General features: G+C 39.2%; 2 protein-coding genes across 2 annotated transcripts; both read right to left on the minus strand.

Moving 5' to 3' along the window:
* Window positions 1-5171: 5171 nt before the first annotated feature.
* On the minus strand, window positions 5172-73260 carry HSD17B4 (hydroxysteroid 17-beta dehydrogenase 4; the record flags this gene model as incomplete). The annotated part of the gene is made up of 25 exons (XM_082013660.1): window positions 5172-5261; window positions 7055-7182; window positions 15190-15328; window positions 16833-16853; window positions 17267-17356; window positions 19754-19840; window positions 20139-20245; window positions 23593-23662; window positions 35821-35886; window positions 39712-39815; window positions 41356-41427; window positions 42687-42738; window positions 43185-43418; window positions 44109-44215; window positions 56511-56639; window positions 58252-58276; window positions 58871-58962; window positions 61389-61576; window positions 63295-63379; window positions 64150-64196; window positions 64312-64333; window positions 65353-65412; window positions 65936-66043; window positions 70113-70166; window positions 73203-73260. The coding sequence occupies 25 exons, from the start codon at window positions 73258-73260 to the stop codon at window positions 5172-5174; spliced, it is 2235 nt and encodes a 744-aa protein (XP_081869786.1).
* Window positions 73261-86391: 13131 nt separating this feature from the next.
* TNFAIP8 (TNF alpha induced protein 8) lies at window positions 86392-86907 on the minus strand (the record flags this gene model as incomplete). Its single annotated transcript, XM_082013661.1, has 1 exon — window positions 86392-86907. The coding sequence occupies exon 1, from the start codon at window positions 86890-86892 to the stop codon at window positions 86392-86394; it is 501 nt and encodes a 166-aa protein (XP_081869787.1). The 5' UTR covers window positions 86893-86907.
* Window positions 86908-144179: the final 57272 nt, after the last annotated feature.

The raw sequence follows: 144179 nt of genomic DNA on the forward strand, positions 1-144179 counted from the left end.
TGGTTCACGAAGTCCTGGAATCCCAACTGCAAGACTTTTCTGGCAGTTTCATTTCTGTCCTGACTCAAGGCTGAGTGAGATCCAGATGAAACCTAGGTGCCACAATAAACTGTTCATTCCATTCCAATGCCAAGTCTTCATAAACTACTGACACCACTACACTAACCTATACTTGTGCTCCTTCTGACATGCCTTCACAAGAGAACTAGCAATATGGGAGAGGGCATAGGTAGGGAAAGTATTGGTTAAAAAAGATGATGAATTCCATACACTGACTTGATGAAACTTTTTAAAAATGTTTTCAGATCATATGAGATTATATGCTTCTATAATTAGAAATTTAAAAAAGTTTAACCTTCACCTAAATGAAATATTTCTTTAAATTTGGGTATTCTCAATTGTTATCACAGTTTATGTGATGCCCATTTTTTTATTAAAATTAATTCTAGTGAAAAAAGGCACTTGACATCATCAAGGCTTATGTAGTATAGGGAAACATAAGAGGAATAAATGTTCTAAAGTGGCTCTTAGCAAGATACATACACCTTACATGATATAATTTGGACAATTTTACGTATTATTCTACCTTGCTTGATTCTATCTTTGAGACACAGTGGCCTCAGAACTTGTGACTTAATTTAACAGACTATGGGAACTTTTGACAGTCCGCAGTGAGAGACACAAAGAAATCCACCTCTTACAGAGCTCAGCCTACCCCACTGATCTAAGATCTTCATGCCAGTTCAATGCACTGATTTTTCGACAGATGAAACATTTGAATTGTATCATGAGGGTAATGTAGAAGTCATATACATGCAACCACATTCATGGTCTACTATATTTTTCCTAATTGACTTCAGTTCTGCTGATGTCCAATGCTGTCTAGGTCAGTCTGCTGGAGATAGAGCCGATGGCCTAAAGGATAGAATTTCTTACTGCAGATGAATCATTGTGGAAAACTCATTTTCACATGAGTAGAAAGATATCTGAACCAACTGAAGTAGAAGAAAAAAACATTGCAGGAATTGGGAGATATTAGTATTGCCTTTCTCCCTTTACCCTTTCAAAGATTATGATCAGAAAGAAAACAGTGCAATGAGACTTATCCTTTCTTTACACAGGCCTTCGTTCACGCTAGAAGGCGGCAATGTTACGTAAAGACAGCGTCATCACCTTCCGAATGCTGATCTGCCCCTAAGGCTTGTGGAGGGTAATAGAAAATATAATTTCAGTGACATTGACCTCTGTCAGGGTATATTGCATTATATAAAAGAGCCTGATTAAAAAAAAAAAGTACATTAAACTATTTTAAAATGCTTATTTATCCAGCTTAGAATAGTTTGTTACACCACTGAATTCTTCCATTTTACAAAGCATTTTAATTTATCAAGGTGACTCTTGAGCAATGAAGGGCAGATTTTTTTACAACTAGCGCAGCCAAACAGACTAAAATACAAATAACCCTTAGGAGTGTGGTGCTTGTAAGAAGGTGGGAATAAGCCTTAGAGACAGCATGTAAGTTCCTCTGTCTGAAGTTGCTCAAGTTCACCTCTCTGTCATGCCTCTGCTCCTCCATCATTTTACTCGTTTTAATATTCTCTGATTATAAATGCACTTGTCAACATTTAAAGAGCTGTTATCTATAATTATTGATGACAGCTGGAAGGTGTATTGAACTTCTCTGAAATAAACTAATTAAGAACAATTCCAGTGACTAGAAAGCATAAAGTTCAGCACAGGCTTCTCTGAAGCCAATACTAATAGACAGAAAGCTTATCTAACTTTCCCTATCCATTATTACTGCTCTCCTGCTTTAATTAGAGGACCCATAAATGACTGAAGAGGACATACATCAGTGGAACTGCAATTTACTTTTTTGAGGATGGACATAATTGCAAGCCAGCAGAAAGAGTGTAATGAATGTAAGAAGGAAAAAGAGAAATAAAATAATACTGTGCCATGATTAAAAACCACAGCAATTTACACAACCAGGTTTAGCACTAAGTCAATTATTCCAGAAAGAAAAACAATTGAATTCTTACCTCCAACCACTACGAAGTCTGATGTCCAGATAATACACTGACAGCACCTGACTTAGATGTATACCAAATTAATGAAAACACTATAAAGTACACATTGCAATAAACAGCAGACCATCTTGCTCTCCTCTACATTAAATAAAGTATATGCACTGTTAAGAATTTTACTGCTAAGATGCTTGTAAAAGCCTCCTTACTTGCTAGAGAATTTAGCAGTATCACTAAAGAGCTATCTGACATGTTTGGCAAACAAGTGGGGCTTTCCAATCCAAGGTAATGGCATTTATCCCTAGCAAAGAAAAAACATTCAAAGCAGCAGCTACCCTGAAAAAAAGAATGTGGTATGTTGCTGTTGCATGTCTCTAGGTCCTGTGTGGAAATGGATGCAACACTATGCTGGTAATGTTGCTGCTAGATGACAAGAAAGGTGCTCAAAAATGCTCCAGATGAAAGAGATATGGACAGGTTTGAAACATGAGCCCCCAAAACAGAGTGACACCATTCTAGATGAAAGCAGTCGAGAATCATTCAGACTGAAACAACGACCTACCAAACTGGCTAACATTCCCTTGCATGGAATATACTTTTAAATATACTTGGTTTTACTATTTGTTTCTGAGAATACTACTTTTAAAAACTAGCAACCATGAGCAAAAAGTTTTGAATACTAGGAAGAAAACAAAAACCAAAACCTCCCAATCACTTCAGGTATATATTCAATACAGCAAAGTGACCTTACCTTCAACAGAAACAAGTTAAGTTACTAGTTAGCATGAGAGAACTAGAACATTCTAAAGGTAAATACATTGGGGTAGAGATGAAACCAACATCCGAAAATCATTAATAACAGCTATTCAGGCCACAAAGCAGATGAAAGAATTAAAGACCTCAACTGTGCTCCTGGAAAAGAGTCTACCGCAATACTGAGAGGTATGCGCAATAAGCCTCGCTAAGGAGAGCAAAAGGAAGAGCCTTTTGCAGGGAAGCAGGGAGGACTTTCTGTTCCACCCGAGATTAACACCTATGACCCAAGTCATGGTGCAGGAAAAAGCTGAAGTCAGGCTGAAGTGTAGAATTTGTATGTCAAACACCAGTGTAGCTTTGGGGTGTTAATCTTCCATGTGTTTAATTAAGGCCAGTATTGGGGATACAACTGAAGCATGTGGATTTTATGTCCAACTGAAACCATGCAGAATAGAAACCATCACAAGAGTACCTATAATTGATATGGTTCTTGGGTTATTCTTTCATCCTCACCTAACAACTGATGTTCTTTAGTAGACTGAACTCCAACCTGTTAAATCAGAACAGGTTTCAACAGTCCCAGCTTCCCCTGACTGAATGTTTACGCTTCCCACTTCCAAAGGGGATGAAAGAGAAAGCTTATTAGTAGTCTGTTCCCTCCTTGCAGGATTCAGACAATCTATGGGACTGAGAAAAAAAAATGACCTGTTGTGAATTTTCAAGACCATGTGACCTACAGTAAATACCATATTCTTAAATGCATGTGTTGATAATTGCTTTCCTAGACTCAAGTTAGTTTCTCACAGTTCCTTTTTCTCAATATGCATATTTTTATGGCATTATATATAGATTATAGACAGGAAAGACAGATGTAGAAAACTAATTTTTTTGGGTGTAGCATGTGTATGTATGAACACACAAAGCTGCAATCAATCTGTCCTTCTCATACAATTTCTTAAGACAAAGTAATAGAAGACACCTTTATGTATTTGTCATAAAGTTGCTTGTAAATAGAAGCTGGGCAGCACAGGTAATAATGACTGTTGTCTGTGACTGCTGTGATAAAACGTAAATGTTTAGGGATTAAAGGACATTTCTTCAATCATTTCTACTGGATGGCCTCTTTGAGGTGATGAAGATGTTCTGTTCATCACTTGTTCTGTTTCCCATCTATTCATGATGTAATTTATATGACATATTTGTTGATTCATATTTCTCTGCCTGAATCAAAGCATGGCTTATAGTACAGCTGTGAAGACAAAAATTTGTGGAGAATTTGAATCAGTATTACAATATGTAGAATTTATCCTCAAACCGTCAAACTCGCACAGTCAGAGCAGTGACGTACCTCCCAGTTTTGGGACGAAAATAACCCAAACAAACTCCATCCTCTAAGAAAAAGCAAAATGACTTTGTCATTCTAACCAAGAGAAGAAGCCTTAGATGGCCTTAATTCTTCAAAAGGTATCAACATAGAACAAGTCTGAATGAGAAAAAAAGATGCTGAGCACATAAAATTTTGGGCACATTGGTGAAATCCAATTTCCAGTGACAATAAGTGATTAAGAACATACTTTCTTCAGGAAAACATAGAGCCACAGCTGCTTTCTCAGTTCTGGCCATAGGTACAAAATGAGGAATTAACTCTTATATCTTTCCCTACTGCCATGATGCTGGCCCTCATGAGAATGAATCTACATGAAGAACATTTTGGCTATAGTGACAGCTTTTGGTGCACTGTAATGCCTCTCAGATGAAAAAGTTTCCCCTAAAGAATTAATACTTACCACTTTCCATGTAATTTATAAGAGTAACTTATATAAAAATAACTGTCTAAATAAGGTGGACAGAGCTAAAGTCCAAGAGTTTTTTCCTGTACAGAAAAAAGCCATAATGACAAAACATAAATAAATGCAAATGACTTCCATCTTCCAGTTGTTTTAATGGGTTCATGAGAAGTTAAGACCAAAAAAATGTTAATTTTAATAATAAACCAGCTAGAAATTAGACAGTCTATTTAAGGCAATATAAATGAAGACTGACAGACACATAGAAGGACATATCAAAGGTGTATTGGTTTAATATTCTTTAGAATTAATATAGAAATATATGCATCTTTGTAAGAACTACATACATTTTATTTAGATAAAGCTGCACAATGAGAAAAGTATGATTCTCTACCATTGCTGAGAAACAACAAAGGGAAAGTATTAACAGTTACATTAATTTCATAATTTTCTGTCTAAAGCAATTACTACAGCTTGTATATTAGCAGTATAATGAATCAGTACATTGACATTAAGTAGCCTGCAAATGTTTCAATCATTGGTTCTGAACTAATTGAAGTTTCTATCTTCTGAATTTCTTCACTGCTGTGGTAGAAGCAGCTCAGAGTTTGGCATAATCTTTCAGGATCATTTCCAATTTCTGGCTCAGCATGATGTTCCCCTTCACTTTTAGTTTACCAGAAAAGAAGGCCTACAAAAAGCAGAGGGGAGGAGGAAGAAAAGAGAGTATTCAACTGTTCACCCACAACCCAAAGAGTTGCTAGAACCAAACAAGAAGCCAAAGATAAGTGTGGTTGTTTAAACAGAAAACCATCCAAGTTCAATTTTAATACCATCCAGAATAACAGCTTTCTATCTACAGTGCAGGCAAGGCCAAGTCTACCACTCGGGGGAAAAAAAAAAATACAGAGCAACTTCAGTGGCCTCCATTTCTTTTCTACGTAAGGCACAGAGGACTCCTCCTGGTATAAGACAAACTTTTTCACAGAAGCTGATGGCAAAACGTCACCAGGGCACAAAAATAAAGCTTGCAGTCCTCCCCTTCCTATACTATAGATATCCATATATCCTTATATGAAATGAGAAAATGGAATGGAAAGTCCATTTAATGAAAATTAAAGGCCTAATGAAAAGGTCAGCTACTCACTCAAATTCATAACAAATCCAAACAGGAACTTGCACAATATACATACACACATATCCCAAAGAAATGCACTGGCTTTATATGCAGCATATTACAACAAACAGGAACTAAACAAGTTTTCGTTGCATTTGTAGAATCATAGATCAACAAATATTTTCACTGAAATGCTGGTATATTACATTTTTATTGTTCCTACTTCAAAGAGCCTGTTTCAATCTAGTTCCGTATTTTCTTAAAACTAGTTTCGTTTTGCTGTGGCTTTGCAATTTGAAAGCTCTTTGAAAGTTCTGAAACAATGTGCTTTTGCATAGTTCCATTAACTTGAAACACATTCAAATAAGGAATAGAGAGAACCAGCAGAAAAAAAATTGAATAGATGCTTTGAGCTTCTTTAGATGAAAAACTTCACAGCAACTCAAAGGAAATACTAATGCCTAAGAATAGATAATGTTCCTGAATTGCAATCACTGTTCTTTAGCAGTCTGAAGATTACATGTCAACATCTTATTTGTTTATGCTTTATGCCTGCTATATACAGAGGGTCACAAAGGATTTTACTCATGTGGTATGCAGGACTTATAACAAACATTTGCCATCGTCATTAGTCTCCAATTTTACAATCAAAGTCTCCAACAACTTCTGCTTGGGATCAAAGAAAAGGAACTGTTTGATACATGATGAGCTTAATTAAAGTTTTCATTTGCTCCAGCTTTAATCTGTAAGCTGACACATTAAATTTGTGACAGTTTAATTTACTTTTACAGAAGGCATTTTTATTGGTAAAATCAGTAGTTTTAAGCAGTTGATTACTCCAAGAAGCTAAAAGTGCAGACCCAGATTACACACCTTTCTTACATCTTTCTTTCCCTTAAAAATCTACCTAGCTTGGGTGAATTTTGACCAGTTCCAATGGATCTACATGCGTGCATTACTCGAGATTTCTCCTTGCTGGAGTAGTAGGAGTAAATCAGAATACTGCAACAAATACCAACTTCCTGCAACATGATGAATCAAAACAGCCTGAACGATCAAACTGACAAACCCTAACCTTGCGAATCATGTCTTGTGAAGTGCCAGGAAACAAACCAACAACTAACTTTGTACTGCCAGGCTTTATGTCATTTGAGGTATCTTTGTCTCAAGATGATAAAGATGGCATAAATCCCTCATCATGGCTTCTGACTAATTCAGTATGAAGTAATGATGCACTTATACCTCCTCTCACTCTGATTTGCACTGTTAAAACATCCAGTATTGTGAATCTCACAAACCAGAACTGGATTTAAGGTAAATAATATGTCCCCATGCAAGTGAGTATATCTGTGATGTACAGGTTTTACCTTTTGGGGATTAGTCTTTTGTTGTACCACATCCATGAAATCCTCGTCGGAGAGAGTGAAGGTGGTATCAGCAGAACTTATTGCAGGTCCTTGATACACTGCTCCAGAGCCATTCTTTAAGTCAATTGCTGAGAAGAAACAGCAAAAATAGTTTTGTTTCAAAATAAAGATAAAATTTTCAGTCTAAAGAACACTACTCTCCTTATTTATTATTACGAAGCATCCAGTCTAAACATAAATCATAAGCTAACCACCACTTAGAAAATGAAAGGGTTTTAATTCTCCTTCTTTAATGAAATAATTGAGATTATTATTACAGCAAGGACTGCAATTTGAAAATTTATGCATAGGTGTCAAAAGATCTACAAGATTTACAGGACATTTATATATATAATATTATATATTTATATGTAATAAATTAGTATATTTATATTATATTATAAAGATATTTATATTATATATATTTATATATACAAGATACCTTTACAAAGATTTACAAGATATTAATTACTGCAATTACTGCAGAAATGTTAAAGTTAGTAATAAAGCTGTAATGGTTTAAAACAGCATCCTACACTCAGAGAAGGCAAATGTGGTGGTGTTCAAACATGCTGCTGCATTTTCCCTGTTCTGTCCCACAGGCCCTATATCCTGTTCTGCTTCGTGTGAAGAGCATTTAAAGCCTTGCCAAATATCTGTCCTTCTCTTCTGGAAAGCAAAAAATTCCTCAAAGTATCTGTAGCTTCAGAGTGTTCTTTTCCCAGACCAAATGACCTGCCAAAATAATCTATTACAAGGCTATGACTATCAGGTATTGTGTCACTTGTTTAGAAGTATATTAGAAGAATATTTTGACAGGATGTAATCTGCCAAATCATTCTCAGATTTTGAAAATTCCTAGTCTTTCTCTTTACACCTTTTCCTCTTGCCAGTCCTCCCTGCTCCCAGCTTTTTAAGCACAGAACAAAATCATTACTCAAATGGATGCTCCAGTAAGGACATGACATCTCTAATCACAGAATCATGATTGCCTAGCCAACACTAATACTGTCAGTTGGTTTCTCTTAGTTGACAGATTTTAAGACACTGGCCTAACTATGGAGACTTGTTTCTGCATAAAATATCTCATGTGTATTTTTTTTTTCAAGTAATTTTTTCTGAAAAAGTAAGGTGAACTACAGAGACTAGGAATAGCTTTTGTCTGAATTAAGTCTTTCATTTTCTGAAATGTGTTCTAAGTAATATTTATCCAGTTATAACAAAACTAGAAGGGGAATCAAGTGTACAATGATGCTCAGTGAGAAGTAACATACTGGATTCTTATTCTACTTGTTTTTAAGGGAAATTATAATTTCAGGAACCGGTTTAATGGACATCACTAATTTGATGCAATAAGAGGAAAAGAAAGAAAAAAAATTACTGAGCACCAGATGAACAATTTATACTATGTTTGTGGGTAGGAGCTGTGTAACATTCTTTTGATACAAAACAGCTACTATATAATCTAATATCATAAGCGAGACTTTAAACATTGCTCCTGTAGATTATGCAGGCACAGACTATTACTAAAAAAAAAAAATCATCTGTTGAATCATAAACCCCAAGTTTTACAGTGGATACCAGCTCCTCACATTGAGTTAACCAAGCTTAATTGTCAATGTGCTTATATACTTCTACTGAAATGCTAGCAGTGTTACGAACCATAGCAATGTGGCCAAACTGAGCTCCCTTTGAGTCAAACAGCACTGGTCAGCAAGCCCCACATATAAATTCACAAAACACACACATGGTTTTCTAGAATATTTTCAGTTCTTAATTATTTATTTCTAATTACTTCCAGACCTTAGAAGTCAAAAGAATCCGAATCCCTTCTTCTGTTTCGTTTTGCATACATTAATTTTTTTGGCTGTCCCTACCCTTGCCAGACTGCTCCAAAAGGGAACACAGATGCTGAAAGCCTGACATAACATCTCCCAAGACACAACACACCCTCTTCTCCCTCTCTACTAAGCAAATACTGGCCAGAAAAACAGCTTGATATATCTCATTGATAATACTCATCCATCAGTCTCAGCAGTATAAAGTTTAGATGACAAAAAGTTACAATTAAAAAGGTATAGTGACTTAGGCAAATACTAACAACTCCTAGATTTTAATCTGAACATAGTACATATTTAACATTGTTACAATCCCTGTTCTCCTTCTCCATTTCCTATCAAAGACTCAAGAGCATTGCTCATCAATCCATGCCTATAATTAATTGTAAGCTCTCAAAGCACAAATATGCCTATAGACATTGCGTAATCATGGTACCATAGGCACAACTGTTAAATCCTTAACCCATTTCAAATTAAAACTTCTTAGAATTTCTGAAGAAAAAAAAGAAAAAAAAGAAAAAGACCAACCTAATAGTATGCTCTTTTCCCAAAAATATGAAAATATTCCATTTCCTTTTTATTTTTCTAAAGAGCATTCAGAATTTTGCTAAGGAAGAAAAAAAGAAAAATAAGAACAGAGCAGCCACGAAAGAGAGGAGCTCTGTGAGAACAAATACTGTCTTTCTCACAAAAATATGAAGGACCTTCTACTGTCACTTGACCCACTCCCTTTTTTAAGCTTTATCATAAATGAGTTATGACACCTCTAATGCAAGTAATCAAAAAAAAAAAAAAAAGCCACTAAAAACCCCAAAGGAACTAGCAGGATGAAATGGAATCCTAAAACTTGATACATAAGCCCTAGTGGGTGAATTCTGGTAAATCACACTGGAGAAAAAGTGATCCAAACTACACCATATGTTGGTATTTTAAAGAGGGAAAAAAACTCCTCTCCTTATAGAGAATGAAAAACTACCCAAAAAACTAATTTATTTTTTTTCAGGGGAAAAAAAAAATAAAGAAGGATTAGAAACATGTATGATCATTTTTCTCGCCCCCTGACATACACATAACCTGGAGTATTCAGATGACAACTGAGACTGAACTACAGCACTGGCACATGGACAAATGGATATAAACTAGCAATGAAAGAAATGAGCCAAATACCAGAACAGATTCTAACCATCAGAGCAGAAAAATTTTAGCTTTCCAAAATGACCAGAGAGGGTACCTTCCTTTAAATACAACTTTAGGAGACAAAGCTATACAACACAGCTGCCTGCTGCAGCAGGAAATGGGCTTCATGCAAGTCTCCTATACACGTCTTCTACACATATCTCCCGGATACACTTTTCTACGGTTATAGCTACTGCCTCACTACGACTGCAGGAGCCAGCTTGATAATGACTTGGTACTGGTGTAGCTATGTCAGTGCTCAGCTGGTTGGTGACCTGGGCACTGCTAGTGCATCTCCACTGCTCTTAGTAACAGATGAGTAGCCTAAAGGTGTTTCCAGTGTTCTTTGCTTCTGAGAACATGTGGCCTTCTGTGGCTGCTGCTGATACCATTCACGTGGCTGATCTACTCCATACAAAACCACAAGTTTGAAACATGGGTGTGGTACTCCTCAATACTGTGTGAAGAAACACAAATTAAACTGAAAGCTGAAGTCCCTTTTAAAAATCAAGCAGCTTCTTAAATATGTAAAATTTTAGTATTATACACCTGGCAGAAAAGCACAATCAAGCAGTTTCAGTAGCTGAAACAGTATTTAACCTTCAAATTTTTGTTTTTACTTGTACACATAAGTGTTATATCACAATAATTAAATATCTATGAATTATTATCATCCACAAGATGCTGTTTTCAGAGATATAATTAAAAGGTCAAAATAATTATATATGCAGGCTAAATCACTAGACATTGACGTACTACAGCAGGTACACAAATAGCCTAAAAATCTAAGATTTGGGGCACAGGTTTTGCTTTGCTTTCAAAGCGTACCTTGCCATTTATAGGAGAGAAAAATTAAGGGGTCAGACTACTTTTTTATTTGTTTTGGTTTGGTTTTTATTCTGCTTTACAGAGGGTACGTGCAATACACAACTCATCCTCAAAGCAAATGGAACAAAGTGTCATCCACTCTTCATTGCCTGAAGTCATACTGGATCATAAATTATTAAGCAGTTCTGCCATAATTTGTCAGATGTTCACAACCAACTGCACGTAACAATTTCCCCCAGTTCTCCTAACAAAGTTTTATTCTGCTGAGAACTGGAAAGAAACAGAAGTATCTTCTGCCTTCAGAAGCATGATGAAAAGCAACAGATGGGTAAGCTCTTCTGAGTACTGTTCCAGAGAACCATTAACTATCAGCTAACAAATCTCAATGGCAATGTCTTTCTCTATGGAAAGAGAAGTTGAAATGAAGTAGCTTAATTCTAAAAAAAACCAAATATTTTATAACCATTGAAAATAAATGCAACTGTTGTACAGTAATAAATATGCAGGAGAGAGCAAAGCATGCTTTAGGCAGTGAAGCCAACAGGAAAAGTCAAATTTGGTGCATGTCAATTAAGAATTTTGTTTAAAAATAAGAAAAGATAGCTCCAGTACCGCTAAGCTTATTCGTTAGGTTTTGATACTGCCAAAATCTGTATTGCTTTATCTTCTTAGGAGGATTTTCAGCATTCTCTTAAATTACAACAGCTTGCTTCTATAAAGAAATACCATTAATTAAGACCAGTTGTTACTGGCTACAGTTCAATGTTGAATGAGCTGCCCAAAATTTCACATCCTGAGTGCAAGACCAATGGTTTTACACCTCCCCATTGCTTCACACCATCCACACAGAACTACATAAAAGGTCATCGCTAAATTAAACAGACTAGTGTTACTAATATTAGCGCTACCATCAAGAAGTGCCTCTGTAACAACAAAAGCTAAATCCAATTCACAAATCCCACTTCTTTTAAAGTCATCAACAAAAATCTTAGCTTACTGCAGAGATTAGAGATCAAAAGGTTACAGTTACAATTAACACAAAACACTAAAAATAAATATTTTATTTTATTTAAATTGTTTGGTGGAAGTTTGGAAAACACCAGAACAACCTCATACATGAGAACAAATTTCCCAGCGGCCCTTAATACTGCTGCTTTCTCTCATTTGCTTCCCTCCCAGCCTCCTCCCAGATCTTAAGAGGCTCAAGGACATTAGCAGAAGATGCTGGAGCTAAAATCATTGAGTAAGACAGCAATGAGCTGTGGGGCCCAGACTGTTTCTAGTGCTGTCAATTGCTGCAGTTTTCACAAAAGCACAAAGCTGTGCAAAAGTGACAAGTCAAAAAATTAAAAGACAATCGAGCACAACTATGTAACAAATTTAATACGGGAACAAACATGGCATGTAAAGGTCTGGGAGGCCCCTAAAAAGACAGGCCTAAAAAGAAGACAGATAATGAAACAATTAGCCTCAACTCAAAGCTTAAAACAAAACAAAAAACTCCCCCAAAATAATCTGCCTCCTCATATTTCAGTTGTTTCAGTGTTGTCAAGAATTTTGAACATACATTGAAGGAGTATGCAATTATGTATCCACAGGAACTGAATTCTAAATTAATTTTAACGTCATATTTTCCATTTGCTTTATTCTAGCTATGTATGTTATGGAATCTAGCTCTCATACCAGAAATTTTACTTAAGGAGAGAAAGATAATTAAAAATTGTTAACTTATCATAACACTTAGGAAACTAATTTAAAATTATTGTACACAGAAAATCAACTAATAATCAGTGGGCCAAATTTAAATATAGTGTAAAGAAGTGCAAATCTACTGACAGAGCTGACTAACATTAAAATCTGAAGCAGGTTTGAAACTGGTCAAAACAGTGACGCATAATTAAATTCAAGCTATAGCAAGGGTAACATCCCACTAGCATCTTCAGTTTTTAAAGTAAAAAATTAATTTCTCAGAAGCTAAAATTTCTAATTATGTACAGAGGGTTCCATTTCATTAACAACAGAAAAAGTCAAGCATTCAAGTCAGTAAATGGCATTGTCTATATTACATATTCTAAATCAGCTGTCATCACTCATGTGCATTATGGAAGTCTTCACGGTGATGACCATATAAAGATCTGTCAGAAATCTTTTTGGTTATTGACAATATCTTAACTGCAAGAAAGCTGTCTTCCTGAATGCAAAGCCACAAACTCCTCTCTTTTTCCACATTCACCACGCAAAATGAGTTATGCTAGCATCTGGTAGCAGAGACAGTACATGATGATACTCTTGAATAATAATGTATGGAAACAAGTGAAAAGAATTAAACTGGTAATTGCTTACAATGCTTGCTTTGTGTTTGTTTGGGGTTTTTTTAATGACCAGAATAGTGTTTAAAAAAATTCCCCAAATAAATATTTATCTATCTTATATATATTCCATTAGAAATCTACCATTAGAGTTAAATATACAACAATAGTAGTATGCTGCTAATCCATGTAAGGACAAACTGTGAGAGCTGATACTACAGTTGTCACAACTCCTAACACTCTGCTAGCGAGTTTACATAACAATTTTAGTATTTAATAATCCAATCTAATATTTAAATTAATCAAAATTTAGTTTCAATTATTTTAATATTAAACCAACTCCTGCTTTCTTCATCCTTTAACTGCTTGAAATTTCGAAGACACAAAAAATATTCAGAAAACCATCAGATGACACAAAGTTCTTTGAAAAAGCGATATACAAAGGGAGTACTTGCATACCAATATTCCTAATGAGAAAAGTAAGCAACATTTTCTACCGACACCCTTCTTGTCACCTAGATACTTACATTCAGCCTTACATATTTACTACACCATAAGACTACAGTAATTCATAAACACTAGCCACTGTTTTGACAGCTAAGCTTGAAGAAACTGACCATGCTATACAAGAATCTGCAGTAACTTTTCAAAGGTTTTGGAAATGTTTCATTTAAGCTCCTAACAGTAGTCAGCAAAAGGAAACATTTAAAATATTAGATTACCTCCTCCACCCTCCTTCCCACAGGGAGTTTTAAGTAGTTTCAAATTTGTATAAAACCGAACTGAGGGAACAGGACAAAGAAAAGTTATGTCTATTTGATCTCTTTTAGCTACGGAAATAAGCTTTGGAAGAAGGCACTACTTTCCTCCCACTGCTTCAGTAGGAAACAGAAGAGAGGACAAGCTTTGTTTGAAAAATGGAAAAGGCTGACTCTTGATTTACTCAAAGGAGTACTCCTCTCAATGGCAAAATGGCAAATGGCAAAAACATCCACCTGTTTCACCTCTAATAAAACTCGGTCTCATGAGGCAAGTAAGGCTACTACTCAGGCCTAAATCTTTAAGTGTTCTGTGTTCAGCAGAGGTTTTTCTTTTTTTTCCTTTTTTTTTTTCCTATGGTAAAACTTTACGTTCTACTAATAGATGATTTAGGACACCTCAGCAAAAAAACTTGAATAATACCAAAGACAATGAAATATATCCAATTACTAAAATTAGACTGCTTTTTGTAAAAACACATGTCCTTAGAAACAGAGCACAAGACAATTTAGAAGAGAAGTTTTTTGAGGAAGTAGTTTTGCCCCCATCAGACCATTTCACGTACTTGTATAATCCACTTTACCAGGAAATATTTCCCCTCTGACCCATTTTTATTGCAAGCTTTAGTCTTTCTTCACCAACCCAGTCGCATGCTTAAAGGATGGGTAAGCATCATTATACCTTTTATTATGCCTTGATCTCAGAAAATTGAATGGAAACAAACTGGGCTATATTTTCACTGAAGTGACAAGAACAATACAGTAGAAATAAATAGTTATTTGTTTTAGATTAGGTAGTGTGTACATCAGCAGCAGACTAACTGCTGTAACACAGAGCTCCTAGTAGGTTAATTTAGCCTCCTTTTCTACGTGCAGTGGCGATCCATTCTGGAAAAAATAAATAGAAATGCACTGAAGTTCTAGAGGATGGTTTGCCTATCCCTACATCTAAACAGGCAAGTTACAGAAATATGTTCCTAGAACGGTTAGTAACTGCCATTATGGAACGTTAGCTGATCTCCTTGTCACTTGTGCATTCAGTATACATTCAGATTTTTAGGTCCCAGTGAATATTCGTCTACTACCTTATGCTTATTTTCAATATATTAGTTTAATTAGAGTGAGTATAATTAATCTCACTTCATTAAAAAAATCCATCAGGGCATTACATAAAAGCTACAACTTACTCCACTGCATTGCTGTTTTTCCATCTTTAGTGATGTCCCATTGGAATATGGCATTTACTTTCTTTACCAATTCATTTCCGATCTCTTTTACACGACGACCAATTTCTTCAAACACAAGGTCACTCTGCAGTCCTGCAGTCTTAAAAAAAGAGAGCGAGTATGAAGAATTTAAAATTGAAACTCCATTTAAAAATTACTAAATATGTCTATTAGTTCAAGCATTGTGTCCAGGAAAGTCTCTATTGCAGAATTATTAAATGCAATTGAGGTTTCTTCCACCACAAATAATCACCTCTAGCAACTGTCAGCACTAAAGAGTACATTCAAGCAGAAAATGCTTCATGGACTCTTCCTTGAGAATTATTTCAAATCTTGCTTTTGCAGTTTTTGTCATTTATCACTACAATTTAAGATATGTTTCATAATTAGAGCTCTAAGGGCTTCTAAATTGCCCTTTATTTGCCTTGGAGGATAACCATTGCCATTTTTTCCATGGTGAATAGCATGTTAGTTTATAGAACACAAAAATGATTTTACCAGTACATTACTTTAATTTGTGGAAGATGGAAGAAACATAATGCACTATGAACACAGTCGGAACTCCAGTGTAGACACAATGTGTTTATCATTTAAGAGTGGGATTAGCTACATTTACATTTTCAGCTTGTCCAAACACATATTATTTTGAAAGCCTTTCATTGTCTGCCTTTAACAAATATTTGTATTGGATGAAATGCTACACTTTAAGAACCTGCTCCAGTGACATTTTTCATCCTATAATTAGAGCAAAGATGCTCTTACAGATTTAGTTGTTCTGCTGTACCTACCTGTATACAGCAGAATGCAATAATCCTCATGCTGTTATCTTGTCACCTCTTTGGTTAGGCCTAACATTTTCCATTATATAACATCTAAATTTGCCAATCATCACTCAGGCTAGTTTCCCCTGGTGGATGTCTGGCTCTGTCAGCAAATGTCTGCCAAAGCACCTTAATTTCTCAGAGTAAGCTTAAAGAAAAAAAGCCTGTTCTGCCCATGTTAAAAAAAAAAATCTTTGTAATTATTTCACTGAAGAGTTGTAGTGCTTACATGTTAGAACTTCAAAAGCAGATTTGTCAACAGTTCAGAACATCAGAGGACTAAACATAACCAGCAAAAAGAAACAGGTTCCAGGAATATATCACAAGCTTTATATGAATGGCACTCAGTACTTCATACACTTCAATGCATTAAAGTTTCATCCTTTGTAGGCAGGCATCAATGGGAAAAAAAGATATGGTTTATTAAGGCAATGCACTGTGCACCTGTGTCTTTTCAGCCATATTAAGAACGCAGGACATTCTCAGAATTGCATGTACAATACTGTCTTTTGTGGCACGTCCAGTACCCAAGGCTTAATGCATGTGTGCAGAGATTTTGTTTAAAATATATATAGTATAAAGTGCATATCATGTGCTAGGCCCAATCACATGTACAAACAGCCATCAGAGCCTGCTTTCAAAATGATCCAATGACAAAACTGTTCCTTTCTATGAGTACGCTATTTCATTTTCATTTGTGCTGTTCTTGTAATGCCTTCCCGCCACTGTCCCCATGTCTCTCTGAAAATACCGAGAAAGAAAGGTCACACTCTTACAACTTACGACGAGTCTGATCTTCAACATCTACAAAATAAAACCAAAGTGCTCATTTTACAGGTACAGCCCCAAATTACAGGGACTAATGTCAATCTTACATTATGCAAGTGCTCTAAGCTTGTGACCCTCACTGGTGCATGCCTCACTTGTTTTGTAACATACAGCGCAATGCTTATTCTAACAGTTCAACCGGCATCAAGCAGTTCAAACCTCATCAGCAACCCTATATATCTTAAAATGTCTGTATTTTCCCCCTCAAATAGATCCATGAACCTCTGTATCTTAGACAACGTGGGTGTTCATGTCTCTGAACTCATATACTCATCTAAGTACTGCAAATAAGACTGGTAAGTGATCTAAGCACTTTTCCTGTGTTTTTCACAAAAATAAAATCTAACTATGCTGCTTTGTAAGTTAAGACTTCTATTGCTTCCCCCTACCTTCAGAGGCTCTCGAGCAGAAGGCTTATCCAAGGCTGGTACTATATCCACATAGCCTCCTGCAATAGCAACTTCTCCAGTCTCTTTGACCTGTGGTGGGAGAAAAAATTACATTAAGGATGTAACGTATGTGCAAAAATTCACAACAGAAGAGCAACCAAGGAGGCTTCCTTAATTTTTAAAATCAGACATGAAAAAAAGAGAAAACATAAAATTTCCAGAGTAAGAAAAAAACACCCCATAAATGCATTGTAGTCTTGAGGCAAGTTAGTATATTATGCTTTGCAAACAGCTCTTCAAACGAAGTAATTATTTGCTTCTTGAGAAATTATGCTGAAATATATTGTTGGTTTTCTGTTCAAAAAATGGTAGAAAAAGCTTATTTATCTGAAAATGTACCTTGTGTTATAAGATACTGTTAGTATTACTTCATAAATAGTTCTGAAAAAGACATTGTTCTAAAATGCTTTTCCTTGAGATAGATATGCAGCTGTCAAGAGTTCATCTAGACAGTTCTGCTATCTCCAGGTGCCTTACATGGCAACTTGTACTAGAAACAGTTTTTTAAACATTGTAGAACCAGAAAGATTACAAGAAGAAAGATGAAAAATACCAGAATTCCATTCTGTTTTAATTTCTTGAAATAGTTAAGTCAGAGAAGAAAATGGGTTTCATTTTGGCATTGTCTCTTTAAGGGGTCTGACAAACCATTCTGACTTATGTCAGCAAACAGAAGATGGCAAAATGATTCACTGACAATGCATATAGAGTTATATGATAAATACCCAAAGCAGAGGACTATCCAGCATCACAGACTACCTTATTGCACAGGTGAAATTAATACAGAAAGACTACATAATAATGATTAGTCAAATCATGCCTAGCAGCTTGTCACCCACTGCCACTGCTCTTCAGACAATGCTGAAAATGGATTTAAACCAGCGTATCACATTTACATGTCTACTTTTAGTTGGGTTTAACCAGAGTTTATTACAAGTACAAATATGGCTTTACTTCATACTAATCCAAGATGCAGTAAGAAACAGAATTCTGCACAATTTGTAACTGTTGAAACAAGGTGGTTTTCTATAATCTGTTTCTGTAGCAAAATCCCCCAAAACTCTAAATATTAGCAATGACTAAACCAAGCATAATAACACATCCAGCCTTTAAACATGACAAGACATCCCACTACATTTACAAATTCCAGAGGGCTTGGATGCATATCATGAATTCTGTTAGTTTACACTGTACATGCAAACCCTCAGAAGTAAATAACTGAAGTCTAGAAATTCTGTCAGGACTGGGTGGTAGTGCCTTTTAAATGTATCTATGCCATCTTCAACACAGTAATCAACAAAGCTCATTTGAGGCACCAGCTGTCTTGTTTATGACTAGTAACCAGTAATGGAGAGTTTGTACACAGTAGCCTCGATGTTGTTATCATTCCGAAATTCTATAGCTGCTAACACTCATCAGGTCTGCAAGCAAAATTTACCTCCTTCAGTCACCATTTATTCCACAAAGCTGTATTCCTGTGGAAACAGCAATCCTATGTCCTTTTGATGACCCTCCTCATTTGATTTAGCCTGCACAATCCTCCCTGCAGCTGCAACTACCCTGCTGCTGTACTCTCTAATCAACAGCTGGCTACAGCTTTACAGAGACGGGGTTGCAAAACTGCCAGCCAAAGCAATGTAGATTGCATCTGCATCAACCAACAAAAATACCAGTATCAAATGACAGTTTAAGAAGGTCACAGTGTCACAGGAAGCTACAACAGAAGCAATGAGAATTTACTTTTTGTCTCTACATGGAGTATTTTACTCTTAGCTTCCAGTAAGTATCCTATCAAGTGTAGGAGAGGATTACAGGATACCCCCACAAAATGCTAACAGCAATGCGAAAGAAAATGCAACAATGCAAAACCTGAATTTATAAAACTGTAAACTCTTTTATTGTAGGTACTATGTCCAACTGCTATGAAACTTCTATTTTTAAGTAAGTAGTTCTGTGTAGATGCAGCTCAAGTTTTTCTTAAAAGCTAAATTTGTAGAAGTTCACCTGCATCAGCTAACAGTCAGGAGTTGATTTAAGATAAACAAAAGCTAAAAAAAGATGCATACACAAGGTTATGATTAACTGCAGAAAGTAAGTACTAACTATGCTGACCACAGAATGACTGCTTTTTGCTCTTCCACAGTGGACAAACACAGAAAATACAATACAATGAGAAATTGCAATGAAATGAGTTCTCATATTATTTAATATGAAGAGTGCATTAAGTCCTATGAGTATGATGGTATTTTTATTGTAATCTTAGTGACACCATAAAATAAGTAAGAATATTTCATTCTATTAACTTAATTTCTTTACAAAACTTTCTTCAATGGTGTGCTTGATGAGCCACTTTTTTTGCTTCCCCTGATACCCCCAGTCTTTTAACCAACACATCATTTTCTAAAGCCCACAACAGTGTGTTCTGACCTTGGTCTGAAAATGGATTCTATTTCCTTCCTTCCACATTTCTGTTTGTAAAGTTTGACCTGGAAAGACTGGTTTTGCAAAGCGAACCTGAAAAAAAAAAGAAAAAGTGGGGTTATGAACAGATCTGTCATATGTACAGCTTAAAAGCATAGGTTCTACTGAAATGAGAAAAAACAAAGAGAAAAATCAGTCAACTAGCAATGTAGAAACCCTAAATATTAGAGTAAATGTACTAGATAGAGGCATTAAAATGCATGCAGCAATGAGTAAAAGTAATTGTGGCAGTTAAGACAGAGCAAAAACCTTTTCCTACCCTAAAGAATCTTTTTTGGCACTAAAACCAGAAAAATCAAGAAAATTAACTGCAAAGAATGAATACACAGACCTTGATCGCCTTGAATCTGTTCACATCATTATTTGCAAACTGCTTCAAAACGTTTCTAGCAGCAAATCCAAAGGAGCACAATCCATGAAGTATAGGCTTCTTAAATCCTATTTCAAAAAGTAACATTTTAGCATTTGTAACATTAGGAGTTTGCATGTTGCTTCTACATATATCTATATTTTATTCATAGTATTTTCCACCAATAATGTTCTCAATCCTTTTCTTTTTAACGTAATTTAACTCACTGAAAAAGTGTCTGTTACCATTTGTTTTATCTACTTTGAGGCAAAAGAAAGTGCTCACTGAGAACTGGCACTCCAATACTGCCTGTCCTATGTAAGACTCACAAGTAGAATTAGTCCCTGTCTATAGAGGTGACAAAATGAAAAATAAGGAGATTTGCTGTTTTAGTAGAAGTGCATAGGCATGCAGATACACAGTTACATGTAAGTATGCGTATCAAGGGTACGAGATAACGTAATGATTAAAAAGTGGTGATACTAAGATTATTTGATGCTTCCTATTTTTAATTCCTACTGTTAGTTGCCAAAAGTCTTCAAATATAGTGCACACTTCAGAATTAACTTGTCTTTACTTAGAAGTGGAAAAAACTCTGAAAAGATTTCAGGTATTTTGAATACATCTAACAAAAAAGAGAAGAAAAAAATTACAGCGTTTTGTTTATACTGACATTTCTGGTTACATTTCCTTTCACTTCTATGCTTTCGAGCAGGAGTTGAACTGTGGCAGAGGATAATCTTTATATTAGCGTGGAATCTTTTTCCAGTCCTGTCAAAGTCTGCCAAAGCAAACCTTTGAAAACTGGCCTGAGATTTGCTAAAGTGCAATGGTTCAGTTTTAAAGAAGCTGCTTGTACCGAGTATGTTCTGATTAACAGGTTGCTCTGACCTGACAGGACGTATGAACAGTAACTGATCACACTTGCAGCAGCCCATAGATTCAAGACAGGTCTGTCCAGCTTTGGCTCTGAAACCAGTTGCTTTGCCTGGAACTGATGTGCCACTCTCAGCTGCCAGAGTCTGTTTTTCCTGTGCTCTAACCAACTCTTCCTAGCATCTACACGGCATGAAAAGTTGTCCCAAGGGACAACAGCTGGGACAAAAAAGCAAAATCAAAAGCAAACAAACAAAAAGCAGGAGACATGAGAAAGTCTAGACTGCAGAGATTCAGAAGATGCCGAAGAAGAAACCACCTTCAAGACACAAAGCCACTAGGCCTCAATGCCGGCACACGGCCCAAAGGGAAGACAAGACTAGCAGGAGTAAGGAAGAGAAAGAGACATTTGGACTCATTAGATTAGGAGAGGAGACATGACAGAAGGACAGGCTAAAAGGAACATGAGTTTGTTTTCTCACTAAGTATTCCACTCTGATCATTCTGCCATTTGTTTCCCATAAAATATTTGAATATGCACACTTTTAATAGCACACTCTTTTTTTGTACATTGTGCACAGGCTATTTCTGAAAGCACAAAGATACTGTGCAGTCAATTTTAAAACAGATAACTGCTGTTATTATAACATCATCAGTATTCGGTATCTCTCATACAGAATGTTATAGTGACATTTCGCTCTTTAAGAGCTTAGCTCAATTCACCATGCAAGAACCAAAAAACACCACTATTTTCAGAACTCAGAAACAAATACATACAGTCCTAGTCTCTCCAGTATTTTCTTTATAAAACTAATGCATACTCAAAGAAAAATACATAAGGCAATCAAGTTACTTTTTATCTAGACTAAAATGAAAACAAAGTAAATGTTGCTTTCACTTTCTGCTATCTCAGAAATACTCACAAGCTACAAGAATAAAGGCACAACAATATAAACAGGTGTTTTCATATAGTGTATCTCCTCTAAAACACTATCCACAGGAAGACTTAACAATAATCCTGGAACGAGCTGAGAGCATTAGGCTCGAATGCTTGCTTCCAGTGCATGCTGGTGAGAGAAGTCAAAAAGGATATTTACAGAGATTATAGACAAGAAGCTGTGTGAATATGCCCAAAAAATAAAGCTTTTGTGTTACTAGAAAAAATAGTCATGGATTATCTCTACAGTCATTTTCTTCTTTGCTTGAAGCCACATTTAGTATAGGTATTTGAGTGGGAGATTGACACACTTCCAAAATCCAGTGCGGCAGTTTTCTGTTCAGACAAAGAGACTACCTCATCTACAGAGTTAATTTCATTTTTCACTGGTCTTTCTGTGAACAGGTAGAAGATTTCTACTTCTCTTCTTCTGTAAGTTTTTTTATAGGATTATCATCATTATTTTAAACACTGGGGTTTCAATTATAAACATGGATTTTTCTCCTCCAGCATCTTCAAGAGTAAATAGGTGATTCCATCTAAATATTTATCCAAAATCATCAGCTGAGTAAACAAATAGAATAGTTTAATAAACCAGGGAAATCTCTTCATAGACTGGTATTTGATTATCATTGTTTATTAACACAAATTTACATGGAAATATACAAACCAGAGTTAAACAAACAATTAGTATGCATTTATGAAAGGAGATGATTTGTGGAAGTATGTTAAATGCAATCTGAACAAGGAAGCATAGCTCTGCTCTATTTATCTTGGTAAAAACACCATACAATGATACTTCTATATCAACAAGAAGTCACCGGAAAACTGCAGACCAATTATTACAGAGCAGTATTTTCATGCAAAAATTATGATGATAGCATGCATATTCAGGAACATTTCTTAAGTAAATCAAAATGCTCTCTGCCTGGAGTAATCACACTATACTACTAGCAAAGGTTGAAAAGAACTCTGATAAATACCTTTACAACAGAAATTTAAGAAAACAGACCTTTTTTTAGTAATTAGATTTCTGCAAGAATCAGTTAATGTAGCCTATGGACTGTTGCTTTGTCACGTAGCATTACATAAATGAAGAAGCTACTGCACTAGTAAGAGATGCAGTTAAGCAGTTTTATAGGAAAGGGCTATCAAATCCCCTCTCTTCCACCCTACTGAGATTTATTGGGATTAGGAAGATTATGCAGAAGCACAAAAAATTCCACTGAGACCAATACAATCTCAAATTTATTGAGATGGAAAGAATTATCTATCAAAGCATTTCTAGAAGTTCTTCTGAAGCTTTTGATAGTCAATTATTTCTGCTTATGATATAGAGACTGTAAAGATGTGATAGTGGCAACAAATAAGCTCTAAAAGTAAAACAGGGTAGGAGGCAGGTTTCTACTGTAGGCAGAGTCCAAGCATCATTCCGCATTCCTAGCTACAGAAGCAATGCTTTAAAGTGAAGTGTCAACAGAACTGACGTGACTAAGAACAGCTATAAAAAAGCACTGTTTTTCCAGCTTGTTAAAGATGAACAGACTAAGTGAAAAAAAGATTAAAAATACATTTACATCACTCTTCATCCAAATACTAATACAATGGTATCCCTCAGCTCACCTCCAAGAGCAGCAAAACTTGGATCAACATGTAAAGGATTCCAATCCCCACTCAGACGATATAAGGCAGCCTGCAGAAACAGGAAAAAAAAAAAAAGGTGGTTCACTGTGCTTGGCAGAAACAAGCAGGAGTCGCTCAAAAACTTAGGATAGATTTACAAACTTATCACAGTCGATCCTACTAGTCCTTACATAACATACTCTACAACAAAGCAGGTAAAATTGAAATTAAATGTTATTGTGCACACAAACTGCCAAAGCTCCAGGGAAATGTGCCAAAAACTGTGTGGTCTTGGTACATAAGAAAATAATACAACTGCTTAATGGGAGAAAAAGCAACCTACTCTGCTGGCATACAGATCGAGCTTCACTAAAATTTGGCAATAGTGAAGTAATGAATTTTCTAGAATTAGAAATAGGTTCTTTAGCTTGAAGTGTAATTTTAAAGAGTCTTGTCCCATGATGGATTAATCCACAATTTTTTTTAAAATTACATATGAAAAAAAAATTTTTTAAACACATAGATTACCTTTTAATCTAAAAGCATTACCAATGCTTTTTCAACATTTGATTCATCTTATAGAGATCAGAAATATCCTTATCCTTCCCTTTGAAAAGTAACATGATTGACCAATTGCAATACACTTCTCTCTCAGCAGCTTCATGGGTAGCTGGTCCCAATATTAAAAACAGACAAAATCCCAAAGTAAAACACCAACCTTTCTAGAAGACTTTTGCTTCATGTTAAATATTCTCTTTCACTAGTAAGAAGTGGAGAAATGCAGATTGAGTGTATTGTGTATACTATAAATGTGAATAAACCCGAGACATGATGAAGAATATGGCTACAGTACTTCAGTTTTCTGTCTCTCTGTGTCCTTAGAATATTCATTATCAAATCTTCTATTTGCTGTATGTGTACAGTGGCCAGCAGTCCATGAGAGGCATGACAAGCCAACCTGTGCATCTCTCTGGACTAAAAACTTATTCGTGATCATCAGATTCCAGTGAACTCCAGTAACTAAATGATTCTGGAGTACTCTCCCAAAAGGACAGAGAGAATTGGTACATCACACTAACCAACACTAGTGAAGATTTCAAGAATTTAGTAGTTTTATATGATGGCACATACAAATTGAATATGAATTTAATTGGGAAGAGCTTTCAAATTGAAAACAAATTTTATTTTATTTGAGTACATTACTGGCCTTTGGAACCTCTTTATCACTACACATTTTCTCCAACCATTTTGGACTGGGTTTGTAAAAAAATGGTATGTATTTATCCAAACAACAAAAAAAACCCTTCCACTAAATGATGTTCGGAGGAAAGAAACTAACAGATTTCTCAAAGGGAAGGAAAAAAAAGAAAGATTCCCCACAGGAAATATTTTCTGATATATGTTTAACACTGTTTCTTCTATCAAATCTGAAGCAAAGGACAGTGTAACTAAAGAGGTTCTGAACTCATAATTTTAATCCATAACACATTTGTTTTATTTTTAATCTGTTAATATTCAGGTCCATTTCTTCAAGTATATAGAGCTTTCACACTAAGCTCTAATTCTCTCTTATTTGTCCTGGTAGCTGTCATTAATACAGCAAGTGTTTTGAATCTCATTTATGGTGGAATGTAGAACAGCTTGTCACCATTCCTCTATGTGAGAGTTGGATACATGAACTAAAAACAACAAGAAGAAAATCCTAAACTGCACCATAGCTTAAGCACGCAAATCTTAGAAAGGTAAGCACTAAGCTAATACTCCTCCATGGTTGCTTACATTTACTCTTTTTGAAACAATTTCCTTTTGAAAACAAAGATATATCAGTAAGGTTGGGTCACTGGATCTGAAATTTCTAACTGTAATTCTACTTTCACCCAAAACATATATTTATTACAACTTCTTTTTTTAATTATCTTCTAATTGATCCTATAAATTCTTAGGAAAATTAGTAAAGACTGGAAATTTCATACTAATGTAAGACTACAGTTCAGTTGTGTCTGAGTTTGACCTTCCAAATGGGACATACGAGAGCACAAATACTTTTCTGAAGGAATAGATAACATAAAATTAATCTTATAGCATGACCAAGAAGTAGAAATAGCTAAGGTATCTCAGCTGGTGAGAAGAATAAAGCCAAGATCTCCAAAAGGCAGTATCCTCCAGTGCCAGCACTCTAGCCAGCAATGTACAAGCCAAATCAAGTCCAAAAGAGCAAGCCAAGTGGACTGCCACAGAGGCCATTCTATAGGGGGCCCTCAAGGAGTGTGTAGTGAAACTCATGGCACTGGCTGAGGGTGGAACAGGAAGACAAACTGAGATAATGTAAATATTTACACTCTACTACACCACTAAGGCTGCTAGAGTGAAGTGATGAGTGGAAACAGACAGCTGGAAATGGGCTAACAACTACCATCCATGGAGAGCACCTGCTCCTTCACTTACTTCTCTCATCTCAATTCTCACACAAATAGAAGAAAAATGGGCAACTAAGAGTGCCACCCACACTCCCACACATAAAAAAAACCACAGCAGCAGGGTTTCAGAGAAGAACACACACATGCTGCTTTTCTGACTTGCTGTGTCTTCACTTGTTCTCACTCCTCCCTGAAGTAGTTGTTAAAACTGTTTTCACTGTCGTAAGGTAGAGATGAGCAGCTTTGATTTACCACTCGCTTCTTTGCTAAGAGCTGTCTAAGGCCTTGATGCCATCAATATCAAGGTTATCATACTATGAAAGAGGCTTTTAGTGAGGAACAGACCCTTAGTTCCTTTTTTAAAAAAATTAAAAACTGAAAATTTGACATGAGTTGCTTTTGGCAGAATTCTACAAATTAGAGTATCACCCATTACTGAAGTTTTCTTTCAAGAGAGTCTAAAATCTAGCAGCAAATGGCCACCCTTGAGAACTAGAAAATAAAAATTGCCAGATGTTAAATAATTAAATTAAATAATTAAACTACTTTTTAACTAAGTTAAAATTCTAAGGTCTCACTTTCGTTCTTCCATTAATTTGAATTTTTACAAAAGCTGTCAGGAGGCTATTTTCTGTTGTTTTATTTCATTATTGTTAAATTTTAATTCAAACTAAATAACATTCAGTTATAATACTGGACAATTCTATTTATGTACAATAAAAAAGACATCGTAGTGTTTTAAGCTCAAATCTCAACTTAAATTTAGCTATGCAGCTGTTTCTTACTAAAGCTGTAGTAAGAACTAGTCATTTATTTGGGGTGATAACAAGCACTGCTTGGGACACAATACTTCTACTAAATGCTTTTCAAAATCAATGTAGTAAAAAATACTTGTGCTTTGCTAACAAAATAAATGTTCCGAGAATTAAATGTGATCAATGTATTCAACTAAAAGTCTGACACATGAATACGGGAGATGATACTTCTCTTTTTGTACTTTCAACAACTAGAGAGGCACTGGTCACACCTAGAAAACAGACAGGCTGAACTGAATAAAACATTTACATGAGCAGGTTACTCCAGATTCAGTGCAGCCAAGTCAGGTCTGCCAACAAACTTCTTTTCGTTTACCACAGTCTTTGGTATCACTTCATGATATAAATTGCATTACATTCCACATGAGAACAGAATTGTTTTAAAGCCTTGTTGGCTCTACTTTCTATATTCCTTGAAGAGTGACATTTCCTGAAGTCCTGAGTGAGAGCATTTAAAAAAAAAAAAAAAAGTGATGCATCCTTGGAGGATGACAAGAGTCAATTGATGTGGGGCATTAGATTGAAGTCAGTCATAATATAGTTAGATTGTTCTCCAATTAATAACACAAACTGTCAAGTCTCATTTCCTAACAATTTAGGAGTTCTGCCAGACTGCAAAAGAAAAGGCGACATCCAACCTGTCTATGCCAATTTTTCAGTCTTGCCTGCAGACTGCAATAAAGGTCAGGGGTAAAGCTAACGAGAAAGGAAGTTAACTATCCATATTCCCTTCTAACTAAGGAGAAAGAGAGCTCTGCCCGATTATCTTACCATGTATATGTGTCTATACATATACAAGTACATATGTGTGTGTACATGTATTGTATACTTCATCGTAAACAGCTTATTTCAGTAAGAGTAAGCAGACAAGAAATCTCATGAAGAAAAAACAGCGACAAATCTAATGTACATATTTCAGTGAGTCTGATTTACACTAAGAACAATGAATGTTTCCAGTTAAACTGGCAATGTTGATGCTTCAAGACCTCAAATTTAGCACAGTATGTAAGTAATTCACTGCACTTAAAAATAAGCAGCTGCTCTCTGATTATCTGAGATCCTCATTTGCCATATCTTCTTTTTTAATTAATTATCTGTTAGGGTAAGGATTGATACTAGGAAAGAGCAATTAGTAGAACCAAGACATAGAAAGATAAAAGGGTTTATTTGTTCCTCCAGATAACCAACTATTTTTCTGAAAGTAGGCGTATGTGGAAAATAAATGAAACAGACAGTGTAAGAGGCTCGTAATAGTTTCCAACACCTAAATATATTTTTGTGGAAATCAGGATCACACATGATTCTGCTTTTTAACAAGACTGTAGTTAAGAAATACAAGTGTACAGTTTCCTGGACCACCTTAGGCTTGCAATTATATGTTCTTAGTGGTCTGGACTATCCAAACACTACCTTATTCCCTACATACCTTTGACTCCCTCAAGAATAAGAATTACTAAAATGTTCAACTAAAATACCTTCACATACACAGCTATAAACAGGAACAGGTGTAATAGGCATAAAATGTAACTATATCTTTTCTTCTTCTTCACCCCACATTATTCATGTCTGTACTGTTTATCCCTACCACATATTTTTCAAATTTAAAATCACCTTATATATTCTGGCACTTCATAGAACATAGAACATTAGTTTGTTTTCAGTAGCATGGTAAATATACAAGAAGCCTTTCCTTTAACAGTGCCTCTCTTAATCAAAAAGAACAAACCACTTTGGTCTGAGGAACTTCAAATGGAGTAACACTTTTTATATCCTTTACTAAGACATGCATCGATAAGGGAAGGAAACAAACTCTTGGTAATGAAGAGCACCTTGTTTAAATGAAATGACTGCCAGTACCTTTTCTTTTTTATCATCTTACCACATGAAATTCTAGTATAATCCAAGCCCTCAACTAATTCTCAAAATTGCCATGATAGAAAATTATATTCTGAGCTTCCCAAGAGGAATACAAACAGGAGGGTGTATGTGTGTGCACGCTCGTGTGTCTGTATAGATCTTGAAATCAGCAACATAACATATAATGAACTTTTAAAGTAATAACTATTACAAACACTCATTCACTATACAATTTATAGGGTTCTCTGCATACTGAAGTCTCTAGACAAATTAGGAAAACGTTATCAAATCCTTGCAATGGCTTCATATCCCTTTGTTTTGCTTATATCATCCTTTGTTGTTAAGCACTTTTTTCTGGCATGCTCTCCATACCTGTGAACATATTGCAGCACTTCATTTTCTCTATCATGAAACAAATTATTTATGCTACAAACACACAAAAAAAAAAATCACCTGAGGCTCTCCGGAGACTCTCTGGTGCTATTCTCTGAAGTTAATTTAAATTTACATGTTTTCAGGCAACGCTGTACTACAATCTTTACAAAGCAGGACATAAAAACCACAATTTGTCCTGTAACCATCCATGCACATGTTTTCATCATCTTCTCACTCACATGACTTTATTGCACTCACTCAAAAAATTACCTTAACTCAAAACATCCACCTTCCTATAACTTTTTTCTTCTAATCTGTTTAAAATAAGCATAAAATCTTTCCATGGAAACAAACATAAAACGGAAATAACAAATTTTTTTTTCCATATAATGTTATCAATTACTTATTCTATCTATGCATATCCTCTCTAAAAACACACACAAATATTTACATGTGCTGAAAATGAAAATACAGATGAAATCTGTGTAGAATAAAAGATGACTTTCCAGAGGTAAGTATCTGCATCCTAATTACACAGAAACTTGTAAGGGTCTTATCACACCATCCTCAAAGTAAAGCACTGACTCATAGTACTGAGCCTGTTGACAACAGGCAGAAAACATTTTAGAGTACATTTTAGTTTAATAATTCATTAGGCTGTTAAACGTTTCCCATGCACCTCTTTACTTCCAAGATGTCTTTTTAATAAGAGTTTATTGCAAAGTCCACTTTTTTACAGCAAACTAGATTTGTGCATAATTGTCTTCACAATTGTTTCCAGTTACATTAAGAACTGCAGTCTTAGCTGAACTTGACACAGTAAAATATTAAACTCAGGTAGCTAGAGGACAGCAGTATCTGGAAGAGGACTGCAGGACTGAGAATGACTCAGTAAGGGAAGGACAATCCTGCAGTCTTAGTCACAGGATGCTGATGACACTACTTGATACATGGCAGGTGCCAACTATTTCCTCCTCTTCCAGAGAAAACAGAAAAGAACTGTATTTCAGGGAAAAAAAAACAAACCACCAAAAAGCAGCAATTTCTTCACACCCTGCCAGTCAATGCTTGATCTATATCTAGAACAGAAGGCTTTACATACTTTCTATATTCTATTCTGATCAGATTAGTCTAGGTGTGAATTTACTGAATCTCTCTAAGAATCTCTGAATGGGTAAAAGAATCACTATATTCCCTAAATTGGCTTTTTTTTGGTGCTGTTTCCTGTATCACATTCTCAAAACTCACCATCAGATGCTATATGCCACTCCTTTAAACACTCTCTACAATTAAAATGCCTCGAAAGTTTATAAACATCCTTGCTTTATAGACTGGAAACCATAAGGCAGCAGAAGAGGTCGTAATTGTCAGCAGCACAAACCAATTCCAGCTGGCCAATTAAACATTTGAAGGCCTAATTCTTCAAAGCACATCATGTTTTTGAAGTACACTGTACAAGTTCAGAACAGAGCTTCTATGAATTTCAATTTCAGCCCGTGATGCTCAGACACTCTCCTTCTAGTCCAACTCTCAAATTCCATTGTCTCATCCTCTCCTATGAGCCACTGATTAAGGAGCAGCCATGTCTGAGTGCTTTGGGAAATCTGGGTAACAGTTGCCCACAGACCATAAGAAATTTACAGAAAAAGCAAAGAAAATCCATTCTCGAAGAACTGCAGCTCCAACCAGTCACTAACCACGAGATCATTTTGCTCTCATTACTCAGAACACAACTTCTTGCAACAAACAACATAGGAAAAATGACTTTGCCATCTCAGCTCATGCCTTGAGCCCTGTCTTTGCCTGGAAGGCGTTCTTGAACAAGAGGGAACAAACACTCCATTTATGCCTGCATGACTGAAAACTGTATCATAAAGCATTGCATACAAAGGGGATTAAGACTACAAAGAAAGCAAGCTTTATCTGGAATTTTTATCTTTTTAGAGACTCTGCAATATTTAAAACATTACTGTAGTTTTCCAAATGAAAGCAATTTAAAAATGAAAGGATATCAAAAAGCTGTTCCTCAAACAGACCACTATCAGTCTCAGCTTCATCAGCTTTAACAAGGAATTTAAAAATTGTTGAAAGCAAGGATAGCCATTTTTCCTGACCCTGGAAACCAAAGAGCATAATTATCATGTGTTTGAGATACCCAAGTTGCATGGAAAAGTAGCTCTGGCAGAAATTCACATGTGCTAGCTCACATGACACTGCTTTGCACAGACTTATAAAAGGCATCGTTGCATGTACACAGCTGGTCCCAAAGCATGGTAGGCGGAGACACTCTGTTTTTCAAAATCTACCTAAATGGTCTTTTCTACCTCTTTGTCTATTTCTCCCTATCAAGGTAAGTAACAAACAGACAGTGTCAGAATTTAAAGTAGGAGAATGCTTTAGTTAAATACATGATACTGTTGCAAGCAAAGAGAATTTTTCAACTGGCAACTATTTCTTAAAATTATTAAATGAGCTGACATTAGCAAAAAGGGAGAGCAGAATGGAGATTCTGCAAATGGAGAGCAGAATAAACTCTCCATAATCCAGGAGCAAGCAGTTAACTACCTGCTACACCATCTCGACACCCACAAGTCTATGGGGCCGGATGGGATCACCCAAGAGTACTGAGGGAGCTGGTGGAGGAGCTTGCCAAGCCACTCTCCATCATTTATCAGCAGTCCTGGTTAACAGGGGAAGTCCCAGATTGACTGGAGGCTCAACAATGTGATGCCCATGTACAAGAAGGGCTGGAAGGAGGAACCCAGGAATCACAGGCCTGTTAGCCTGACCTTGGTATCTGGGAAGACTATGGAGCGGTTCCTCTTGAAAGGCGCTCACAGGGCATGTGCAGGACAACCAAGGGATCAGGCCTAGCCAGCATGGGTTCATGAGAGGCAGGTCCCGCTTGACCAACCTGATCTCCTTCTATGACCAGATGACCCGCCTGGTGGATGAGGGAAAGGCTGTGGACGTTGTCTACCTGGACTTCAGTAAAGCCTTTGACACTGTGTCGCACAGCATTCTCCTGGAGAAACTGGCGTCTCTTGTGGCTTAGACAGGTTTACTCTTCGCTGAGTAAATAACTGCCTGGATGGCCAAGCCCAGAGAGTTGTGGTGAATGGCGTTACATCCAGTTGGCGGCTGGTCACAAGTGGTGTTCCGCAGGGCTCAGTTTTGGGGCTGGTCTTGTTCAATATCTTTGTGGATGATCTGAGTGAGGATATGGAGCGCTCTCTCAGTAAGTTTGCAGATGACACCAAGTTGGATGGGAGTGTGGATCTGCTGGAGGGCATGAAGGCTCTGCAGAGGGATTCTGGACAGGCAGGATCAATGGGCTGAGGCCAACTGTACGAGGTTTAACAAGGCCAAGTGCCGGGTCCTGCACTTGGGTCACAACAACCCCATGCAACACTACAGGCTTGGGAAGGAAACACAGAATAGTAAAACTGAAACGATTTCTTGAAAAATTCCATTTCGGAGGCTACTGTTGTACTGTTTATTTATTGTCACAACATTGTGTATTCTGAATAGTAATTACAGTATTTGAAGATAAAAACCAGTTTATTTCTTGGTAGGCAACCTGCACAATATCAGAATGCTGTGAGTTCCACAAGCAAACAAAAAAAACCCCATAGAAAACCCCCACAAACTCAAGACTCCCTATCTGTTTCCCTCCTCAAAAGTGACGTGCATCACTTGGACATCATCCACTTTAAATACACACTGCAGCTTCTTTTGTGTGTTATCAGAAAATGAATGCCCAAGAAATCAACACATTTGGGAAGGGAGGGAAAAGAAAATTCTACAGAGACAAAACTCTCCACAGATACAGGTCATTCACTGCCTGTGATTCTTAATTGCATTAAGAACCATTCAGCAAAATCTTTTTGACTGATTAATTTGAAGCCCTGTTTTGAAAACGGGCAGGACAAGAGTAGCTTATTGATACTGAAGATCTGTAACTACATTAAACATTCCCCACAGGGTTGAAATTGAATGATTCATTTCTTGCTAAACAGCTAATAGTCAAACACCCTCTAGACTTCTTGATCTTCTGTCAAAAGGTCTATTGTATTCAAAAGATTTATGGCAGTGTATCTAGTAAAGCATAGCTCAGGTTACAGAAAGAGAACAAGCTAGAAAATACCACAGCACATGCACATCTCTACAGGGCAAGATGGAAAAAAACATCACTTAGTTCTGCTGAAAAATTCATGACCACACAGAAGTAGTATTTTATGTCCTTCTTCAGCAGGATGCAAATTTTAAGCCTTAAAGCCTTTTAGAAGGTCAGATACTTCTTCTAAATTTTTCTTAACCATTTTTCATCCTTAAGCAGCTTACACCATGGTACGGCAACTCATTCATAAGCACTGGTTGGTGTTTAAAGAACTTCTCACGAATAGGTACAGATTTGAAAGGGATAAACATTTATTGTACTACCTGCTATTAATCTTTGATACCACTAACCAAAAGGATTAGTTTGTTCTGTCAATAGTCTCTGACATAACACAATCATTTTTCAAGGAACTGTAGGTGGCTGTACACTCTGTTCTGCTGAACACATGGTGAAGGGCAAAAATGGTCATTAGCCCTCTGTTCCCAGTATCCCTTTCACTAAGCAGTGCTTCTTTCTGTCTAAAAATATCTAAAAACATTCTTCCTCTTGGAAAAAACTTAACCCCATGTAGTTCAGTTAGAATTGAATATAACTTTCAAGATAACCACAGTCATTGACTTCAGTGAAAGATAGGAGTCATCCCTGCAAAAATTTTTAAAATATGCATGATGGTCTACTTATCAGGAATTTTACTACGTGATCATGCTATGAAAAGTTAAGGGGGGAAAATGCTAATTATGAAAAGCAGTTTAGCCATGTCATTGTGCTAACACAAATACTGAGTAGTGAATGTCAGAACTATCATTGGAAATTAATACAGGTCAAGTTAACACAAATGCCATCTGCAAACTGACTCTTCCAGTCTGTCTCATGCTCTGTACTAACTCAATAGCTGAATGGTAACAGCCATTTCTGCCAACACCTTTTTCATTTAAACACCAAGAAAAAAAATTTTAGAAACTTCAATGCAATTTGTGTGCCAGCTTCCATTTTCAAAAAGGATTTTAGGCAGTTATGTGTCATTCCACAGACACATAAATGTAAAATCTTGATAACATTTCCCCAAGCTGTCCTTCACATGAAAGTCTGCATTCCTGCCTATAAAGTTCCCAAGTTCTACACATCCCCCTCCTGTACAGAGGCATCCATCACTTAAGCACAAATACTACTGAATAATTTGGCAGCTAAGCCTACTTGTGACTCTCAAAGTCCGACGGCTGTGGCTCCTGCTAGATCTAATTGGAGAGGAATTCTCTTTATATATCTACCTATTAGAGTAGATCTTAAAACAAAACAAGTGTGGTGGGTACTCTGTGCCACTTCCTTTACTTCAAAAAATCAGTTTTGCAGTAGCAAAGTTTCCCAACTTCTGCATTACAGGGTCACTATCATCTTCTTTTATCTCATGAACTTAGCAGTTTTTAGAGAGTAACAATTCCAGACGTAAGAGTTTAAGGCTTAAACACTATGATTACCATATGAAAAAGGGGATCGTAAACATAATCTGAAAATTGATGGACCTGGAACCAGAAAAGAGTCTGAACTAGGGTTCCAACATTCAAAGTAAATACTTCTAACTACTGGGCCATTAGAGTTGCTGTATCTTATGTAATAAAAGTGCCAGCTACTGGAGAGTACCTTCCACTACATTTAACCACGTCCCAGGAACAAAGTACTCTCTCACTATTCCCTGCTCCTTGCTCACCTTGCCAACCTTCTATGAAGCCTATTCAGAAGAATTAGACATCTGTACCTCCTAGACTGTGAATTGTAAGATGCAGCAGGTACATCAGTGATAGAAACAGAAATGCTGATCTAAGCTCTCTTTCTTGGCTTAAGTGGGTAGGGCTAACTTGGACTTTAAGCACACGAATAAGCTGGATGAGACTTAATGCTGTATCAGAAGCTAAGCAGGTATCACAGTTACCACAGTTCAGCTGATGCTCAAAATTTTAGTTCCATGTCCAAAAGCTACAGCTTCCTGCTATGACTAAGTTGCTTTTGAAAATACTGCTCAGTGCCTTAATACTGTCTCATTTGTCTGACACCTGCGTATGTTTACGTTCAGATGATGATATATTCATTTACTCAGGTTTTTGCCTATGGAAAATAAATGCCTGTGAACCAGTGGGATCTGTGGACAGATGGAAGCATACCTGTACAGACATCTGTCAGTATTTCAGGTTTACCTGACTACTACTACCACTACTACAACATAAATTAAACTCTTTCAAAACTTAACTTTAAACACTTTTTTGGGGGTCATGATCTCTTTGCTTGCACCATTTGTTGCAAATTTCATAGATTTTAAACCTCTTTTTTTTTTAAACTACAAAAGAATACAAATGTTCATTTCCTCCTTCTATGTAGAATTTTGTAATGAACAATTAGAAAATTGCATCAGCCTTATGAAAATAATGTTTTAGATAGTACATTGAACACTGTCATAACTTAACCTAGCAAAAATTCATGTTATACATAGATATATACACATATATATACATATACTCACATAAATATATCTATATAAAAAAATACCAGGGTATATCAGAAGATTTGAACTATTACTTACTAGTGAACATCGTAAGACTCTTTTCTCCAAACAAAACAAACATTTCCGCACCTGGAGTATACAAAACTTTACCTGATCAGCTGTTGTGACATCAGAAATTACAGCATCAGGGGGTCTCTTGGGTGGATTCACTGTTACCTAAAGCAAGAGCAGTAGTATTAACATTTCACTGCAAAAAACTTTTATCCACACCCATGCCAGAGTATGTCAGGTATGTGTAAAAATAAACAGCATTTACAAACCTGTTAAGATACCTCCTACCCTTTCTATATTTACAGACAAAAAGAAAAAGATATTTAGGCCAGAAAAAGTCTCTTACCAAGGTTAGCTTTACAAACACAGCGATCCCGTGGCATCAAATCTGGCTAACAGTTACATGTTATAGCTGATCAGTGTGACTGTATTTCTTCCAAACTATCCAAAAAATCTCAAGCAAGAACTATTCACTCAGAAAAAAATAGTTGCCTCACAGAATACCAGTGTTTTGGAACACAGAAACAAAAAAGAGGCTTTTAAAATATTTTTAAAAGCACAATAGAGTACAAAATTATTTACTGCCTCACTCATGGACTACATCACTATTGGCCTTTGAGAGCTTTTTTTATTTTGCACTGTTTTCTTTTGGTTTTGCAATTACATGCTGCATATTAAGCCCTACATTATTCTAAAAATGCTGTTCCTTGTGTAATCTATAGCTTTGTTGTTCAGTTTTGAAGACATAAACTTTACCAACAGACTGACAGAGAACATCCTAGGTCATGATAAACACAAAGAACACCATAACTAATTCAAAACTATTAAAGTAGCTGAAGTCTTTTTTTCCCCTCTCCTTCCTGGGTTTTCAGAACCACCAAAAAAAAGCCCAAACAAAAAGAGAGTGGTGTAAGCTCTAAAGTCAAAGGAAGCCACTTGATTCTCATCTGTAGTAATTCTACTTAACCTTAGTTTGTGTAAGCTCTTTACCAAAGAAAAGAGAACTCAAGGGAAACTGCGGGCTGTTTAGTTTCACATCTAACAGCAGCAAAGGGTCTTTCCTGTTTAACAGTAGAGCAAAGCCACCTCTTGGGTGGAAGACTTGATAAAATCATTCCTGCTTTTGTCACTTCACAGAACCACAACGGACCTACATTAATCGGGCTGATAACAAGGACACTACCTAACATGCTTTCAAAACAACAATGGCTTGCCAATCTGTTTCCAGTTGGTTTAAGAAACGAAACCTGACCTACCATGCCATTAAGATGTTAAAACTAGCCAACGTATGAAAAATTAAGGAAACTCCTCTGCCAAAGAAAACCCCAACTCAAGAGGAGAGACATGACTTAGACAACGTGCTGCTCATCACAGACCTCAACTTGGAAATTTGTTCTCCTTAGTTTGCAGATATAATAAATGTGTGAAATGACAAAAAGACACATTATAAAATATGTCTGATCAGCGTGTGATTTTTTTGGGGAAGAGAGGGACATGAAAGTCTTTTTAACTGGGGAGGTTTGCAAAGACAAAGTAGGAAAACTTACCGTTCGAAACTGGCCTCTTGCATGCAGAGGCCTATGTTAAATTTGCTATCATTGCGCTGTCTTAACTAGACTACATTTTGTTTTCTTCTGTCACAAGAAGGACTAGGACTGCTGCCTGAAACAGGTATTCTTCATATTTTAAAATGTAAAATCATTTATATAGTACTCTCATACTTCACTAAATAGAGTGAAGAAGTTGCCGTTGCCTGAAGAGCAATGTTTAACTAAAAATTGCCAAGGTACAAAACTAGACTCACTGATGTCACCACTATAGATGAGCAATATTTCCTTTGAACCACTATTTTTTTACATGCACTATTATAAAATCTGATTAGAGAAGAATTAAAGGTTCCATCAAGGACCTTTATATACTGCCTGCAATAACATTCGGTGAATATTGTATACTACAGAGAGGCTTTTTCCATTTCTCTTTGAAGCAGCAGGCATTTCAAGATTTGAGCTGTAAAGTTACATATGAGAAAGCTTCTATGCAATTGATATAGATTTAACTGAATAAATTGGTAAGTTTACATCCAAAAATCGCAAAGAACATTACCTACAGTATTACAGATTTACAAAATCTAGGCATTTCATTATAAATTTTCAAAAATACTGAGCTTAAAATAGCCTCTATTCAACTGACTGTTTATTACTGTAGTGCCTCAAGGCTCTCGTTCACAATAACAACATTCTGTCATACCAGACACTACCCTTAAACATATTATTGAAGGAGACAATAGTTACATGTCAGGTATCTGAATAGCTACTCATGCATTTGGACATACCATGTGTTCATGTGACATTGTCATCTGCTAACTCTCACAAAACGCAGCAGTTCCACTCCACTGGAAGTGAGAAACTATAATGCTACTTCTCTCTTTTCCTCTCTATGCTTTCCAAACCTCCTTCATGCAAACACATACATTTATAAAGAGCTACACCTAGAGACCTCTTCAAGAAATTGCAAGTTCAAACCTAATACCACACATTCGAGTACTTCTTAGCTTTTTACTATGCTAGTCTTTTTACTAGAGCAACATCCTGCAATATTAACATATGATCATACCTATTAGCACAAATTTAACACATGAAAAACAAATTACTAAACTAAACATGAACACTCTCTGTATATACACACATGAAATTATCACTAGGTGTCAATTTATTTTTAAATATAAATAGCCACCCTGCCCCCTTAAACAGAAGCAAAGAAAACCTCTGAGATGGAGCAGCAGAAAACACTGTAATGGTAAACTGATGACACACAGATCACGTATTCCCAATTGGAGATGTAAGCACTGAGGCCAAAATTTAAATGTGATGATGACAGCAGAGCTGAGACGGGTTTAAATCAGGACTCTATTATAAATCTAGTTGGCACAGTCCAACAGCTCAGTAGTAAGCCCCTAAACAAAGTATCTAAAATCTCAACTTCTCTGTCACTCTCCTTGCTGCCCATGCTCAAACAGGAGGAGCCCAAAAAAATCCGCTCTAAAGCTGCATATAAGAGAGGTAAAGCTCCCCAAATTTACTTGAGAAAACCAAGTCTTACAAATAAAAGCCACTTCTCTGTTCTCGTTCTGATCTAAGAGGTCTCTAAAAATTTTGGGGGTCAAAAGTCGACTGAGAAAATAAAACCTTTCCCAAGCTAGCTTTTAACAAGAAATTAGTAACTTTCCTCATGTGTTCCTTTATGGGAAGTGTGACTGGGAGTAAATAAATACATAAAATCAAAACATGTAAGGTTTATTTTGTTTGCAAAGCCTACATTTGGGTTTCATAAAACCCAGAGTCAATAACTCTTGCCAAATTGGACAGCTAAACTGACAGCATCTTCCATCTGACCTACAGAAGTAGGATTTTTAAGGAATTTAGCACAGCCCTAAGTACAGCATGTGTCAGATTCTACCACTTCTGTGGAATTAATTGGGTCAAATTGGGTCAGATTACAGCCTGTTACACTGTCAACTTCAAAAGACCCTCTTCTAAAAGATCTAACACAAATCCTCTTGAGGAGCATTCTGTCCACATCATCATGCATTTTATATTAATTGCAATTTTATTTTAATTTCAGTCATCATTTTCTAATTATAAGTCCACAGAATTTATATTCTAAACATTTTCCAGAGAATCTCCTATTCTGTTTTCCACTAGGATATTCCATATCTGTAACTTCAAATATTTGAATGTAGGTATTTCTCATCAGTTGCATGTTTAGCAATTCACTTTTCTCCCTAATTTTCAAAACAAAACTGTTGGTTTCCCAGGCCCTGAACAGTCCCTTTTTACTCAGGCTCTTAAATGAACAGAAGTATTTAAATTCCATTTGAGTTTGCACCGCCACACTGCTCAAAATGCTAGTTTATCCTCCCTAGTTTTTCTTGCAGTGCTGACAGAAGTATTTATGTGTGTTTTTTTTAAATATGAATATGCATGAATTTACCTTGGCCTTTTCTGATGTTCGTTTTCCACCAAATCCTCCAGCTCCAACAAAAAACAAAGAGAACTGATTGTAACACACTAGGTCCTTTCCACAATAGGTATGCACTGAAAGACAACAAAAGAGGAAGATTATACGTTGTCTTCAATCTCCTTTTTCATATACCTAGGATGTGTTTTTACAAGAGGGAAGCTTCAAACATAAAAAGTTCATTTAACAACTGAAGGGACAATGGTCACACTGTTATGTTGCACTGTTGCAAATCACTTCCTGACTAGTGAAGACTAATGATCTGTTTCAAATAACATTATCGTTAGTTTTATCTATAAGAAAGCATTGAAATTAGAAAATGAGCTAACAAAATGAGCTAACAAAATGCTGATGACATTCAAGGTGCTAAAAACATTTGACAACAGGGTGCTGAAATTACTATTTATTTCAGCATCTCGCACTGCATAGCAATTTATTTAAATATAATTGTGCCATAAAATATGATGTATTAGAAGCTATTGAGAATCCCTAGTGTGTAATGTTTTTTTCCACTATCTTTTTTTTCCTAGTGTATTTTTTTTTCATACAAAAAGCAGTACTAGTACCTTGTAAGAAAAGAGCTTCAGAACAAGCTTTAGTTTAAGGTCATCTGTTCCTTCTTGAAGAGTTAAAATTCTTACACTGAATTGAGATTCAGCTTCCTATTTCCAGTTCATGCCTATTCCACCTCCTTACACATTAGACTGAAATTTCAAGTATTGTTAATAATGTTCATTTCCAGTTCCGGAAGAAATTTAAAAGCCTCTAAGACTCTACTCAAAAAAACAAAAGAACTTCTGCATGTTGGAGAAACGGACAGGCTTAATGTTAGCCCAGTATGGAAGGAAGAAAAAACACTAGCTAGGAGGAACAAAGGGGCAGTAAAGACCTTTTTACAATTTTACCTGTACACTGAAGGAATAAATGCTCAAGAATGTTTAGAGATTCACTGTATATTAACCTACTCTTGCACTCTAATTTCCCAAGGGACCTTGGCATAACCACACCTAGTGATTTCAAAATTTTGAAAAGACAACTTATCAACTTCTAGAGACATTTTGATCCTTTAACTTGGATAAAAGAGGAATAAAATGGGTTTTTATTTTGTTTTGTAAATAATAATGTAGGTATAAAAAAAGAACACAGGACACGCTCTTAAAGATGGCTTCTTTGCAGATAAGTCTACACAACATACACATACAACTAACCTTTGCAAAACCACCCCACAAAACACACACACACATATGCACACGCATGTTGCTGAAGGGTGGCAGAATCTAAAATGTCTGCCTTCAGACAGGACTAAGTAATATTATTAAAGAACTTTATTCAATTTGCATAGTGCACTATTCCACCTACACGGGAAAAAAAACCCAAATCTCTCTGAAATCTTTTTCCAAAAAGACTGTTCTTATATCAGTATGTTAATTGCCCAAGAACAACTACATTATACATTTACACAGCTATTGGTAATAAGCTCATTTCTCAGCTCTCATTGTGACTTAATAAGCTAACATGCTTTACTGTGGAAAGGGTGGCAGTTATTGGTACTGCTAGTTAAAAACTGAGCATGTCAAATTTTACTGCATCCCCTCCAAAAATTGTAAACTTTCTTACCATCTATAAGCAAGACTGCTCCTGAGCCTTTGTCAAGAATATCAGCAACGGTTGAAACTGAAGTTAATTGCCCTGTAAGAAAAGACCACCACGTACATGTTGTAGGGTTTTGCTTGAGGAATGAAGTCCACGGACCAATCTTTACACTTCCTTATTAACAATAACAGTAATAATAATCATAGTAATCACAATCATGATGGTTATAATAAAAGTGTCTGGGAATCTTTGCCAATCTTGGTTTACAGATGTGAAGATTTTTTTTTTTTTTAAAGTTTTATTGTTTGGGGTTTTTTAATAGAATTGTGCTACAGTTTATATATTCACAGCTAAGCACAAATCACATTTCAAACTCAAACACATCACTGACTTCAAAGATAGCTCAAATCACTTAAGGACTGTCCACAAATTTCAAAAGGGCTTAGACAACTACAGTGCTACAGAAGAGAAGCTCAGCTGAGGGCCTGGGCCTGTGGGTTTATGAAGTTTATCTCTAAAGAGGTTATTGCTCTAGAGAGATATGTAACCATATATGTTTACATAATCAGCCTATGAAATGGTAAAATAGAAAGCTTTATGCAGTCCTGGAAATCCATTATTAATTATCAGACTTCTTTGAAGTTAATAAAACTTTCATGCTTTTTGTTTCAACAAGAAATTACGCCATTTATCTGTGTCTTGCAGGATTTTTTTTTTTATTCCTTCTACACTGTGGAAAAGTTAATTTTTAAAAACTATTAATTAAAAAACCCAAACACATGCATGCATATCCTGAATGAGCCTAACAAGAATCTCTCAAGTGTTGTAATCTGGGAAAACACAGCCATCTCTGAAAAGAGTTTACTATTGCAGCAATTAGTATCTTGAGAATTTTGACAGGAAGAAAAGTAGTTGTTTTTTAGCCTCCTCATCGAGATGTCCATTCCTCCTTTACGTATATAATTTAAGTCCTGTTGTCTTATAGGCACACAGATGCAAAGAATGTTGAAGAATTTTTAGGTAAACATCCCAAAAGTTCTGTGATACAACCTTACAGAAAGAATTAAAAGTTCTGCTAATTAGTATCAAACTACGTGAGTAATACACCAGCATGTAGATTTGCTTATTATATGAAAGATTAGGCAGAAGTTTACTAAGTATACTATAAAAAAGCAACACCTGATCAGAATTACTTCAGTAATGCAGAAAGTTGCCTCTCTTCTCCCCTAATCCTTGTAAAAACAATATGCAAAACAAATCCAGTTGGAAACAGAGCTTCTCTATTTCTATTTATAACATGACTACAGGAACTGTTGTCACAGTGAAAACCAAATCAGCAATACAAAAGGACTGACCTGAAGTTGGTAATGGTTTATACAGTTCCAGGTATTGCTCACCATGCAGCATCTATGTAAAGAAAAGGAGTGCTGTGACAACAATCAATGTATTCTACTGCTTCCCCCATCCCACAATTGCAAGGAAATACACAGTTATTTTAGAAAGTGTTCAGAACAAACAAAAGAAAAATACCTGCAAGTTTTTTGTTTTGTTTATCCAATTTCATCCACAACAGAACATATTTTCAAAGAAAGTTTTAAACTTTTGTGGTTTAATAAAAGCATAGTGAACACAAATTAAAATTTAACCAAAACTTGATCATTCGTACTATCTGAGGAAGACACAGGTTATGCAAGTGAAGTAAGTAAATAATTTCTTAGGATGTAAGAATACAAAACATTGAATTTTCCTTGTCTAGAATAAAGGGAACTTATTAATACTACAAACATACTAATTAAAGTCACCTTATAGTTATATAAAGCACAAACAAAATTAGATACTTAACTCGTCCATACCTTTGCGAGATCAATATTTAGTCCTGGAAGAGAAGGAACACCATCAAACATTGAAGTCTGAGCAGGAATTACTCCAAAGCTAGGTAAACAGCAGAACTCTTCACTTCCTTCAAAGAGAAATTTTAGGTGATCTGGATCCTTAGTTGACATCCCCACACCAAGCGCATATAGAATAGGCTCTAAGTGAGTATATTTATACACGTTGGTAGCCAATTCCCGACCAACAATGCTTGCCTGGAAATTAAAAGTCAGTATAAAATAAAACTTCATTAATAGTTAATATTGCACTTGTTTTCTTTCTGTAATTCTCACACCAAACAAAATTCATGGTTGAGCATTTTCCTTGTCGTCACATGTAAACATAAAGCATGAGTAATAAACATACCATAAAACATTAATGTATTTGTTGCAGTACAGGCAACCCTAATACAATGCGTTATAGCTTGCTGCAAGCAATTTACTTCAAAAGTAGTATAACTTCATACAGCTCTGCTCCCAGCAATGTACAAGAATTTTTCTAAAACAAACCACAAATTAAATAATTAACACTGTAATAAGATTGAAACAAGGAAAAGTTATCTATCTATAGAGAAGGAGACAGAGCAAAACCACATTGCCCAATGAGACCCATCCCCGGCCCCTTTTCTTAACAATATCCTTACTAAAGAGGTTTACAGAACTTACAAGTACTTGCATTCTGCATTATTCAGTCTACTTAGACTTAAGTTCTTCCATCATCAAGAAGAAAAATAAACAGTGGAACCAGGAGATGTTTCTTACTCTGCTTCCTCACTTCACAGTTTAAAACTCACCTTTCTTTTTGCAGGCAGTAAGCCATAGTAGAAGCTGATCAGCAACACAAGTCTCTCTGCTCAAGGTCTTCACCTAACTTTGAGTGCATGTGGTAGACAGAAAGGTACTTACCGTGTCAACAGATGAGGAGGCCACTGATCCAGAGCTTGTTGAATTCATAGAAACATTCCCTTGAGACTCTATCTGACTCAGAGCATCATTCAATACACTTATGGACTCTAGAGAAAGGAATTGAAAAAATCACTTATAAATAGCCATAAATCAGACACTACAGTTAGACAAAAACCAAACATGCAAGCAAATGAGATTTAGCCTGGTACTTCTCAATTAATTTTTAAACACAGTAAATATACATCTGCAAATTGAGCATATTGCTGCATTTTACAAGTATCTACACAACAGTTGGTAAGTGATCTCTACACCAGTTCCATCAGTTCTGCACACAGCAGTCAACCATGACACCTACCTAACTCAAGTGCCTAAAACACAACTAGTGTTATATTCCACCATTCAAGCCAAGAGGAGTATGTCAGTAAATACGTTGTTTTATTCCCTGAACCACAGCATTAAGAGAAGATACTGAGCATTACGTTTCAACTGTCTCAGAAGTAAACATCTGAAAATTAGTACTGCTTTTCTTATCTTGAAACTTATTTGCAATACAAGCACAGGTCTTGTCTCCTGCCAGCTAACCTCATTCCCAAGTATCACAGAATCACAGAATCACAGAATCCCTAGGTTGGAAAGGACCTTTAAGATCATCAAGTCCAACCATTAATCCAGCACCACCATGTCCCCTAAACCATGTCCTGAAGCGCCACATCCACACGTTTTTTGAACACTTCCAGAGATGGCGACTCCACCACCTCCCTGGGCAGCCTGTTCCAATGCCTGACCACCCTCTCAGTGAAGAAATTTTTCCTAATATCCAATCTAAACCTCCCCTGGCACAACTTGAGGCCATTTCCTCTTGTCCTATCACTAGTTACTTGGGAGAAGAGACCAACACCCTCGTCGCCACAACCCCCTTTCAGGTAGTTGTAGAGAGCGATAAGGTCTCCTCTCAGCCTCCTCTTCTCCACACTAAACAACCCCAGTTCCCTCAGCCGCTCCTCATAAGACTTGTGCTCCAGACCCCTCACCAGCTTCGTTGCCCTTCTCTGGACACGCTCCAGCACCTCAACATCCTTCTTGTAGCGAGGGGCCCAAAACTGAACACAGTATTCAAGGTGCGGCCTCACCAGTGCCGAGTACAGGGGCACAATCACTTCCCTACTCCTGCTGGCCACACTATTCCTGATACAGGCCAGGATGCTGTTGGCCTTCTTGGCCACCTGGGCACACTGCCGGCTCATGTTCAGCCGGCTGTCAACCAGCACCCCCAGGTCCCTTTCTGCCGAGCAGCTCTCTAGCCACTCCTCCCCAAGCCTGTAGCATTGCATGGGGTTGTTGTGGCCAAAGTGCAGGACCCTGATCTTGGCCTTATTAAACCTCATACAGTTGGCCTCTGCCCATCGATCCAGCCTGTCCAGATCCCTCTGCAGAGCCCTCCTACCCTCCAGCAGATCAACACTCCCACCCAACTTGGTGTCATCTGCAAACTTACTGAGGGAGCACTCAATTCCCTCATCCAGATCATCTATAAAGATATTGAATAAGACTGGCCCCAGAACCGAGCCCTGGGGAACACCACTTGTGACCGGCCGCCAGCCGGATTTAATGCCGTTCACCACAACTCTCTGGGCTCGGCCATCCAGCCAGTTCCTCACCCAGCAAAGAGTAAACCCGTCTAAGCCACGAGCCGCCAGTTTCTCCAGGAGAATGCTGTGGGAGACACTGTCAAAGGCTTTACTAAAGTCCAGGTAGACAATGTCCACAGCCTTTCCCTCATCCACTAGGCGGGTCACCTGGTCATAGAAGGAGATCAGGTTGGTCAAGCAGGACCTGCCTTTCATGAACCCATGCTGGCTGGGCCTGATCCTTTGGTTGTCCTGCAGATGTCCTGTGAGCACTCTCAAGACCAACCGCTCCATAATCTTCCCTGGTACAGAGGTCAGGCTGACAGGTCTGTAGTTCCCAGGATCCTCCTTCCGGCCTTTCTTGTAGACGGGCGTCACATTGGCAAGCCTCCAGTCTTCTGGGACCTCCCCTGTTAACCAGGACTGCTGATAAATGATGGAGAGTGGCTTGGCAAGCTCCTCCACCAGCTCTCTCAGTACTCTCGGGTGGATCTCATCAGGCCCCATAGACTTGTGGGTGTCCAGGTGGCTTAGCATGTCCTTGACTGCTTCCTCCTAGATTATGAGGAGTACATTGTGCTCTCCATCCCCGTCTTCCAGCTCAGGGGGCTGAATACCCTGTGGATACCTGGACTGGCTATTAAAGACTGAGGCGAAGAAGGCATTAAGTACCTCAGCCTTGTCCTCGTCCTTGGAGACAATGTTCCCCGCCATATCCAGTAGGGGATGGAGATTCTCCTTGCCTCTCTTTTTGTTGTTAATATATTTGTAAAAACATTTTTTATTATCCTTTACGACTGTGGCCAGACTGAGCTCTAGCTGGGCTTTTGCCTTTCTAATTTTGTCCCTGTTTGACCTAATGAGATCCTTGTACTCTTCGTGAGTTGCCTGCCCCTTCTTCCAGAGGTGATAAACTCTCCTCTTTTCCCTGAGTCCCAGCAAAATCTCCCTGTTCAGCCAGGCCGGTCGCCTTCCCCGCCAGCTCTTCTTACGGCACATGGGGACCGCCTGCTCCTGCGCCTTTAAGATTTCCTTCTTGAAGACTGTCCAGCCTTCCTGGACCCCTTTGTCCTTCAGGACTGTCTCCCAAGGGACTCTCTCAACCAGTGACCTGAACAGGCCAAAGTCTGCCCTCCACAAGTCCATGATAGCAGTTTTGCTGACCCCTCTCCTTACTTCCCTCACAACCGAGAATTCTATCATGTCGTGGTCGCTAAGCCCAAGACAGCCTCCGACCACCACATCTCTCACCAGTCCTTCTCTGTTTGTAAGCAGCAGGTCCAGCAAGGCACCTCCCCTGGTGGGCTCACTCACCAGCTGTGTCAGGAAGTTATCCTCCACACACTCCAGGAACCTCCTAGACTGTTTCCTCTCTGCCGTGTTAAACTTCCAGCAGATGTCCGGTAGGTTGAAGTCCCCCACAAGAACAAGGGCCAGCGAATGCGAGACCTCCGCCAGTCGCTTATAGAATTGTCTCATCCGTCTCTTCATCCTGGTTGGGTGGCCTGTAACAAGACTCCCAGCAGGATGTCTGCCTCATTGGCCTTCCCCCTCATCCTTACCCACAAGCACTCTACTTGGTCTTCACAATCTTCGATTTCTATGCAATCAAAACACTCCCTAACATACAGAGCCACCCCAGTATGTACATATATACATACATACATACATATATCTTGTTGTGGTGAACGGCGTTAAATCTGGCTGGCGGCCGGTCACAAGCGGTGTTCCCCAGGGCTCGGTTCTGGGGCCAGTCTTATTCAATATCTTTATAGATGATCTGGATGAGGGAATTGAGTGCTCCCTCAGTAAGTTTGCAGATGACACCAAGTTGGGTGGGAGTGTTGATCTGCTGGAGGGTAGGAGGGCTCTGCAGAGGGATCTGGACAGGCTGGATCAATGGGCAGAGGTCAACTGTATGAGGGTTAATAAGGCCAAGTGTCAGGTCCTGCACTTGGGTCACAACAACCCCATGCAACACTACAGGCTTGGGGAGGAGTGGCTAGAGAGCTGCTCGGCAGAAAGGGACCTGGGGGTGCTGGTTGACAGCCGGCTGAACATGAGCCGGCAGTGTGCCCAGGTGGCCAAGAAGGCCAACAGCGTCCTGGCCTGTATCAGAAATGGTGTGGCCAGCAGGAGTGGGGAAGTGATCGTGCCCCTGTACTCGGCACTGGTGAGGCCGCACCTCGAATACTGTGTTCAGTTTTGGGCCCCTCACTATAAGAAGGATGCTGAGGTGCTGGAGCGTGTCCAGAGAAGGGCAACGGGGGGGGGGAGGGGCTGGAGCACAAGTCTTATGAGGAGCGGCTGAGGGAACTGGGGTTGTTTAGTGTGGAGAAGAGGAGGCTGAGGGGAGACCTTATCGCTCTCTACAACTACCTGAAAGGGGGTTGTGGCAACGAGGGTGTTGGTCTCTTCTCCCAAGTAACTAGTGATAGGACAAGAAGAAATGGCCTCAAGTTGTGCCAGGGGAGGTTTAGATTGGATATTAGGAAAAATTTCTTCACTGAGAGGGTGGTCAAGCATTGGAACAGGCTGCCCAGGGAGGTGGTGGAGTTGCCATCTCTGGAAGTGTTCAAAAAATGTGTGGATGTGGCGCTTCAGGACATGGTTTAGGGGACATGGTGGCACTGGATTAATGGTTGAACTTGATGATCTTGAAGGTCCTTTCCAACCTAGTGATTCTGTGATCTGAAGCTTGAACAATGCCAAGATTGCAAGCAAGATGACACATGGCTGAGATACAGAACTCAGCTATGGTTAAGGCAGGCCATCAAGAACAGCTCCCTGAAGCTCCATATGGCTAAAATCAATATTAAGCATTCGTGTGTTGGAACAAATCAAACCACAAGTGGTGAGAATTGTGCACAGAAAAACAAAAGTTTAAATCACAGAAGTGCAAATCCATTATTTTCCACTTCAAAACCCCCATACCCATACTGGCTTATGCTGTTGCTTGGACTAACACCGTATTGTTCCATTGCACAGCACTCCCCTAAATATCCTGCAAATTAGCTACACACCATCTTGCAGAACCTTAATTTCCTAAACTATATCTCACTTCCCAGTCTCACTGCCAGAATTATCGTCATGTTTTATTTGTGGCCTGAAACTCAAGAATAAAAAGGAACATCTGTGAAACAAACATGTTTTCACTTCTTCTGCCAAAGACAAGCTTTATCTTTGTGTACAAGCGCTGCCATAAGATGACATGAGGTTAACATCTACGTAATGTGAAAATGTGCAAAACAAGAGATTTGTAATTTATAAGAACCCTTTAAAAGCTAATCCCTTTTACCCCTTTTTTCATTCATGAAATGAATGAAGGAAAAACAACACTGACCTGCTGGGAGAAATAACAGTTTCTATCTTTCTTGCGTGAACCAAATAAAGGCTTTCACATTGCTTTGAAATCCTCAAGGGAGAATACAGCTTTGACCTCCAAGCAAACTTGACCATTTCCTCAACTTTTCACGCCCACAACTCATTTCCATGCAAGAACATAACTATCATTCTTAACGGTGAAATCCAAAAAGATTACTAACATGTATTTTACATGCAATGGCATCATTAAGACAAACAGTATAAAGGCAAACTGTAATTTAATAATGGTGCAGAATACTACAATTTCCTTTTCAAGGAGTCTTTCTTCCAGATTATGTGATATGACTGTACTCTCAAATTGGTGACCTGGCTAGTGTCTGGCTGAACACTAAAGAGATCATAGAATCATAGAATGGTTTGGGTTGGAAGGGACTTTTAAAGGTCATGTAGTCCAACCCCCCTGCAGTGAGCAGGGACATCTTCAACTAGATCAGGTTGCTCAGAGCAACCTGACCTGGAATGTTGCCAGGGATGGGGCATCTACCACCTCTCTGGGCAACCTGTGCCAGTGCTTCACCACCCTCATTAGGAGAAATTTCTTCCTTAGATCCAGTCTAAATCTACTCACTCTTAGTTTAAAACCATTATGCCCTGTTTCCTGTCGCTACAGGCCCTGCTAAAAAGCCTGTCCCCATCCTTCTTAGAAGCTCCCCTTAAGTACTGGAAGGCTACAATAAGGTCTCCCCAGAGCCTTCTCTTCTCCAGGCTGAACAAGACCAACTCTCTCAGCCGGTCCTCACAGGAGAGCTGTTCCATCCCTCGGATCATTTTTCTGGCCCTCCTCTGGACCTGCTCCAACAGGTCCACGTTTTTCCTATGCTGAGGGCTCCCAGAGCTGGACGCAGGACTCCAGGTGGGGTCTCACCAGAGCAGAGTAGAGGGGCAGAATTCCCTCCCTCGACCTGCTGGCCACACCGCTTTGGATGCAGCCCAGGATACGGTTGGCCTTCTGGGCTGCCAGCGCACATTGCCGGCTCATGTCCAGCTCTTCATCCACCAGTACCCCCAAGTCCTTCTTGGCAGGGCTGCTCTCAATCTCTTCACCCCGCAGCCTGTACTGATACCAGGGGTTGCCCCAACCCAGATGCAGGACTTGGCCTTGTTGAACCTCATGAGGCCCATTCTTCCAGCTTGTCCATGCTCTGGATGGCATTCTGTCCCTCAGGCATGTCAACTCAGCTAGGTGTCAACTGCAAACTTCTTAAGGGTGTACTTGATCCCACCATGAATGTCACTGATGAGAATATTAAACAGTACTGGTCCCAACATGGACATGTGAGGGACACCAATTGTCACCGATGTCGATCTGGACATTGAGCTATTGACCACTACCCTCTGGATGCCACCATCCAACCAATTCCTCATCCACCCAACAGTCCACCCATCAATTCCTTCTCTCCAAATCAGAGAGATATGGATGTTGTAAGGGCTTATTGGATGTCAAAGGCCTTATGGAAGTCCAGACAGACAACATCCGTAGCTCTTCCCCTGTCCACTGATGTAGCTACTCCATCTTAGAAGGCCACTAGGTGCGTCAGACAGGACCAGCCCTTGGCAAAGCCATGCAGGCTGTCTCAAATCACCTCCCTGTCCTCCAAGTGCCTTAGCACAGCTTCTGGAAGGATCTGTTCCATGGTCCTCCCAGGCACAGAGGTGAGGCTGACAGGTTAGTAGTTCCCAGGGTCCTCCCTTCCACCCTTTTTAAAAGTGAACTATGTCTTTGTGCGCTCTTAATGCCAAAGGCCTCCCCAAAACTGATTTTTTTTAAACTTTGGCCTACTGTTATATTTGTAATCAGCAACAACACTTGACCTGGATCATACCAGAATAATTTAGTAATACTTTTATTAATTTTCAAAGCGTACGTATGCTGAAAAAGCTGTCTTTAAGGACAGAAAGTTCTTTCAAGGACTTATTGCTTTCAAGGTTTTATTGCTTTATGACAGACATCAACTGTATGAGATATGTCTATGGTTCTAGGCCCAAAATTCTTGAAAGGCATCAGCAGAAAGTGTATGTTATGCTTTATGTTTCAAGGTGGTTTTCGTCCTTTAGTATCGAAGCTGCTTTTAAGATTCTGTCCCTTTGGGGTGCCTGAAAAGCTTAAGCAAGCTATTAAAATATCATCAAATAGAGGCAGCAAATTCTTTTTTCCTTTTTTTTTTTTTTAATAAACGGGGAAAAAAAAATCTTAATTTATTTTCTTCCCCATAAATTACTATGTTTACAAAACTTTTACAGTTAAACCCCCCATGCTGACATATTCCTTTCATCTTCCAGGGACTGCTAGAGCAGTATGCAACTGAAATGTCTCGACATAATATTTCAGTCTTCACTACCCTTCTGAGAGCTCTTCTGCTGCCTGGCCTAAGAAACTGGACTAGTACAGTATTACATTTACAGTAATAGTCTAGCAGTTGACCAGGTATGAATCTTTCACAAGGCATGGTTACACTTCAAAGAAAGAGTAAATTAGACTATTGCATTCAGAAGTATAAAGGTTATGATCAAATACATTGTTATGAGCTAAGAATGTGATATGAGAGTGCCAAAAAAAGAAAGATGAAATATTACAAAATCACTGATAAGTGATGTTTGGGCACTGATAAGGATGGTTTCCACAGTCTTTGGTTTGCATTCATTTTCAGTACTGAAAGTAAAAGAGATAGGAAGGGAAGCACAGAGTGGTACATGAATTTTCAGTCATGTAAACACACAAGGATGTCTGAAATTAATGTTTCAGCTGTACACAACTATGACAATTTCTACTTTTTAATGACTCTACAAGCTAAGTAAGGTTCTTCTACGATCCAAGAAGTAGCTCAAAGGGTATAATTTTGGCAGAAACAAACCCAGTAGGAGACCTTTTCATTAATATAGTTGGTTTTAGTATTAGTATGGGGGTATTTTTTAACTGGTTATACTGTCAGTGAACTCTAAAACCTTAAGAGTCCACTATCCCAACATGGTCTGCTATTATAGAGCAAATTATTAGCAGACAGCAGGGAAAGATTAACCTGAAGAGCAAAGGTTGAAAATAGTCATGGCAAAGCCTGTCTCTTTCCAAAAGTATTCATCTCACTTTCTAGTTAGGGAACATTGCATGTGAACCATACCCCTTAACTATGGAGGAAACAGCACCAGTGTTTAAACCTTTTTTAAATACATACGAAGAAAGCTGAAATTGAAGCTGAAACAGTTTTCTTTTTATGTAAAATATTTCTTTATATGCACACAAAGTACACATATATACATACGCACCTTCTACATGTTTTATATTAATTTGCTCTATACCAGAGATAAGCTTTTGAAATGTGCCAGAAGTCAGCCAGTGAGAATACTGAAGTTGTTTCCTCTACCCAGAGAGGTTCTGAGAGAATTAAAAATGCATGTGAACGTAAGAACAGATTACAGACCTCTAAAATACTAGATTTAGCTGAAACTCGCTAACATCTCCACAACTGTGGAGGAAATCAAGACACAGAGAGAGAGGTTGCCTCATATGGGTGACAGACATGACTAATTCTGTTTTCCTACATAACAAAACAACTAAACATACTAACACGTGCAATATATACTACAGAATGCTGTATACAGTATACAATCTGCAAGACAGGGATGATTGTTTTCTACCCATCTCAGAACACAATTTGATGCCTCCCTTTATGTAACAGGAAGAATCAGACTAGGACACATGAGCAAGTAGCGCACTGTGGAGGCAAGGGCTACTGGCTCTAGCTTTGTCTGAGAGGGAATACAATACACGCAGTGCAATGTGCAACTGTGACACATGCACCACACATTCAGAAGCTTTTCTATCACATTTCATTTGGTCTTTCTGCTTATGCACAGGCACGGGAGCCCAGGAACTCTCAGCATCTCAGAACACGGAATCATGTTACCTTGACAGATGTGTCAGCTCACTAGAATCAGCTGCAAATGACAGGCTGAGCAATTCTTTTCTAGTACTAGGTAAGCCAGGTCACATTATTCTGCAATTGCTACTACCTAAGGGCACACAGCGAGCTGGTTACAGTGACTCACGGATGTAGACTGTAAGTTGATTCTGTATCCTAATCTTAAGGCTCTGATTATGCCCTGCTTACCTTCTTTAAAGATTTCTAGCTTGTTCTGAAGTGGTATAAAGTAAGCTAAAACTATTATTTCAGTTTACTCATGACTAAGAAAATAACATCATCATACAAATTAGGAAAAAGCTGTAATACAAGTCACTGGAGATTTACTGCTGCCTCAGAGGCAGCAACATTTTCATGGTGCATTAAGTAGATGGGTACCTTTCACTCCTGGTAAAGGGAATGTAGGAAAACACACACCAGCAAAACTACATCTTCCACTTCAACTTCCTAAGGCCTAAATTCTCACATAGTTTCTTAAAAAAACCCAACAAGAAAAAGAAGTCCGTTATCAGATTTTTCTGTTGCTAAAAAGACATGGTGTAGTGAATGCCCAAGTAATCATATATTTTGCTAATTGGTAGGATTGTACCTGAAACTGTGTGGAAGTACAGAGGAACTGCCAGACTTCTCCAAATACATTAAGGACAAGCCTGTAAAGCTTAGGGAATAACTGCAGATAATATTCAAAGGCATGTGAGGCATTAAAAGGAAAGACAAAAGCAGGCATAGTCAGTTACACCAACTGTGTCAGATAGCTTTTGGGGTAAGGAGAGGAGTTTGGGCAAAAGGCTGTATACTGTGCAATCAGCAGCTGCTTGTCTAAAAACATATAGGGTAGCCACCAAGAAAGATTGCTTTACTGAGCACATTATCATGGTATCTGAGAAACTTCAGTGAGTTACTGAATTAACATAAGCTGCCAAATCAAGTGACAATTGGCTATTTCCTATTAATTAAAATTGCACACACCCTATAAAATCATATTTTGGTACACAAGAAAGAATGTTGTAGCTTGATTCCGTTTATGTGCCAACAAGTTAAGCCTACAAACTAAGTGTTGAAAAAAAAAGTAAAAGAAGATGGAAAGAAGAATTTGCATCTTTTTACTTAAACTGGTTTTAAGAAAAAGAATTCAGTATTTTAATTTCTTAAAAGACCACCACTAAAACATAAAGATGAGACAGTACTTCCATTTAGTTTTCAAGAGTTCAGCATCTCCAGCAGAATGACCTTGGCTAAAATACACAACTATTACCATGCTCTAGTTAAACATCAAATGAGTCCTTGGCCAGGCAGGGCTCTAAATACGTGATCATTCAGACATTAGATGTGGAACATTTGATTTATTTACCTTTAAGAGAATGCCTTCGCCCTACACTTGCAAAAAAGAGATTTCTAAGTAAAAAAAAAAGTACAACATGAATCCAAGTGTTGTTATGTATGACTGTTACACCTGTAAAAAATATTACCTTTAAAAATAAACACAAACGAACCAACAGATGACGCTCCTACTTTTTTTGTAATCTAGAATGAATAAAATCAAACTGTTCTTATCAGTATGCCTAAATTATGAAACAAGATTGACATCTCTGATTATGAGATTTTCTACTGTATTACAAGCAAATACTTTATCTAATTGGGGCTTTTTTTATAATTATACATAATGGTTAGTACATGATTGCTCTTCACAGCATCAAATTACTTAAATTAATGAAATCTTCTGGGAGAGTTTTGACCTGCAGATATTAGGAATTGTAGCTTTTCATTTTTAATGCAAGTACTCTAATTATTTTCCCTTATTTAACTGTTGAATACCTTCAAGCAATGAAGTGGGGACTTTGGCAGTAGAAAAAACTTTCAATATAGAACTGAAAATTTTATTCAGCTACCTTCTTCAGAATTTTCATCAACCCTTCTTCTGATTCTCACACGCAACAAATTAATCATAGAGTTTTCATTCAGCCTGGCAATGTCTATGGCTTGATGTGACTGAAAAGACAATGCTGTATTTTGCTTAAGTTCATAACAAAACAGAAGCTAAAGTATGGTATTGTAAGCACATTTACTTCAGAAGTCCAAAATCTTGTCCAATTTTTTCTCCCAATAGCATCAAGAGGCAGATATGGAATATCATATGTAACGCTGAAGCAACTGTCAAAAGAAATTCCCATCTGCAACTTTTTTTCTACAACCTTTTTCTGCTACCGACCATAAAAATAACATAGTACATGTGATAGGTTGGAGAACTGATCAGAAGCTGTAAAGCTGGAATTATGTTGTTATAAATACCATTCCACAGCAGGACAGAGAGCATCTATAAACTGACATACATTTGGAAGTGAGACATCTATAAGCCAAAGATCAGTGAAAACAGTAAGGTGATACAGAACTACTGTATGGCTTGTTACATTCCTCTACCCAGATCTGAGGGAAAGAACAAAGTGTCTCCTATTCTGGTTTTCGTTTAGACATCTAAAAACATATCCCTAAGGTTTTAACTAAGTGCCCTAATGGATTAACAGCTTAAACATCTACTGTGTATCTTCGCATACTAAGCATCTTTGAAATTTAACTAGCATTGTACATAAGGATGACTCTTTCCCTCCTCCCCCAAACACTTAAATGCTGGCATTTCCTAATCTGACAAATACTCAGTCTTTGCTCTAAATAATGACAAGCATAATAACAAAACAACCATCAGTGATACCAAGCACATGTAACTCACACTAACAAACTAAAGATAACATCTTGAGAAATCTTGGAAAGCAGTCAGGAAAATTCATCTGTATGGTTCATTTATAAACTATGACAACTATGGATCTAAACAAAGACAGACATAAGACAAAAAAGAGAAAGATTGGAAGATGAAAGAGAAGCAAGTATGGCAGCAGGAAAGGTCAGAGTAATTTTGGCTAAACAAAACAAAACAAAAAAAAAAAACCAACAAACCAACAAAACAAATAATGGGAAGCAACAAAGAAAGAGACAGTCATCATGGTCACCAGCCAAGGGGGTGATGTTACACTGGAACACAAGGCAGTACGGAAGTAGTTCTTTGCTGTGTTATACCATATGACTTAACCATAGTTTAGTTAGAGCTTTTTGGTATGGAAATGTCTACCAAAAAAACAAGATATGAGGACTGAAAAGAAAATACAATCTTTCCATTACACTGCTACTACGTGTATGTAGGTACAATCATTTGTCTGGCTCTGATACATCAAATGACAGCAATGTCACTTCCCTAGAAACTCGTGAGAAAACTGTCTTAATTCTACTGGTAAGAACACAAAAGTTTCCTTAAAAAGATCTGACCATACTGAAACAGTCAATTATTAATGTTATACATTTATGAAAGAATTCACTGGTTCTGTAGACTTTTGAGGTAAAGTTTCAGCAAATGTCTGACAAGAAAGCATTCTATTCCAAGTTTTGCTTGCCCGAACTATCCACATCATTAAAGTCCCCTTTACCTTGGATACTTCTGGGTTTGCTGGCATTATCAAAGTCACAGACTTTCTCCCATTTATCTCTCACTGCTTCAGGCGTCATTGGCTGATTCTTTCCTCTGACAATAGCACCCAAGGATCGCTCCCAGCGCACTAATGGGAAACACGAGCCAGAGAGTTCACGTAACAAACAAAGACTTTTAGTTTCTTTAGATCACTTACATCTAAGCCACCACTTTCTAGACAGTGCAAGAAAGGAATAGTTGTCAGAACTCTGATTTAACTCACCAGTATCGCTTCAAGCTGGACTAAAAGGGCTCACTGTTTTTAAGTAACATTTAGAAAAGGAATAGCACTGGTTTTAAATTTTGCTAAAGCCACAATAGACTGATTGCTATCTGAAAATATTACATCAGTTTTAGGATTCTGTCTAGGGAAAAGTTGTAGCTAGTATGTGTCTACAGACATTCTCTTCTGACATGACTTTAGCTACTAATGCTTAGGAATCTTCTGAAAGCCTTGGAAAACTATAGGGAAAACGTGAAAACCACTTGTTATCTATGAAATAATGTTAATACCAGCAGCCAGCACCTCCAAATGGTCCCTGAAGTTGTATTTCAATACTGTAACTCAAGAGAAAGCGGTAAGGCTAATGTGAAATCAATTCTGGAGGATATAGACTTTCTGGATGGCAACTAACCCTTAATCTGTCATGTTGGTTTTGCTCTTAATTAGGAATAGACAATTAATAAAACCATACTGGTACCTCATTAAGAACCTGGTTTCATTTTAAAGACTTCAGCAGTAGCCATTATAATGATGAAAAATGGTATTTTCTTCTGACCACAGAGAACACACAGATTTTCAGCTGCATTAAAACTCAACTCCTTGTGGAGGGCAGCAAGAGGTTTTACACTGTTGCCCTGACTTGTTTAACCTGTTTAATACATTACCCGGGAAAAGCTATTCCAGTGGCACCAGAACATTTACAGTAAGAAAAGTACAAAATCTTTACCAAGTGGGCAAAAAAATGTTTTGGAAGAAGGGGTAACCACTTCCTGAATTAATGGCCCTACTTCCAACCCACTGGTGATGTTCACATAGGCTTAAAAGTCCTTGAACAATTCAGGAAAATAATGCTGTTATAAGGTTCAGCTTATTTAGGAAAAAAGGTATTTCAGACACTGAATGATGTTTTGCATCTTGTAAGCCCTCAGTATCGTCTGCAAATTTTCTTTACGTTCATATTTAAGCTAGTTACCGGAGTCACTCAAGGAAAATACTTAGCTAACATAGCTACTGGTTATTAAGAAAGCTAATTGCCTCAACATGTTAATTCGTATCACTAGTATTTTTATAGGAGTATAAATAAAGGTGGAAAGCAACTAAAAAGCAGCCTGTTTACCAGCATGTGCTACTTTTATACCATGAAAAATTGAAGTTATCAAGAAAAGGCAGCAACATATACTTAGCACCAAAAATGGGAGATTCTTCCTGACTTCAGTTATGCCTCAGGATCCAAGATTAAGTTTACTGTTACTCAGCTCAAAAGCATAACAAAGCACATACCAAAGTTACCAGTTTCCCCGACACGTAGCGAAATTTGTGACAAAATTTTACTTAAAATAAGCAGTCTTTTCAGAACCCTACACATTTGCTAATCTTCTCTCCCTAAATAAAAATTCCTTGACCAGAGGTTAATGGCAAAGACAATTTGCATACTTTTGCTATCAACAAAACCAATCCTGCAACACAAAGTACCTACATTTTCCAATCCAGCCAGCTCCCACCTGCCAATAAAAAAGAAAATCATCAGCTTACCATACGTTGTAAAGCAAAATTTTGGTAATGTAGGGTAACAAAACTATACTTCAGAACAAACTCAACATAATAAAAATTTCTGAACTACTGCTGATGTATTTAACAGTTTAGTTAAGCACTGGAACGCGAGCAGCATAAAACTCCAAGAACAACATAATAGCTTCCATCCAAGTTATGAGCAGTTTGAGCTCCCTAACTGAGTAATTCATCCTTCCTGCAAGTTGCTTTCTGTGTTTAAATGATTTGGAAAACAAAAATTTCTTTTGAAGTAGTTGCTTTGGTACATTTTCAAACTTATTAGGGTACAGTAAGAATTGTAGCAATCAAATCAGTAGTATTTTGAGCACACATCAGAATTTGACACGGTTGTTACTGCCTGATGTACTTATCACAGCACAACAGGGTCAACAGTTCTTCTGTCTATGCTGAGTACGTAGTATCTCACATATAATTCTGTTTCAGCAAAAAGGTGAAGACTGGGCAGGCTAAAGCAAATGATTGATTTTGGGTGAATGGGCAAACGGAGGGAAAGAGGCGGAAGAAAGGGAAAATAAAAAAATTACCTCAAACAGACTGCCATTCTCCGCACAGCTCTCGTGGCAAAGCCAAACAACTAAGGGAGCAACATACTCTGGTTTGAAAGCATCGACCAGATCTAGAGCAAATTGGAGGGGGGAATCATAAAATAGAAATACTGTATGATATCACCAAATTATTCTTACTCTAACACCTTCTGATGAACAGCAGAGCCAAGGAGAATTTAACCAACAGTGTTCTGACATTAAAAGAAAGGACAAATTAAATGAAACATTTGAAGATTCATTATATATATACAACCCTTGAGATGCATGTATGCCTCCAAACCCAAGGACACTGGCTGTCAGACAGACAGATGAAAGACTGCCTAAATGTTGGGAACACCATAACATGCAGACTGCAAAGCCAGGTACCTTCTTAAATTTCCACCTGACAGGCAGCCTGAAACATGGACAAGCCAGCTAGACATAATCCTGACAGATGTACCTGAGCAATTTCCCTTTTAATTTGCTAGTCAGTCATAAAGAAAAGAATGAAAAGAATTGCAGCTGCTGAATATTTGAGAAACATCCCATTTGGAAATGCTAGTATTTCCAAATGAAATATCAGGAATTATCAGCCTTGCTAAATTCATATATCAATTGTATTTTGGGATTTTCTTTATCATCTGGCACAAGAGAAAACTATCTCAAAATGGAGATATTGTCACGAAGCAGAGTGTGGTTGTCCAGGCAGCTCTTACCACATACTCTATCCACTGTCTGAAAAGAAAATATAACTTTGTTCAATTTCCTTTTTCAGCATTTAGATTATTATTCTTTCAACAGCTCTAGATACATAGGTGTTCCTCAGCTAAAGGTCAGCAAGCATTTTCAAATATATCCTGACAGATGAAGAGCTGGGAAAGTTCAGCATTACAGGATACTTCTTTAATAGCCAAGCTGACGTAACAGAAGTTCATTTTAGAAGTTTCACAAAGGTAAAAGGAAATTGAATTCCATTTAATGTGGCATGTTGTAAGTGCGTAACAAAAGTCTTAGTCTTTTCTAAAGTATTCCACTTTATGCCACACACCATTTAGCCTCAAAAATTAGCACCAGACTCTTACCACTAATGCTATTAATCCACTATTAATTAAGAAACAGGTGGTAGAAGTTTAAAAAAACACACGAAAGATGCAAAATACATTTAAAGTTCTAGCAAGAGCAACAGTAAGTGGGCCAAGTTGAACATACATAACTGTAGCAATACTAAAGCATTAGATGCTTGTAGACATCTAATGATGAATGGGAAAGTACTGACTAAGATAACAATGATAATTTGGTAAGACATGTAAAAATGTGTTTAAAAGTTCTGGTATCCAAACCTTTTAGGAGTATTTGAAAAACTGGACAGGGAGGGAGATAAGAAATAAATTATGAGAGCTTTAACTATGTTATAGGGAGACCAAAGAATCTCACTCATCTTGAAGTCATGTAAGAATATCAGGAGGTGGTTTTATGACTCTATGTAAGTATGTTCAGGAAATTCCAGCTACTGAACTCCAATTTATGCTTCAGGAACTCATGGCTACAAGCTTAATGTATTTGACTCTTCTGTAAGTAAGTGACATAAATCCCTGGGACCTACAACTTATAGAGGTGGTAAATTTCCTGATCACTTAGATTATTTAGACCTAAACCAGGATACTTTACACAGAACTTGATTAGTTAAACAAAATCATGCATTCAATCCATGCATAACTGTATAAAATATATTACTCTTCCATATCTTGTATATCAGTCTGAAAAACATAATGATTCCCCTGGCCTTGAAATCTGCCTATTACTAGGGAAAAGAAGGGCAGGAGGAAAGTAGAATAGACTGATTCTAGAAGACTGAGAGCAATTGCTTTTGCAGACTTTTTTTCCAAATTCTTTCTGTTTCTTCTGGTCATTTACCAGAAGTAATTAGTCACTCTATTTATCCTAAATTTACACTTTACACACAGCTGCCTCCTACAACGTTCTTTATACTGACTTCCCAATGCAGTGCTCTGTTAAAACTTGTTCAAGCATTCAAAGATTAGAAACCGTGCAATAAAGAAAAACATAATACATTATGCAACTCAGTTCATTATCATCTCCTGCTGGTCATGGAACAAAGAACTACACACATGACATGTTGTGCAAAAAACAGTATTTTGCAATTAGACAATATTATAACAAGTACAGACACCTTATGCACATACCTGATTCCACGTCTGATGAAACAAACAAACCTTTCCACTACTGTAGAAGGATCTTGGAAGAGATTATAATTAAAGAGCCTTGCCACATGAAATTGCTTTTGTGAATTACAAAAATTGCTTATCTTGTGGCAGAAAATAAGAATTCCTTACAAGGGACAAAGTAAGTTGACAGTTCAGAGACAAAAAGACAGGAGGAATAATGCATTATCAGTGTATGTAGTGTAACGGATTTGCATTTTCTAAGAGACAAGAAAAGTTAGCTGTCCTTCAATTCACTGAAAAATACGAGTACATGTAGACCTTAAATGACTCACCTTGTGGCATGACAGTCTGGGTGAGTCTGGATCCAGCAGTAGGAGCAATTGTGTTGCAGTGGATATTATACTTCCGGCCTTCAATTGCAATTGTGTTTGAAAGACCCAAAAGGCCAAGTTTTGCAGCACTGTAGTTTGCCTGACCAAAGTTTCCATATATTCCAGCAGCAGAGGAAGTCATAATTATTCTTAGACGAGAAGAGGAAAAAAAGAAAAAGAAAAAAAGTTCAGTGATTTCTTCATGTTGTTCAGTTCTATACAACAGCATTTTCCAGCTTTGTCATTATATTCTCCATATTCGACAAAACAAAAGTGTGCAAATAAGGAAACACTGTTTGTTGGTTTTGCTAACAAACAGATGCCTTTTTTATGTTTGATTGTTAGCAAACACCTGACAAATCCTGAAGAATTGTCATAGTAGCAGAAAACTAACAAAGTCATGAGCCTTTTTGAGTTACACTGCAAAACTACAACAGACATTCTGTGACAATGGGATATGGTATAAATGTATTTTCTTTTCATGTTCTAATTGCACTTCGAGTGGTATCATAACTAACAAATGGCTTCAGCAGTCAGAAGAATATTATTTTTTGAAAATGACTTCACCTTAGTATCTACCTGATAATACATGAAGACTCATTCTTACAGAATTCACATTCAAAGAATCCTAATGTGCATTAAACACATGAAGGAAGAAAATAGCAAAGTCTTGGCCTTTGCTGTCCCCTAACATTATTGCTATGGAGATGACTGAACGGTTCACAAGAAAGCTCTAAAACCACTGCAGATCATAGCTGGTTTAAGGCAAGGAAACATTGCGCTGCACATCTTCTCATAAATTGGAATTCAAAAGAAAAGGGTCTACACCTTCACTTTCAAAAGAATTATCAGAATCTGTTCCAATCTACTATAAACACAGTGCATAACTGGAATCAAAATCTAATCTATGTCATTTTTATTATTATTTGCCTCACTTGCAATAATTCACTGTTTTTAACCAAAATAAAGAGATGTGTTACAAGTACTGGCTCAATATGATCAAGATGAAAAAAGCTAAAAAATCTATATAAAGCAGGCGTTTTGCAGATGGCACATATCTATACATAAACTGCAGAAGCACTTGCTACCATTGTTACCTAAGCAAATACAGCAAAAGAGCCAAGGGAAGCGTTTTCCTAAATGAATGCAAGTCCTAGACTTCAGCTGTGTATTTTGCTTGCTGATCTCCTCCCCCATTTTTACAGTTCAGTTCCCTAGATGAGAATGAATGTCAGTTTGGTCAGCGAATGACAAAGAAGCTCATACAGCTTTTAACATGTGGGTATGATTGTTAAGATTAATATCATCACATCAATGTTTTGACAAGGAAAAACAACAGAAGTGAATTAAAGGTCTGAATTCACTGCACTCTTTCAATTAACAGTAACACATACCAAAATAGACAAGAACACTCCCACAACTTCGAAGACATTCGTCCAAAGGGAAAAAAAACTAAACACAAAAACCCCTACCCTAAACAAAAAAAAGACAAGACCCACAAGCATAACTGCATGTACCTGTCATTTGAACAAGGAGCAGAAGAATCTCTCAGACTTGCATTAACATACAAGCACCAAACATTTCTTACCAGTCCTCATGAAAATAAATGGTATTTCTATTTCTACCCTACAGCTCCTGTCAGTAATATTTATATCTACATGGAAAAAAATCTTCAAACATTTGGCTGGGGAGGTGGAGAGTGGGGCAAAACTGAAAGAATAAGGGCTTACACATTTGTACTGATTTTGTTTTATCCCAGTGACAGTGAAAGAAAAGGACACAATCCTCCTTCACTGTCAGGGCATGCATCAGTTTCTTAAACCCTACTGAAAAAGCGGAAAAAAAAAAAAAAAAGACAAACTTTTACCTGCCAAATTTCTGATTTTTCATATGATTCCATGCAGCTCTGGTGACTAGGAACGATCCCCTCAAATGAATTCTATGAATTACATCTAGGAACAAATCAATGTCGGTTTAGTAATTCCAGGATTTCATCTCCTAACTTGAAATACACCATTTGTTTGTTCTTCGTGACAAAAATTGCACTCTCTTCACACTCTCAAATTGTTACTAAAGAAAGTGGTGGGCTTTTCTTTTTTTTTTCTTTTTTAGAGATCACATTGAACTGCTTGCCTGAACACATAGTGATCACCTCTTCTGCCTCTTGGATGGGGCTCTCCTGTACAGAATTCACAAGCATGCAAAATTCCTGCACCTGAGCACAGTCAAACAAGAACTACAGAAGCTGGACCATCTTTGCAAAAGTCTGTTCAACTGGCTTATCACCACCTACCATCTCACTGAAGGTTCACGCCATTCTTCTGTTCCTTGGCACATCAGCTTTCTTTCCTCTGTTGTTAGTTCTAGGTTTTTTAAGCCTGTTTAGTATTCAGTCAGTCAGTGCTGGTGCTAGGAATGTGTTCTGCTCACAAAAAACTATTGTGTGTGTTTCACATGGTTCTTTTTTGTATTTCACTCAGTAACCAGGAGTCACCGCTACAATCGTTCTTCCACTTTGGAACTACATACACCTACCATGCACTGCAGCACAGATCTGTTTTGCAAGCTGAACACAGCTTACCACTAAGCTTTCAGGGCAAAAGATAATTCTCTGATCTGGCATAGACAGTCATCCCCACCTTCTCTTCCTCCTTGTAGCAATGAGAGGGATGTACCTTTCATCTTTCACACAGAAAGTGCATTTTAAAGTATAGCAACTCACCCCAATCTTCATCACTTATGCGAACAAATGAGCGGTCTCTTAGGATCCTAAAATGCATCATTAGGAGAACAAAACAAAACAAACAAACAAAAAGATGAATAGGTGTTTACACAAAAGTGACAACTCACAATCAAACAGGAAAAAAACTTCAGGTTTACTCACCCAGCATTGTTTATAACAATATCTGCAAAAACAAGACAACAAACCAAGTGAATGCACTGATAAAATACAAGCTTGTTTTTATTTTTCTCCCACTTCTAAAAATACAGAGAGTCAAGAACACTGCGCAAATATATTATATTACTATTCTTTAGCTCCGTGTCCCAAACAGTGGAACTCTACCATTGGACAATAATTAAGACAAGACAAAATACTTCAGTACAGGCAAGTCTTGGCCTGCCAATAGAACAAAGACTGATAAAGTCAAGACCTGCTTGGCTACTAAAGAACACAATACCTGCAGGATGCAGCCACCCTGCACAGTTTTGCAGCTTGCTTTGAATCCCAGAGTGCTCCTGATTATGCAGTTTGTTCCATCATCTTTGTTGCAGTAAACTCAAATGATAACTGGAAGAACCACAGAGTCACAGAGCTACTAAAGCAACCTGAATCATAACAATTTTTTGTCAAATATTTGATTCCTGCTGGCTTTGATCACGTGTACTTTTAGCCATTTAACCCTGAGTTAAAAATCACATAAATGTCACAATTAAGCAGTGGCAAGCATATGGTAAAGTGGAACATTATTTGTTAGATAAATTATCTCAAGCACTTTTTTTATTTATGTTAAAGCATGTTGACCTTCACATAGGCAAAAGGGTTTCCAAAACATGACAGAGCATCTCTGACTTTTTAGCAACATTATTTATCCTGATTTTATGCAGCTAGTTATAACATTTGATGAACATTGTGCTTCGAGACAGAAATTGTTAATCATTAGTGAAGTACCAAAATTCTGAAGGGCAGGAAAACAAGAATCATATATGGAGCTTTAAAATTCTGCTAAAAAGTACCAAACAGACAGAAAAGTTGCCCATTCAGATTTAAAGTGGAAAGATCCTGATTTAGATTTCACCGACTCAGAGCCTCAAGGGTTGTTGAGTTCTACTGTTGTCTCACTGTGCTTCATACACTTGTCAATTGTACAGTTTATAACGGCTCTGCACTTGCAAACAAGTTTCAACAAGAATTAACCAACTGTACCTATCCTCCCAAAAGCCTCAAGTGCTGTCTTCACAAGCTTTTCACCATCTTCCACTGAATCTGTAAGAAAAAAGTATGAATTTTGAAGTAAAATGAACTGGATATACTGCACTTCTGTGATATTAACAACTAGTTCTATGGCGTGAAGAAAAATAAATTGTGTACAACCCCAATACAAAACAAATTCAAATTCAGCCACTATTTGCATGTGGCCTAAAGCAAATCCCACATAAGTCTAAATGGCACAATGTTTGCCATTGCAAGAAAAATGAGCAAAACAAGTAAGAATAATCCATTCCCGTTTTGCCTCTGACAACTGCAGATGGGAGTTTCTTAGTATTTCAATGTTAAGAAAGCATACAAAACAAAAGGGCATTAGTAGACGAGTATTAATTAAAAAAGCAATTTATGCACTTACTTTTAGCATCTCTGTCTCCCTACTCCACATTACATTATATCTATTGAAGTTATATGGTATTGGCAAGCTGTCAGTAGTCCTTTATTAATCAGTGTCAACTTTTCATTCAACAGCTCCACTATTACTGTAGAAAAAGCATTACACTAGTCTGGAAAAACAACATACCATAATTGGGTACTGCTTTCCCTCCTTTTTCTCTGATTTCGTTGACAACTTTGTCAGCAGCTGAGGAGCTCTTGCCATATCCCCTGAAATCACCTCCAAGATCATTCACTGTGCATCAAAAAGAAATTAATTTTTTTACTGTTAAGGCTTAGACTTCATGGTCTCTCCTTATCTCATTATCATGCTGTAAGTTATGAACATTAATAAAACCTGCTGCATCTGGATCCTACTGAGAATCTCAGATGATTAGAGAAGAACAGTGTTATTAACAGTCACATTATTATTTTTTTAAAAGTAGTATAACACATGGTACCATTTTTTTAAAATAACATGGGAAATTGAACTTTTTTTTCCTCTCCACCATGCATTCAACTTGTTTGCCCTGCCTAGGTTACTTCTCTAACTGTGTTATTGTAGTTCAGAGATTAAGATCAAGTTTACATACCACTAATAGGTGATTAACTCTGGTCTCTGCGATAGCTACTGCATGAAGGGTAAACAGAATGAGAAGACTTTGTTCCTGTGAGTAGCTAAAATGTTACTAGTAAGCTTCACTATAGAACAGATCAAGTGGTGTGAAGGAAGGGAGAAGAGCATGCTCCGGAGCTTCAGAGACTGCTCCTGTGGGATAAGAGGGCCACCCAACACGGACAGCTGTTTTGTTTCCAGGCAGCTCTCTGTACTGGGGCATGCATCATTAATAGTAGATGCACCATATTATCACCAGAGTTTACTGCATTGCTGTATTTGCATGTCCCACAGTTTCACTGAATTCATCAGGGGAACAAAAACACCCCCAAAAAATCCATACACACATTTTTATTTGGACAAAGAATTAAAAAAAAATGCTAAGAAGTATGTTTAAATCTGTGCAAAATAAAATCATAAGAAAACCTGAATTGACTGTGGATTTACATGCAACATTGGTATTTTGCTAACCATGTTTTGCTACAGTGAACTCCAGCTTTGTGTCTTCCATACTTTTTGAAGTCCTCAAGAAGCCAGCCACAGTGAAATCCGCAAAGTATGCAAGATATTCTTTCTGCTCTTGATGATAAGCAGCAACTCTAAGTCTGATGTATCAACACAAAAGGAAATAAACCCATATTGTCTCTTGTCTTCTTTTACTTTTGAAACTCTCCATGTAAAGAGGAACATAGCTTGCAGGACACATGACAAAATTGTTCTCTATTACTCAGACCAAGAAAGTCTTGTCCGGAATCCTGTATTCAACTTTGTGTGCAGCACTTCAAGAGAAATGTAGAAACACTGCAGAAAATCCATATGAGTAAACAAAAATGCCAAAACTCAGAAGAAGTGAGCCATCTAAAGAATAGGAAAAAAAACCCAAAGCAACAACACGAAACCAAACCAAAACCAAGCTAGCCTGAAGCAGGAAGAATTAAGACAGAACATGATGATATGCTCAAGTACATTAACAGACCGATGCAAAAAAGAAAGGAGACTAAATCTCCAAGCTAAATAGATGAATATCTAACAGTTCAAACATGCAGCTAGCACAATTCAGGTTAGGCGTTAGGGAAAATTTCCAAGTGTAGCGAAGCATTAGAAGACACAACATGGGCAAACTGCTCAGTCTGCAACATCAAAGGTCTTTAAGACGACATTAAAGAAAAACAAGTCAGGAACAGCACTAGGATTTCTAATCTGTCCTGGGAAAGAAGTGTGGACAATTTTGTGGTAAACATTCATACAAATACATTCAGTTAGTCTTGCTAAGACATTACAACTCTCTACCAGAGCCATGCTTATATATGTTTATCCTTCACATCAACAGTAATTTGCTGAAAAAATCTTAATTAAATATTTCAGGAAAATTTCAAGAGACAGCAAAGCACTTAGGCTGAGTGCAGGCACTAGCGGAGTTGAAGCTAAAATAAGTAAGCAAGAAAGAACAGAGCCATTCTAGGCTTTGAAAAATATAAAATAACTCCATGCGTGTGACAGAGCAATTTAAAAAGCAAAACAAAACAACAGATAAATAACTTTATCTTAAGCTCAAGTTTTACATCATGTAATTTCCAGTTGAAAACATCCAGTGGAAAAGAGCCACAGACTGTAGCAGTTGTGACAGACTGGCTGTAGTCTGAACCATATAGAAGAATTCCTCTAAGGCTACGAGTGCGTTATTAGCAAGCAGTGCAGAGCAGCAGAAGCAAATCTGTAGCGTGAAACAGTGGTGCTTAGGACCTGACACCTACACTAAATGTTTTTTTAAAAAACAAACGAGCTCATTTCTTGCTGTAGTCGGGTGCCACAAACCAAACACACATTTGGAACAACTCAGGTGCATTGCTAAATTGTGTCTTCCAGTTTGGTTTTCAAAGCAACTCCACTCATGCACTTACTTTAATACCATCCCACAATGCAAATAAAAATGCAAATAGATACACATCAGGAGAGATGTTTCAAAAGCATGCCTAATGTAAACTAAAACAGCAACACAGAAGAGCCCTCAGGTAGACTGAAAAGGAAGAAACAGTAGGGTCTGGACATAATACAGGTTACAAGACAAAAAAATCAAAGCATTCCATTCATGCTGGTTTCAAGTTTTTCTGATGAGAAGTATGAAAGAGATGAAGTGTGACAAAAAAGCCTTTGGGTGATAAGGGAGATTTACACTTGGGTCACACTGGTCAGTCTAACCACGCCAACAGAAGCTCACTCAACAGAAGCTTGTACACAGAGAGAGATATGGGACTGGACAGAGAAAGCTCCCATGCTGGGACCCACTGGTGTTCCTCCAACTTGAGTATTTGATCACTGTTCTTACAACATACCTTTATTTCCATAACTTAAAAAAGGGAACTTGTTTTAAAGATGAGTCTCATATCTACTTTAGTTAAAAAACATTCAAGTCTTTACACCAGTAGCTTCTCAGCTCTTTTAAGTCAGAATCATAAAAGAACAAGAATAAGAAAAACAAATACAAGAATGTAGATGTAATTGCAAAGCATAAATCACAAGTGTAAGAATTGAAGTGAGGTACAGTTTCCAAAGGGAAACAAGAAGTTTCCCTTACAGACATTTAACTCTTAATGATTTAGCTATTGTACAGTAAGGCCGTGAGGTAAAGGATAATTAGGTGTGGTCAGACAATCCAATACATTTTCTTTCAGATCATTTTGGAAAGTCAGAACGCCACTAGCTACACAGAGTCAATACAATCAAACACTTGGGCTGCTTTAGTGACCTAATTTTTGTTAAATAAGAACTTGAGATGAAGTATTCATGTTCCTAGTAAATAAGGTAAGTCTCAAAGGTGGCCATTACCAGAAAAAAATTAACTAGATTTTTTTCAAGTTGTCTACACATAGACTTCTCATATTTAATCAATAAAAGTAAAAACAAGCAATTTTTATGTAAACTAAGATTGGGATTTTTATTGGAAAGCTACTAAAATTCAGTGGGCAAGTTCTTGTCTATAATGTGTTTAAACATTTAACCTTGAACCCCTCAACAATACCTGTACAAATTCATTCACAGGCAGTGAAACAGCGATGCCAACTGCCAGAGAGCACACAAGAATACACCTTCACCTTCAGAACTAGCTTGTGATACAGCATTTTGCACAACATAATATTCCGTGAAGAAGGTTCAACCAAATGACTACAAAACTATCAGAAATCCTTTACTGAGAGCAATTTGGCACTATCATTGAGGCCAGATGGCTATTCTCTGTGACGCACTGCAGAAAGAAACAATGCAGTCCACTTTCAGCACATTCTGTGTTTTCTGGGGGCTGGATTACATTCCAATAACTTCTTTCCTGGAAGAAGGTACTAGAAGATAATATATACACATTTTCAAACAGTCATATTAAAAGTTTCGGAACTTTTACCTAAGTATTTACCTAAGACGACACCCTCTCTGGCCACGACTCATAGTAAAAGATTGGTATGCATGGATGCAAGACAAGTCCAGGAAATTATCTGATTCAACTTGGCTTTCCAGCAAAAATAAGCCCTTGGACAAACTTGGGCAACTTGCTTCATAAGAAAATAAAGCTTAGAAGAAAAATTTAAATAGCAAAAAATAAGCAGAAAACCATTAAATAACAAAGATCACTGTCTAAAAGGGCATGGCCTGTTGAATGTGAGCTACGTGAAAAGGCAGAGTTTACTGTCTAGAATAACTTAGTTAACAGGAAACTTACCAACTACTGAAGCTCCTCTTTCGGCAAAAGCCAGAGCATATGCTCTACCCAAACCTAGTTAAAAAAAAAAAAAAATTAAAAAAGAAAGTCAGTTTGTCTCATCAATCACAATTCAGAGAAAAATCTACACAAAAATGAATTGCATGAAGAAAAATGCACCAAATCAACACAAACACCTTGAAGGTTCAAAGTAAAACACTTTTTCCCCCAGGAGTTAAAACTTCAGGTAAATTCAAAACATAAAAGTAAACAAACACACGAATTGTAGACAAAACTTCCAGTCACAGAAAAAAAGTCCCCATGCTTACTCCTTGTTATTGCACTCAACACAACCATCAGGGAAAGCTATCTGCTGCTGAGTTTGTGCTTGTGATAAAAAAATACATTTGTAAGACAGAAAGTTTAACATCTTGATATAACCTTGAAGAAGACGGGGATGTTTCAAGTTAATTAATTACATTGTAAGTGAATAAGATACTCCCTTGCTTAAAATTAGTCTTTAAGATTTGAAGAAACTGAACAAAGTTTAACTGTGACTGAATTATGTACTGACAAAACCTCTCCAATTATTTGTATATGAAGGAATCACTTAATACCACAGTTAACCAGATGCATCCATAGTTTACCTATCATAACAGAAGACTGTGATTTTTGTCTCACGTGCAAAAGCAACTCTTGCACCTTTACTCTGGCTTAGATTCTAATTATGTTACACATCCACTGTACGAGCCAAAAGTTATTGAAATCAATGATAATGATCCTTCTTTTATCCCACCAAAAACTGAGATTTTTAATGATGAAAAGATCAGTCACAAAAAAGTTTCTCAGAGTACAACAGTATCTCTCTGCCCCTCACCAAAACATTCAAAGCTAGCTCTCAAAAGGAAAAAAAAGGCGCAAAAAAATCAGAACTGTTTAAACTGTTTTGAAACACACTAATCTCACACCAAGAATGTCGAATTTTCTCTAAGAGTCCTATGAGCCTCTGCAATGGAGAATCACATGTGAGTTGCACAGACGTCCACTGCCTGATGTAACCCAAGTCCAAGAAAACTCTTTTTTTGTTTTGAAAAGCCACACAACTGAGCAGTGCACAAAACTCAGACCATGTTATATGTACCAGTATTGTCAATTAGCAAGCAAGGACTGAATACTTAAGAATCAAAACAAATCTTAAAAAAGAAAATAGCTTGAATTGCATAAATGACAATATTGCATGACATGCAGGAACAATGCTTCACAAGGGATTTGTCCAAAGTGAAAAGAAACTACTGTATTTTCAGATGCCTGTGTATGTGAAAAGAGGGCTCACTTTAAAACAAATTAGTGATCCAAGCATTTTAGATAAACTCCCAGCTCCGATCTGTTCACTGGTATTCAATTCAAAAATCAGTGTTGACAAACAATGCTATTAGCAGTACAGTCTAACTACAGAGCTGTAAACTAAATAAAAGCAAAACAAGAACTAATCTGAAATTAACAGAGCTTCCCTTTATCTTGGCTTACATTTCATCAGCCACTTATCAAAAAACTATTGTGAAATAAAACATCCAAGGACAGTTTGTTAACAAACCATTTCCAAGCAGCCTAATACTAGAAGTACAAGGGTCACTGTACACACTTATGACAAGCAATTTTTGCTCCATGCAGTGCTTTTTAGAAGCTTTGTTATTGCCAGAGTGTCTTTGTTTTGCTACTACCTAAGGTCTTAACCTGTTCTTCAATGAGACTTCTTATATAGAGAGAAGCATATAAATACAGGTCTGGTAAAAGCTGAAAAGCACTGCAAAAAGATCTGGCCTCAATTATTCTCAGGTTTGTCACCTTCAGGTGATGTGAGCTGACTGTTCAGTGGTTTCCACAAAATCTCATACTTATGGTCCTTCTCCATAAGACATCACATAATCTAGACGCTCTAAAAGACTCCTCTGGCTATGTGCAGCTCCACAAAAAATGAGCAAAACTTCACTGTGCGAAGGCAGAACCTTCTTAGAGCACGGCAGAACAAGCTCCTTTAGCAGCTCATGATAACTACAAACTTTGCCTCTCTCATCCACACTTACAGCTCGTATCTTCACTGGAAGTACCACAGTTAGGCAAAGGTCAAAGCTTGCATTAAGAGGAAGAAGGAAAAAAAAAAAACAAAAACCCCAAAAGGGAAAAAACTAAAACAAAGCAAACCCAACCAACCCCACAACAACAAATACAAAAGCATTTCCTGGCAAAACCAAGCATTCCACTGCAGAACCACCTCCCCTGGAGAGGCCAGCCCCGCAGCCCACCAACAGCACAGGCCAGCCCTGCTGCTGGAAGAAACCTCTCCCCACCCTTTCACCTCTCCGCTGACCCCTCCCCCCTGGGCCTTCGGGCTGCCTCCCAGAAGGAGGGCAAGGAAGGCAGCAGCAGGTCAGTGGCTGCTTTCTGCAGCAGTGCTCCACATGTCAAACCCCTGCTGGAACAACACTTGTGCCAGACCACGCAGGTTACAAGTGTCAATCGCTAGGTCCAAGGCAAAACTGTAAGGAATTAGGACACCAAAACAGCACGTGGAGCAGGACGTGCATTACTACTGGCGTTAAGCAGTGTTACTCCTCCCGTCTCTTTAAAGAACAGAAAGCACGCATTCGGAGGCAGCACTAACGTGCTAATTTTCAGCAGTGCTGGGACTCAGATCACACCGCAGTAGCTCCACAGCACTGCGGGAAACACGGCGGTAACCCCTGTACAGCCTTGGCACTGCCACGGCGAGGGCCGGCACCTGACAGGGCCGGCACCTGACAGGGCCGCCGCGGGGCCCGGCCTCCCCCGCAGCCCGGCGTCTCCTTCTCGCGTCCACCTCTCTCTCCTCTGCGGCGGGGGTGGGGAATAAAACATAAAACTACACGTTTTTAACAAGTGAAGCCCTCACAGACGTCCCCGGCTGCCACCGGAGGGCACGGGAGCACCTGTCAGGGCCGCAGCCAGCGGCGGCTGCGGGGTGTCCGCCTCGCCTGGCCTCCCACAGGAAGCCCGGCCACGGCCCCAGCCGCTTCCTGCGGCGGACGAAAGCACCGCCACACCGCACCCTGGGACGGAACGGTCCCCGCTCACCTCCTCCAGCTCCGGTCACCAACACCACCCGTCCGTCAAACCTCAAGCCTGCCGCCATAGCGCTCCGCTCTCCTGCGCTCAACTGCGCAGGCCGCCGGCCCCGCCCCTCTGTCAGAGCAAAGCAGGGCGGCGTAGCGAGGGCCGGCCGCGCGCATGCGCCGCTGCCGCCACCGCCCTCTGGGAAAGGTAGTCTGGACTGCAGCGTCGGCCGCGCGCTGGGGGATGGAAAGAGCATGGCCCCGCGGCGGTTGTGTTCGGGCTCTGGCCCCGCCTGCTCGCTGGATTGCCACACCTTTACAAGCAAGGCGGGCTGCCTGCGAAATACCGCGATTTTAGCAGGCGAGCTCGTTTGTCCTGCTCCACGGCAGGGACATCTTCACAGGTGTAGGACGGATTTCAAGATCAGGCTGCCTGAATGTAGGCATCACCCCTCTGTTTAAAGTTAACTTTAATTACTCATGTTATTTTTTGCTTTCTTTACTATTTCCCAATCCAAATCACCGCTTTCAGCCGTTGCTTCCCTGGTTGCAGGAGAGCTTTAGATTAATGTGAAATACGCTGCCTTTTATTCGCCCGGATTTTGTCTCCATGTGTGGGAGGCTGTGCTGGGTGTCTGTGCCCAGGTGCTGGCAGGGGGGCTCTGTGAGGAGCGGCCACCCTGAGCCAGACAGAGCCGGTCCCAGCCGGCTCCAGCAGACCCACCACGGGGCAGAGCTGAGCCCCCAGCCCCATCTGTTCTGTGAGAACAGATTTTTTAAAAGTGTAAAAAACACTGCGTGGCAGTTGCGGGAGAGAAGGGTGAGAAAACTGTGAGAGGAACAACTCCACAGACACCAGGGTCAGTGCAGAAGGAGGGGCAGGAGGTGCTTCAGGTGCTAGAGCAGAGATTCCCCTGCAGCCCAGGATGAAGACCGTGGTAGGGCCAGCTGTCCCCTTGCAGCCCATGGAGGCCTGCAGTGGGGTGGGTTTTCTTGCAGGAGCTGTGACCCCGTGAGGGACCCAGGTTGGAGCAGCCAGTTCCTGAAGGACTGTGCCCTGTGGAGAGGACCCAGGCTGGAGTAGTTCGTGAAGAACTGCTGCCCATGGGAGTGACCCCATGGTGAAGCAGGGGAACAGCGTGAGGAGTAAGGGGTAGCAGAGATGATCATATTTTGTGGAACCAGGCAGCAGGTTAAGTAGGAATTAACGTGCCTATTCATTATATCATTGCAGGCATGGTATAATGTTAGTATCATTCAGAATGTAATTGTATTGGAGTTTCATACAGCCACTGCTCTGGATCTCGGCAGTAGATCGAGTCAGGATTTACCAGTATTGTCCACCCAACTCAGGTGGTGACAAACTTTTTCTGAATTATGGACAGGGATCTCATGATGCTATTCCTTCTCGCTTGCTCACTCTCCTGGCTGACTGAGAGCACCATAAGCCTGAGCCTCTGGGAGATGTAAACTCCCTGCTTCATTGCATTGTCTGTCTTAAATTAGGAGGTGCTGAGGGAACAGAAGATGGTGTAAGGAGTGCCTAGAATTCAGAGCCACTGACTAGCTTATTTTGTTGGGGAAATCATCTACACACTCCCTCTGCACAGATGAACTTTAATTCATGATTAACCTTTTTTGTACAGTTTGTAAAGTTTGGATTATTTCTGGAGCTAGTAGAAAGAATTTTTTTTTTTTCCTCCTGCAGATTGTCTCCTTGACTGTTAGTGCTTTACTCGCTACACTGAAGAGAGGTGATAGTTACCTGAGTGATAGCTATTTGGAGACTTCCCAACTGGAGTAAATTAGCATTTCTGACCTCAAGTAGTCTGTAACATTCACTGCTTTAGAAGTATTAGGAATGGAGATGTATTGCCTGTGATTTTATGACGTGCAGTTCGGTTTGAATGGAGAAATTGCATTCAATACTGTAATTGCAAATTACAGTTTGGGCACCAGAGGGAGCATTGTGCTACAGTAAAACTGACATATTTACATTTACAGATACCACACCACAAGTAATGAAATTCTTACATGACGAACCTAAAAAAGGTTTGTGCACAGATCGAGTCAAAGTGACACTGCTTTTAATACACAGTGATTTTACTTTGGCAATAGATTCACTGGCGTGGTGGCATTTTTCTGGCTGTATAGGCATGCTATGTGTGGAAACTACAAAAGAATTGTTCTGGAGGCAGGTAAGGGTACACAGGGCACATAAATAAATTTAAAAATCACGAGTTTTAAGTATAGGAAATATTGTTGAATGTGTGCAGAAACAGGCCTTTCCACTGGATGTGTGTTATTCTGGCAGTATATTAATCAGCACAAAATACCCTCACAATTAATTACACTTCCAAGGTTTGCCTATTTCATTTGAATGCAGCTCAATACAAGAGCTAATCTCCTGACAGTGAGAGGCTGGGTGCAGCTGGCTGTGTATTGCAGAGAGCACGTCACTGATTGCGGTTTGTCTATACTATGCTCAACAGTAGGAAGCTGTTTCCTGGAGCTTCTGAGCTGTGAGTCAGTCTGCAATTGCTCTTCGTGAGGAAGTAACAGCTTGAGCTCGTAAGTGTCTGTGAGCTTTGATTCAGCCTCAACACTCAAGTGTTTTGGGTTTTTTTGTTGCTACACTGTGGGATTGGGCTCCCACCTGCGAGAAGGGAGGAAAGTATCCAGGACAAGGGCGATGCTGGCTGCTGCGAGAGCCACCCTGCTGGCCTCGCAACATACCATGACACACAGTGTACCTTTAAAGGCAGAATGCACAGAAGACAACTTTGCACTCGTGCAGTGTGTAACCAGCGTGCTGTCTGCTGAGTGTTAATGTACCCTTATTTATTCCCACGCGTTTATAAGGGGAGTTAGGGACTTGTTTCTGTACCATCCCATAAGTTTAGGATGTAATTTGTTAGGGTAGGGGAATGCATGCAAACTAACAGCACAAATACCCAGCTTAGTCAACTGTGCATACGCTTCTGGAAACATCTGGTTCAGACTGGAAATACAGGAACTAATGTGGTCATCCTTACACCACTAAATGTATTTGCATAATCCCTTATATAATCATATCTATCTACAGCAGCACAGTTCTGTGTGCATGGCTATAAACAAGTCCTAGGAGAACTTGGTTCATTTTTGGTGCTGGTTCTGGCCTCTTACATGTTCTTGAACAGGCCATTTCAGCTCTAGCCCTTCCGGTTCCTGTGTCCTGGTTTTTTTAGATGATGGACTATTCAAGGGAAGGACTCTGCTCTTGAATTTGCCTGGAAGCTAGCAGTTACATTCCCCAGGTAAGATCAGACCCTGAGGTACTTCTACAACATAACTTGTTCTTTAGATAGCTAACAAACAGGCCTTGTTAACAACTCAGGGTCTTTTATGGCTTCCTCATTCTGGTGCATAGAGTGGGATTAGAATCAGTAAAGAGCTCACACTTCAAAACAATAAATAAAATTTGAGTTTCCTCAAACATTTTTTTTTTTTAACAGAACAGAAAGTGCACTGGAGTGAAAGTATGTCACTTTTATAGCTTATGTTTTTTAAGTGAAACCTGTCTGTATTAAAAAGATCCGAAATATAAAGAACCACTCAGAATGGAAAGGGTTTGAAAGGTTCCCTTAGCAGTCGGAATTGATTTGTTCCAAAAGTCATACAGCTATCAGAAAATATTTGCATCAGTCTGAAACAAGGTATGAAGGCAGAACACTACCACGGCTAACCAAAGCCGGGTGACGTTAGGGGGAAACTTGAATGGAGTAGGTGTCAAGCCACAAATCAACAGCAGGTGTCAAACTGATTTTTGAATGAATGAGCCACAGTGGGAGATTAATAGCAGGATATCCAGATTCCAAATTCAGCCAGAGTTCAAAGCGGTTGAAACTGGTAATGAAATGTGAGTCAAAAAGGTAGACCAAATCTACTTTATTTTGTCTGTTAGTGATCAGTGTGAACTAACATATACTTACCATTAACCCTTTTACTGACATACCAGTCTTTTTACACCATGAAAAAATTGCGAAAAATGCCAAGCAGTAGTCTGTAATACTGAGTATTATGTTTTTTTCTGTTATGCTTCAATGCCTAGAGCGGGTTAACTTTTTTTATAAAACGAAATGTTGTGCACTAAAACAAATCTGTATGTTCTAAAGTAATTCTTTCAACTAACAGGTTGGATAATTGGGGTTTTTTTGTCTTTGTCTCTTTTATAAACTTGGGATTGCATGTGTTGTGGATACTGTAGGAGTCTTAATCCCATTGAAAATGTTTTCTACCGTCTGCTGCTGAAGATGGTGAGCACCTTTGAACCTTTTACTCAGGGAGAATAAAAGAAGTGACTGACTTGCTTTTACTCCGTATTTTTTAATATTGCTAAAAGATCTGTTGGATCAGAAGGCTTGTTTTCAAGTACTTTATTTGCTTTCTAAATGGTTTTGCTCATGGAGATTTGTAGCAGCCTGTTCACTGGGAAAAAAGGTTTCTTTACAAATATGAATGAAGGAGGCAGCCAGATGCTTCTTGCCATGACCAACAACTAGATGTTGAATCCACGTTAAAATCTGTGGCATCCTTCACTGTACACTACCAAAGCATGGCCTACAACAGATGGTACCTTCCCACAGCCTTAGTGCTGTAGAAGTCCCTGGGATTTTGAAGATAGATGTTTTCTGCTGTGACAAAAGAGGTCTTGCTTGCAGCCAGGTCATTGTCCCCATTTCCTCTCTCTCTGCAGCCATCCTCTGGCTGCCAGTGCAGAGAGATCATGGAGAGGTCCCAGCCCTGAGCTGATCACAAATGTTCATCTCATACAAACCCAACTGTATGGCCCAGCCCACACTACTAATTACTCTCTTAATAAAGGTGGCTAGAGAAAACTATGTATTTTGATTAGGTATACAATTTTATGTGACAGAAACCCCTGCTGAGGTATTCTTCATAGCTAGCACATAGTGTTTCTATTGATTCCTTTCATCTCCAGGAACAGCAAATAGTATTATTTCCATTCTAACTTGCATTCTCTTGTGTTCTTTTATTTTTCTGTGAGCCTACAGAAGTTAGTAAGTGGCATTTTTCTTGCCATTGAATCCCATGTTTGTCACCCTCAGAACCTGAAAAGCAGCACTTCTGATGCGATGTTGAGGGGCAGCCTACTGTGTAGTTACCAGTGGATATATTCTTATGAACCAACTGAAAATGTAAATGCAAACATTTTTATAGCTCTTGTCAACAATCCACATCACAGGAGGTTGCATGTCCCTGTTCTGGCAAGAAACATTAATTTTGAAATTTGTCGCACATACCACTCAATTAAGTGGAAAATCCATGCTGAGGCACAAGCGGAGCACTGTGGAAGCTCTCCATTTAATTCCGTCAGAGACTTAGGATTTAAGGGAGACTGAAGCCCTGGGTCAGTCAGGGCTTGGTGGATTGCTGAGCTGGTATGTAGTAACACATTAGTAGAACAAACTCATTAAGCAGAAACTAGTTGCTTCTGCATATCTATAGCTAAAAACATCGTGTGGAGAGATGTTAGGGAGGTGCCAACAAAAGGTTGTGCTCCCGTAACACAACCACTCTATTTCATCCTACATGCTTCTTCACAAAAAATGCATTAACTTGGTCTCCTTGAAGTCAAAATAGAATAAAAACCACATGGACTAAAATAAGAGGTAAAAAGACTAGCAAATAACCGTATGTCACATTCTGTGGAAATCAGGTGTGTATTTGCACTACTACCAAGTTACAGGTAAATAGATTGTATATATGCTCTGAATCTTTAATGAATAGATTAAATGCCTCCTGAGAAAACTGATTCAGTGCAGTTGCTTCCTGAGTTAACAGCCATATTGAGCTGTAGAGCAGCCAAAAGTTCCAAGAAGTTCTCTTCATAGAATAAAGTCAGGCAGCTCCTTTAATAAACAGAAAATATGCACAAAAGATAAGATACTTTCAAACTGTGCCTCCTAAAATGGCCTCTTCTCTTAAGGTGCCACCGAGGGCATTCTAGAGTTCTTAATCCCAAGGTTACAGAAGCTTTCTCTGTGCACAACAGCACCCATATATTCATTGACCCCCAGATAAACGGCAGACTTCCAGTTGTTTCTCAGAAATATCCAGTCTGCCAGCTTCCATCCCAACCACCCCGAAAAAGCAAATGAAAGCCAAACACCACAGGTTCTGATTGACTATATTCTGTGGTGAGAATTCCTCCCCAGCTTGCAGTAAAGAGCAATTTAGCCAAGAATACATGAAGTATGTAATAGCCCACTAACTGAGAAGCAAGGTGGATAGATGGAGAACAGCTAGTCAACTAAGTAACAACGTAAACGCCTTTTCCTGTAGGAGCTTGTACTCCCCTTCAGCACTTGCTTTGCTAATCAGGAATGAGGTGGGAAGTCTGAATTCTCTAGCCAAGGTTCTCCCAGCTCCAAACAGTAGGAAGGAGTAGTTTTCATCGATACTCTTTTGCAAAGGGTTTTCTTCCCGGTTTCCTTATTTTGTAGCATGAGCTTCTCGGTTCTAGCTTTGGGGTAAACTGTAGATGGCAGTGTCACAGCATACTGCAACTGTGTGCTTAAATAGATTGTCTGAGCCGAAGTCAAATGCCTATGCTTATGGTAGGCAGTACACCTTATCACAGTGAAGATGTCAAAGCAAACTTAATGAGATGTTGTCTGATCACAGCCCTGTCTCCCAGAAAAGTGCTGAGATTGCCTTTCTACGTTTCCCTAATAGTTTCTTGTATGATGGCACAGCAAATGTACCTTTGGGAGTGTCCATACCATCGAAATCAAGTTAGGCAGCCTGTAACTGAGATAGCTTTTCAGTTGGGCAAAGAGACTCACTTTAGTTACAAGGATGAGATCATTTTTCTGTTGCTGAATTATCAAGATCCTTGAGATAGAGAACCAGCTTTCCTGAAAGTAACAGCTGATCTCATGTCATGTCCCAGGAGTAATGCACTTATTCCACCCCCGGCTCAAAGCACTGCCTCAGTCTGTTTTATTTCTGCAATCTCTTAGCAGGCCTAGCAGGTGATGCACAGTTGTAGGCCTTAACTCTCCACAAAATAAAAACAAATCCCAAACAAACAAAGCAAAAAGACCACAGTGAAGTGGTCAGTGAAGTAAACTGAAAGCATCAGCTAGGTGCTTCTGGAATGGGGAAGGGCTGTCCTTTCATGTCACAGGAATCCTTAATTAACAGTAGTCTATCAAACAGCCAGGGGACTTTCTTCTCAGGACCCAAGCCAAGCCTAGCTATTGAAATATATTCCTCAAATGAAAGGAGGCTAAATTCTGCTCAGGAAAGCCAAGTAATTTTTTAGCACTATTCCATAATGAAGTAGAATTGGAGCATTGCCATTCTCATGGAAGAAAAGAAGGGTTGGTGCTGTACGGGCCCTGTATGGGCTGACTTACTCCATCTACGCCATCATACTCTCTGTATTAAAAAAACCTCACACAACTTAAATGTAACAATATTTTTAATCCACTATTAGCTGTGGCTTGGCCAGAACAATCAATGATAAATGAATTCTGAAAAATGCAATTCAGAGTGTCCCACAAATGTGTTGCAAATGAAGAGCTTTAGGTTGCCATGTTTCAAGACCAGTGGGGCTGATACTCTGAAAACGTGCCAGCAGAAGATGGAGAACAAGTGGGTAAAAAGTCAATGATTTTTTTCTTGGAATAACCTGCACTTATCAAAACCTTCAGAATTATATCCACCAAGAAGTTTCTTTACAGCACGTGAAACACCTACTGACTGAAGAAAAAAAAAAGGTATCTAGGAAGAAAGACACAATGCACAAGGCTAGACTTCTGTTTTGTTTCAGCTCATATTTATATGCATAATAAAAGCACATTTAAAACCCAAATATTTAATACAAACTGAAATAGGAGCTAGTTTGTCATGAAGCCAATGGAAAGTATGATTTTAAAATCCAGTGTTAAGATTTTGAGAGTGGAAGGTCTTACATGTGATGGCAAAAGTAATTTATATCTAAATCACAGTAACTGTAGGAAGCTCCACCTTTGTCCTCCACCTACCACACCAAGACTTTCCCACAGGGGAGAACAACAAATAGCAAACAGGTTTCGGTTGCTTGGGAAAGCTGGGCAAGTAACGTACCTCCTTAATTCCATTATTCTTAATCACTATAGCCTGCTGCTTTGCTTGATACTGTGTAATTATGGGATATCCCAAAGCTATGAGCTGCCTCTTTTCTATAGAAAGAAATGCCGTAAGGGATGTTTCTCCAGAAACTGGTGTTGTGAAAGCAAGTAGAATTTTAGAGGTTGTTAGAAGATATATGTCAGTTCCTGTGTTTCCCAATCTCACAAGAAAAAGTTGGTATTGATTCAGGAATGTCCTGCCCGTAAACATCAGTTTTAAAATTGGAAACCAGAATGCTAAATATTAAGACCGAGTACTAAGAGAGGTCAGTTCAGCAATTTGTGGTTTAAACATTAAGAAATCTTGATCTGTGAAACAGACCAAGCCACTGCTGTAACAGAGATGTTGGACATAGCCTGTAAGGAGGTACTACTCCTTTATTTTCCTAGAGGGAAAATAAATCACATCGTAACCGGAAATATTTAATACTATAGATATGAATGCAGCAGTTGCAATACAATTTCAGCTGCAGTATGCAAACTTCAGCAGGAATAGATTAGTGATTTAGTATGGATTAGTTTTTTATAACTTCTTTCTCTATAAGAACAAATGCAAGGTTGTTTGTTTTGTTTGGTTTTTTTTTAGCAAACTGTAAATAACAACTACATCACTTAGTCTTAAACTTTCTGAGTAGGAGCCACGGTGTGTTTTTGGGTAGAAAGTCTTTTTAAAAATAGATAGGAAACTTTCCTCTCCCCAAAGAAGTTTCATTTATGTGCAGAACACAAAAATAAGATATTACAGAACTTTTCTGGACAACTATAATCTCCTTTGACAATTGTTTTATCCAGAGCACAGATGTTTGCCACTTAACCATGAATGTTGGCTGACCTGCCCAAATCTCAATGAAAAACAGTTGTAACAAGGTTTCTCTGCAAATGATTATGCAAACAGGAATCTTCATTTCATGTTCATGCTAAAGTATACCCTCTGTAATGCATTCAAAAGCACTACTTTTTTTTTTTTTTTAATTAAAGGCTCAGAAGTACTTGTACTGAAATCACAGCTAAATGCTTACTAGCCTGATGAGGGTGTCGATTATATCCAAAACAGTATTAACTAAATCAAGATGTAGATTATTCTTTCAGATTTCAAATTACATTGCAAAAAAAAAAAAAAAAACCAAAACCAGGAAACTGGTATTTAGCTCTATTTTTTTCATTAAGTGGGTAACATATTCGATCTACTGTTCTCCTTAGATGCATACACAATGTAATATAATCTTGTGGCAAAAACAGTAGGGAAGGAATAGACCTGCCTGAAGAGTGGTTCTGCTGCCCAGAAGGGCAGGAAAAGCATGTAAGGCCAAAGGAAATCTATGGTAGCAGGTCAGCAGATGGTGAACACTCATCACAGAGAGATCATCTAAGCCCATACAATGTGCAACTTACCCGTCCTCCTCATAACTCTGTCATCTTTGACAATGATGAACTTAAGAGTAGTGTGGATTCCTCTCTGCTAGACCATGAAAACAAGCATCTTCTGGTCCGTCAAAGATGCATGCAGAATTCCAGTTTACCTTTAAATAGTCACTTGTAGCTATTATAGCTACAGCCAGGGACTGGAAAGCAACTTAAGTCAACCACCATCAAAATCAGTTTTCTACTTCCTTGGCACAATGCATTCTTTTTAGGGAAAGATGTGAGAAGGCAATTTGCCATCTCCTCACTCCTTTATTTTACAGGAATTTGCTTTATAGGTGGGGTTGAATCTTTAGTAGAAGAGACATGATTTGGTATTTTCCTAAAAAAAACAAACCAAACCAAACCAAACAAACCCAACCAAACTCACACCAGTTGCTGAAAGCTCCCAGACTTCTGATAATCTCTGTACCTTCTAAATGGGTGTAAATCTCAAGAAAGCTTAAGGACAATAATAACACTTGTAACTTACCCAGTTGTGTCTTTTGTTTGTCTATGCATGCAAACGTAATTAAGGGGTGGCCAAAAGTTCTAGTGGATCGCTTTCAAAGTCACACACACACAAAATGACCATGATAACCTCCCTATATCTTGTTTTCTTTGTCTGGCTGAGATCACAGTTGTTTCATGTGTCTTGCAAAAGGTATCCAAGGTCTGACTTACACTTCTTAAATGCCTGTAGAAGGCTACAGCATTAGTTTTAACTTCCACAACTTCACCAACATGTTTTGCTCATGGCATGAGGCACTACGTACTAACTAATCCTTGAAAGGACATGACAAATACGAAACTCCTAAGATACTGGGATTTGAAGGACGATTGTAGGTTGAATCCATGATGATTGGATATTGATAATATATTTACCGTATTAAAACACAGTGTTGCATCAGTTTTACCACACAGAATAATAGCATTATCCTACCTGTAATTAAACAGTACTACTGTAACCTTTTTTAAACTCTCGACTATGTCAATTTTCTGCTAGAGGGTCGATGCTTTAGTATGACAAAAAGTGTATTACAAAGAAAAATGCTATAAATTTATTTCTGGATTTCGACAACTAAAGCCACTGTACATGTATGCTGCAGCAGAAATAAATTAACTGCAAAAGTATACAGCTTGAGTGCTATGTCATGTTATTTATAAAGGTAGGTCTTTGGAAATCCAGTACAATTGTTTTCTTTCATTGTTACAGAAGTACTTTTTCGTAGTGGAAAGTGAATGCCAGACAAGAACTATTGTTAGACCATCTCAGAAGAATGTAACTAGATTGTGAGCTAAATGTAACTTCTCCTAGTTGTCAAGTTTTTATGCTTAGCATCAAATCCCCATGGACAATTTTCACTTTTTCTAAAAAGTAAATGGCCAGATAATGCAAGTGACTTAAGAAGTTACTGTGTTACTGAAAATATACATAGTTTGACTACAATATGGCTCATACACTTGTAAGTAGGTGTTCATTAACAATGTACAAAGACCATTTAAGCAATTTTTGTCCCAGTAAAATTCAAATTGGAGCATTCGAAATATTCTGGGTCATGGCTGAAGAAAATCTTCCATGGTTTACACAGCACATGCATATATTACACCCGGTTCTAAACCAGGTACTGTCCTGTCACCCTTTCAGTAACTGTTACCATTTATTATAAATTAAGCTATTTTGGAAAATCAGAACATGATTTAGTAATAGGATTTGTAAAGAAAACTGTTTCAATTTCTAAGTCAAGTTCCTTTTTATTCTCACCTCAGAGAGAAGAACTGGGAAAGAAAACAGCTTTCTCTTTCTACATGGGAAAAGAAAAGAAACAGGTGGACCAAAATGCGTAAGAAACTGTACTCTTTACAATTTGTGGAGTTTTCCTCATGATCTTGCATTCCTATACATGAATTCTGATGGACAAAAGTACAATGTAGTTACTGTTTAAGTAAAACATGGGCAGGGATCTTAAATGATATTCCTTCAGATGTCAACCAAATAATCTATCTCTTGGCAAATTCTGGTGTACTATCCTTACATCAGTTCCCAGTTGTTCCAGCCTAGTAGAACATTAAACTTCTCTCTCTGCTGGACAGTAGTGGCTTGTATAAAGTGAGTTTACTTTTTGAACACAGATTTCTCTGGCACATTTCTGGAACCTTGCTGTGAATATTCTGAGCCTAGTGACGAAACAAACATGAATAAAAGTGAATTTTCTCTCTTAAAAAATCACAGGTAATGCTGAAGCCATATGTCAGAGTCTGCGATGCTTGGCCGACACACGCCAAGTTTGCTCTTTACAATTTAAAATGTAACAAGGGAAAAAAAAGGCATGAAAAGTTTGGAGTGCAAATATTCTTTGGTTTACTCATTAAAACAAAAGGACACAGCAAACAGCAAAAACATTGGAAATTAAATAAACAGCAAATTCTTTATATGCGTCCTAACAAAAAGTCTTTGGCTTTTTGAAATGTATTAACTTCATGCTTTTAAGTACATTACAGTGTCTAGAAAGTCACATTTTTTTATCCCCAAAGGCAAGGCAGAGAGAAGATGAGGGAGAAGAAGAAGGATGAAAAATAGGAAGGGAGAAAAAAAAAAAAAAAATTATTCAAGATTCCATTTTTTCATTAGTTAAATAGTATATAACACAACGATAAAACTAATTTCTCTTTCTCGTTTCATTCTACACAGAGCAAACTGGCTTGCAATTTATTTTCAGGTGATCAAGCTTTCTGAATTCACATCATCATACACATCAGCCTAGTGTATAAAATATACTGACTCATACCTTTTCAAAAAGAAATGTGACCTATTAGCAGGATTCTAAATGTCTTAAGGAATTGCACAGATAAGTCACTGCATTTTACCTTATCATAGGCAGACTTAAAATCACGTACCGCAGGTGGTTTCTAGGGAACACTCTTCCCCAGTTAGGCTATTTTACTGTAGCTTATTTCTCAAATAATCCCCATATAATCAAAGGAAGCAAGCATTGGTGCGGGTCTATAAGGGTCTATACTTGGTAGCCTTGCAGACAGGAAGTTTTCACCACTGAGCTGGAGATGAACAACGCTGTTAAGATTCTATGTGACAGCATCACTGATATTATTTAAAACTGAATGCTTCATAAGGGCTACACTAGGAAGCTGTGATCTCTGCAGAGAGCATAAAAGATTATAAATGAATCAAATATATATTTTACAAACAAGTCAAAGAAATTATAGAGAGTACCATCACCATGCTGTCTGTTACCAACATTACTGGACTCTGATAGTTTAGAAATAATTTTGTAAATCTAAAAAAGATGTGGATTGTCTGACAGCATATTGTTTTGGTTTTGTATATCTATCTTGCAAGACTTTTACTCTACTTGGACCATTCTGTTTTATTGTCTTTATCCAGCCTTTTCCGTAGGCAAAGCACAGTAAAAAAAGTCATGCGCAGTCTTTCTTCCAGATGGACTGTGACTAGCAACAGATAGCTCATAATAAGGAATCAATTTAATAAAGATATTTTGGAAATATTTGTCATAATGTAAAAAAACCTTTTTGCATGCTCCCTTATTCCTTCATAATCAACAGTGTTCCATTTACAAATAATGCATAGGCAGTCAACTTTAATACAAGTACTTATATGTTCCCCTCATCTAACATTTTGTTGACACCATCACAAAGTTTCTGCAAATGGAGTTTATAAGGTCCAAAGGGATTGTACAAGGCAGCCAAAAATTCACAATCAGAAAAGTGATCAAACACATTGTTGACACGTCCATGTGACTTTGCAGTTAGGTGACGCTGAATGATTTCATGAAGTAGCTCTCTACAATCGTTTAACAGTTTGGACAAAAAATTCCTGTCAAAGGTATAATCCACCTGATGGAAACTGACCACGGTCTTAGCCAGCTGATGAACTTTCTTCTTGAATTTCTCCATCAATGCGATTTCATCCTGATTAAATTGGTTGTTCCTGTAGAGGATTGCCAACTTGAGGACTATTTTAATGAGGTTTTTGATTATTTTCTCTGCTTCCTTTTTATTTTGTGTATATTCCTTTGTCACTCTGTAGAGCTCATCTAAAACATCACTGCTTGTATCATCGATCAAAGTAGTTGCTATTGATTTGGACACCATTTTTCCAAGGATCTTCTTCTGGGCCTGAATGGCCAGACTTTTGGAGTTGAAGACATCTGTGGCCACTGGCAGGGGGGAAAAAACATGTATGCAGTCAATACTTCATAACAGACATACTATGGCCAGTAAGTCAAGGAATATTTCCATGTCTATCCGTTCATATTAGTCCTACTAACTGCCACAAAAATGATGCAAACTTACGTATGTCATTGCAGAAAACCCCACCTTTTCAATCCCTAAAACACTGTTGTTTTTAGGATTACATCCTTTTAGACTGTTTTACTTTTGAGAAAACACAAAATGAGATGGGACTTGCTCAAAAGTGGTTTAAAATATCTCTCTATATATGGATTGGTGGGATTTCAAATTGAGGCAATAACCCTGCCCTATTTGATTAGGTAAATTGTAAGTCTGATCTTGATTCTCATATTCATAATGAAATCTGAAACCATGACTATCCCAATAGCATGACTACGCAGTTAGGGATAGTAATTCAGTGAAACGACTATTGTAAAACTTTTTCCTGCTTAGCATTTTACATTATCAGTGAATTCAGACCACCCACATCTACTATATTTTACACACACACACACACATATATAAAAAAAAAAAATACAAACACAAAAATCCTTTGTCAACAAACAATACTGAGATTCCCAGGATGCAAGCTGAAGAAGCTAGTTTTCAGAAGGAAAGCAACTATAGACTTCCATGTTCCATACTTAATGCAGAAGTAGCCAAAAATGTACTGTCTAGGGATTGCTGTAACACTTGCTAGCATAACCTTATAAAGAAATCCTTCTGTGACCAATAAAGTAGATTCTGGAACAGATTTCCACCTCCAAAAACATGCTTGCTTACACCAGTATACCCAATGACTGGTTTGTAATTTCTTCAAATCCTTAAAAGATACCAAATGTCCTTTCAGAAACTTGTTTTGTGAAACGTTACCGCTCACATTCTGTCGCCAGTGACAACTCGTTACAGCGCATTCCCTTTGCAGCACCTTCTCCACTAAGGCACACACGAATTCCTATTTCCAGGTTGAGCGGTCTGGGAGGTGGCTGCCTTTACACTGCAGCTTTCCTGGAGTCTCAGGCAGGCTGAAGGAAAGCTTCATCTGTTTACATTTACTTCACATATGTAAGGTTTGCTTTGCAAACACAGGGCCTGGAAACTTTTTTTTTTTTTTTTTTTTAAATGAAAACATAAACTCTGCAGATGCCAAACAGTAAGTCCCTGAATTTGGAAAAAGCTTCCCTTAACTGTTTGCATTTGGGAAATGTGTTCAGGAACAGGGTGCCTCTGGGGTTCCAGAGGAACTTGTCCTTCAGGACATGAGAGACGTAAATCTGTATTTTTTCTGTAACAGTACCTTTGAGAAACTTAGTAACAAGCTCCTTTTTTGTCATCTCTGAAACCTTCAAGCAGGTTAGATTCTTAAGACTTTCAGTGCATACCTGTATTTTGTTTTGAAGCATGGAATGTTTAAGCGCATTTTTTAAAATCTTTACTACATGAGGACACTCAAAAAACCAAAGAACCCATTGTTAACTCTCTTGGGCAGAGCACTCAGGATCACAAGACAGACACATTTCTCAACCACAAAGATACAGGAAGACATTAAAGATGCTAAGCAGTCAATCTGAACTGAAAATATTTTATTCACTTTTTGTGTTTTTAAATGTAAAACTGAAACTGTTACTATTCAAATAAAACTAATCAAAGTATTTCAAAGGGTGGTCAAATACTAGAACTCAACAGCCAATGCTTTACAAATATCTGCAGATAAATTATGGCTTTTTTCCCCCAAAACAGGAATATGGACCGTTCTTTCATGACTTTTATTTCTTAAAGCCTTCCAATTTACTAATTGCTCGTGATGTCTCCTGTCTGACACTCCACAAGTAGATGTTTGCACTAATAGCAGTTGCTGTTTCAAAGTATCTTCCTCAAATTTGCAGAGAAACTCCCCCCAATACAATATATACATATTTTTAAATGTTCTTCCCCAGGATGTTGTAGATACTCTTATAAAGTGCTAACTACATGACACAGAATGCTCCGCTGTAATTCAAAAGAAGTATGTGCAACCTGCCTCTAACAAGTCACACAAACACTCACGTACAGTTCTAACAATTTACACATAACAACTTGCAAAGTATCAACTTCAAGAAACTAAGAACATGGCAGTTTCTGAAAAATTTTACAATTTTTCAACAAAAAGCCCCTTCCATTACGTAATTCAACATTTGACAAAGCACAGCTCAATGTGTAATTACCATTGCTAAGCTAAACAGGAATTGCTCACTTACAAGAGGTGTTAAACTCTTAATGGCATTTCTCTAAAAACTGTCCAAGTTTTGGGATTACCCAGCACAGCCTATTTTCTATCTACTTTGCAATACGCCAGAAATCAGTTTAATTTTCCCGGTGTTATTACATGGGTTCTAATTTGATTGCTAAATACGTAAATTTCATACTTCAGTATTTCAGTCAATTAAAAAAAGCACTTACAAACTCTTTGTATTTTATAATCAGAATTTTTCCTCATTACTGCTGGCAGAAAGACCTCAAATGTATTTCACAGTCAATTGTTTAAATAAAACTGGGTTTAAGCAGTAAGATTATAGAGCTCCTTCAGACCAAACATACTTTCTTAAAAAAAAACAGTAACATTATTACTTACTTGTTCATCAAATGGAATCGCAATTGCTAATGCTGACAGCAGAAAGAGAGGCAAAATACCCGAGGTGAAGACTGGCCTGAGGCTTATTTGTTCCACTAAATCCAGCACACACTTCACCATGCACTTTGAATCGCTGTCAGAAGCTATCAGAGGGTCAACATGGGTTTTCCCCCCTCACTGTAACAGCAGCTCTTCTCAGCTACCTTTCTCTCCTGCCTGCAGTGCTTCATTTTGCTTTGGCACCTCAGAATGCAAAAACATCGCAGTGGTTTCACTTCCTCGACAAGAAAGCTGAAAGGAAATTGCAGTGCTGAGCAAGCGGTGCAACACCAACAGCCGTTACTGCTAACTGGCAACCGGGACAACGAGCACAAAAGCGAGGGAGAAGAAAGGTCCTGTGACTCGGAAGGGCAGGGGATGTGTCAAGAAGAGGTTAAAACATTAACCCGGTCTCTGCAAAGGCAGATACTCCCGTGTACCGGAGACGTCCGATTCATGGGTCACAGGGTGCCGGTGAGGGGCGGCCACCGGCTGCAAGCGTCGCCAGCCCCCCGTTCCCAACGTGAGGACAGCCGAACATCCCCTTTCTAACCTCCGACCACAATTTCAGACGTGAGCGCCTAAAAACAAGCTTGTAAATCCACATTTAAGTAACTACTTAAAGCGGCCTCATTTTCTTAGGGTTGACTGTATGTAGTTGCCTTTCCAGAGTCGTCACAGTAGCTGGCCAGGATGTACAAACCTCTGACCACACCTATTGCATTGACAGATCCCTTCCTTGCACTTTAAACTGAAATAGTGCCATTTCTCTGCTGGCCTGCAGCAGACCCAGAACTTGAGCAGGTAATCCCACTAATTTTGAGCTTCTCACAGATAGTTTTTCCTCATGACTGCTCTTTAATAGCTCCTATTTCTTTCATGTGCAGTTTTACACTTCACTTTTTAAAAGCATATCCAAAAAGAGCCCTTTGAAATCAACAGGATGTCATTTTCTGTACAATCTATACAAATAAACTTGATTATGTTCAGTAGAGCTGCCCCTCTGCAGAGGAGAGCAGTCCAAGGGGAAAGGCTCTCAGAGGAAACTTTGCCTCCATCACTTCAAAATTCACAGGATCTTAGGGATAACAGCAACATCTGCAAAGTCTTCTAATTAATGATTTAGAGCAGCAAACAAGTTGCTAGAGCTTGGGAGTTGGGAACTTACTCCCTATGAAACGTCTTAATTTTTGCAACCAAAAATATGTTAGTATTTTGTGTGCTAAAGTCAATAAACATTGGACACACAGCATTCTGGATGTGTTTTCCCCAAACTATTTTACCTTAAATGTGTTTTCCTTAAAACTGTGGTGGAAGTATAAACTTTCAGTGCAAATTTAGATTTGTGGGTTAATAAGCTCTCAGGAGACTGGTGTAAAAGTACAAAAAGGCTACTACTTACAGATGTGACTCTGACTTTTCCCTGACATGGAAGTCAGTACACCTCCCTCCGTACTGTGGCAAATGCCTATTACCAAATACCCTATTTCTTAACTCTATTTAAACTAAAAAAAGACAAGTATTTTTTTGGGGGAAAAAAAAAAAGTTGAATGAGATGATTTCACTGCCTTAAATCAAGGCAGAATGTTTTTTCCAAAAGATAACAGTCAACGGTAGATTTGACATCACTTGCAGTTAAGTTTAGTGTATTCAATCTCGTGTACATTGACACTGAATACATGACTCACAGAGTATTTTTAGCCTTGTAGTCATAAAGAAGGACCAGGAAAAAAGCATCCAGTGAAAACTTCCAGTGAACCATGTTAAATTCCATGGGCAAGTCAAGAGTTGAGCTTTCTGACACGAGTTGCATTTCTAGCATACGTACTCGATAGGTGGATATAGCAGCCCTGGCGGAAGAGAAAATGTGACTGTGAAGCCATTAGTATCAACATTACTGCATGAGACCCAGTTCTCGGTTTAGTGATTGGCATACGATGTACCGTGCTAGTACCTGCTGAGCACAAGGTCCAAAAGTGACACGGGTTTTTGGGCAAGGCACAATGAACACTTAGAAGGGATTAGGAGGAAAGAGACAGCACTGACTGTGTGGTTCAGGCAGCATTTAAAAGACTGTATCGCATGGCTTTGTGAAATGTGGGAACTGATTTCCTGCCAGGCATCCTGTGGGGACGAGTGTGTTTGCCTCGCTACGGACTGCGGGCGAGGGCTACAGCTAAAAGCTCGCACACTCCATACGAACTGCAAGTTCAGTCAGACTCCTGGAGCGAGAGAGCATCATTTCCCTGGAGGGAGGCAAACTGAAATCAAGTGGGATTGACAGTGCTACGCTCTCCGAGTGTATGTGACCATGAGTCATGCACCTCCGAAATCATGAGATCGCCTAAATAGCAAGGGATAAAGATTACGGAATTTTTACTTTTTCTTGTGCCTTCTGCTTTATGGGTCTTTACAGGGCTATCCTTGTTTTCAGGAATGATAAAGGCCAGAAACATTAAAAAAATAAATACACTCAGGCGTATAAATATATGACTTCATGTAAAAACACATGATTTCAGTAAGGTATAGCTCCAACAGTGATAAACTGCAAGAGCTAGCATCAGTGAATGAACAAGTCCTGAAGTAAAGAACAGGCAGAAACAGAGTCATAAACCTGTTACCAGGGCTGTAATAATTTTCACAATGCACTTCTTACGTGACGGTAAGATTAAAAAATGATTGGTAGGACACAGACTATGCATTCTTCAGATATGAATATGGTAAGCTGATTTTTCTAGCTGCCACCATGATTTATAGCTTCTTCTTAATAACCATCTGAGTAAATGAGTCACGGTTTCAAAGAACATTTTTTGGTGGAGGTTTTTGTTTTTTTTTTTTAAACAGAAGAGTCAGTGTTTTGATTCTTATCTAAGTCAAAGTTTCCTGGGTGAAAGGTGTGTTAAATTTAAACTTTTTGAAAGCACAGATGAAGTCCTCGCAATGTAGAAATCATTCCCAAAGCACAGCAGTCCGCATGCAGCCACTTCCACATATTGGCCGGTCTCGGTGTTCGCAAGCATTTGTTCACGTGTTGGCTTTTCAAAAGCCGATGACAACCGAAGGTTGTAGCAGGCATGCAAGACCAGGCAGCGCTCTGACAGCTTTCACTCTTCACCCTCAGACACTGGGACTGCAACGTCTAAGCCAGCTGATGGCAGGGGTGAGAAGAGACCAGGGCAGACACAGAATTTATTGAGAAAAGGTCCGCAACAGGGCAGATAGCTTGGGCAAGCACCATCAGGCAGTGGAAAACCCAGAGGGCAAACGGCTATGTGCAGAAGGAGGGGGGAGGGGGGAAAAAAGGCCAAAGAAACCAAAACAAGGGCCCTACACAGTACTTATTTCTTCCACGTACGTCTCTACTTTTTTGATTCCAAGTACACAAGGTCCTTATTTGTAGAGCAAATATTTTATTTGGCACCTTGTTTTTAAAAAAGGTGATTTATAGATGAATATCAATTTTAACTAGGAAACAGTTTAAACTAAGATTGTCAATGCATACAAAGCATTCGTTCATAAAGGTAAGTAATCTTTGCCTACAGTTCTCTTAATAGGTAAATTGTACTAAATTCTCACTCACTATAATCTTTACCAACTGAGCATACTATGAGAATGTTAATTAGTCAAGCACTGCGTACTAATTTTAACATTCACACTGGAACACCTTCAAAAGAAAAAACACCCAATCTGAAGTCAAGCCTAATGCATGGCAAATATTGCATGAGCTGTCTTACTGGATTTGGAAGTCAGTTCTGAGGCACAAGTCACTCTGAAGCACCAGTTTATCAAGCAATTTTGGAAAAAAAACTGGCTAATCAAGCATTTTTTGAAATATACAGTGTGTCTAACCTGCATAATCATACTGAAAGTGAGCATACATTCAGCAGCAGGAACATGGGAAAGATAAAAGAAAAGCTAGCAAACAGCATTGGGAACACCTTCTTCTACTCAATATTAAGTGCTAAAAAGCCATTGTCAATAGGTTTGCAAAACGCATATGATATTGTTACATGATTCCTGATTTTGCTATTTAATTCTAGCCTTAGTGTATTAAAATGTCCAAAATTTGTCCAACATGACCCACTTTCTAGCTGCAAAACCAAAAAAACCCCATGAAGAAACAGAAGGAAAAAAAAATTTTTTTGATCAACAGGTGAGAAGAATTGCCAAAAAAAGTACCTGGAGGTTAAGGCTGGGTAGTGTGGCAAGGAAAGATGCTATTTCCAACAGGAATGTATGTGCAGAGTTCTGCAGTCCCATGAGAGCAGTCTATGCCAACAAGTTATTCTGGTTTTACATGCCTGTGCTTCCCACAGGCACCCTGTGCATCACATGATACATACACTGTAGCTGATTTTGAGATTTTAAAAGCCTTCTTAAAAACCCTTTTTCCTAGAGCCTCTGCGTATATTTTAATCACCAGTGCAGCTTTAATAAGGGAAAAAAAAAATCAGATTAACTTCTGATGACTGCTCTTAGAGAAGCATATTTTAAAATATGTTGGATATTAAACAGAGAAAATGACAGTCAGACAGAGTAGGGTCATGAACTTTATTTGGTATTTCACTCCTTTGCCACCATTTGTTATCCTTGCTGGAATGTAACAACAGGTGCTGTGGTATTAAATATGCAACCTTTATATTTCAGCTGTTGGCCATTTCAGGGCTACATCAAGTTCCTCTGTATCTACCAGGTGTTCGTGCACACTCAACAGTAAGACTTCACAAATCTTTTCATAGGAAATCTTAGGTCATTACTTCCAACGAAGCAAATGCAACATAGGTATTGTATTTTTTGTCCAGCCTTAGAAACACTGAACTGCAGGAAGGCAACAGTGCCAAGCTCCCAAACCCAACTGGAACTTCCAATAAAATAATCCAGGCATTACAACTGAATGTTTTACCAAAAGTTGAATTTTAAAAAGAGGTATCCAATTGCTCTTACAACTACCCTGGCAAAAGGAATGTCTTCTCACAAAAAACCCCCCTTAGCTGTAGGCACAGGACCTGGAGTATTACAGAAGAGCTTCTGGCTTGAATGCAGAACGAAAAGCACTGAGACCAGCAGCCTTGGGGAACTCTGAATGCGCTGAAGAGACTTAAATATGACATGGGGGCGGGGGGAGGGGGGAGTTAAGAAGAAGATTAAGATACATGTGGCAAAAGTACAATGAACTGGAAGGTCGAGACAAGATGGCAATCTGGCATGAGAGGAACAGGGAACTCAATTACAAGGGCAAGGTAGCAGCCTGGCTGTCAAAATGCAAGGGGCATGTGTTTTGAACAGCGTTTGAAGAAAGCCACAGCAGAGGCATCAGAGAGTTCAAATGACAGAAAGGTTCGTGAGTGATCTTACAATGGCTTTGAAAGTCGTTAATAATGCTTTTCACGTATTTCTAGTTCTGGTTCTCTGTTCTCAGTGCGGATCCGTCCACCACCCTGTCTGTTTCTTGCAGACAGGACAGGGAGTCCCTCGGTATCTCTCTTCCAGTGTAATGTTGAGAAGGCTGGATTGCTCGTTTGCACTTCGTTTATATATACTACTCTTGTATCTTCTGCTGGTTGCCCTGAGAAACTACATGACACCTGCCCCACACATATATTTGATTTCTGTCTCTTCGTTTCTAAAGAAACTTCTGAGGCACTGAGGATTGCCACCGGTACAGTCCAGATATAGAAAAAAAGGGTAGTGATTCCCAGGGCACTCAATCCTCAGGTGCCTGGTTAGTAGATCCTTTTTTCAATATCACTGTTGAAATGCAGATTATAAAACACACAGAAATATGCCATCTAAGAATTTTACTTATCAAATGCTGGCTGTTCTTCTGGCCTGGGACACTAGTGACACCCTTCATCTCTTTTGCAGTTTTTAATTTTTCACTGTTTTCCTGTTTTATAGCAGAAAGTGTTAAGACTTCTGGCATTAAATGCATGGCTGTACATAGAATATATGCCTTGTCTACTCTTCCCATCATTCATGCTACCTGTGATTATGGAGGACTACACTTGGTGACCACAGTGGCCTTTTCCATTGCCACTGTTAACATGCATTTTCCTTACTTTCCTCTTCCACAAGGAGCAAAATAAACCAACCCCTCAATTTTAATTTTTTCTCCCATTATTTAGTAGCCACAGCCTGTTTCCTCTGTATCCATACTACAACTACCAGGGCTTTTGTCCAAACTTCCAGCCATGAAATCAATGGTTGTCTATCTTCTCTCTTCACTCATTTATTCCCCTTGCTGTCTGTTTAGAACAGACTCCCCAGGACCCAAATGCACAGTCTATCTTCTCAATGCTTTGCTTTGACTCCTGTTTATTTCCACTTGGTTTGCTTTATTCCTGGCACCTCCAATTCAAAACTACTGCTCAAAATGGCTGAAAAAGTATGCAAAATATTTCTATACGTAACACTTACTGGGGAAAAAAAACCAAAACCTTTAAAATCTTTGACTTAACAGCACCTAAACTCTCAAGCATAAACTAAGACTGTCAAAATACAGGTCCACCTCCCCATATATCGTAAGAGTTTGGTTTTGCTTTCATGAATGTTATTAAATCCTAGCAGAATATAAAGCATAAGAGAAAAATTAGGTCTTTAATACTGTTAGCAACTTGTTCTTCTGTAAAATTAAATCTTCTGGTTAAACATCATGTGTGTAAAACTGTCATTTTCTTTTATGTCAGGAAGCAGTATTATTTGGATACAGAGCTTTGATACCTAGCAAAGCACTATCCTATTTCTTTTTAAATGTTGCAAATTTATTTACTAAGTAAAACTAGACAGTCTCCAGAGATCCCTTTCAGACTCAACTGTTCTGTGATCTTGTAAAACCTGCATCTATTTTGTACTTCACTCCTTGGGGCAAGGCGTAGGAGATTGAGTGCACTGTTTTTTACAGCTGTTGACTCCTATAGAATTTAAATGTCCAGCTGCTTTACTTTACACTTGGCATCAAACAGTATTTTTAAGTAGGCGATGAACAGCACTGGTCAGCTATGAAGGGATCTCCACCACCAGGAAAGGTTGTTGTAGCTTTAGAGTTTCAGGATTACTACCCAACAAGTAAGAAAGAGGGAATGCAAATTTGAACCTGGAGATGGAAAGGCCTCAAGTGGTGAAAATAAACATGATCAATTTCAAATTAATTAATTACATTTTGCACTGAAATAAAAATGTCAACAGTTTCTCTTTTACCTCACCATGATACCACTATCCTCTCCTCCCATACTGCATGGCATTACGTAACAAGCCACAACAAACTGATCAACATCTAAATCCACCAAAATTTACGTCTCTTTCAGTTGATTATAATACCAACCATTTGTTCAAAGAAAGGTTAAACATACATCCAAGACAATGTTGTCTTGCATCACAGATGTCTACATCTCTAATCTCCAGAATTGAGGACAAGGCTGTGAGCTTGCTGAAGACATCTTATCACAGATGTAGACACCAGAGTTCAATTTTATTCTTACCCCTTCCTTCAGTATTCACTATTTCTGTGGCTAGCTGCTCAAATTCATGATTCATTGTTTCAAGTTCTTTGTTAGTTTGTGAAGTCTATTGCACTATTTCTCAACAAATATTTTTAATATAAATGTTTTTTAAGTGAATAGAAACATCCATTAATTTTCTCTTTTGCATGTAGGAAAAAACAGCCCTTGGAATCAGTAGCTGAAATATGCACCAGTGTCATTTACTTGCTTTTGTTACTATTAAACAAAAATTTTGTTCTTTCTATAAATAAAACTATCTTTGTAGAATATTTTGGTACAACAGACATAGTAAAAGCAAAAAAAAGACCTCATGAAAGCTTTAAGTTTTAAAACAGTGGAATTTCTGCATTTTTTAAAGTCGAAGTTTCCTACACACCTCGGTGAAGTTAATTAAGTGGAAGCTTGTCTGTGCATGCACTGATTCAGTGCTTCATTAATTTCTGTATAAAGTGAAATGCAAACGAAAATTTTGCCATCAAGACTGGAGGGTATCACACTCTTAGGTCCACTGAAATCACAGGTCAGCTACCAACACCTTACAGAAACCTGCAAGTACCGACCTTCACAGATCTGTAAAATACATCTCAGAATATGTCCCTGGATTTCAAATTACAAACCTTTCAAGGATAAAGCTCTCAAATATATTAAGTACTAACTCCCCCTGTACTGCAATTTATTTTCATCACTCTAAACTGCCAGCAGGAACAGGACTCTCTGCAGACACCCCACCATTTGTATATTGTATGTCAAACTGAAATGTAGGTTTCCTCTATTGCTATGCAAAACAGACTCTTTGACCTTTCATTACTAATCTGTATAGTTACAAATATCAATATTGAATTCAGCAAAAGGTGTGTGTGTGGGGGGGAATTACTTAATACATTGTGTACTGAATCCTCTACATTGCTTCTGCTGAAACAGGTCTGTAGTCAAGATTTTGGATCACAAGTTCCCCAGACTGAAACCATCATGCCATGCAGAGGCACGGGCTCTCCACTTCTCACTGCTAGCCAGTCAAGCACTAGAAATGACCCACAAAACAGAACTGTGACAGGGAATCAACTGGTGAAACCGAATCAAACCAAAATCCAAGCCAGGCAGGGAAGCTTACAAAGAAAAATAAAACTTATGTGGAAACATCCCAAAAGGATGAATGTAGCCTTAGACTCTCAAAGGACAGGCTTCCCAGTTTCTCTCCTCCTTGCTCAAAAGAAGACTATGCCCAACTGACAGCTGATTTAGGGCTTGTCCTTTTGCTGACAGTATGGTTAGAAGAACCAAGTTGCTGGCAGTTGCGTTTGCTTCGCTAATCCCACAGCGTATCCTGTCCACTAGTCACGATGCCGAAGTGTCCACAAAAGAAGTGTAGACCTACCCCTAAAACAAGTAACTCAGCAAATCTACTGATGCAGAGAAAACATGAAAATCTGTAACTTCCAGATTTCGCACAGTACAAAAAAGCCCATGAATGTCAATATGTGTAAGACTAACATTCAGATTGGTGCTATTTATTAATGCAGAAACACTCAGTTTAAGCACTCAAATTTCTTACAAAGTCTTATACAGCAACTGTTACTACTGTATACTACTGGATCTATAAAGTATCTACCCAATAAGTAAACATGAAAAATTAATCCTTAAACATGAACAAAAGTAATTTTGGTTTTAAAGCCACTATGAAATAGATTAAAGTATTTTTAGCCTACTACTTCTTCTATTGAGTGTGATGTATGGAAAAAGAGAAACAGAAGTTGTTTCATAAAGTAGCATAAAAATCAGTAGCTCTTTCATAGCTCTTTATGAAATGCTCTCTTCTTACCGTATTTTGTATCCTAATTGTAACAAAAACATCAGTCCAGAAGGCTGAAATAACACTTGCAATATAGTTTTCATTTGCTTTATTTATTACCCAAATGTGTTTATAGAGACTCTAAATATCTGAGGAGGGAGGAGGGGAAGCAACCTGCTTCTCGAAAAGCAGTAAGAACACTTAGGAAACTGTAACATTTAACAGAAGATTTGACCAAATGATAAAGCATTACCGATGAAAGGAATGATGTGTGCTTTTGAATGAAAGTTACAAAATACAATTAATATTTGAGTGTTACATTTTCTTATGTTATCCCTGGCACATGTATTATGAAATACTCATTATTCTTAGAAGCCATTCATTTAGCCTGTCACTATACTTGGAAATAATACTGATGAAGAATACAGCCTTTCCAAATGCAGGTGCAAGGCCCTTCCCTTACCCAGATACTTCTTTTTGATTCCCCAGACATTCACTGACTTTTGCTCCCTGATCGCTAATCTCTGTCTCATTGATGACAGCACAGGGTTTGCAAATTCCTTGAAGAAAATAACCCGAGTGTCTAAGAAGTACCGTAATATAGCAAATGCTGTCATCAACAGATAAATGTAAGGAAAAAGGGGACACTAAATCTCCAGTACAAAAACCAATTCTGGAAGATGAGAAACACTGGTAGAATTTGAAAACAAAGTACTATCTTCCTGTATGTGGAGTACTGTGTCCAGTTTTGGACTCCCCAATCTCTCTCCAAAAAAGGAGCTGACAAACTGGGGCAAGTCCGGCAGACAGCCACCATGGTGGGCTGAGCCTGGCCGGATGCCCCGTGCCCACCGAAGCTGCTCTATGGACAGGGGAGAGAAAATACAACAAAAGGCTCCTGGGCTGAGGTGAGGGCAGGGAGAGGTCACTTGCCAATTACCATCAAGGGCAATACAGACTTCCCTTGGGGAAAATTAATTTAATTTACTACCAATCAAATCAGAGTAGGGTAATGAGAACTAAAACAAAATCTAAAACACCTTCCCCCCACCCCTCCCTGATTCACTCCCGATTTTCTCTCCCTCCTGCCCCCGAGCGGCGCAGGGGGACAGGGAATGGGGGTTGTCGTCACTTCCTCACATGTTGTCTCTGCCGCTCCTTCCTCCCCAGGGACAGGACTTCTCACACTCTGCCCTGCTCCAGCATGGGGTCCCTCCCACAGGAGACAGTTCTCCATGAATTTCTCCAACATGAGTCCTTCCCACAGGCTGCAGTTCTTCACGAACTGCTCCAGCCTGGGTCCCCCCACGGGTGCCGTCCTTCAGGAACAGGCTGCTCCAGCCTGGCCCCCGCGGGGTCCCAGGTCCTGCCAGCAAACCTGCTCCAGCCGGGGCTCCTCTCTCTCCCCACGGGGCCACAGGCCCTGCCAGGAGCCAGCCCCAGCGCGGGCTGCCCACGGGGTCACGGCCTCCTTCGGGCATCCCCTGCTCCGGCGTGGGGCCCTCCCCGGGTGTGGGTGCAGATCTGCTCCCCCGTGGAGTTCCATGGCCGCAGGGGCACAGCCGGCCTCACCGTGGGCTTCCCCAGGGGCTGCCGGGGACCCTCTGCTCTGGCCTTGGTGTCTGCAGAGTTGTTCCTTTCACGTATTCTCACTCCTCTCTGCAGTTGCTGTTGCCGCTTCCCCCTGCCCCCCTTCTTAACTCTGCTCCCCCAGAGGTGCTGCCACCGTTGCTGACGGGCTCAACCTTGGCCAGCGGTGGGTCTGTCTTGGACTCAGCTGGTGTTGGCTCTGTCGGACACAGGGGAAGCTTCTAGCAGCTTCTCACAGAAGTCACCCCTGCAGCCCCCCTGCTACCAGAACCTTGCCATGCAAACCCAGTACAGCAAAATGGTCAGGGAGCTGGAGCACGTGATACAGAGGACAGGCTGAGAGCACTAGGTTTGTTCACCCTGAAGACTTAAGAGTGAACCTGACACATATAACTTGTTAACTGCATAGTTACAGAGAACACAGAACCAGGCTCTTTTTAAGGATACACAGCAAAAGAGCAAGTGGCAACAGACACAAGCAGCAGCAAGGGGAATTCTCATTAGGAATGCCCACCTTCATAGCAAGGGTGGTCAAATACTGGAATATGTTGCTAGACAAGCTGTGGGACCACTACTCTTGAAGACACTATTGACTTGATTGGAAAAAACCTAAGCTATCTATCTGTGAAAACTTGGATTCAACTTCAAAGCTGGCTCTGCCTCAACTGGAAGGTTGTGCCTGATGACCTCCGCAAGTTCCCTGTGGCCTCAGTTAATCTATAGTTCTCTCTATTGACCAGAGAGCTCAAGGGACTGTATCTTATTTGAAATTAAACATGTGACTCTTGCAGTTCACTGTGGATTAAAAGATTTAATTGCACATATACAATTATATTAATAGCATTTTCTCAAAGCAATCTAGCATTCAACCCAACAATTGCAGCTGAATGATTAACTTGTTGAAGAGTTTCAGTGATTTGCTTTAGTAACCTACTAGCTACAGCTAGTGCTTACCCTGTGGTGTCTGCTCAAATTACCACAAAACTTCCTCATCTGCTCCAACTCCACAACGGAGGGATTGCTAAATACGTGGAGTATGAAGTGTTCTGCAGAAGACAGCTACTCCATACGGACTTCCAAATGTGGTATACAACAAAAAACACCAGTTCTACCCACTCAATTCTGAGCCTGTAGAGGCAGCAATGAGAGTGGCCATCTTATCCATTCACAGATAGGTTATCTTAATGGTTACCCTAATTTGGCCAGGAAAATAAACCCAACCATTCCTTGGAGTTTTGAGGGGAGAGATGCAGAACCGCTTCCACAGCCTTATGGTTTAACAGACTTAAATCAGTGCTCTTACTGAGAGATTCAAGTGACCACATCTAGATGGGGCTGCTGCAGCTGTACTACAAACCACAGCAGCTGTATTCCTGTCCTCAAAGCCCTTTATTAATTTCCTGTATCTTGCTTCATTAAGCATACAATATTCCAAACTACATTAAAAATATCTAGCAGTTCTGACTTGCCTGTGTACCACGGTCTTACTTCCTCCAAATTTCCCATTGCTCCTTCTTCATTAAGGTGTTCACTTCTTCCTTTTCCTCCAACCCTCACTATTTGCACCTCTGGCAATGCTTTCCCCATGCATATGTGATATAGTATTACTTTGTCCAGTTAGTAATAATTCTTTATTTCTAATTTCTCATAAGCTTACTTCCTTTTTATCATTCTTTCCTGTACTAAAATGATACATTTTGCGTTTAGTTCGTCATATTAGTCTTGAATTCTAATAATCTATAGAAGGGATTACATGAAATGACAAACTGTTAAGCATTGCTCTGATTTATAGAGCTGGGTACATAAAATCATAGAATAGTTTGGGCTGGAAGGAACCTTTAAACGTCATCTAGTCCAACCCCCCCTGCAACAAGGAGGGACATCTTCACCTAGATCAGGTTGCTCAGAGCCCCGTCCAACCTGACCTGGAATGTTGCCAGGGATGGGGCATCTACCACCTCTCTGGGCAACCTGTGCCAGTGTTTCACAATCCTCATTGTGGAAAAATTCCTTCCTTAGATCTGGTCTAAATCTGCCCTCTCTTAGTTTAAAACCATTACCCCATATCCTGTCACCACAGGTCCTTATCTGTCCTATCGGCCCCCTTTAAGTACTGGAAGGCTGCAATAAGGTGTCCCCCGAGCCTGCTCTTCTCCAGGATGAACAACCCCAACTCTCTCAGCCTGTCCTCACAGGAGAGGTGTTCCATCCCTCGGATCATTTTTGTGGCCCTCCCCTGGACCCACTCCAACAGGTCCATGTCTTTCCTGTGCTGAGGGCTCCAGAGCTGGATGCAGGACTCCAGGTGGGGTCTCACCAGAGCAGAGTAGAGGGGCAGAATCCCCTTCCTCGACCTGCTGGCCACACTTCTTTTGGTATGTATGACTCCAGTAATCTTTTAATTCTCATCATCAGCAGTAGGCAAGTGGAATAAAAAAATCCTCAAATTAACTAATCTAGATCTCTGACACATCCACTGGGGCCAAATGATTCTTCGTGCTCTTGAACTGAACTTTTCAGACTACCCTCAACAAAAAGTCCCTGTTTCACTGGCCTTAATGCTTTATGGAGATTGTTGTTTTGACAAGGGAGGGTAGGAAAAGGAAAGTGAGTAGGTGAAACAAAGAAGGCCCACATTTTGTAGTTTTTGGGGCGAGAGCAGGAAGGTGGTCTAATATAAGGGGGGTAAGTACTAATTGTCTGTGCTGCTTCCCTGTGGCTTCATATGGAAAAATGAACACTGCAAAAGAGAAGGGGGCAACCTCTAACTTTGGCAGATGTCAAAGCTACCACATTTCACAATAAACCATTCAGATTTAGGTCTAAAAGCTGACTCTGAGACATCCCATTTCTGTTTAATCTTATGGTTTTTATGCAGTTTATTCTGATTATAGAATCATAGAATCATTTAGGTTGGACAAGACCTTTAAGATTATCAAGCTCAACCGTTAACCTAACACTGCCAAGTCCACCACTAAACCATGTCCCTAAGCGCCACATCTACACATCTTTTAAATACCTCCAGGGATGGTGACTCAACCCCTTCCCTGGGCAGCCTGTTCCAGTGGTTCACAATCCTTTCAGTGAAGAAATGCTTCCTAATATCCAGTCTAAACTTCCCCTGGTGCAACTTTAGGCTGTTTCCTCTCATCCTATCACTTGCTACTAGGGAAAAGAGACCAACACTCACCTTGGTCTGTAACTTCAAAAGTTAACATGAAACGGGACATGTCACCACCTGGTACATGTTGCATTTATGTATAGGTAACTCTACTTGCACAGTTTGGATTTCCCTGTTCACTGTTACAAAAGCATAAAAGGTTCCAACATATGCTGGTTTTGGAGATGGCGGGATGCAGAATCATACATTACGGACTCCCATCCATGTTTTGGATGGACTAAGTGTCCTGTAAGCACACAAGAGCAGACAATTTGTTATCTAAATGAACATTACCCTGGAAAACTTTCACACAATAAGAGGTGGCTGCAAAATGTCAAAGCAAATCCATGACTACTTGCAAGGGGGAGTACTGACTTCTCAAAACAGTGAGTGCTCTGTGGTTTTATAACCCTGTGTCTCTGTTCTGAGCTCTGAAAGGAACAAAACAGGTGAGCTCATTCCTCAGTAATCTCATTTGGATTAAAAAATGCTAATTGTGTCTAAAAAAGCTCTGAGTACTTGTAGGAATGCAGAGATCTCTCTCCCCCATGAAATGTGGTACTTAAAACCAAGTGTTATAAAAGGTGCAATGCAGGCTGTCACTGCTTCCGAGTTTGTAATACAATAACCATCGTTTCATAGGCTATGTATTACATTCACTATGATATGTATTATTTTACTTTTTGTTTGAGACATTAGATTTATTTATCATTTATTTATTTATCATTTTAAATATGCAACATAAAACCTGTAGAACGAAGCTGAAGTTTTCTGAAGCTTTTTGTAAATTACTATTTCCTTCTATTGAAGACATACTATGTAAGGAATCCATTAACACCACAATAGCTTTAACTGCTATTGGCATGTATTTAAAAAGGTATATTCATGACACATATTTTTAATATGACAGCATTAAGAACTTCTCCTTCAGATCACAGAAAGGAATTATGTCAACTAACAGCCTGAAATGAAACCATTTGTTACCTTCCTTGGTACATGACATGCCACCATGCAATACCAGATTGAAATTACGCCACGCAGTTAAATGCTATAATCTTTTTCTTGACGTTACCGTGCTCTTTGTTTCATCCAGTGCAAAAGTAACTACAAGAAAATGTGCCAGGGTTATTTATATCATGGCAGTTGTTGGAATCTGTAAATGCAATGCAGATTGATGCCATACACACACCAACACACACACATATTTACCACAGCATTGCGGTATACAGATGAATACAAAGATTGTTCTAATGTTACTAAGCAGCATGTCAGGGAAAAAAACCAAACCAAAACAAAAAACTGTTTCATGTTACCATTCTAATACGGACCATGCAGAGATCAAAGGCAGAAGTTGAAAAGCTCAGATACACTGCCGCATACCTCATATCTAGCCATTAGTAGAAAATACAGTGAAGTAATGATTGTCTTCTAGCAATGGCTTTTCACTTCCAGTTCATGCTAAAAAATAAGATTTGACTTGAGGTCAAAGGCTCTACCTTTATTTGAACAATTATAAAACAAGAAAATCTTCAGGAGTTAGCCATTCCAAATTGACCTCGATTTTTGGTTTCATTGTAACAATGGGTATAGCTCATTCTTACAGTAGTAAAACCTACGGTCTTTGACCTTGGTACACCGATTTTAAAAAATAATCCATATTAACCCACTAAATCCACTTTGGGTAGACATCCCAATGTTCTCCAAACACTGCGATTCAATTGTATAAAGTAGCTGGAAAAGAAGTATTGCTCACTTCAGCATCAGATCATTGTCAGAACATACACAATGTTCAATGCTATTCCTGTGTCTTCAACCCTCCTTTTCATTCAGACTGATCTTCCAACACATGGTCCAAGAGTCACACCTCGAAGCTGCCACTGAATTTCAGATCTCCTTTTACATGTATTCACTTGCTCCTGGCCATTGATGCTTCCCTGGCCACCGAAGCATCTCTGCTTCAAGGAAAATGGAAAAGTTCTGCCTTTGCTTACAAAAAACATTAAAATAACATATTTCCTGTAGCTGTCTCCTCCTTTTGCTTTTTAGCATGTAGCAGATTAAACACAATGCTTTCATCACCAGCTTTGGCCTTGAAAATTACAGAATTTCATAAAATAACTATTTTATAATTGTCCAAATGTACCCTCTACCCTTCCATCATCAGTCACAGACCTTTACCCATGAATTCTCTGGCTACGCCTACGCCTCATAATTTTTGGGTAAGTCAGACAGTGGCATTCAGTCTTGCACCTAAACAAAAGATCAATGATCCCCTTTTTGGTAAACCACTTAAAAGATTATATATCCACAGTGCCAAAAGCATGAGACCCAAATTCGATTTAAATTTGTAAAGCATCAATTTTCTTTATGCAAAAACAGTTTCTTGATGAAAAAGAGCTAGTAGTTAAAAGACCCTGAATGCCTATTTTATGCCACATACACTGGTCCACTACAAATCCACAGGTATTTGACTGTATTTTTCAGTATTCTGACCAGTGATTTTACATGCCATGTTCAGTCAGACTAGGCAAAGTACTGTAAAAGCTGCAATTCTATATATTGACCTGGTAATCTCAGGCTTTATTCACACGCACACTAAACCCCCTTTTCTCATGCATCTTCTAAATTATTTCTTTACCCATGGGAGTATATTACCAGGAATACATTTACAGATGGACTGAAAAGCCTCCTCAGTGATATCTATACCTCATCTTCCCACAATGGCTACTGTCTTTATTTTCCATTCTAACCTATTAAAATCATAGGACAGCAAAACACAAATATTTTCCCAGCTAAAAATAATTAACCAAAAAGCTACCCTTTCCTTCCCGTCTCAGCCACCTGCTCCAAATGCTTTTTTCAGCATGAAGATCCTGGCATCTCAAACTGTTTCAGAAGAACTGCACAGAAAGGCAAAAAAAGTTTCAGAGGATTTTAATAATATGACTCATCTAAGAAGGTAAGAGGTCTCTTTAAACAAGAAAATTTACATTTCAAATATAGCTAACTTGGTAAAATTGTCTGGAGCTTCCTGTATGTAACCCAGAGGATCTTTTCATGCTATGGCATGCATGCTGATCTCTCCTGCTGTAAAACTGAGGGAGAATGCTCACATTACCATATTCTTACTCATATATTCTCTTTCTCAAACAGTTTCTATAGAGAAATATTTTTTTCACTTCTGCTTTTCAATAAATCTATCCCACAGAATCTTCTGGGGAAAAAAAAAAAAGTTGCCTTTTAGTTAATCTATTCGTTTGACAAGATGAAAGAAAAAGAAGAAAACTGACATTATTGTAATTCTTATCAAAACATAGGCTATCATGATCCTTTACTAACCAGTTTCTATCAGCATTATTAGCATTAGCTTGGATTCAGTCCAAGCCGACTTTTCTGCAAATCAACAAAATACTCTTTTTACGCAAGTAAGCAGATGGAGGTGCCTGGTAATGTTATTCTTCAAGTGGAGGGAAGTTGCACAGAGTGTGAGGGGAAAACCATCTGAATTTGTTTTCACCAAATATAAAACGCTTAGGTTGCCTTACTGCTTACTTATCCGTTGTGGTTTTTTAAATTATCTTCCTGAGCCATACTGGATCTCTGTAAGCTTGAGTCTCCCTAAGGACTATCTGTAACCACGGAACATCAATTCTGTTCTAAGAAATCCAGCATATAACCCCACCACTGCCCTGTTCCCTCTTCTGTATAAATGCTCTTTTGTATTTCAGGAAATTGCCCTCCTCCTCCCCCGCTTGCTCCCTACTGTCCTACTCTGCCTTGCACCCCCTCCCAATCAACACTAGAGAATAACTGTATTTTTGTTGGAGCACTTCCAACTCCTCCACATGTTCCACTCCAGAAGCAGTAAAGGAAGCCCTGTAGCTCCGGCGCGCTCCTCGGAGCTGCAGCACACGCATGCATGCACACTCATTCAGACAGGGAAGTAAGTGGCATCAAGCTTATTCCCAAAATAATGGCCTTTCACTTCTCCCCCCTGCCATTTCCTCTTTCGCTGAAAAATGCAGTGCTTCCAAATTAAATAAAAAAAAAAAATCTTCCTCTTTCGATATTCGACTGCCAGTGTTTTGAAACACCGTTTTTTCCACTTACCAGTATTTCACGTGCAAGTAAACTACCACTGCCGAGACAGACAGATACCCCGGGGTGCGAACACTTTGCTCATCTCACATCCAGCGAAATCGGCAGGACTTCGGATGACTTTGCCAAGGCATTTTTCCCTCCCCCCGAACACCCAAAAGCTAAAGCGAGCAGAAACTCTCCTCCGCGTTCACCAAAGCGGCGCTGGCGACGCAAGCCTGCACGTTTCCTTTCCTGTGAAAACAGTTAAAACCCGTACCTTCCTTGGGTTCATCAGCCTCCGAACTCATGGTGTCAGCGCAAGGCACCGGCGACCGGATTACAGCTGACGTGCGCGCTGAGAAGCAAGCAGCAAGTCAACTTCTCCAAAAAAAAAAAAAAAAAAAAAAAAAGAGACAGAGGGGAAAAAAAAAAAAAAAGAGAGGGTTGGGGTTTTAAGGGGAAAAGTCTATGAACTCAGCAAATCACAACTAAGCTACTTGAAAAGGATCCCGCCCCTTTCTCAGCTGCGCAGCAGCGACTGTCTGGAAAATCGGCACCTTCACAGAAACCCTCATTTTACTCGCCAGCAGTCGCCGTTTATGCATTTTATTCTCCCCAGTCTGTAGGAAGGGTGGAGTTTCACTTGTTGCAGCTTGCCAGCGTGGTATGAGAAAGCAAGCAGGGGAGACCAAAAAAGCCCTGAGCATGGAGCAGTGTCTGATTGCGGTAACTGACAATCAGATTGGGGCTCTCTTAACTCGCAGGAAAACCTAATTTAAGTAAATTATTTTTTAAGCCGAAATTGTACATTTCAACACTGGTTACTATCGGGAATCAACTCTGTAGTCTCTGTAATTACACTGACTAATACAGTATGACTAAATACATGCTTAAGGATGAGAAGGAGCAGCTTTTTTTCAGGTAGTTTAAGCTAAATAATTATTTTTTCTTTCACTCATGCTCAGTCCGTGGTGCCATCTACCCTGAAAGAAGTAATTCACCTCTCCTTCTTGGAAAAACTGTCAGACTTCTTGTGCTACAGACCCCCTGTGTCCTAGCAAAGATCATTATTTTTAACTATTACACAACATTGTTTTACAGCACAGCAAGAGAATGGGGGTCTTTTGCAGGCACTCCGCAACTTGCCATGCATCAGACATGCCTTTGGAGCAAAATCGGGGGAAATTACTTGGAAGCCTATTTTCTGATTGGCACAGCCTCCAGTAAAATCACAGCCAGAAGGACCTATCTTTTCCTACTTACTCATTTAATATATTTTTAGTACATTTAGTATTTTTAGCGAACGGGACAAAACCTGAGTGGAAATGTGACTGCTCAGACAAAAGGAGAGGCATATGCAGTAAAACTGGTGCATTACACTGTCCCATGTAAGACTGTATAGTTAACGAAAGCACTGGCCTTCACAGTACTACTACAAAGCAAGCTTTTCAACTAGCTCTTTTCACAGAGCCAACTCAAGGACACCGTACTTAAAATGTATAACCTAGAGATTATGTAAACTTTGCCATTTAGCAATCATGCAGTCATAAAAGGAAAGCTTACGCCATCTCTCTTCTGTAGCCCCAACAAGTTGTACCTACTTCTAATACAAGGGGTTTGGGTTGACCAATTTTCAACTTTAAACACTCTTCAATGGGTGTAGATTACAGGTACTTCATGCAGGACAAGGACAACACTGGATAATGTCTTGAAGCACTCACATGTATTATTTATTCATATGTATCATTTGCAAAATGTAATGAGAAATGATGTGATACATCTGTCACTGTAAATGCATTTCACCAGTTCTCAAATATTTGAGTTTTTCTCAAACCAATGCTCTCAAAAGGAACAAGATGTAAGGTGTTTGTATTTCAATCCAAGATCTCCCAAGCAGAAATAAGTGCTGCAGGTCTGATCTGCACACATTCATGGAATCTCCAGACATGCTGCCCTATCAGAAGGGCAACGAGACATTTTTACCGTATCTCAGAAAAAAGGTACAAAATAATAGTTCATGGAAAAAAAGAGGACAAATTGTCAAATTCAAAAGCCTGGGAGCCACAGTAAGATCACAGAATCACAGAATGGTAAGGGTTGGAAGGGACCTCTGAAGATCATCTGGTCCAACCCCCCTGCCAAGGCAGGATCACCTAGGGCAGGCTGCACAGGAACGCATCCAGTCGGGTTTTGAAGGTCTCCAGAGAAGGAGACTCCACAACCTCTCTGGGCAGCCTGTTCCAGTGCTCCGTCACCCTCACAGTAAAGAAGTTTTTCCTCATGTTGAGGTGGAACTTCCTGTGCTGCAGTTTACGCCCATTGTGCCTCATCCTATCACTGGGCACTACTGAAAAGAGGCTGGCTCTGTCCTCCTGACAGCCACCCTTCAGAGATTTACAGACATTGATAAGGTCCCCTCTCAGCCTTCTCTTCTCCAGACTAAACAGCCCCAGGTCTCTCAGCCTTTCCTCATATGAGAGATGTTCCAGTCCCTTAATCATCCTCATAGCCCTCCGCTGGACTCTCTCCAAAAAGTTCCCTGTCTCTCTTGAACTGGGGAGCCCAGAACTGGACACAATACTCCAGATGAGGCCTCACCAGCACAGAGTAGATGGGGAGGATAACCTCTCGTGACCTGCTGGTCACACTCTTCTTAATGCGCCCCAGGATACCATTGGCCCTCTTGGCCACCAGGGCACATTGCTGTCCCATGGATAACTTATTGTCTACCAGGACTCCGAGGTCCTTCTCCATGGAGCTGCTTTCCAGTAGGTCAACCCCTAACCTGTACTGGTGCATGGGGCTGTTCGTCCCCAGGTGCAGAACTCTGCACTTGTCTTGTTAAATTTCATGAGGTTTCCCTCCGCCCAGCTCTCCAGTCTGTCCAGATCCCGCTGAATGGCAGCACAACCTCCTGGTGTATCAGCCACTCCTCCCAGTTTTGTATCATCAGCAAACTTGTTGAGGGTACATTCCAACCCTTCATCTAGGTCATTGATGAAGATGTTGAACAAAGTTGACCCAGTACTGATCCTGGGGAACACCACTAGCTACAGGCCTCCAACTGGACTCTGCGCTGCTGACCACAACCCTTTGAGCTCTGTTGCTTAGCCAGTTCTTGATCCATCATCATGACATATCATTAGGAAATTAACTGTAGCTACCTCTTCTGCAAGTGCTGCCTTGCTAACTTGTAAGTTTTACCAGGAAGATCTTTTTATAGAAGTTACCGATTGAGTAAGCAGTCAAAGACAACATAGAAGCGTGCCCTCGACTTGCTCCATTGGTCCTTTTCTGTTCCAGTACCACTACAACCTTTTTTCAGGCAGGAAGATCATAATTGCACTGAGTTGCAAGATGCAGGTTTAAAGAACAGGAGGCATTTTTGTTTTCTAGCCCTTCCCTATTAGTTTATAGAGTGGTGGCTGAGCTCTTTGGCATCCCCACAGAGCACTGAGATTTTGCAGCATAAAGTGAGTAGCTGCTGCCTTCTCCAGCACTGCTTGTCTCCCGCAATGCAGAAATCCACCAGTCGTGCATCCTCCCAGGTGCCAAACAGCGCAGCCCTGACCTGCTGTTTGTGCCTTCTGCTGCTGCCACACGCAGACATTATGTGTGCGCAAAGGTGCACACAGACGTCACGCGTGCATGATGGTGCACAGGGAGAGGAAAGGTGCGGAAGGAGGGAGGGGAAGAGTCACAGAAAAAAGTAAAAGTTCAGTTTTCTTGCATTGTATCTAAGTTGTTCTGCTTTCAGTTATGCACTTAAACAGTTACACACAGACATTCAAATTAGCAAACCAAGAAGCTATTTTAAAGTTATTTCCTAACCCAGAGGTAGAGCAACACCATCTGTAGTTGTGTTACTTCTACTATTGTGAAAGCGAGTGCAATATGCACTGTGTAGTGTGAGCACAGCAAAAACCAATTCCACCTCTTATGCAACTTTGTTAATTTAGGTTTTAATAGTATTTTACTACAAAAAGATGACTATTGATTAGCTGTGTGATGTTAATAGCACTGTTTATACAGTTCTGTAACTAAAAGGATTAGCTACAATAGCCCATCTGTTGTTGCTGTAGCAAGACTTTACTCCCGATTTCTTTATTTACTATGTATTTTACTATCTTCTTCCATAAAACACACATATATCAAGATAATCTAGACAGTGCTTAGCTTTTGATTGATGTCAGAAATACTTCTTTCAGCATACAGCATTCACTGTTTTCATATAAAGGCACAACTCTACCATCTCTGTTACCTACAGTGCAGAATGTTTAAGCAATTTGTCCTCACATGCATAAACCACGTACCAGGTACTGTTTTCATCCTAGGAAAATCCAGTCTACTGAAAGCTAGGGAGACAAAATAAAGCAAAACATTAGCAGGTTGATCTATAAGCCAGATCTAAAAAATAGAGGTACATCTGGTTTTGGCCTGATGGTCACTGCTTGCTATTCCTCATCGTTAACTTGGTTTTTTCCACTTTGCACAACAGACTTCAGATGAATTCAGATGATAATGCTTGCGGCACTTGTTGAAGCACTCGCAATGCTTCCATCTATTGGGCAGACCCACGAATGATACTCTGGTGTATGCTTCTACCATGTGCTTAACAAAGTATAAGAAGTCCAGCCCCAAGGGACCAGGCGATGCCTCAACAGCTTCTGCACCATGCTTGGCATCCAGCACTTCATCCTCTTCTCCCAATTGCCTGTTTCTATACCCTACTGTTCAGCATCCATTCCCCACCTTGCTAGTGGTTTATTGAGGCCTGTCCATCCTTTCATTTCCAAGTGGCAAAAGCAGTGGCAAATATGGCAAATCTGGTGTTGTATAAACCCACACTACACTGCTGGTGTGGCCTTCAGTCAAAGCAAGCAAAACCTAGGTCTTCACCATAGAGTAACCTGTACAAAAGCATGTCTGAAGACCTTCTTTCTGATAACTAACTGGCAGAATAAACAGAAGTGTGGGGTGACAAGTGGACTCACAATAAGCCCACCTAGTTAGGGATGGCAAGAAGCAGCATGTAGGGGACAGATCCTGGTTTCCATCTGGATGCAGTAAAACTTGACTTAAAGAGGCACCTCACCTCAGCTCTTCTCCTCCAGACAGGAAACAAACCGAGAGGGGGTAGGAAGATAAATGCACAAGAGGCTTCATAAAGTTGAACCTGCTTAATTTTGAGCAAAACTTTGCTCTGAAATTTGAAAGTCCCATTAGTCTCATCTGTACAGTTTACAAGGTCCATCTGTACAATATTCACAACCATTTCTGTGTGTTTTCAGCACGGACAGCCCAAGAACACAACATAATAGTAAACACCTTGCAAACTGTCAAGAATACTGCACAGTGTGCATCTTCCAAACCCATGTCCCCATTACAAACATGCTGAGATTATTGGTTTCCCAATAGCAACAACAGCTGTTTTTAAGCTGCCATTGCCTCTACTCAAAAGCTCTGTGGTTAAGAGGTGAGGAAACACCTTCACTTAGCCTCAAAACACAGCTTTCTTCATAAGCTTTATCTGCATCTGCCACTAATTGTTGGACATCTCAGCCACAGCACAGCCTCAGCACAGGACTGGGATGCTGCCTTAGACTGATCCCCACCTTTCAGCCTCAGGATGAGCATCATTTTGTCACAGAACAGCACACTGCTCGTGTACAAGACTGCTCTCAGATCAGAATGGGTTTCACTGGCTCACCATTTTTCTCTCAAAACAACTCTGCCAATTCAAACACAGAGCAACACCATGACTTCCGATATGTGAACTCTGATGTAATTATGTTGTCTCGACTATAGATACCACATTGTACAAAATCACTAACAATAACAACGGTTTTATTGTAGCCACATAGATACCATGCACTGAGGGGCGCTTATTTATCCAGCAGTTACTGAAGGTTTCAGTGCAGGAGCAAGTATAAAACAATTTCTCAAGAGCAAACATGCCAAAAGCCACTCAATGACTTGGCTGCTATCCCCAAGTAGGTGATAATCAACGATGGTTGCTGAATTTTCAGGAGTTCAGAGAGGACATGACGGAGGTTAAAGACAGATAGTCAAGGTTAGTTGTCTTTCAAGGGCCATGCACCAAGGACCGCAACAGGTACTCATACAGGCTTATAGCACTGTTTCTCCAGACACCAAAAATTTCAGTCATGATTTTAATTTTTCCTTTAAAAAAAGGACTGCTATGCCAAGCAAAAGGCAACATTGAAGAGAATGAGACAGTGATGAAGAGACCCACATGAACAGAGGTAAGAGGTGCAATCCGTCAGTTTGGTAAAGAATACAGCTGATCTGAGCTAGTTTTGTCACACAGAAAAATAAGCTTCCCAGCAGTAGTTTATGATAAAATTCTCATGAAATGGTTGTGTTATTATACGACATTGCAGCCTTTGCAAAAACAAAAGAAAGGTCTAAGAAGAAATCTGAGGGGCAGAATGCCAAAAATATAAACATGAAAAAACCCTGCATCAGAAACAGAAATCATACAGAAGTGTCACAGATTCCCCAGATGAGTGGAGAGTCAAATGTGCTACACAGAGCCTGGCAGTGCCACCACAGGCCATGAGACGAGAAACTTACACCAAATCTGCTCTCAGCAAGACATAAGAAAAGAGGTATTGCCAGATATTTATGCATCAAAACACAGTGCTGGAACAATTTTAATTTAAAAGGGGTATTTTAATTAAAACCAGAAAATCTAATATCACGTAGCCAGAAGTCAAAAAAAGCTTGAAAACAAAGTGCCTGAACTAGTGTTAAATGCAGTGTGTTTTAAACAGTGCTACTGCAGTGTATGGCTAATAAGGTACCTTTTTCCTATTTTTTTAAAAAGGTATGGCAGTGATGCTGACAGAACAGAAAATGTAATATTACCTTAAAAAAGAAAGGGTTTTGTTCATACAAAAGCAGTGTACATATGGGAAAACACATGTGTCTCAGTTTGTGAGGGCTGTGTTCCAGTCCCAAGCGAAGGATCCAAGTGTTTTGCTAATGCGTAACAATCAAACTATGCCCTTTTTTTTTTTAGACGCCATAGCCATTAATCATGCAAACATTCAAAACACTACTTGCATATCAAATGCAATCTTATCTAGATAATTTCAAATCAAACAAAACTAAAAAATAGCAAGCTATGAGAACAATCTCCTTTTAGTTCAAATTTTAATTAAAAGAGATTAAAAGAGGGATTTAAATGGATATTAAACCTAAGCAGAGTTTGCTCTTTAAAAATTCAGTTTAGCTATAGTTTACATTCACAAGCCAGATGTACCTAATTATGTGGTATTCATTCAAAGAACCATATTGATTTCTGCATGTTCCAAATAGGTTTTAAATCAGTTTATTATTTGCCTACAGCATAGACTGAAGCCACATTAAGAATCTGGAAAAGTACTTCACAGAATCATAGACTAGTTTGGGCTGGAAGGGACCTTTAAAGGTCATCTAGTCCAACCCCCTGCAATGAGCAGGGACATCTTCAACTAGATCAGGTTGCTCAGAGCCCTGTCCAGCCTGACCTGCAATGTTGCCAGGGATGGGGCATCTACCTCCTCTCTGGGCAACCTGTGCCAGTGCTTCACCACCCTCATTGGGAAACATTTCTTTCTTAGATCTGGTCTAAATCTGCCCTCCTTCAGTTTAAAACCATTACCCCATATCCTGTCACTACAGGTCCTGCTAAAAAGTCTGTCCTCATCTTTCCTATAGGCCCCTTTTAAGTACTGGAAGGCTGCAGTAAGGTGTTGCCAGAGCCTGCTCTTCTCCAGGCTGAACAACCCCAACTCTCTCAGCCTGTCCTCACAGGAGAGGTGTTCCATCCCTCGGATCATTTTTGTGGCCCTCCTCTGGACCTGCTCCAACGGGTCCTTGTCTTTCCTGTGCCGAGTGCTCCAGAGCTGGATGCAGGACTCCAGGTGGGGTCTCACCAGAGCAAAGTAGAGGGGCAGAACCCCCTCCCTCGACCTGCTGGCCACACCGCTTTGGATGCAGCCCAGGACACACTTCTTGGCTGCGAGCACAAGTTGCTGGCTCATGTCCAGCTCTTCATTGACCAGTACCCCAAGTCCCTCTCGGCAGGGCTGCTCTCAATCCCTTCATCACCCAGCCTGTACTGATACTGGGGGCTGCCTCAAGCCAGATGCAGCACCTGCACTTGGCCTTCCTGAACCTCACGAGGTTCACATGGGCCCATTCTTTGAGCTTGTCCAGGTCCCTCTGGATGGCATCCTGTCTCTCAGGCATGTCAGCCGCACCACTCAGCTTGGTGTCATCTGCAAACTTGCTGAGGGGGCACTCGATCCTACTGTCTATGTCACTGATGAAGATATTAAACAGTACTGGTCCCAAGACAAACACCTGCCATGACTTATCAAATATCACGGAGAGTGGCTTGGCAACTACATCAGCCAATTCCCTCAGGACTCTGGGATGCATCTCATCAGGTCCCATAGACTTATGTATGTTCAGGTTCCTCAAGTGGTCTTGAACCTCATCTTTTCTTACTGTGGGAGGGACTTTGCTCCTCCAGTCCCTGTCCTGCAGTCCATCTCCTCAAGAGGTGTGGGAAGAGAGACTGCCAGTGAAGACTGAGGCAAAGAAGTCATTCAGTACCTCAGCCTTCTCCTCCTCCATTGTTACCCGTTTGCCAGTCTTGCTCATCAAGGGGCGTAACACTTTCTTTGACCTTCCTTTTCTGGCTGACATACCTGTGCAAGCCCTTCTTACTATTCTTTGCATCCCTTGTCAAGTTCAGCTCTAGCCATGTCTTGGTCCTCCTGGCCTCATCCCTACACAGCCAGGCAGCGTCCCTGTGCTCATCCCAGGATACCTGTCCCTGCTTCCACTGCCTGTGCATTTCCTTCTTGCCCTTTAGTTTGCCCAGCAGGTCTCCACTCAGCCATGCTGGCCTCTTGCCTTCCTTTCCTGATTCCTTACTTGCAAGAACTGCATTTCTTTTGTGAAAATATTAATTATGCTGAACAAGTGTTGAAAAGTCAGTTCCCAATAACCAAACAGATTTAAAAAATTGTAATTTGTGGCAGCCTTAGAGGGAAGATTTTCAGCACTTGCTGCCCCTGCCCTATGGTGACATCTTCATAATTAAAACACACGTGGGAGATCAGCACTTTAGGCTGGTCTAAGTGAGAGTGACTGTGTAACAGAGCAGCAACAACTTCCTCTTCTTTTCCACTTACCATACCAGCATAGGCATGTAGTGTCCAGTTAAGTAAGATCCCAGTTACAGCTAACTCTCAATATTTATTTTTGGCTAGGAGAATTTTAACCTAAAATAGCTTTCTAACCTTTTTTTTTTTTTTTTTTTTAATAAATACCTAATAAATGAATTGCCACCAAAAGCAAGTATTTCTCTCACAAAAGAAGGGCTTGGATGATTTCTAATCTAGTTCAGACGACTTTAGTGTTACCGTAAAAACTCAATGTTATATTTTTATTGATTGCTGTGAGTGCCAACTGCAAAAAAAAAAACAACAAACAAAAAACCCCCAAAAAACAAACCCCTGAATTTTTGCTAGAGCCCAAATGAGTTTGTTTAGTAGAAGCATGTCTAACCTTTCAAGTATTTTATCTACTTTACAGGAAATTCATACTTCAGCTCTTAGAATGCTTTAGCAACAATAATAACAGAGTTTGCACTCTGGGGCTAGGCCAAACTGAATACCACTTCACAGGGCTATTGCAAGAGTTTCATGAAATATTTTAAGTATTCCGTTTTTTTTTAAGAGAGATGTGGATAACAAGATCTGAACAAGACTTCCTAGTCTTTTTGCTCACCATCTCATTTGCTGAAAGCTGAATTATGACACATACTTAAGATGATTTATTGTTCAGGTGGCTGGGCTGTTGTATTACATTTCTTCCTAAAGGCTGAGGACTTCACTGTTGTGTTTCCAAAATCTGAGGCTCAGTATGTACAACGGTCAGTATCTTTGTCCACTTTAGAAAACAAATGGAGCATGACAAAAGAGTAGGACTACTACCAACTCTGCCGCTGTTGGCACACAAGGTGTGGGGCACTTTGATCATAAATCCCACATAACAAACTTTTGAGTGTTGCACCGAGGTAAAGCCTCAAAAGAGACCCACCGACCCACTCCCCGCTGCCCATCTGACACCCATCTCACTCGTGACATGCGTCAGCGACGGAGTAGGTCACAGAGCATTTGTGGCTGGTTTTGGCCAATGCCACGAGGTGGCATCAGCGCCCCGAGAGAAAAAAAGCAGGTCTTCAGGATTGTGTTTTCCTCCAGCCTGGGGAACAGAGCAGCACCAGCAGCAAAGGGCTGGTAAAAAAGTTGAGCGGCTTCACGTGCAGCCCCGCATTAACATTACACATAGCAACTCACACAAAAAGGATGAAATTGTGTTTTGTCTGCACATGCTGGAATGCAGAACTAAGCGCTTCTCACGCAGTGGCCGTTGCCTGAAATCAGTCATCAACACACGAGGCAGCAGCCGAAAATGTCTATCACTTTTTCCAACCCAAAACCCAGCTATGTTTGAAAAAAAGACTTATATGTATCTATCTATCTTATATCTAGACTTATAGACTTATAAGTCTATAGACTTATATCTATCATATTAGGACAGCAATATAACAGATGATGCAACGTTAACAACTTGGCTCCATGAATTTAAACCACACTAAAATTTCAAGGATCACTTCAAGGTACAGCACAATTGTGCTACTCATGATGTTCATCCCTTGCCCCCAATTTCTGCCTGCAACGACTCGGTTCAGCCCTGTATGTTTTTCCCTTCCCTATCCTGCCATTGCCTTTACAGAAATGGGATAGTGCAACCTCTTTTTTCCCCCCAGAGGTGAGGTTTTGAGGTACCTGTAACTCACCTTCCCAGCTGCAGCCTTTCCTCTCATCAAACGGGCACGACTGTTTCACACACAGAGACAGTGGATAATTCAGAGGGATAGCGGATGAAAGAGTGGTCTGGACTGGAGTAGGTCTCCCCTATTTCAGGAATTCAAACTGAAGAAGAGGTCATGCCAAAACAGGTCCTAAGTCCCCAGCAAGGTACAGAAAGGGGTGGAAGAGCAATGGGGATGTCGATATGGGAAGGGAGAGAGGAACCCCAGCCCTCACCTAATCGTTGGGAATCCTGATAACCTCTCACCTGATCATAGAATCCCTGGGTTGGAAGGGACCTTTAAAGGTCATCTGGTCCAACCCCCCTGCAATGAGCAGGGACATCTTCAACTAGATCAGGTTGCTCAGAGCCCCGTCCAACCTGACCTGGAATGTTGCCAGGGATGGTGCATCTACCACCTCTCTGGGCAACCTGTGCCAGTGCTTCACCACCCTCATTGGGAAACACTTCTTTCTTAGATCTGGTCTAAATCTGCCCTCCTTTAGTTTAAAACCATTACCCCTCGTCCTATCACAACAGGCCCTGCTAAAAAGATATGTAGAGTGATACAAGGTCCAATGCCAAGAAGTCACAAATATCACTACTGTGCACAATTAAAATGCCCATCATAACCATGGATAAAGACTGCACATACAACCTTCACTAAGCCTGCAAAACATCCCCAAGCTTACGTTTTCCTTTGTGTCACTTCCAGAAAAGGACGAAGTCTCAGTAATTCTATGGGAATTCAAAAGACTTTTTTCTTTTGAAAATTAAGAGCAACTGAAATGGTGGAGAAAGGATGGTTTACCTAAAATGAGGTAACAGTAGTCATTTCTGTGTAAATGTAAAACTGCAATTATCTGGGGACCACCCCACCATGAGCCTTTTTCCCCAAGTATTAGCCACTTTTATTTTTTCTGCATGTCAGTTAAAACCTTAGCAGACATTTTTTAAAAATACAGTTAATTTATAGTAACAGAGAGGCTTAAGACATCTTAAGATGTCTTAAGACAAATTAAGATATTCTAGTTTAATCAGTGTTGGGTAGAGACACCTGCCTATCATATTTTCAGAAGCCTAAGAAAACAAAATAAATACTAAATCTATGTTTTCTACTTCCTAGTTGCCTTAAAGAATTTAATCCCACACATACGTACAAATGCATTCACATTCCCCAGGAAAAAAGTTGAAGCAAGAATTGCCACCACTTAAAAAATTCTCATTACTCTAAACAATGCTATCTAAGCAGGTAAAATTTTCCTCAACATCTTGATCCATATTTTAAGCCAATGTAGAGTTATGAAGCTTTTCATCTCTGTAAGTGAAATTGAAAAAAAAAAAAAATCCATTCTTTATCAAATACCAGACATGACATGCTTGCCTTAACTGTGAAACGAAAAGAATGGTACTAAAGAACACATGAAAGCAGTAAAACATCATCTATTCAGCAGAACACTCGTATGTTCACTTGGCTATACCGCTGTTCCATTCAAATTGGATTTTTACATCCAAACAGGCTTACTTGATCTCAGCGCAGGTGGCTGCAGGTAGAAAACTGTAGCAAGTCTAGCTGATGAACGGAAAAGCAGAAGTGAAATGTAGCATTATGATGCCCGGCTACAAATATATTAGACTCAAAGCTAACGCAATGCTTTCCCAAAACAGATCATTCCAACACCTACATAACACAACATATTTTTAACATCAGGAAAAAGCCAGCAGAAGCTTACCTGACAGTAAACAGTGAACGTGTTTGGGCAACATATACTACAGACATCATGTTTCGCCATTGCCTGAGAGTCGGTTTCACAATCTTCTGTGGTTTTTACTCCCCAGTTTATACTATAAATGCAGACTGACCTTTAAGCCTGTGACCAATCAAGATAACTCTTCAGCAGTCGCTACACAGATCATCTAATTTCTTTCCAAAATTCCTATGGAATTTAAACACATCAGTCTCCACATGTAGATACCTGGAAATCTACAAGTAAGTATATCAATTTATCAAACAAAGTAAATCAGGGGTGAAGAAGAGAAAACTTCACTGCAAAAACCACAGGCATGACAAAAAACACAAGGATAGCCATCTCATCAGCAGTTACAGGGTTTTGACCCTGCTGACTGGAAGGAAGAAACAGAAATTCCTATTTGTCATAGTGGGTTTCTGGCATTTATTCCAATACTAATCAGAAATAGGTGAAATACAAACATTTAAGTGAGTGAACAGGGAAATAATGAAAAGAAAAAAAGAACCTACTGCACTAAAAATGCAAGTATCTAACACCAATAAGAAATCTGTCTTCATATATAATGTTTGGAGATCAACACTGTTAAAAAGCTTTAAAAAAATTGCTAATCAAAACTGGTATTTTGTGATGACTGCTGACAAACTGCTGCTTTGGCTTGGTGATGAATTGGATGCCTTTTCTTATTTCTCCAGTTTTTAAGAAGCGTGCAAGTACAGTCAGCATCCAATGTTGCATTTTTAAGTGATAAGGTATAGGAAACGTCAGTATCCCCTACATGACTCTGGGTGACACAGGTTTCCGTGGAGCCTTCATTGATGGTACACACATGCATGCACAGAGCACCTGTGTGGTACCTATGGTCTATCTGTTTTTCCAGATCCTTATATACCTATAAATAAGATAACATATAAAATATTATACGATGTAATATATAAGATATCCATACTTACTTTTCAAAAAGTGTTACACATCAATGCCATCTCCTTCCTTTAAATACAGCTTTAAAATTCTTTGCAGAACTATAGATGTACACAGTCCGATGTGCACAACAAAAACCAGTCACAGTTAATAATGCTTGTGCAACAAAGATCTGAAAGAAAGTAATGTATTTTATGACCACAGAGATTTATGCTCATCTTATCTGATCTCCAACTTGGAGCTACTTATGGCTTTTCACCAAATGGTTTCTAAACAAAATCAAAACTGAATTGATTTCAGTCTCCTTGACCGAGACTTGAAATGTTTTATTGTCTTGAAGCTGCTCCTAACCTCAGTATATAAAGAAAAAACCAAACCTCATAACTGATATTTCGTCTGAATTCATGTATTAGCAACCTCCATGCATCAAAAGCCGTTGTTTCAGAGGTGAAAGCTCTAGGATACGAATTTTGGGGCAAAACAGGCACTACCTTTCCATTCTCTCCTGAGAGGAACTAGGACCTCATGCATGTCAACTTCTCCTAGTGGTGGTCCTTACCTAACCTACTGGTGCTTGTGAATCCCATGTAAGTTGGCCAGCTCTCCTGAGGGGTCCTGATGTCTGACTCAGGGCTGTGTGCTGAAATCCCTCGGTGAATAAGACATCATTTTTTTCCTCCCCAAATCTCTTATGGCAAAACCCCCAGGTATACAGCAACAGATTTCAGATTTCACATAGTACTGGTTTCACAGGGTAAAAACACTATAACTACAAATACATACCATAAAATTGGCTGTACAGGGAAGTTAATTATTCACAGGTGTTTTATACTAAAACCCAAAGTAGACATAAGTGTTACTTTGACTAAAGAAGACAAATGAAACCATATCTTCTGTATCTGAGCAGAACTGCCAATCCCCAACAAATAAATAGTATCTGTTTCTGCACTGAACTGGAGCTATTGATCAAAGTGTCTGATACGCCTCTATCAAAAACAAGATTAGCAACGTCATGAAAGATAAAGCCCAGGTAGTGACAAAAACATCAACAGCTAGCACCTGTGAAGGCACTTGCAAGGCTTTTGTTTAACTGTATTTTTGATGCCTGATTTTTGCTCAAAATGAAATATGTATTTCTATTTTTACATGCATTTTAGTGATTACAAAGTTTTGGGGACCAGTTTCATTACAAAAATTAAGGAATTTATTTCTAGGCCAAATGCTTGTTCTGAATGTTAACGCTCAGTGAATATACCCAGCATCCTACCCTAAGCCTGTGCTATCGCTTTGGTTTGTATAAACCTTGATTTATTATAAAATGTGACAGCAATATTAAATAACTGCCTACCTGGTGTACAAATCAGAAATATTCCTAAGACATACCGCACATCATCCACAAACCATAAGGCTTTCCAAATCCAGCTCTGCTATATTCCTAAATGTGTATACTACCAGTAACTAATACCTTTAAGAGATACTGTCCACTCACATCATGACTAAGCATGACTAGAGCTGCTGAGACAGGAGATGTGCTCACATCTCCTCCCTCCAGGAAGACAGAAATAGATGGAACACGCTGCTACATTCTCAAGTTTCTTTACAATCTTGGAATCTCACAACCAGTTGACAGCACTTGAGGCAGAAAGACAGAGGACTCTGAATGTGAATATGGAATATATCTGGAATAACCTCTAGTGATTAATAAACAGCTAGGATCATCCAGAAATGGTGACTCTGAATGCTGTGTTCACCGGCAGAAAATGTCACCGGGGAGACCCGAGCGTTTCCCGAGTTTACAGGTTTTTTGTGCTGATGCTGAAACGGCCAAAGTCTCCATGTCTCCTTCAGGCGAATGCTCATTCATGTTCACCCTCCTTTTCCTCCAGAAGAACAGCAGACCACTCATGGCTGCAGCCTTGGAAGGCTCCTTTGCAAAAGACATCAATGCCTGATTAAGGTGCCCTGTGAAACACTATCCGTGATCAAAGGAAAGTACTAAGGAACCCAGCTGAGGCCTGACAGGAAGACACAGGGTATCATCTGCAGAGACTAATACTGCATTTAAAATTGACAGGTGGACCTCATGGGGCTGAGAAACCCACACATTTATGTGGCTGAAACAGTCCAGATGACAAAAGGAGGAGGATTCGGGAAGCGGAGCTGTCCCAGCACTCCAAGGATTCCTGAGCTTTTGTGAAGAAGAGGCAGAAAATCTCAGTAGGAACACATACCTCAGACTGAGGGGGGAGAAAGGCAACCAGTTGCGATGCTAGGAATCGACAGACTCAGAAACAGAAAAGCCATCACTTCCTAAAGTAAAAAGAAAGGTAAGCCTTAGGAATTTTTAATTCAAAATGCGTTATCTTGAACCTCTGTGCTGGGCCTCTCACTAGCAGCCCAGATGTTTAACCAAACTGAGTTATCTTGTAAGATAACCTCCCAAAAGTCAATGACTTCCTTACACAGGAGAAAGGACTCGTACTTCTGTCTATGTGGATACGTTTTGGTTGTTAACTGTCAACACTAAAGCATGACAGCTGTTGATTCGGTGCGAAAACACTAGACATCCCTCTGCACTGCATGGAGCTGCTGTGCAGAGAGAGGTTTACAGAAATGCTAGAAATGCTCTGCCTTAACCACCCAAGTGTGCTACCGTGCTGACGAGAGCGATTTCCGTAACACCTGAATCTGGACAGACAGTTCCCCAAGAACCTTGTCTAGCCTTGCATCATTCAGAAAGAATTTAACATTCTCAGAAGGACTGCGATCACAGCTATCTTCAGGCGTCATCGATGCCTTGCATCAATTTACATGGAATCTGGCACGAGATACTGTATCAGTTGATGACATCACACATTCCACTATAGTTAGGCAGGATGTCATAAATCTAATAAGTGATCTTCATGATGATACCGCTGCAAGTGAAATGGAAAATGTACCATCTATATTCAAATGCAGAAGAGAGGAAGAAGAAAAAGAAAAACACACCACTTCTGGCAGGCGTTCAGAGATGTAGTGGTGAGATACAGTTGGAGGCAAAGACAGGAAGACAGTCTCTATCAGCAACAGCACTGCTTCCTTTTCTGAACATATGGATGAGTACAAGCTGTCGTAACATTAAATAACAGAGACAGAGTTTGCGGTTCTAAAAAAGGTTCTGGTTTAGCTTCCTTCAGAGACAGTGCAGAAAATTAGGAGTAACTCCTCAATGGCAGAGCTCTAAGTCTTTGCTGTTACGTCTCCAGCACCTCTTCTAGGGAAAATTCAAAGCAGCAAGATGATCTTCTGTAAGAGTAATGCAGTCAGCTTACTTCTTTGAGAAAAGGAAGTTATTTTAAGCATTTAAGTCTAGTGAATATAAGCTGTTAATGCTGACAGAAAGAATTTCAATTTACTGTGCTAATCTGTAAAGTAGCTTGGAAATACAAGTTTTATCACAAGCACCAGGACATATACAGATTTTAGACAAAAAAGCAGAATAAAGCAGTTTGTTATTTTTCACTGTCAACAGCAATCAGGGAAGTCAGTTCAAGATGGATAAAGAAGCCACCACAGAAGTAAGCAGTAAAACCTTGTGAAACTTCTGTTTTCCAAGAATTTTGTGTAGGTATAAAATGGTGGTATTCATTGCTTTTTACATCTGGCAGCGGCCTACCCAATCTCCATTGCAATCAGCTACCACGAAAAAACCTCAGAGCCTTTGTCAGATTCCTCAGACTTGTCACCATACATTTCAACAAATTTGGGAAGGCCCTGAGATCTTTCATGGTAGCAGCAGATGCTGGAGGAGTATGCCACTCCTGACTGAGGCAGCAGGGAGGACAGTATTTGGAGTATCATCGTACTGCAGCAGATGGAGAGCAAAGAACGGTTACATCCTTTCTTGTCCCTGTATAAGAGGAAGCATCTTGAGGTTGTACGAGTACAAATAAACTAAAAAAAGGTTTATTTTTTAACTATTTTTAAACAGAGTAAGGCTGACATTATGTCAATAAGGATCATCCGTAAATGATGACTCTGAATGCTGTGTTCTCTGGTAGAAAATGTCACCAGGGAGACCTGAGTGTTTCCTGAGGTTACAGGTTTTTTTGTGCTGATGCTCAAATGGCCAAAGTCTCCACTTTTGAGAACAATCTTCATTGATGAAGGAGGAGAAAGATAAAGGTCTGATGAAATTCTAAGCTGAGTTGTAGTAAAATACTGTGTCAGGGTTGGTTCCACTGTTATTGTAAAAATCACAGAATCACAGATTTGTTAAGGCTGGAAGGGTACTGCTGAGATCACCTAGTCCAACCCCACTACTAAAGCACGTTGTTCAGGACTGCATCCAGTTGGGTTTTGAACATCTCTGCAGCCTCTCTGGGCAATCCATTCCACTGTTTGATCACCTCACAGTAAAAAAGTGTGGTCCTGTGTTCAGATGATATCTCATACATTTCAATTTGTGCCCAAAACCTGTCACTAGCATTGCTGAGAAGAATCTGGGACCCGCTTCTTCATTGGTAAGATTCTCCTAAGGCTTCTCTTCTTCAAGCTTAACAGCTCTCTCAGCCTCTCCTCACATGAAGAGTCCCATTTGTTGGACTTGTTCCAGTAAGTTCCTATTTTACTTGTACCGGGGAGTCCAAAAGTGGACACAACACTCCAGATGTGGCCTCTCCAGTGCTGAGAAGAGAAAAAGTACTACCTCTCTTGATCTGCTAGCAAGTCTCTTCCTAATGCAACCCAAAAGGCTGCTAGCCTTCACCACAAGGGCACATTGCAGGCTCATGGTCAGCTTGGTGTCCATCAGGACCCACAGGTCCTTCTCTATAGAACTGCCTTCCAGTACATCAGGCATCAGCGCGTACTTGTGCATGTGGTTATTCCTCCCTAGATGCAGAACTTGGCACTTCCCCTTGTTGAACTTTATGAGATTTCTCCCAGGCTAATTCTTCAGCCCATCCAAGTCCCTGTGAATGGCAGCACAACCAGCTGGTGGACCTGCCATGCCTCCCCATTTTTTTTTTTTTCATCTGTGAACTTGCTGAGGGTGCACTCTGTCCCAGCATCCAGGTCATTAATGAAGAGATTAAAAAGCACTGGCCTCAGTATCAGCCCCTATGGTACACCACTAGTCACTTGCCTCCAAACTGGACTTTGTCTTGCTGACCACAACCCTCTGGGCTTGGCTGTTCAGCCAGTTTTCAGACCTCCTCACTATGCAGTCATCTACGCAGTACTTTGTCAGTTTGTCTAGGAGAATTATGGGAGATGGAGACAGTGTCTAAAGCCCTACCAAAGTTGAGGTGAACAACATCCACTGCTTTCCCCTCATCCACCAAGTCACCTCACTGTAGAATGCCATCAGGTTGGACAAGCATGATTTTCCCCTCTGTAAATCCATGCTGACTGCTCCTGATTCCCTTCTTGTTCTTCATGTGTTTGAAAATGCTTTCCAGGAGGATTTTCTCCATCATCTTCCTAGGAACTGAGGTGATACTGACCTGCCTCTATTTCTCCAGATCTTCCTTCCTGCAGACAGCAGTGACATGTGCTTTCTTCCAGTCCTCAGGAACCTCTTTCAGCTGCCATGAAAGAAGTTAGCTGCATCAGCCAGCACCCTCGGCACACATGTGCAGAGTTTGCCAGACCTCATGGACTTTTCTACATTCTGTTTGTTTAACAACTTCCTAACCCTAAATCTGGAGCAAGGGTAGAGTACCTCAGTCTTTTCTTTGTCAGCAGTTCCCCTGCCCCATTCAGCAGCAGGCTCATGTTTTCCATAGTCTTCCTTTGGCTGTTTATGTACTTGTAGAAACCTTGCTTCTTGCCCTTCATGTCCCTTATCACATTAAACTCCAGGTCAGTCTCAGTCCTCCCTCCATGCTTGGACAGCAGCTCTGTATTCCTCCTGGGTCACCTGTCCCTGCTTCCATCTCTTGTACATTTAGTTTTTAAGTCTGAGTTCAGTCAGGAGCTCCTGAATCATCCGTGCAGGCTTCCTGCCATCTCTGCTGATTTCCTGCTTGTTGGGATGGGTCTTTCCTGAGCTTGGAGGAGGTCATCCTTGAATATGAGCCAGCTCTCTTGGACCCTTCTTCTCTCCAAGGACATACCCTATGTGATTCTTCTAAGCAGACCCTTGAAGAGGTTGAAATCTGCTCTCCAGAAGTACAGGGCAATGATCCTACTTTTTGCTCTTCTCTCTCTTCTTAGGATCCTGAACTCCACCATCTTATGGTCACTGCAGCCAAAGCTGCCTCTGATTCTGAAGGGAGAATGCCAAATACCCTGAGATTAGCCAGTACCTCAGGGATCTTTGGCTGCACATACTTTTTCAATTTCTCAGGTAGATCTTTTCTACCACCACCACCTGCAGGACTGCCAAGATTTGTAAAGAGATACTATAATACAGTCCATGAGATGGGACAAGTCAGGATACTCTGCTGAGTTAATCTTACCTGCCCTTGAACGAGCTGGAGAACCTTCTCATAAGGCATAATTTTTTAATTTTTTTTTTTCCTCCTCATGATAGTAAAAGATCCAGTGGTACATGCCAGTCAGTATCTGTCTGACACTGGAGAAAAAAACCTGCCAGAAGGCAGGGTTTCCTTTGCACTGTTTCCTTACAATACCTTTAAACCTCAGAACACATTAGGAAAAAAACCACATTTCTGCAGCACTAGAAACCTCCCAGGTCGTGCACTGTTTCAAACTTGAAGGTCTGGCTGGGTGATCGAACAGTTAAGGCTACCAGTGAAGCATATGCATTAGTGGCTTTTGCAACTGTGAACTTACATTTTTTTAAATAACACAGTAAAGGTTTTCCTCGCTTTACATAATCACTTGAGAAGATATAAAGAGCAGCTGCATTACACCAGAACAAAGGTTTGTTTGTCCCAAAACTCTACCTTCAACAGCGGTCAAAAGCAGGAAGAGCACAATATTATCTACAGTGGTACTGCCACCAGCCACCCTGCCAACCATCTGCAGCTCAGGGTCCATCAGAGGCAGAGATGGCTTGTAGATAATCACATACAACAAAAAAAAAGAATTTGAAAAAGTATTGGAGTTAATAATTAAAAGTAGAGAAAAATATAAACAGGAAGGATCAAGAACACATTTAAGAGTTCAGAAATCTGTAACTTGGGAAATATATTTCATAACTTATTAGGTTAAAGCTTTTAGCTTGTATAACTAGTGTGTAAGTAACAGAGGACAACATTATATTGATCACTAAGAATTATGACAACATTTACTTAAAGGATTTACATGGGAGCTACTCACATACTCAAACATTTGTGCAACTTTTTCGTGTTTTAAAATTATAAATGCTTTATTTATTATTTTCTGGATCCAGTTCCAGTATCAACCTATCTGCATTTCTTAAATATTACTCCTCTGTGCAATTAAGCAGAACTACCTATTAGAGTACTAGGCCAAATTTATTCTTAGTCTTTAAGGACTGGCACTTAATAATTTGTTTTAATTTACAGTAATTAAGGGTCCTAAAAAATAGGATTTATCTGTTTATACTGTAAAAGTAAACCTGAAGTTAGAACAAAAGTTATACTAACTTGTAAAGCATTCAAAAGATCTACTTTTGTTCATTTATGTTAGCCAAAAAAAAAAGGAAGCTAGCAAAACAACTATGGTCTTGTCTGGTTTTTTGCTTTAAAAAGAAGACCGGTCCAGACACTATCATGATGTTATGTATTAACTCAGTTTGTCTGAGGACTGTCCTGTAATTGTTGTATCTACCTATCTCTCCTAACTGCTGATTAAGTATTGTGGACCTCCACAGACTAACTGCATTTATCTTGCAAACGCTTTTGAAAGGCTTCAACCACCTCTCCTGATGGGTAACAAACCAACCTGAACCTATTCTGCTCAGACCTGCTTTTTAGAAACAGCGTTGCAGAATAATGCGTGGTCCCAAGGGCTTTGGGGTAATTAACTGACAAATGTCCTGGGATCTCCAAAGGGCTTTCAAAACCCCTGGAACAGACACGTAGATGCCCACCCACCCTACTCAGCAAGTGCAGTGAAGAAGCACCACGGACACTCCAGCTACATCCTCAATTGCTAAAAATCACAAGCAAAACATTTTTATTGAATAACTGGAAGCTTCTGTTTGCCACGAGTTTCTGGATGTTTGGTGGACAGCAAGTTGTGACCATCAGATTTCTTATGAAACTGACTTCGTGTTTCAGCTAGCTCTGGGACTGAGGACTCCAAAATGTGTGTCCCCGTAGACTGAGTTGGGCTAGTTTATACAGTCTCTTCATAAGGAGCAACTGTTAATCACAAAGATCTGTCAACAGCTTGTGAAACAATCTGCCTGTACTATTGGAGGACACATCTCATAGGACTTGTTAATTCAAACTTTTGAGTCAAACCAGGCTCACATCCTGTCAGTTTGGAGGATGGTGCATGCTTGTTTGCTTACAGCTGAATCTATCTGTGGAAATCCTTCATAACAATAGACAGGGTAAGAGCTATTTTCTGGAGGCTTTAAGTTGTCAATCAGATACGAGTTTCCAAAGATACAACTAGATTTTGCATCCAATTCACAAAGCCGTTAATTTTGTCACTTCCATTTCTGCACCTTGTTTGAATTACGAGACAGTCTAAATGAAAGTTTTTGTAGTCTAGGAGAAGATTTAGGATTTCACAGTCTAATAATTATTTTACCTTTTCTTTACGATTTTAACAAATTTCAGTTGCTGCTGTTTACAGAACAGCATGGTATGGTATATAATGGAAAGTAAGCAGTTCAAGCCCTCAGCAGAACACTGTGTTGGAAAGTCATGAGTTACTTCTTTACTCATAAAAACATGAGTAAATTTAGAGATACAGGAGGTACTGAACATTTTAAAGAAAAATTTTAATTAGAAAAAGAGGTTAAGCCTCTTGGTAATTAGAGAAAAAAAATAAGTAGCTAACTTTGATTTACATTTCCAAAATTTATTCTCATGAGTCATGAACTAATGAGCAAGAAAATGGAACATGTAATTGTTAGAAAGAGGATTCAGAAACTTCATTCATAGAAGCTTTCATTGTTTTAATTTAATGAGGCTTCAGATGGGAGGCTGGAGCTTATGGGGAATTAACTTATAATTAATAGGAAGTTCTAGAGAAGTCCACTTTGGCCATTAGAATTTAATCATTAATTTGGAAAGTAAAATTAAAATGTTTGTCATGTAAAGCCAGAGTGCTGCCTTCACATGAATTTGTAGAATATTTGCATTTTCAGAGCAAAGTGAGTAAACCTATTAAGATTTACAGTACTTGCTGCCTTACAGGTGAGTCAATAGAAGTATACTTGGTCTGGCTGGGATGGAGTTAACTTTCTTCATAGCAGCCCTTATGGTGTTTTGGATTTGTGACCAAAACAGTGTTGGATAACACCCATGTTTTGGCTATTGTGGGCAACAGGCTGGGAGGTGACACAGGCAAGACAGCTGACCCCAGCTGATCAAAGGTATTTTCCTACCATGGAAAATAACACTGGGATCAGCATTAAATCCAAGGCGGGAGTTTTTTCGAAGTAGCCATTGTTCTGGGACTGGCCGAGCACTGGTCTGCTTGTGGCAAATGACTGCTTTTGCACTACTTGTTTCTTCCTGCCCCCGTACTAAACTGTCTTCACCTTGACCCCAGAGCTTTTTTTCCTCACTTTGGTCCTTCTGATCCTCTGCCCTACCGCTGTGGGAGTGAGTGAGCCACTAGGCGCAGACCAAGCTGCTGGCCAGGGTCACCCCTCTCCAACAGGAAAGATCAAAAAGCTCCGTTAGTAGGAACTCATTTTATTACTACTACCTCCGTCCACTTCAGCTCCACAGTGCTCTGCTTTCTAAGCCAAAATTCATCCAACGGAGATCTCCACTGCTTTTCCAGCATCTGCTCTCTTTCTAGGGCATCCGTCCTCCTTAGTGTTTTTGACAAGTAAGTTTGGGGTAGGGCAGATCATGACTGTTATGACAAATTACATTTATGTAAAAAAGGGAGAAATTCTTCAGCACAGTATTGTGTACTACAAGATAACTGCGCTTAAGAATAAGGAAGAAAAAATCCATAGGAAAACCCCTCAAAAGACAGGCTGTTTTAACCACCCCAAATAATTCCTGTTACAGCATTTATTTTTTTATTTTACCTGAGTGGTGATAGATGAGGAAACTCAGAGCGTGAGTCTATGCAGCAGCATGAAAAAGTATGTACGTTAATCCCACTTCTTGTTCTGTATTTCACCAATTACATTAGATACCATCTACTTTCTCCTCCACCTGAGGATATCAGGTCAGAAAACATTAATTTTTGAGTTTGACTGCAGATTACAAATATTCATTACAGACATTCATTGCTAGCTACAACTGTGTGTGCAGTTCCTCTCTCCCCCCTTTTTTTTATAACTATCATCAGTAAATACCTTAGCCTGCTCAATAAAGACATCCACAAATCCCTAAAAATATACTCTTCAGCTGTCTCTTAAAGAAGCTGGAAAAAATTCTGAACAGTAAAATGAAGACATCGATGTCTAACACACCTTGAACACTCTGGTTCAGTAGATAATAAACTACAGCTGTATTAGGGAAGCAAGTTGCAGCATCTTGGCTTCTGTGTATTGTCTTGATTTGTTCAAGTATCTCTGTCACAGCTAACACTATTTAAGTGACCTTCGGCATTACAGATTTCGGAGAAGCAGAGGAATAAGAACTGCAGCAAATAATTCAGGATCCAGTCTAATCAGTTTAAGAAATAATATAATTTTAACTTCTTCATATATTTTGAAAAAGAGACTGCAGATCAGGGTTAAATACTAACAGTTCTCCTCCCTTAGTTGATATTTAAAGTATTTTTTAAAATCCCAATGCTTCCTTCACATGCAGTGTCTTGCCATTTGCATTGAAAAGCTATACAGAAACAATTAAATAACTGCTAAAGAAGCATATTTTTAGAACTCTGCATGGTTCCTAGTATAAACATAAGAATATTTTTACACGGATATGTATGTCAGCTACACATTTATTTACTGAGATATTTATACAACAAACTGTTTATCTAAAACACAACACACACACACATGGACTGCACATGCTACTTTGGCCCTTCTCATAAACATCCTGGAACGTAACCCTGCTTCTGCTGGCACTGAGAAGACAGATATTCGTAAGAGCTAACTACAGAATTAAATCACTGTATACAGCTAAAGAAAGGCTAAGATTAACAAAACAAACAAACAAACAAAGATCATCAAAGTCCCGCATCTTTTGTTTTCCATACATCTATTGTACTTAAGACATTCCTAAGTCAAATTCCCTGTGTTCCAAGGCAAGTCTCTCACTTTACTGGGGCAAGTTGCACTAACACACTACAGAGGTGCAACATACATTTTTTAGATCATAAGCATTACTCAAAAGGCAGCTTTTTTCTGGTATGCAAGTTTATGTTTGAGAAACAAAGCCAAGCTGTACTGAAATATTCAATGCTTTAGCAAAAAAAAAAAAAAAAAACTTTAAAAACTGGCTTAGAAGAGAATCAAACACTTTTCCTAAAAATATTTTGGAATCCAAAAACTCTACAAAATTTCCTAAAAAATTCTTTACACGGACATTGGTTATATTGATTTAAGGCTAAATAAATTACACCTGTAAAGTTAGGAAAATGGCAAAACAGCAAACAAAGGAGAATGGAAAAAGGAAAAAAGTGACCCAACCAACTACAAGCCTGTTAGTTTAGAGCGGCATTCCAGCTTATGGAAATCTTTTTAAAGAAAGAGAGATAAATGAAACTGAAACATCATTCAGAAATGGTTATCTCAAAAGCAGGTCACATTAAAAATAACCTACTGTCTTTCCCGATCTAGACTTATTATATGGAAAGCTACTAGTGAACAGTAGATGACTATCAGGGCGTTGTTGGATAGTGGACTTGCTACAGGAAAAATGATAACGGGGAATACAGGTAAATATCAGGCTAAAAGGAGGTTTCTTCAAGAGTTTAGGTTAGGCTTGCAACATATTTAACCAAAACTTCAGTAACCAAACTTGACTCAAAACAATGCCAGAGTTTGTGCAATGCCTCCCACAAAGCTGAGAGGCATCCTTAACACAGAAAGACAAACCATGCAGGACAAAGTGAATGAAGCCGAGCAGGACCAGTTTCAGTGAAATGGCATACATAGCAGTATTTCTAAATCCAAAGTCAGACTGAGAGACTTTTATGGACTCAAACTTTCAAGCAATGCTTCCAAATGACGTGGTTGCACCATTCCCAACCCTCAGACATGTTACACCAACTCTGTTTTCTCCTCCCACCGCAGCTTGAGTGCTTCCTGTGGTGGCATGAGAATCTGTTTAGCTGTATGGAACACCAGATTGCAGAACTGATTCACAGAAAAAAATTGCTGGGGGGGGAAGGCTAACTGATCTCCTGATCAAGTTCCTCAGTCTGATGAACATGAATGTTTCTGCTGACACAAGAAAGGAAATAAAACGTGCATGGGAGCAGGAGTGAATGACATTTTTTTGGCAGCTAAAGATGTGTGAAATTAGTGCTTACTCACTTGAATCCTTCAGCAAAGAGAAGCTATCGTCAACTGGAAACAAAAGGAAAAGGTCCTGTGCCACAAGATCATGACAAATGAACCAATCTGTTACTGCTCAGAAAAAGATAAGACAACAATGGTGGGATGCACACACTCCTATCTGCATACAAAGGATGACACAGACACTTGGTATGTGATTAAACAGTAAGCCACAACTTCAGCTCTTCTACAGAAACCCACAAAAGGCATGAACCGTGTGGGCTTTAAGGCTGCCTCGTTTCTTATCCCATACCCAAGAGTAAGCAAATTTCATAATCCCCTCAACCAATGAGAGACCACATAGGTCAAAAAATGGTTCCAGTCATCTTTTCTGTTCTGAGGTTGAAACTTTATTAGCTCACATTACAGTATTTCCTTCAATTATTCAGCCCTTGACCACAGCTACCAGTCCAGTATCTGTCATGCCTAGTCTTTCGCGGCTTGATTACGCAGGGACCTCTGCGTAGGAAGTAACACACACCATACTTTTCCAAAAGTACTACTCTTGGATAGCCTATTTCTCAGCCCAAATTTCCATTACATTTTCTCAGGCATTGAGAGTGCTTGGTAAGTAAGGGACATTACCAGCCCTCAGCAGCTTTTCCTAGGTGCACGGCATTTCTTTGTCCACTCACCCTGCACCCGACCTGCCTGCATTTTGACCATCTCAAGACCCAAATTCAGTCCTGCAACAACAACGTCCCTCACTTGGCTGTCATTGCATCCTACCTGCCTTGTCAGCATCGGGGACTGATCCTGCTCATTTCAGCAACCATCCCTTTCACTGCTCAGCACCCAGCTCTCCTGGTGGAGGTCGGCAAGAAGACAACACCAGAACCATTCCTCACAACAGCATGGTATTGCACCAGTGCAATACTCATCCCACAGGCTTCGAGGCTCACATACTCACGATACTGACACCTATTGATGCTTGAAATGTTGTATTTTTCATTATAAACAAACATCACTGAGCTTCTCTCCTGCTGACTGGGTGCTTCTCTTACTAAACTGGGCCTTCTTCACCCTCAAGCCAACTCTAGATGAGCAGCTATCTTGACAGCGCGTGCTCTGAACAAACATGATTTAACTTCTTCGCTTGAAACAAGGGTAACTTCATCTGCCCACAGATTTTCCACCATTCTTGCAATTAGATCCAACGGATGAACCCTGCCAGTCTCTACTGTTTCCCACAGGGAGAAAGAGAAATTGGTATGAGTGTATACAGGATCAGGACAAAAGCAGAAGACTTCTTTCTTATAAGCCTTATCTTATTAAAAACAATTAGGGATGTCTTAATAATTATGGCAAAAATTCTGGCAACTGTTACCTGATTTCAAGTTAACAGCCATAAAGACAAGCAAAAAATATTTAGCATGCATCGCAAGGTGATTAAACACTAGAAAAGATTCTCTACAAATCAAAGTGGATAGTATTGAATATTATTTGAAGAACAGCACTGAAATTTATGTCCAGACACATACTATTTAAAAAACAATGCACAGCCAGCAGAACTAACAAAATTACCCACCATTAGTTCGATTTTGAATTCCTTGGTATTATGAATATCACTTTTTAAGTTATATTTCTTTAAACTTATCTTCCTACTACATAAGAAAAAATCAACCTTTAATAAAGTCATAGACACTTTCTACTTCTGCCACATCAAAAATTACTTTAACAGGCTTCAGATATTATAAATTTAGTTTCTTCTTTCACGAAAGAAGGTTGAGAAGTGACTTTTTTTTACAGTTTCTATTTGAAAAACAATGGAAGAGAAGAATCTGAGCAAGAGTGGCAGATGACTGCAGCATGAGAGTTGCCCTCAGTGTATGACTGGAAAAGCTTGTGCTGGTTTTAACATGCACTGACTGAACAGTTTCTTAACAGTTCAGATTCCTGGCTTTAAGCTCTCCAGTAAGGAAAGCAGTATCAGTCACCAGGGGATTCGTCTCCTTGCATAGTCTCTACAACAAATGAATTCATTATTTTGCAAGAGGGCAAACAACTGCACTTTCTGGAATGTGCTGTAACTAGTCGTCTTTACCAACAGGTAATGACAGCAATGCTCGGTGCATTCAAAACCAAACCTGACATTATCTGAAGGACACTAAAATTTCCTTGTGTCATGGCTGTTGACAAAGTACACTTCCCTACAGCTATCCTGTGCCAGATGCTTGTGTAGTTAACACAAGGAGGTGCTTTAATTGCTACTCTGAATAACTAGTAGAATGCCATTCTAGGCTACGCAAGTAACTTGTCAGCAGGGTTACAAATTTCCATAATTTTACCTCTGAAAAACAGGTTCCCAATCTACATATGCTACCCAAGCAAGAGTGAAAGGGCTGAAAGCACTTGCTCCCCATGGCTGGCAAACAAAAAGGCGTTCTACCAAGACAGGAGAGGTGCATTCCCTGAAGGAGCACCTTCCTATCCAGACTTAAAAAGTGGAACCTGTGAATATCATATTCCAGGAGTCACTGCCTGTGTCTCTGCAGTCCAGCTCTGCTTTATACATCAACAGGACTCGCAGGAAAAAAACACCAAAATAAATAATACTTATAAAAATACACAGAACTGATCCAAAAATACATTTTCTGAATATAAGTTTAAAAAACAATTCCTTTAACAGATGTAGTACTCTGCACTGAACTGTTTGTTTCTTTCTTCTAAAAGTGGTCTCAATAGATGATACTCTTCCAGAAGTCCCATGTAGATCTGAAAATTTTTCACAAGAAGGTACAACATTCTTAAGCACGTACATCATACCACAAGTCAAAACCCATACAGTAATGACAGGAACTGGAAGTTTTGCAGCTAAAGGTTACAGGAATTAAGCCTCATGCAGCCCGAGTCTTCTTTTGTATTAGCTAGGAATGTCTCCTTTTGGAAACAGAACTCTATTCCACATGCAGGTATGTCACTCTAAACAGGGGAAAATCATAAATATAATAAAATCTTCCTTGAAAATTCTGACTGCATCCCACTGCTGTAAAAGCCATTGAGGCTTCACTTGCTACAGTTAAATGACCACTTTCACTGTTGTCACCTGACTTTTCCTTCCTAGAGGATTAAGGCCATGCATTGCTTTTCATAAAACTAAGCGTACTTTCCCTGAAAATAATACAGACTGGCAGGTTTTAAAGCAGAGTAATTTGTGACTTTCATTACAGGGCATTTCTTTCTTTTTGGAACCAGCTATTGCCCACCTGGAACATTTTAGCTGCACAGGTTAAGGACCGAGGTGAGAATTGCAAATATATTCACATGCATGAAAGGGAATGTAAAAGAAAAATAGGGAAAATTGGAAAACTTAAGCTGTTTTGCACATTCTTTGTTATGATAACAGCTTAAAGAGAAAACTCCAGAATAAATAAACCATCTATAATGTTCCACTTGATACTGTCCCTGAAAATAAAGGATATAGAGTTAACGTTGTGTACTTACAAGTATTAGAAATATGCAAGAATGATATTTGAATTGCTAAATACTAAATAAGGACATCTACGAGTACTAAATAAGATTAAGGGAGTTCCCACCAAAACGACAGTAGAATAAAAGAGAAGGACTTGGGTGTACCTGTGGATAAAAAATTGGACCCAAGCCAGCAATGTGCGCTCGCAGCCCAGGTGGCCAACCGTATCCTGGGCTGCATCCAAAGCAGCGTGGCCAGCAGCGTGCCCCTCTACTGCTCTCTGGTGAGACCCCACCTGGAGTCCTGTGTCCAGTTCTGGAGCCCTCAGCACAGGAAAGACATGAACCTGTTGGAGAGGGTCCAGAGGAGGCCACAGAAATGATCTGAAGAATGGAACACCTCTCCTGTGAGGACAGGCTGAGAGAGCTGGTCTTGTGCAGCCTGGAGAAGAGGAAGATCCAGGGAGACCTTATTGCAGACCTCCAGTACTTCAAGGGGGCTTGTAAAAAAGACAGAGAGAGACTTTTCACTAGAGCCTAAAGCAACAGGACAAGGGGTAACAGCTTTAAACTAAAAGCGTGTAGCTTTAGATTACATATAAGGAAGACATTCTTTACAATGAGGGTGGTACGACATTGGAACACGTTGCCCAGAGAAGCTGTGGATGCCCTCTCCCTGGAAGTGTTCCAAGACCAGGTTGGATGGGACTCTGAGAGCAACCTGACCTAGTGAAAAATGTCCCTGCCCATGGTAGGCTGGCTGGACCTAGATGATCTTTGAAGGTCCCTTCCAACACAAATCATTCTATGATTCTGATAAAAATAGGAACACGCAGTCAACAAAAAAAAGTGGAACGCTAGGATGCTGCAATTATCTCTATAATGGGTGTTTTAAAAAAAAAATTCAGGGTTAAAGATTTACTACAAAAATATTTAAAGACCTAAGAATGACAATGCAGAGTCTGAACATCTTGAGCAACTTTCTTCAGTCTTATAATGACAAATTAACAGAATAGGGGGAAAAAAATAATTTTTTGAGAAGCAATTTACCTTATGGCCCCAAGCATTGAAAAGCTTTACTCACAGTAATTTCTGTATGTTATTGTTGCAGCAGAGAATTCAGTCTTTTCAGACATACGACATGTACTTGGTGTACCTGTAACTATATGCAGCTGTTAACAGAGAAATTTAGAGTAACCTTTGTCACTCTGCAAAAATATCAAGAGAAGAGATATGAATTGTAGGGAGAAAGATAAGTTTTAAAGCACCTTTCATGTAATGAATCAATTCAATAAACAATCATTAAAACCAGGTGTCTGAGAAACCTTCCTGTTTATAACAACATTTAGCTTAGCATGAATTACCTCTTAAACTGTGCATGAAAATGGATGTGTATTACGTAAGAAAACTACCTCAAGTTATACTTGTGATCAAGGGTTAACGGTTACTGAAAACTAATGCAAATGACTGCAAATCACAATAGAAATCAAGTACTTCTGCTTGATAATGTGGAAGGAAGTTTTATCCAAATAGAAAAGTTTGAACTCTTCCACTCATGTTGAGTAAAAGGAGCTTAAAAATTCACAGAGAATGCTTTCCTCCACCAGACTCTTTTCAACTTGGTTTAGATTTGTTCGAAACAGACAACACTTCAACATCCGTAAACATATTTACCCTGGATCACACAACCAGCCCTATAGCCACCAGCAATAATTCACTTACACACCTCTACTGCCAATAAAAGATTTATGTACTCAAAGAGGAACCCATTCTCCTTTTGTGACAATTATTCTTACTGGGTCATCTTGGGCTGCTTTCATCTTACACTATTCAAACATCTCCAGGGATTTGCTGGAGAAAAGCATGGGAAAGAATAATTTAGTACAAGTCCTGTATGGAAGGATCACACAAACAAGAGGAACTGCAAAACTTGCTAGTCAGAGTAAACATTTACATACACATATATACATGTATAGTGCCAGAGGTACTACAAGAATAGATGGGTGTAAAATTAATGTTTATTTCCTTTAGAGCATTGAAAAAAAGAGGGTACTAAAGCAGCAGGCAAGTTATTGCCTAAAGTCTTCGCACAGTTTCTGAATTTCCTCTTCTTATTTCAGTAGCTTATGTTAGAATAACTTCATTAATTTATCTTCCCATTTTCTCTCAGTTGTTAAGATGGCCTGCGAAAACATCACCGTTCTAACTTTTTCCCTAAACTACAGGGATTTGTGAACAGCCTTGGAATTCCCATTTTAAATATCAGAACTACTCTGACAATGCCTGTTTATAACTAAAAATTACGTTTGCATAAATACCACATCTTGAAATAATTTTAAAGGAAAAAAAGAAGAGGTTATGTTTTTGAACACTTTACCAACTTCTACTCCCTCAAAACAACCTTACATTGAAAGTTTCATTTCAAAATTCAGATCCAAAAATAGGAGTTGGTTTATGCTATAAGCTGTCACACATTAAGTATTATGGAATAACTGCTGCACAATAATAGCATTCGTACAGACAGCTATTTCCTATTTCAATCCTTAGCGTGTTCAGATGCAGTTTTCAGATAGAGGTGTGTAACTTTTGGGACACGATTGCCTGCATTGTGCTCTGCTGCGGGCTTGGCACATGCCAAGAATCCCAGAAGCTGGAATTAACAGGAGTTGTGGGAGCCCGTCGTGCTCAGATGTACCCCACAGTCCTCTGTCATCACCCACCATATGTCTATATCGTCTTCCACATGGGTATGTTCAACAGCACACCTTCTAAAACTGTCATCGGACAAAATGGATGCTGTAGCTCTCAAATCAATCACACTTAGACACAACTTTTCTAGGGCAAGGGTTAAGTGCCAGTCACTCTACTACCATGCTATTTTGACAGACATAGCAACGGATATATGAGCCAGGGAAATACCATTCAATTGTTGTTTCAGAGTTATTTTTATCTCAGGCAGATCCATCTAGGTGATCCAGTCTTCAGCTGCTCATAAAGGACTGTGATGCCAAACTTAACGTGACCAGCACTGGTGATTTGAACAACTGGTCAAAGATGCTGGTCAAAGTGGCCACATGTGGAGAATAGAGCAGATAACGTCACAATGTGCTTTTTAACTGAAAATTCTAGCAGGGTCTAACGAGTCTTTGTATGTTTAATTTTGAAGAAAGTTAACATTTTCCTTGTACTTTCTTTCAATAAAAGAGGTGTGGAGAGTGGGATGGGGGATGTCCAGAGTACCGGATTTTCCCAGCTCTGACTACAAAGGGCATCTACCAGTAGGACACATAGTTTTTGGCAAGAAGCACTCGCTCCATAGCTTGAAAATCATAATTACAGTATGGTCTTATTTAAGGTATAAAGAAGCTCACAGCATGTTATTTTCAGGGTTACCCTGCAGCAACACTAAGCACCTGAACAAATTGCCTCCAAATTAGTCAGGCACAGTAGCGTTGCCCTTGAGGGAACTTTGGTCTAATTTACCCGAGCAGAGGAAATTAAGCAATGGTCACCACTCTTCATGCCGTCTGTATAGTGTCAATTGACAAAATATTTATTTCCCCCAACTGTGCAGCATAACCACAGAAGATTTGTGTACTTGGTCACCCGCCTGAATACAGGAGACACAAATACCCCTGTCTGATACTGGAGCATTACTGAAGGTGGATGGTTACTCCTGGTAGACAACCACAATCTCGTGACACGCGTGAGGGCTTTGCAAGGAACTTTATCCGATGTGCCTGCTCCCTTGCAGGCCACCTCCAGAAGACGTGGGTTGCCCACAACAGTTGCAGCACTTCAGGTACTTCTGCTCCATGTGTCACTGTGGCCCAAGGCATGACACCGGCTACCGACCCTCACAAAGAGCCATGCCCCAGTTGTGAGCTTCAATTAATGGTACAGACGGGTTCTGCCAGCTTTTCTTGATGCAAGTGTGTGCTCCAAAGCCAGCAAGTCTTCAACACGTTTCTATTGTGGTGAAATTCCCTGAAGTGGTTTCAGCTCATATCCACCCAAACCAGAAACAGTACCTAGAAAACCTTTAGTTCACTGATTCTACCACTTTCTCGTAGCAAGCCCTTAGTTCACTGAGTACAGAAAAAAACCTGCACTGTCAGATAGTTTCAGACTGTCATGTTGGGTATCTAAACCACTTCTGTAGCACAAACAGGCTTTGGAGAAAGATCTCTTTTCTGCCTGGCACTGTTTCCAGATGTTTTTGGTTAGCTTTAGGTTACATTATTATGGTGTTATCCAGCTCTTCATATTAAGAAAAAAACCCAAAAACCTTACACATACACGAAGTTTTAATTTTCAGTCTTTTGGTGTTAGGAAGTTCATTTAAGCTTAAGACTTTTCCTTAGCCCTATCGCAGTATTGGATCAAGTTCTGAATTTACTCCTCCTAGCTAATTATTTAATTATCACTATGCCTATCTGTTAATTGCTGTTCTTCTCCATCAATGTATCCATTGCCATCAGGACACAGAACACCAACTTTCAGACTTGTGCTGTAACTGTTCACTTTTTAAACACCACGATTGTACGGCAAATAAAGGTGAAATTAGTCATTACTGCGTTTTTAGCTGTGGACTCCTGCACTACTTCTCACATCCCGTTGTAAAAGTAATAGATTGTTAAATGATGCATGGTGTGCTTCAGCTTGGCTAGAACAGAGGTCTGCTTTCCTATAATTTTAAAAATAAATTTCAAAGTCCACTGTAACGATACACTCTCCTTCCCCAAACTCGGTCACCTATATACAGCCCCTTGTGCTTGAGCCGCAAATAGGGTTGTTTCTGCGACATGGTTTCCTGTGTACATAACGGCAGCACAGAGTCTGGTTTTAGGCCCTTGTAGGTTTATAGATCTCAAATGCTGACTCCCCATCACTCTCAAAATGCTTTCAATACACCATGCTCTATGATCGCTGAAATGAAATACCTGCCTTGATACGTAGAACTTCACATGAAGCAGGATCTTTACACAAATATGTTGTTTGGTTTATTTTAAAGGTCTTGCACTTTACAGCAAGTGATTAGAAAATGAGTATGCTGAAATACTGAAAAGCTTCTAAAAAAAAAAAACCCTACAGGTAACAAAAAACAACTTACACAAAGCTTACTGGAAAACACTGGCAAACAATCAGTGTTGAGGGATGCCAGACAAAATGGACAGCACTGTACAAACTGCTGTTAATAGTAAGGACCACGTCCTGTGGCTCTTCATCTTCTGATGTCACCCAGAACATCCCTTCAACAGATGGATCTTTTTGTAATAATCCAGACTTCCAGTACTCTCTCCTATCCAGCCTAATATCTGAAGCAGAAGAAATGTATAAACTGCCAATCATCTGAAATTATATCTGAACACTTTACAGGAATAAAGAAAAATGTATTTTTCTTTATTAATATAACAGAGTATTTTATTGCCTATCACTGACTTCAGTACTCCTCCTCGTATACTCCCTAGTCATCCTCCTGGTATTAACAGCAAAATTCACATTTCAAGTGACTTTAAACTATCCACCTGCATATTCACATCACTTGTACAGCAAATACTGCTAGCAAATCTGCACAAAAGCGTTCGGTCACAATCAGCATACTTTCTGCATCACTGACCAGTGTGGTGTTTTGCAGAACAGTAGAAGACAAATTCATAGCGTGGATTACACAGATTTCTCTAGAGTTGAAAGGTTAATCACATTTCCACTACTCTTCAATGTTACATGTAGCTTTTAATAAATGTTTTCAAAAGTTCCAAGCAAAAATGGATTTGCAGATTTTTCTTTAATGTGAGGCTGATCTAATACACCAATGTACAACAAACATTTTAATGGATAACAAATTAAGTGGATGTGCCTGGCAATGATAAATTGAATTCACATAAAATAGCAGATAAGATCTTGAAATTAAATTCATGCAAGCACAGAAGTATCACGTAAACCGTTTCTAGAATGATATCTGCAGACAAGAAACAATTTCACCTATCAATATGTGGTCAACTACTGGGGAAAAAAAAGGGCTGGCAGCTAAAAGGAAAAAAAGGATCAACATTCCCATTGCCCTGTGTAGGGTAACAAATCTGTATTATTTTATTTCATTATTTCATCAGACAGGAGGCTAAAGCATTCTTGTCATTTATCCACATTATTATTAACATTAAATACTACTCAGTGATACAAGAAAAGAAAACTGTAGTCAATCAGAGAAAAACCATTAGCTTCCCCTCAGTGTGTTTAAATTATTCTGAAACTGCTGGAAACCACAGGAAGATGTTCAGAAAACCTTTGCTACATTCATCCCACATCCACTTGAGACTTCAGCAGGAGATATCCCTACAAACGAATCTCACGTATTTTATATAATGCTTTTATTAACTTATAAGAAATTACAGGGGGAATACAAAATATTAAACCTGTTTTCCGACCAATGCAGAATTGTCCTTTAGCTCAAATGCAAGAGAGAGTCAGTTTGCATCACAAGGTTGACATTAAAATGAAACATCACAGCTTCTCGGTTTTGTTACACAATCACACGGTGATGATTTTTGTGAGACAAAAATTTCAAGAACAGCATAGATACAAAAAGCCCTTGAGCTGTATTATTCCATATTTCACTGTAATAATATCCGTAACTAAACAGTTAAAGATAAAAGTTAGCAACTGCCTCTTCTAATTTGACTTGCAAAGTTTGGGACAGCTAAGTGAACTTCAGGGCTCCTAAAATAAGCTCAGCTTTGTTTCTCTTGCTCTACCCCCTATTTGCATTCTTCTTCTCTTCCCTATATCTTATGCAAAAAGCTTCTACATTTTAATCTCATAAAAGGCATAATTAAGTTCCACATGCCATTAAACCTACCCTAGCTGTTTACAAAATCATTCCAATCATGCCAA

The sequence above is a fragment of the Phaethon aethereus genome, assembly GCF_964289735.1.
Source record: "Phaethon aethereus genome assembly, chromosome: Z".
In the NCBI taxonomy this organism is placed as follows: domain Eukaryota; kingdom Metazoa; phylum Chordata; class Aves; order Phaethontiformes; family Phaethontidae; genus Phaethon; species Phaethon aethereus.